The following is a 120,788-nucleotide window of genomic DNA, read 5'->3' on the forward strand; positions in this document are numbered from 1 at the left end:
AAGTATTTTTTAACAACGCCCTAGACATATTCATGTAAACCCAACTGTCATAAATTTACGCTATTGTTAGTTGAAATATATATCTATATGTACTTTTTTTTTTTAACCAACAGTACCAACGGATGTGGAATACAGACTAGCGAAACTGCCTGAACAAAACGGAGTTATATATATATATATATATATATATATATATATATGTATATGTATATGGAGATTGCAGAGATCCAAAAACTCAACCAAAAGGGCCTGGGCTCAATAAAACCAACTATAAAAGCGTGCAACATAATCTTCATTGGCTGACTGCCCGTAAAGTCTGGGTAACGCAACTCCGACTCATATCACATATATATATATATATATATATTCTATACTCTACTATAGCATATAATGTATACGGTATTCGTTGCGAGACAAAAGATATGTACATATACATTTTGAATATATATATTTGGTACCAAAAAACATATAAAACTGTACTATATACATCCACTCAATATCAACCTGAATTATTTTCAGCGCAATTATATAAGAAACAGTGAGGTATTTTTTAATTTCAAGTCCATAGTGAAATTTGTGTAATGCGAGGTATCAAATTTCGGAATTCGTCTAAAGTATGTATCTTAGAGATAGCAAAATATGTAGTAAAGAATGATAAAGGTTTATTTTCGTGTGGGAAAAAATAACAATTTGATAAGATAAGTCATAAAGTTAATTGATACTTTTAGGTAAGTATTTGTGATAATTAGAGATAATTAGATTTATAGCTATTTTTTTTTTTTTTGAAAAGTGTAAGCGATAAGGAATGCGGGTAAATCTGTATTTGATAAATTACTAGTTGATAATTCAGGAATTTACATCATTTTCAACTTTACCATAAAATTATTGTCTGATTGATAAGAAAGTAATTTTTATTACCATGCGAAGATAAATCTTTATTACCTTGTCATGGTACTTGAGCCTCATATACTCTGATGGTCAAAATGATGACAAATTGACGTAAATTTACTGCCACAATTGACTGCAAAAAATTTTCGTCCAAGTTAAATGACACCAACTTGCTGTCAATTTGAAAGCAAATAGATGACAATTTTCGGGGTCAACGCCTTCAGATTGAGACAGCAGATAGTTGACGTCAATTCATATTCATATTGTGGTAAAAAGTCAAAAAGTCGGAATTTGACATCCCGACGTCAAATTGAAGGGAACCTGCTGTAGACCCATGGCTATTGGGATATTTTTTGTTGATAATTTATAAAATGTTTAATTTGATTTCATTGTCAAAAAAGTTCACTTTAGGTTATTTTATTTTTTTTATTGAGTAATTAATAAATAGTCTATCTATTATAAAAAAACTTCAAAATCGTAATTACTAGCTATAAAAATTTTTTAGAACAAACATAATTGTTTTAATAATAACCTTTATCGATAACTGTTTATTTTTGAGTTTTTTGCTGACGATTCAAGTCATCAGAAAATATCTTTTAATAGCTAAGTACGACGCGTAAAAGAAACTTCTGAAAGCAACTATTGCATTCAATTTTTTAATTCAAAATAATATAAACTTTAAAATGTCTATTTTTGTTTTAGTGACAAAAATTTACCGGATTTTCGTATTCATCATAATATTCAGGAATTTTGTCACCGAAAGTAAAGATAATCCCACAAATGTACACCAAGTAAGTATTTTATTTTAAAAAAATGCGTCTCCGTATTAGAATACTAATAAACGTTCAATATCTTATTCGTAAATATTTGATATATATTTCAAAAAATACAATAAAAGCTAAAATTTTAACACTTTTGCATTTGAAAAGATAATAATTTGTTACGCTGACATATGGACACGATTCATATATTATAGAATTTTTTTTATGACAAAGTGGGAAAATGTTATTAGTGGATGCAATGCAGCTTAAAATAAATAAATCATCAATTATTAATACTGTATTTAATTTTTAGTGTGATCCTGATGATGGGTATTCGTGTCGTTATACAGAAGTATTAGTTAAAGTAACTAAATCAACTAGTTCTTTGGAGCGCATCAAAGATGGTATTTTAAGTATTTATTTTGTACTTGAAGATCGAGACGTTTTTTGCGCAATGAAAATGAAAAAATTCATGTAATTTGACTACTTAAGGGTAGTTCCGGAAATTAGGGGTGGTCTAGACTTTTTGACTGATATACTAGCACCTATTTGAAACATTTCAAAAATCTAGATCCAATAGATTATCTACTTTTCATTTTGGTTTTTTATTTTCCTTGCTCGAAAAACGTTCCGACTTTCGGGTACACTATTCATTTTATCTCAAAACTTATGATCATATTCTATGAATTTCTACTTTGAATTAATTTTTCTTATGATAGTAAAGCGATTGAGAATGACCTGTATCAATGATAATGACTGCGATGCAATACGTCATGCTAAATGTTCAAAGGATAAAAAATGCGTTTGTAGAGCGAATAATGTTCAGTTAAATGAGACGACATGTTTACCATTATTGGGCGGATTCTGTTGGAAAAATGAATCGTGTGCACCAGATAATTCTCACTGTATTGATAATGAGTGTAAATGTAGCGATGACTACCTACCGATAACCAAGAATTTGTGCATGCGAAGTGAGAATTTCTTTGCATAATAAAACAAATTTCGACTATTATCGTATTACTCATTTATTTGTTTCCCTTATTTTAGAAGAAGAGGGAATCCCCTGTAATCATCATAAAGATTGTGACAGCATCTATAATACAAATTGTTTCAATAAAACAGTTTGCACACCATTATTGGGCGGATTTTGTTTGACAGCTAATGATTGTATACCCATTAATTCTCTTTGCATTAACAATAAATGTCGATGCAAGCCTGAGTATTATCCGAAATTCAATACCCAATGCGTACGGAGTAAGTATTTACTATTCAAACATTTGCTACATAAAATAGAGGAGGTGAGTCAGCTGAAATAAAGAACACCAGTTTAATTTTTATGATTTTGATCGTAAACATTTACATGACAAAATAAATTTCGTCATTCGTATTAAATGTAATCATTATAAATGTGCAATTATAAAAAACTACACTGTGAAAATTTCCAACAAATTTTACTATGGGTCCATTGTAACACCGGACTATAAGAAAACTGGTACAAAATTTACAAGTGTCCCATAGTAAACGGTATGCGCAGGCGACATGATTGGGACTTATGCGCATAAATGAATTTTTCAGTGTAGATCGATAGTTTAATACATCTTTTCTTTCTTAATTATGTAGTTGAGTTGAGTGGGTTTTGTGATAACAATGGACGGTGTAATTCAATTGAACATGCAACATGTAATAAGAATCGGAAATGCATCTGTAATGATCACTTTTTTCCAATAAGCACAACATTGTGTGCACCATATCTTAACCAAGTTTGTCAAGACAATGAACCTTGTGCAATCGACAATTCGCTTTGTATTAATAATGTATGTCAATGTAAGCCTAATCATGTTTATTACGCATTCAAGTGCTTACCAGGTAAGTTCTTTTAAATTGTCCTTTTGAAATAGTTGGTCGGACGATTTCCATTAGTATTTTATTCTGCTCCTGATAAGCTATGTCCGATTGGGAATATAACACTATTTTTGCTTGTTATTAGCCCAGTTACAGGAGTCCTGTCAAACAGATTCTGATTGCGGTCAAATACCATTTGGTATCTGTTCCTCAAACAGTCGATGTATTTGTAAAAGTGGATATAAACAATTCAACAAAACAACATGTTTACCGGTTATAGGTGGATTCTGTACGAATGATGAAGATTGTTATTCCGAAAATTCCGTTTGCACGAAAAATGAATGCAAATGTAAACAACATTTTCTGAAAATATCGAACGATAAATGTATTCCTAGTAAGTTGTTTCCTAGTAACTTTTTGCTCTCCCCACTTGACACACACGGAAACTTTTCGAGACTTCCAACCGTTAAAGAGTTAATTCCATCAGTCTGCAGGCATGAAATATTTTTGAAGTTTTTTAGGTTAATGGTCCTATTTTTTTCTTTTTTTTTTTCAAGTGGAAATAGGATTGCCTTGCAGTTATCATACGGACTGTCTACTAATTCGTAATGCAGTATGTTCGATGGATTATAAATGTGTTTGTGCCTCAAACTACATACCGTTGAATTCAGATACCTGTGTAATGCTGCCAAGTAAGTAGTGTTTGAAAAATAACATTATTTAGGTTTTTCTGATTAAAATTGAGATTTCTTTCAGGACCACTAGAAAGAATCTGTAATATCGATGCAGATTGTGAACTAGTAGAACATGCGAAATGTTCAGGTTTTCGTAAATGTGTTTGTCAAGATGGTTATATCGAATTGAATGAAACAGTTTGTTTACCACAATATGGTGAATTTTATTTAGTATATTTTAAATAAACTGTGATTTCGGTCAGCTATTGACAATTAATTTTTATTCTTTGACATTCCTAATTTAATATAATTTATTCACTGTTTAGCACTCACAGCTTCTTCTTGTTCTTCCACTTTTGGCTGCAAGATCATAAGCCATTCACAATGTTCAAAAGTTAATAAATGTATTTGTGAATCAAATTTTATTGCATTAAATAATTCAAAATGCGCGCCACTTATAAATGGTTACTGTTTAATGGATGCAGATTGCGCTGCTGTTAATTCGGTTTGTACTGAGAATCGCTGTCAATGTCGACCTAACTATATATCTCAATCAAATAAAAAATGTGTGCCAAGTAATAATTATTCAAATTAAAAAATTCACTCTATTCAAAAAAATTTTTCATACATTATTTTTTTATTAATATCTTTATTAAAGCGTTATTGGGAAAACCGTGTCAGACACGTTCAGACTGTCAATTCATCAATAATGGAATATGTTCGAATGAAAAAGTATGTGTTTGTGATGAAGATCATTATGCATTAAGAAACTCAACATGTGCCCCGATGATTGGAAGTTATTGTCGATCTGATATTGACTGTCTTTCGGATGTTATGGAATGTATTAATAATAAATGTCAATGCAAAAAAAACTATGCACCTGTTTCTGACACTCAGTGTGTAAGAAGTAAGCCAAAATAATTTTTGAATTCGTTATTTTTAAAATAATTGAGCTGGTATTAATAATAATGAAATTATTTTTTTTAAAATTTAGTAAGTTCGGTATACCAATGCGAAAACAATGTTGATTGTGGTGAACCATGGCACAGTCAGTGTTCGGAAGACAAAATATGTACTTGTAGACCAAATAATTTTGCAGAAAACAGGTCAACTTGTTTGCCAATCATAGGGGGGAGTTGTTTGGGGGATCATCAATGTAAGATACAAAATACAGTTTGTGAAGATTTCAAGTGTCAATGCAAGCAGGGCTTTACAGCAGTAGCCAATAACTTATGCATGCCTAGCGAGTAATCACTTAAGGAATATCAATGTTAAGTATCCAGTAAAAACTTTATGTTAAATACAGTCAATACTTGTTACTTTTATGTAAATTTTTTAATACAACAATTCAAAATTTATTGTACAATTTTTTATTTAGAATATCTTAAAAACTATGGTCAGAAAAGAGTTTTTTGTGATACAATATATTTTTTAATAAAAATTTCTCACATCATCACGCGATAGATAAGAGAATATTTTCTTTACACAATAATCCGGTAGTTTAAAAACACTTCTAAAAATAAAATATACATGATCGCACTTATCAAGCCACTGTTTTTTCTTAAGCGCACGATTAAACCTACTAGATGCCATATTGTAAAAGTTAGGGAATTTATTTCGATAAGTATCATTGTCCACAAAGATATTTTTATTCCTTGCATACATTGCCAGCTTAGCAATATCCTTAACAACAATATCATAAAAGCTTACATAACTATCACAAAAAAATTCATTTCTCATTCTATCAACTTCTTCACTTAACACATTATCGAACTTATCATAATGATTTCGGTATTCCTTGTAAATTAAATCCAAATCCTGTTTACAAACTTCAACACCCAGCGCTCTCATCTTCATAACATGTTTTATCAAAACAACAAGAGTCGCTTCGCGTTCTTCATAACGGCAGCATTGTTCAGTGTGAAAACAATCGCCCAGAAAAATTTTTTCAGCCTTTAAAAAATCATGTGTCTTAAAAACTCCATGAGCAAGTTCAAGTGCCGTGTAATTCCTACCATTGAAATTTGTTTGTACACCAACATTCACACCATAATTAACCAATAATTCAACAGCTTCGCGATACGAGTAATAAGCAGCCAAATGAAGAGCCGTTAAGCGAATCCCATTAATTTCTGCGTCACAATTAGCGTCATTTCTTATTAACAGAGTAATCAGCGCAATTTTATTTCTTATATAATTTTTTTCTCTATCACATGTTCTTCTCAACTGTATTGATCGATTCATAAATAAGTAATGTATCGTCATTTTTCCATCGTAATCAATATTATGCAAATTTGCATTTTGATCCAGCAGTGATCTAACAATGTGGAAATTTGTTTTGCCGGCTGCAATCATCAGAGGTGTCGTACCAAATGCATCTTCAACATTAACGTCAAATTTCAAATTTAGTAGTGTTTTGATAACATCATTATTGTTATTTTCGATTGCACTGTGCAGTAGAGAAAACCCTTCGGAATATGAATAGTAGCCTTCATATATTTTGCCATTGCGTTTACTGTAAGAATAAGTTCCTCTTCTCGTCCGTGAATATTTTACGTCCATACTTGCACCGTGATTAACAAGTAATTTCAAAATTACTCCAGTGCCCATAATAGCAGCAATATGAATGGGTGTCAAGTCTTCTTTTGTTTTGGAATTGACGTCTGCGCCGGATTTTAGTAGTAGATTTATTATATCAAAATTACCTTTTTCAACGGCCAAATGCAGAGGCGTGTATCCATCTTGATGATAAAATGTGTACATGGGCTTCAAACAGTCATGGTGTCTTACAATATCTGCTCTGGCTTCAATTGATGCTTTTTTCGCCAAAAGCATTTCAATTATTTTCAAATTGTTGCCTATCACTGCGAGGTGCAGTGCTGATAGGCTGCCATTTTGAGTGACGGTATTTACTGGTACCTTATTTTCCAATAAAAATATCACGATTTCTGTTTGCTGGTATTCTAGAGCAGTGCAGAGCAATTTGTATCCAAAAGAGGATGATAAAAGTGCATTTGATGGAATGACATTTAAAAATTCATTTAAGTCATTATTACGAATCGATGTCAGTAAATTTTTATGAAGCTCTTCACAATCCGCCATTTTTTAATTGAATATAATAAATATTATGTTTTTTAAGGTTGGATAAACAAGTAATGATTATTTATGAAGTCACTGCCATTTAAATTTTGTTTAAGTATTTTCACTTTTAAAAAAAATTATTCACTTCGGAAAATTTTCATCATTCTAATTCCATAAATTTAAAAAACGTAATTAGAAATTTAAGATACGGAAGTTTTGTTAGTATTGTCGACCCTTGCAATTACTACTAACCTAAGATTGCCTTAATTCAGATTCGTCAGCTATAGTCTATAGCGAATGACTCCTGTAGAATCGATAATGCGCATGCGTATGAATGTTGCCCATCTGTTGAGTTTAAGCTTTAAGGCAGAATGGAGAGCACGAGGAATTATACAAATTTGCAGATTTAAACACAATGTTCGCACTAACAGAAGGATTTCTCAATATTTAAGCAACGATTTATAAAATACGAAGAAATTTTTTTGAATATTAAGAAATCCTTCTATCAGTGCGGCAATAAATAATGTAGGTAAATATTTTATAATTTCTTGCCTGTGCGTAAAAAAATTTAATATTTGCGCTTAATATTTATTTTGTATATTTATGACATAAAATTTTAATCACCCGGTTTAATAAATAAACCCAAATATGATTTTAAATGATTTTATTTTAAAATTTTTTATAATGCCAATTAATTCTAAAGCTAAATAATTGCATAATTTTTTTTTGTAGGTAAAGTGACGATATCTTTAGCATTGGTTGTTGCAGCATATAATCAAATATTCGTATGATTATTAATCGAATAATCCGAGAGCAGTCCACTCTTGGAGCCTCCGTATCATTATTTTTTTATAAGCTTCATTTTTATATGCATTAGGATTAAATTCAGCTTCGTCGCTGCTCATTATTTCATCGAGACCTTGTGCCTGGCTCTTATCAATTAGTATGAGCGGGAGGCAAACACTGGATACTACGAAACCAATGAAATTTCTCTCCTTCAAGACTTTCTGTATATAATCAAGACTAGGAGGACAAGTTTTACACCCAATATTTATCATTGTCGTAGAAAGAATTTTAACGTATTCTTCAATAAGATAATTTTTATGAAATATCAATACTTCTTCAGAAGGACTCGTATTGAAAAAATACTGAAGATCTAATGCAGGCGTTCCGTAAACACAAAGTTGAAAATCAACCTTAAATAATTTATTGCATTTATCAATTTAGAGCAGTTTATATTTAATGTCTTTATGTTTAATCCAAAATTAAACTTACAAAAATATGGTCGATTACATTGCCTTTGTCATCGTATTTGAACAGCATATTGTTTATCCAATAGTCGCCGTGATTTATTACATTGAATTCAGATTCCCTCAAATTTCCTATTTCACATGCTTTTAAATAACCCCTATCTCCCAATTTTCTAAGTTTTTCTTTGCAATCATTACTCAATTCTGGCCAGGACTCTGCTACTTTAGCAATAGCTTTCGTTCCATTCGTGAAAAATTTTTCTAATTCAGGCGGAAAACCAACAGAAAACATTCCTCTGGTATAGAAATCTTTATATTTAGGTTTCTATTTAACAAAAAAATTACATATTCATTAGTAAATAACTTCGTTATATTATTCAATTGTGTTTAGACTGAAAAATTTTCGGAGTGAATGCGGATTGAAATAAAAGCCGTAGCCACTCTTAATTCACAGCCCAATATTTTGCAGTGTACGTCTAAGAAAATAAAATTATACATAACTAACATTTTCACAAACCAGGACAGAGCTTGCATGAAACTTAGCTAATCTGCGTATCGCCAGAGTCGAGTGTTGGAGATCAAGACGTGCTTGCCGATCAACCATGATAAATCCCAAGGGCGCCAAATCTTCAAGAACTAAAATCGGGGGATTTTTTTCTTGAGTATAATAACATCGGCCGCACAATTTCGTGTCTTTTAGTGCTGATTCCATTTCTTTCAAAGTTAACGTCATCATATTTATTTCGTTGTCACATATATTGGCATCCTCGATCTAAAAATCATTATTCAATAAAATTTTAAATATAATTATTTTGAAATCAAAATTTCAAATTATTCGCAAGTTATCACATTATGTGATCCAAAACGAAATTTGGTTTGAATTGTGATCTTAAAATTTTCTCACTTGTAATTTACGAATAATTCTTATTTTTGGAATAATCAAAAAATTGATGAATTATTTGAAAATCCGGATTAATTAAAAAGTTCAAAATTTTAATTAGCACTTACTAATTCTTTGTGTATTTGTTCAGTAGTAAAAGCAACTTTTACAATAAGTGAACTTTTTCTGTGTATTTTTCTGCCAGCTTCAATTCGCGTTGATTCAAAATTAACACGGTACATGTCACTAGTATAATTATCACCTTTCTTAGTCGCAATATTTACCAAAATATTGTTAACTGAAATTGAATCATTTTTATCTGCATTTTTCAGTACGTTTTCTATAAATTGTGCAGTTATCCACGCTGGCGGAGTCATTTTTTATTTTTATTAAAATTATTATTAATTATTTATTCTATATAATTAGTAAATTCAATACTCAGTGGACAATAACGGCAACTAGTAATGACTGCATTCGAAGAAATGTATCGTTGAACTAGATTGATTCTTCTTCCGTGTCTGTTACTCAAGAGTTAAATAATTATTTAACTCAATTTTTTAAACATAAAGTCAATAAGACGATGACAATCAAAAGTCATATTCATCTTAAAAATAATTTTTAAATGCCTCTCATTTTATTCCTTAATGCTAAAGTCCTAAGTGTAAATAGAAAATTATTACATAGATCGCGATGACAACTTGTCAACGCGCAAGGCTTCACTTGACATGCAATAAATTAAAATAATACTTTGTAACTTATATCAAAGTCAAGTGCTTCGCGTCATAATGGGTTGCGCAATCAACATACGTTCATTCAAATAATCGCCATTATTCACTATTAATGTGTCATTAAGGATGTATAAATAGTCATCTATTATTGTGGTATTTAAGTGTCATGAAAGCGGGTAAAATAATTTTTGGAAAAATTAAATTTATAAAATAATTTTTCATCTGCTCAGAAAAACTAATAACTGACTGTGATGGAATGCTTGCTATAATATGCTTTTTACTTATTAATCTACTACCAATTATTTACTAAATTTAATATTTTTATAGCCGTGTAAACATTACTATGAGTGTTTTATTTATCTATTTGATTAGAAATATGTACAATCGTTTTATAAAATATTTTTTTTGCAACTAATAATTTTTTCAATTATTTGAAGGCCATTTATTTTTGTTATTATTTATTATTGCAATTAGTTTTATTTATTTAATTTTTTTTTTATTATTTTATTCTATTGACCTTCAGAACCATTCAAATCTTGAGCCTAGTTAGCTGGTTAACGAACGTTATCTTATACATTCTTTTCAAAAAAAGTATCAGTTTCTAAATATTTCGTAAAGAAGTTCAGTTCAAAGATCCAGTATTCCACGAGCATTCCATTCCAGAAGCCGTGGTACTATTTTTAATTGATAAGCTTTGTTTTTGTAAGCATCTGCATTGAAATCAGCAGCACTCGTATTCACCAATTCTTCATGATCTTTCGCTTGACTCTTATCAGTCATCATGATTGGAAGAGCTGTGCAGGCTACTACTAAACCAATAATTTCGAGTTCACTAAATATATTTTTTATGTAACTGAGACTAGGAGGGCAAGTTTTGCATCCGATATTTTTCATTGTCGTAGAAAGAACTTTTACATATTCATCAAATAGAGAATCTTTATGAAGTGCCAACACTTCTTCAGAAGCACTTGTATTAAAGAAATACTGAAGATCTATAGCAGGGGTCCCGTAATTGCACATTTGAAAATCAACCTAAGAAAATTAAATGCAAACTATTAGTTTTTGACTCTAGCGATTTTAAGTTTATTTGAGTTAATTATAGACTTTAGCTTACAAAAACATGATCCACAACATTCCCTCTGTCGTTGTATTTGAACAACATATTATTGACCCAGTAATCGCCATGGTTTAATACATTGAATTCCGATTCATTGAGTTTAGCTATTTCACATGCTTTAGGAAAAAGAGTATTCGACAACTTTCTTAATTTTTCTCTGCATTCTACACTCAATTCTGACCATGTTTCAGCTGCTTTTACCATAGAATTTATTGAATCCGTAAAAAATTTAGCAGCGTCGGGTGGAAAGTCACTAGAAAACATTCCTTTGCTATGATCTTTTTTGTACTTAGGCTTCTAAATAAAAATAAACATAAACATTAATATCGAGCGCTATTATACCTACATGAATGGGGTGGGAGACAGCGTAACTCATAGTGGGGGTTAATATTGAGGGGAAGTTCTGAGTTAATGGAATCCAACTAAATGTCTTTCTACAATATAGTCAAAATAAACGACACTAACATTTTCACAAACCAGCACGGAACTTGCATGAAATTTAGCCAATCGCTGTAACGCCAGAGTGCAGTGTTGAAGGTCAAGACCAAGTTGACGATCGGCCATACGAAAACCTAATGGCGCCAAATCTTCGATTACTAATAACGTAGGATCTTTAAGCTGAGCATAATAACATCGTCCCCCAAGTTTAGTATCCTTCAACACTGATTCCATATCTTTCAAGGTCGATGTCATCATTTTTATTTCATTTTCAAATATTTTGGCATCCTCGATCTAAAAATATTAGTTATATTAAATTAATAACGATTTTTCTATTATTTTATTATCTACGCGAGGCGAAAAATTAAAGTATCTCGGGGTCTCAAAGTTTTTACATTATATATATATATATATATATATATATGTATGTTGAGAGGAAGGGAAATTCACTGATGCTAGGCAGCAGCAGTGGGAGTAGTTCCATGCTCGCCACTAGATCGCGCCTAACCTCTTGTGATATACCTGTTTAGAAAAATATTTTAGAACTTTTATATTTCAAACTTGACCTCAATTTGTCGAGTATTACTCTGCTATTCGATAGAGTGATAGGTATCGTTTTGCTAATAATATAGTACATGCTGTGTTAAATGAAGGCATTAATATTTAATACTAATGTTCCCTTAAATAATTTTTCTCATAAAACAAAAACACCAAGTACGTTTCAAATAATAAAAAAAAATTTTTTTATTTGCTCCATAAATGTACATGATTAGTCCAAAAATCCAACAGTCTCATTCGAAGATTTCTATAACTTCAAAACGTCTTCTGAAGTGTCTTCCTCAGAAATTCTTATAGATTGAGTTTTTACGAGGTTTTATGGGTGCCATCGAAGAGACCTAAAAACTAGCTGAGACACATTTTTCATCTTGAAATACTTACTAGATCTTTGTGGATTCCTTCAGAACTAAGAGCAGCTTTTACAATAATCGAATTTTTCTTCGAAATTCTCATACCGGTTTCATTGCGAATTAATTCAAAAGTAACCCGGAACATATCACTTGTGTAATTGTCACCTTTATTAGTTGCATTTGTCACTGAAATTTCAGTTACCGAAATCGAATCATCTTTATCTGCATTTCGTAGTACGCGTTCCAAAAATCGCGCTGTCAGCCACTCAGGTTGGGCCATTTTTAATTTAAAATTTTCTCAAGTTATACGTATTGTTAAAAAATTTTATTTATTACAGCTAATAATGCAATGCACAGATCACTAACAAAAACTAACAACTGTATGCTATGGAACTTTTAATTGAAGTAGTTTTATGCTTCCGCGTCAATGACAAGTCAGATTATGTCTATAGTTCCTTGTTTCTAATAAAGTAAATATTATTATGACTCTCAGACATGATTATCTAAATACCACTTGTTAACTATAATTATTTATAATTTATAGATTTTTTTTTTCTATATTTTCAATGTCACAATCTGAAGAGCGGATAGAAAATGATTGAGTAGATAACACAGACAACTTATCAAGGTGCAAGGCTCTAACACGCGCAATAAATTGAAATGATACTGCATAATTCATAATAACGCCTCGTGTGTTACGTAATCAATGTAAATTCAAATGAATAAATGGTGCATATTAAATAAGTTATATTATGTTCATTTTTGCTTATATCTAATTGTTCATGAACTTGTTATCATGTTACAATAATTTCAATTTAGCTATTTTTTTCGGGACATAATAGGATACTTCGAAAAAGTTACGAAAAGAACTTCAGTCTAATATTTTTTCTTCACTGATTTTGATTTTATATAATGAAAATAATGGTTTGTAACTATTTTCAATTGGGAATTTTATTTTTCATGGAAAGATGATTCAAAAAATGATTTTCCATCATACCCGCACTGAAAGTTTAAATTCTTGACCTGTTTAGACGGAAGAAAGTCGCTTATTTAAAATGAAAGTATAAATGACAAAAATTCGGGCATACGCCATTCTTTCCGAAAAACGGAGGCAAAAGTTTAAACTTTCAGATGCAGATCGCCTTCGGCTCAGTTAAGCAATTACCCACGTGGATTTGAATTCCATGTTTTCCTCCCTTGGAGTGTAATGTACTCATTTTTCATAGAAGTGTAGAAAAAATTTTTTTCAAAAATAATGCAAGAAACAGATTTTTTAGAAATATAACAAAAACTTAAAATATGGCATACCCTTGATTTGTATTTCGGCATAAAACTAATCTCTAGTATCAGTTCTAGTTTTAGGCTATAAATTTTAATACCAATATAAGTTATTTTACTAATTCAGTATACATTTGTAATTAGATATTGAAGAGTAATTAGGTTTGCATATACATGTACTATTGATACAAATAGAATGATCGGGCACACAATTTTCATCATTCCAACAATATTCTTTCAAAAGTGGTGCACATGTTGCACCATTTCTTATGACATAATTTTCTCTACAAGAACATACTTTATCAGAAGAACAAATTATATGTTCCCTCGGTTGACAATCTTTAGTATTTTCACATGGCAGTCCCAATGGAGCTAAAATGATAAAATCCAGTGATTTATTAATATAGTTATTGATTGTTGCTTATTGCAAAAAATGTTAATTTTTTTTATTTTTCTAACTTACTTGGAATACATCGATAAATCGATTGAGACATAAATCTATGTAGACATGTGCATTTATTACTAATGCATGCAGAATAAGTGGGCACACAGTCAGTATCTTTTATGCAAAATCCACCCAAAAGAGGCGCACATATTTTACCCGCCACTTCAATATAATTATCCTGACACTCACATATTTTGTTAACAGAGCATTCGGCGAAATCAATTTCTAAGCAATCTGAATTGCGTTGACAAAATTCTTTCAGCTTTCCTGAAATTGCAGTAAAAAATTTAAAACAAATTTTATAATGAAATTATTAAGATGTTTATAATTTCTAAACTAGTTTACGTTAACGATACCTGAATAACGACAAAAATAAGTATCGCTATAGGCTCCCCATCCTTGTTTTTTGCAGACATTATTCGGTTGACAGCATGGTTGTAACGAATGAGGGTGACACTTTTTAAAAATATAAAACAATTTAGTTGGAAATAATGTTTTCTTAATATTGACTACTGAGGTAACATAATTTTAAGCCAAAAAAAAAAGAAATAAAATTTTTTCTCGGCCGAAAAGTGGTCGACAAAACGGCTCAGGTAGTGAACACAAGTTCGGAATTTAGCCGAAAAAGACTTGAAAATTCTCTTTATAATTTTACTTGAAAAAGAAACTATATATATATATATATATATATATATTAAGGCCAAAAATCCGCCGAATCAATTTATCGACCAATTTTTGGCCTGCTTCTGAAGAATAATAGAATTTTAGTGTGTTTTCGGTATCTTTCGATAAAATTCAACGATTTCGGCTTTTTGGCCAAATATTTTTTGCCTAAGTATTTTATCGATCACAACATTTTATTTATTAGGAAATGAAAAAAAAAAATAGGAATAAAAATTAAAATGTCGTTACTAATGCTCACTTTGGATCCATAAATTGCGCACTGAAGACGTTTTTCATGTTCACAAATATTTGTTAAATTATAAGCAGCTAGAAAGTTTACTTGAATTACTATGATAACTTTTAAAAAAATTTTACTCTTCATTTTTGATTTTTTTTTCATATATTTTTTTCAATCAACAACAAATACCACAATCGATCAAAGCGCTTGTCTTGCAGCCACACTAAATTTACTATGATTCAAATTCCGACGTTTCAAGTAAAATTATATCATTTTTTTTGTATAAAACCGTGATTTGTCAGACAGTAGATAAAACAATACTTTTATAAGACCACAGGGATTGATAATTTGATGTCTTATACTCTAGATAGTAATGTCGATAGCATGAGCGTTCTTGTAACCACTGACCTCGTTAAACTTAGAAGTATTTAATTGCCCACCTCATTAATCTATACAGGTAGAACTATATATATATATATATATATATATATTTATATAAAACAGTGTTTGTGAGAAAGAGTGCTGTACTGATAACGTTTTCAATCATCTAAAAATATTCGTTTTATAGTTTGATGACTAAAAAATTTATAAATTTTATATCTCTTGTTTTTCAATATAATTTTCAATGAGTCAGATTATAATTATATTCTCTACCTATTACAATAGTGATACACTTTTTAATGTCTGGTTTTTTTTGTTCATATCGAAGACTATAAATTTTACTAATTTATCACTCCAAAAAGTTTCAATGGAACTAATTAAGGAGAGTCGGAATATTGTTAAAATTGGAAAATCCAAATTTGTATAGCCCGTATAAAAAAATTCATTTTTAAAAAATTCCATGAAAGTGTGACATTTAAAAGGATTTTCTAAATTTGAGACAGTTCAAAATTTCAAGTTTAACTTTTTTAAAACTTTTACTTTATAAATTTGAAACAGTTAAAACTACTGAAGAATAGTGTACATACACTATTTCAGATTTAAAGAGTACGATTTCAGTTTTTTTATTTTTACTTTAAATTGTTTTAAATTTAAATTTTTTAAAATTATTATTGCAAAATAATTTGTACTATATATGTTTACTGTTTCTATTGTTTATTAGATATAAATTTTAATGTTAATATGACTATAAATGAAATAAAAATTACTACTAATCAAACACATTTATGTATTTGCATAGATAATAATCACTATTCACCAATCAATACGATGATTGGGTAAGCTTTCAAGGGTAAAAGGTTGAAAAGGATGAAAAGTGAACACTTGTCAAGGTAAATATGTAATAAAAAATATAAAATCTATATATTACGAACTCTTTACGTGGTTTGAGTGCTATTGATTGTAGAACAGTTGCTTCAATAATTAAAATTATCGTGATTGATAAAAATAACTATACTTATGATTAGAAACATTTTATCATCAACCAATTAAAATCCAATTTCGAAATGATTTGGGAGAATGAAAAATTTTAAAAGTAATTAGATAACGTAACTATTATTACGTCGATTATAATAATTATGATATAGACTGAAAATAATTTTTTTTAAGATTTATTAGTTTTTTTATTTCGTTAAAAAATCAAAACTGTCTTATTGAAGATAAATCCGTAATTTCATTTAAAATCTCGCATAGATCACATATCGCGTGCCAAAAGGTAATAGGGCGTGTTGCTACAGGTTAGTAGAGAATTATGCTGAAAGGGCGTATAAAAAAATTTTATTTTGCCATTAGCTTTGAAATTTTTCGAAACGCAAAGATCTGCAAAAAAAAAATTTGGACATCCTTGAGCTGAAAGGGCGTATCTCAAGACATACGCCCTTTTACCTTTTGAAAAGTAGTGCCTAAAGGTAAAAGGGCGCATAAAAAAAAATTCTAGTTTTAATACAAAATACTGACAAATAATTTCACAAGACAAGTTAGATGAAAAAACACTCCTCCTAAACTTTTTTTTTTTATTTATTAAAAATAAAATAACTGAAAAAAAAAATAAAATGAAAATATCAAATTTTCAATTGAATAAAAAATTTTCATAACGACTATAAAAAATAAAAATTTATTGACTTTTTCTTTGATCAGTGTTTTGGATTATGGATCCGTCATGAATCAGAATATATGAAAAAAAAAAAAAAAAAAAAAAATCCAAAGTACGTGCGACAGACACGGAGGAAGAGGGTATAGGAATCGTACCTAAATGAACCGGCTATTTCTGCTTTTTTTTTTTTTCAATTTAGTATAAGAATTTTAAAATACTATTATAAACTCTAATAATTAACTGTGAAATAAAATAACATTCATACAATTTGCAGCATTTTTTTTTTTTTTTCATTTTTAGACTTCGGCTAAGCTTTTTAATAAATTTTTTAGAAAAAAAATTTATACGCCCTTTTACCTTTTGGTCACAAAATTTTCAAATTCCTAAAGCTAAAAGGGCGCATAATTAAAGATATACGCCCTTTTACCTTTGGGGAAACAATATGTGATTTTCGAGCGTAGAAAATTTTTACTAATCAATTGGCGATGAAAAAAAAATTTATGCGCACTTTTACCTTTGCAAAGGTAAAAGGGCGCATACATTGGTAAACGCCCTTTTACTTTTTGGCACGCGATATATATATATATATATATATATATATATATTGCTCTGAAGAAGGGCCAAAAGTTGTACTCAAAATTTTATATATAGGAGAGACCAGGGTACGACGGCACCCTAAGCTGCAAATTTTTTTTTTCTGAGAGTCCATCGTGCCCCGGAGGGTCCATCGTTCCCTGGTCTTCCTTATATATTTATATATTTAATTTTCAATAAAAGTGTTACTGCAGCAGTGGATGACCTTTTTGTTCGCGCCGTCGGAGATCGTGTATAACTCAAAAATTATTTAATTTTTTTTTTTTTTTTTAAATTTCCCTGTATATTCTTAAAACATGTATAAATATATTCTTAAAATTTTGAAACATTTAACTAAGCAGTTTTTTTAATAAAAATTCCAAAAAATCACCTTTTTTAGGCCTTCACACCAGGTGTGCCTCTTAAACTGAAAACAGCTTTTATTATAAGCAATGTCTATTTTTAATTCTTCCTGCAAATTAAGAGCGATAATATTAATAATAAAAACTGTGTCATCATTAGAATAAGAAAAAATTAAAAATACACTGTACAATGTTTTTCTTTAACCAATATGACATACTTCTAATGTTGATAATCTTTCTTCACACAATTTGAAAATATGTAAATATAAATTAAGTGTCTTCGGCATAATAATTAAAAACTATTTTTAAAAAATACATTTTTTGGCTCCCCATTTTGCCCTAAATATTCATGCATATATTTACAAAATTTACATTACTATCATCTCTAATCAATTGACATGATAGCATTTCTGTCAATAGTAAAAAAATTATCTTAATTAGTATGTTTTTTGACTATTCATTTACATATTGTCAAATTGTATTAATGATAACCATTAATAATATAAGTATGTCATATTGGTTAAAGGAAAATAATGTATACGTCATTTAGAATATTTTTTTCATTAATGTTGACATAGTTTTATGATTGATTCTTCTGCTCTTAAGTTGCCGAAAAATGTCTTACGCCTCAGTGTAAATAAACGCTATTTTTAATTTAACACTTGTATTGAATGTGCGTCATACATATATATGACGTTTACATTTCCACATTTATATGTGACACGAGTTTTCAAACCTACATATGGATGGCAACAGAAAATCACCATTCACATTATTGTTCACTTTATATATATTTATAAAAAACATGCTATTAGTAACTTTAGATAAACAAAATCATTGTAAGACATTAGTTTGTTCTCATTAAATTTATCTAAAGAAACGCAGAAATATATTCGTTATTTTATAATATATACAAAACAATATCTCTGTTTCTTCTTTTATAAAAAAATTTGATTATCTTCCAGACATATGTACACAGATAAACATACAACCATAAGTAAGAGGTATAAATACTACAATAGACACTATCGGTAGCATATGAATCGCTATTGAATCAATTTGTATGTTTACTATATTAATATTTGTAACTGTTTGTTCTACACGAAAAGCAAAGTGAGACATCAATATTCGTGGTAGTATCCTATTATTGTAAAGACACCTGTCAGATAAATATCCAGAAGGAATCATAGTATATAAATTGAAAAACACTATTTCTCGTGCCAGTCTTCATTTACTTTACAAAAAAAATTTTATCACAATCAAAACTTTAGATTTTGCAATAATATGTTCGGTCACAAAATACTTTTGCTTATATTTTTTGAGTTTTGTTTATCACACGGTAATTCAGTGGGTGAAAAGTAAGAAAAATAAATAAAAAACGCATTTAAGGTTCGACCGAATTTAATGTAAAAAGGATTTTCCAACTTTAAGATTTGAAACTTAGTATACATGTAAAGAAGTACTTTATCTATGTGTTCTCAAAATTTGAATATGATCCACCTAGTTTTTTAGAAAAAAAGATTTAAAAATGACGTTTTTAAAGTTCTTATACACATTCTCTTCCCTGTTTAGAAAATCTCATAGAATCCAATAGATCCTCATAAATTCCTATAGAAATTTTATAAGAATGAATGAGTTCTATGTGAAGTGCTATAGTTAAGTATAGGGCCTTATACATACAGCTATAAGAATCTATCGGATTTTTTAAGTAGGGTTATGGCGAACAAGCTCCCGACATGACTTATTCGATTTTTTTCATTATTAACCTCCCAAGTTTAAGAAATAAAAAACCACATGCCATAAACTTGAATATTTTTGGAATATGATAAGATTTTAACAATATAGTGTTACCGTTGTAATTATTTAAATAATTCAAGTTAAACTTTATTATTTAATCTCGTTCATCGACAGAGGTACATATTATTGCGGGTTTGGCAACATCGCGAAAGCAGCTGAGAGAAAAAACAAAGATAGAAATACATTTATAAGAGAGACGAGATTAGAAATAAATTTTTCCCGCTTAAATTTGAATATCGATGTGCAAAAAGTTATAACGCGCTGTTGCCAAATCTTTTTAACAAATTATATGAGTCAAAAATAACCAAGTAATTTAATTACTTTCTTCAATTAAATAAGTAATAAATTTTTATTTATGAATTCGTTATGTTATTATAAATTAAAATAATGAATTTTCATAACTATTAGGAGAATTTAGCAAACAAAAAAATTCAAGCACTACTTTGACTCACTAGTTTCGGTTGAACCTCTTTAAATCTCTGTTTGCATATTAAAAAAAAATTTTTTTTATATTTTTAGACCACTGTGGCATTACCAATGTATCGAAAATGTTTGTAAAAAAATTGAAATAACGGGCAATAATACAACGTCACTACTATCGTTAAGCGCCTGTCGTATAATTTGTGGCAGGGGAATTATATGGCCAGAACCAAGCGACATAAATGGTTTTAATAGTATCCTGGTCAATATAGATGTCAAAAGAGTACGATATTATGACGCATATAGAAAAACTGTCGTAGGTGATTTTATCATGCGCAAAGTAAATGCTTTCAAAAACTACTTGAGAGGATTTAAACCAAACATGTCACGATTGGTAAGAAGAAGGAAAATACAGATTTTTGTACAGGATCTACAAAGTACCAATGATATGTCACTGACGTTGGAGACTAAAGAAGGTTATGAATTGTCAATATGGACGTCGGCATTTTCGGTGGACATTACATTGAAAGCTGATAATTATTTCGGTATCAGAAACGGGTTCGAAACACTAGAGCAGTTGATTACCTTCAATGACATCAGTAATGAGGTTCAAATAGTAGGGGGTGCCTGGATTAGAGATAGTCCAGCGTATCCATACCGCGGAATATTAGTGGATACCAGTCGCAACTACATAACAAAGTCTGCGATAATGAAAACAATCGAGGCAATGGGTATGTCTAAATTGAATACACTGCATTGGCATATTACTGATCAGCAAAGTTTCCCTTACGTCAGTCGCACTTGGCCGAATATGACTCGGTATGGCGCGTACTCGCCTAGCAAAGTCTACACTGCCGCAGACATAAAGGAAATTAAAGAATTCGGGATTTATCATGGGGTCCGGGTCGTTCCTGAACTAGATGCCCCAGCACACGTGGGTGAAGGCTGGCAGTGGATTGGCGATGACGCTCTGATCTGTTATCGTGCTGAGCCCTGGACGTCGTACTGCCCAGTGCCACCGTGTGGTCAGCTGAATCCTATCAGCAATAGAGTCTTTGAAATTCTGGAAGGGCTTTACAAGGATATGTTGACAGACTTTGAGCCAGATGTTTTCCACATGGGGGGCGATCAGGTTAATAAGAATTGCTGGCAAACCTCGGAAGTTATCAAGCGATGGGCCAACACTACTGAGTCAAAGTTGTCGGACGCGGACTTTATCCATCTGTGGGCCAGCTTCCAGAAACGGGCTTATGAGAAGCTGAAGTTGGCTAATGATGGCAAAGATATTCCGGCTATTTTGTGGTCAAGTAATTTGACTATGAAACAAAATCTTAATCAGTTGGATAATAAAAATTATATAATTCAGAATTGGATGGGTAAAGATGACCATCAGACGATTAAAGATCTGTTGGAAAATGACTTTAGAGTTATTTTTTCACATTATGATGTACATTATCTAGATTGCGGGTGAGTTTGATAAGAAATTATAAATCTAGTCGGTAACATACACTCCCGTTAGACAAAAAAATGAAATTTGATTATTTGTAATTTAGCTTTGGATCTCATGTTGGCTCTGGAAATAACTGGTGTTCGCCCTACAATGATTGGAGAAAAATTTACGACTATTCACCATTGAGAGTCATCAACAATCTAAATTTGCAATCAAAACGTCATTTGATTTTTGGTAATTCTTGATGAAATTTCATAATTTTCATTCGACATCATAATGAATTAAGAAAATTAACATTGCATTTTTTTCATTTTAGGTGGAGAAGCAGTCCTGTGGTCAGAATCGGTTGACAGTTCTTCCCTGGATTCACGTCTGTGGCCTCGAGCTGCAGCATTAGCGGGAAGATTATGGACCGAAGCAGAAAATCGCTTGTCGGATGTTGAATCACGAGTATACTGGCATCGCGAGCGCTTAGTAGATCGGGGTATTTTTGCTGGTCATTTAGCCCCAGAATGGTGTCTTCAGAATCAAGCGTTATGTCGCTGGCCATATGAGGTCATGGATGATTCAATATATTATTTGAATGATTCTAAGTGATTCGAGCATTTTCCAAGTAGAAATCTTAATAATATCATGAAAAAACAGAGTATAGGTATAGTAGGGGAAGGGGCTGGGGCAAAATGGGGCCCCTAAAATTTTGAGTATCGGATGATTCGGGAGCGAAACAGATCCTCAAATGCATAGGGGTCATCTTATCCTCATGAGGAGCCCATTTTGCCTCCCCCCTGCCCCTATTTTGTTTGACTTGCTCAGGATTCGATCTAGATTTGATCAAAATTGCTACGAGAATTAGCCGTAGGATTTTAATTCAACGGGTCGGTTTATTTTCCGAGAAATCAAAAGTTTCTAGAAACTGTATCTCTGAAAAACTGATACGCAGTCTAGAAAAGTGACAAAAAATAACAAATTTACTGTAAATGTATTTATTGTTAATTAAATTATTTATAAAAAAATTGAATGAATTTTATTTACTTAAGTCTATATTTTTGGTATTATTATACTATTTAAAAAATTTTTTTCAATTCGACTTAATCCACAATTTTCTTTTTTTTTTTTTTTTTTGAAAAAAAAAAAAAAAAAAATTACATGAACACTCTGAAGAATATCGTAACAAAATTTATAAGAATCCAAAAAATGATTAAACCTATTAAATATAATTTTTCAATACATTATTAAAAGTATAACCACACATTCCGCAGGCGCGGACCCTGTATAACCCACCATATTCCAATGGGCTACACACCGCCATCTTTTGCATTTCTTTGAAACCTCCATCAATGCTTACCCATGGTAAAACATGGACCCTATTCCCCTCTTAGCCCCCATGGGTACAAATTTCGTTCAATTTTTGTTTTGGTCTTCAATACAAAATACCCCCCCCCCCCCCACCCCTAACCGAAAAATATTCTTACTACTTTGTCTCCCACCCTAATATACATTTTTTGCTTGGGTTGACGGATCTCATTCTCATTCGCTTCCATTGTAGCTGCAATAGATAATTTGGTAATTCCTAGAAAAAAGTACCATATACAAAAACAAGCGAGAATCGTATATATATCTTACGATGATACAAAGTTGGAAACAATGGATACTGTGGTTGGATCCTGAGTTTTGATTGGAACATCAAATAAGTGGGGGTGAAAAGTGCACTCCCATCTTTACTTAATCGCTTGGAAAAAAACAATAACAGACAAGTCTTATAAACTTATTAGTTTGCAATGATCATAGACACAATGGAAATTTGAATAAATTTAAGACCTCAAATATCATTTTTATTTTTCATTCTCTTTATTTCGTTAAGACAAAGTGTTCGTACACGCGACAAAGAGGTTATGACTAACCTAAATTTTTTTTATTTTAAAATAAATATATAAGTTTATAATAGTATGAATGCTTGTGAATCTTTAGTCTAGTCCAGTCTAGTCTTAGTCATCTCATAATACACTTAGTCTATTTATTACCGAGACATAGATAATTTTATAAAACACATCCCCTCTTTTGTTGTAAATCTCAAAAGCCTACTTTCTTAAATAACTCGGCCCGTTTTAATATAACGATCATTTGTATTACTACATTTTTATTTCTTACAATGGTGAGTTTTTTAAATTTTTATATTTATAAATTCATATAATAAAAATTTTTATTAATTTCAGGCACTTTTGGGAGTTCAATTAGTAATAACATTAGTAATTGTTAGTTTAATACAAAAAATAAATCCTCATTTTTCATTTGCGAGATGGGTTTTATGTTCCACTGGGTAAGAATTTTTAAATAATTTTATATTGCCTTTCGTAATTAAAATTTTATATCATTAATTAAAATTAATTTTTTATCCCTGCATGTAAATTCAGTTGAATTTTGTCATCAGTTTTTTTTCATTTTTACAAACAAGGTCTTCATTGTCCTGTCAGAAAATTTGAATTATATTCTGTTCACATCTCGAAATTTGTTTTTTTTTTTTTTTTTCAGCTTTAATTAGGTCTTCTCGTATATTAACTTTTTAAAAGTAAACTAAAATACTATATATTTATTTAAAATACAATTTATCACTACTATATATATAAAATAATTACAGATTAATACGATACTTGTATCCAACAAACGCAGAATTAAAAAGTTTAGCGAATATACCAAAAGAAAAACCGAGAAAAGGAAAGCACATGGAAAATGGAAAATCACACGAAACTTTTCACGTGCCACGTAATCTAGATATAACATTAGAAAACGCTCAAGTTTCAAAACTAGACATTGTTCATTTAAAGTATTTTTCGGATTTTCAATGGCTATTAGATTTCGCAATCTATGCATCTATAACATATGCGTTAACAGAGGTACAAAAGCTGCTTATTAAAATTAACATCTAATTAATAATCAGCCCTTATCAATTAAAAACTAAATCCTTAATATTTTAATTACAGATTTACTACTATTTTTATTCAATCGAAGGGGAAATAAATCTAAGTATGCTCTGGTGTGTACTAGTCATTGGATTTTCATTGTATCCTTTTAAATTCAGTATTATCGTCACATATTTACAGCAAATTACTCGATTATTGTATAAATTTCCGTCTTTTTTAGTAATTTAACCTCAAAAACCTGAAAAACCGACCCTACACCAACCCCAAAATTTTCAGTTGTTTTCGAGCTCAAAAACTTCGCGGCAATTGAAAAGACTTTTTGAAAATTAGCTTTGATTAAATTTCAAGACAAATCGATCGAACGGCTTACCAATTTATATAACAAGAACCTAAAAAACAATAATAAAATTTTACTCGACAGACGGACTTCGAAATCTAATCAACTTTGGCCTTAATGAGCCTTTTTGAAGTTTTCAATAAATATTCAAATCAATTCCTCCCAAAAATATTATACGACAAAAATTATTTTCCGACCTCAAAACGTAGACATCTGATGAAAACTCGATTTTTGAAAATCAGACCGAACCAACAATTCCGTTTTTTTCAAAAATTTTCAGTTGAAAAAAGTTAATAATTAAATGGTAAATTATTCTTTAATTAAATAAAACATACAGCAAAACACTGATAGTCCTGTGGGTCCAGTATTTCAAAGGGGATGAAAATGTCGGTGAGAGATCGACTTGCATTGTGATGGGATTCGTTTATTTGCTAATCGCCATGGCTGTCCTAATTGTCGATGACAAAATTTTGGAAATTGGTTTAGATAAAGCTTACACAAGTTTCAATCAAAGTGCGACCAAGTTTCTCGGGGAACAAGGACTTTCTTCGACGTGAGAATAAAATAATATATTAATTCGAAAATGCATACAACTGCTATTTAATAAATAATATACTTTTCTAGTGGGCCAGCATCAAAAATTGTTTTGAAATTTTTCTTAGCAGTCTGGTGCGGGTTACTTGGTTCCTTATTAACATTTCCTGGGTTAAGAATGGCTCAGATGCATAAGGATGCCTTAAGGTATTTTTTTTTTTACCATTACCCAGATAAAAACCGAAAAGTGATCGACCTATGGCCCATAGTGAACACTAGATCGAAATTTGGCCTAAAAATTTCCGAAATTAGGCTGACTCAATTTATCGGCCAATTTCCGGGCTTTTTATTAAAAATAATATAATTTCGGGTTCGTCTTATAAAATTGCATGCCTTAAGCCTGAGCGTAGGCATGCTCTGCTCTCGCCTAAAAATAAAAAAACTGGGTTCCGTCAGAGTTTTTTACTATTTCAGGGTAGCTTCGGTAAAGTATTTTTACCCGGGTTAATTTACTACCTGTAATTAATACATAACTATAAGTAATCAATTAATAGTTTTAATGAAGAATTTCAAGAAGTCTCCTAAATAATAATTTTTTTTCATTTTAGATATTACAAAGATCGTTACATTTTACTGTTGTTGGCAAACATAAGTTTTGCATCGCCTTTATTATTAGTTTGTTTATGGATCAAACCCATAAGCCGTGATTACCTTACTGTGCGTGTTTTTACAGGAACAAGTGGTCCACTGTAAGTGTTGTGTTTGAAAATTTTATCATTATAGTACATGACCACTGGTCAAGAAATTTTTCGAATACTTTGTTTGTAAATATAGTCACTGCATAAACTAACTTGTAAAATATATTTTTTAGTATGACGTCAGATGCATTTGATAGTATGAGACTGATAGCTATTATTGTTGTAGTTTTATTGAAATTATCGTTCATGCCGATGTATTTCCAATCGTATTTAAATTTAGCTGAACAAAGACTAGAAAAACAAAAAAAAGAATCTGGTAGAATTACTAACGTTGATCTGCAAAAAAAGGTAATGTGTTAATGAACTCTTCAGTATAATGATATCGAGATTTTTTCATTGATTTAATTTTCTAGATTGCTGCTGTATTTTATTATCTTTGCGTTGTAACGATACAATTTGTAGCACCATTATTGATGTGTTTGTTTTTTTCATTTATGTATAAAACACTTGGTAGGTTTATTTATTAATTGAATAATAAATGAATAAATAATAAACATATATATATATATATATATTTTGTTTATGAATTTTTTTGCAGGTGGCTATTCGTGGAATGGCTTTAGTAATGTGTCGAACGAATGCTCGATTGACGAATCTCATTCTGCTGTGATTGATGATAAAATTACAGAAAGTAGTGAAAAAACTATAACACAGACTGCCGAAGAATTTCATTTAGCATTAGGATCTTTGAAACAGGTTCGCTACTTTTTTTTTCTACTGTAGGCTTTTCATGATTTCAATCGAATTTTTTTTAGGTTAATCGATATTTTTTTTACATAGAAGTATAAAAATAGATAAATATAAATTTTCAATATTTTTATACGCCCGTATGCTTAAAAATATACAGGGTGTGCTGTTAACTGATCCCAGCAACTGTAGCCTAAGACAAATGATCCCAATCAACTGATCTCTCATCATTGATTGATCCCAGAAGACTGGTCTTAGATCATTGATCCCATAACAAATTATCCCAAATAATTGATCCCAATTAACTGATCCCAGACCATTTATTGATCCCAAATAACTGACCCGAGGTAATGGAATTGAAATAATTGATCCCAAATGTGACTGACTCCAAATAATTGATCTCCGATCATTGATTGATCCCAAATATCTGAACCTAAGTAATTGATTGATCCCAAATAACTGATGCTAGATAATTGATCCCAGTTACCTGATCCCAGATCATTAATTGATCCCAAATAACTGACCCAAAATAATAGATTCCAAATAACTAGTCCCACAACAAGTGATCTTAGATAACTGATCCCATGAAAAGTGATCCCATAATATATACTAACATACACTAACAGAGTAGTTGGTAGAAATAAATCATGTTGTGATCGATGAGATCAGTTACCATGGGATCAATCGACATTAAACCAAAATATAGATACTAAAAGTCATAAGGGCGTATAAAAAAAGTTAAAAATCAGTAAAATTCATATTTTTTTTATTTTCATACTTCTAGATACTTAATAAAAATTTAAATCAAATTATAAATTTCAGATTTTTACAACAGAAGTATTCCGTGGTCTCTTTGGATTAGCAACATGGTGGACATGTTTCACGATATTTGCTACCAATGCACTAGGAATGTTCTGCCAATCATATTTAACAGCAGCGTAGTAATAAATTATAAAATCAAATTGTCAATAGGAATAAAATTTTATTAATAATTACAGAGACCTGTTTGTAAAAAAAAAATTAACGCACAATCAGTGATTGCTGTAAATATTTTAGTGCATTAAACCAACCGTCAGTGAACGAGTGACTGATATTTTTTTTTATCAATTACTCTTTCTTTTTGCTGTGCGAATATTTATTAAGTAATTACTACAATTATTTATGAAAGATTGATTATTTTTTACGATACATTTGTCGCATTAGTGTGAAGTTTGTTGATATTTTTTCCTTCTGGTACATAAAATTGTACAAGAATAATCAAATAAGTTGTAATGACTCCGATAAACTGAAAACAATAACTAATTAATTAATCAATTAATAGATTTATTGATTAAATAGAAGACTAAATATTGTAAATAAATAAATATATGAAATGTAAATAAAATAAAATATAAATATTTACGCTTCGTAACAGTTTATTGTCTATTAAAAAAAATCCACATGCATTAAAACTCATTGTCGAGTGATGAAGTTGGGATGAAAAATTATTTATTTCTCGTTGTAAATAAATTTCCGGATCACATGAGCGATTTAAGTCTACCGAATATAGCTCATAGGGTCTTGGACACTTTGACAGCCGTCTAAATTTATAAAAAATTACTAAAACTACTTTATTAATGATTAAGTAAATAACTAAATAGATAAGCCAAAAAATTTTAATTACCTGATAATTATTTTGTGAGTAATGATTTCAGTTTTTTTGGACTGCCCGCGGACAAATGTGCAAACAAAACAGTTTAATGTCACCTGTATTGTATAAATAATCCATATTAAATTGTTAATAAGAATGAATATATTTTTGTCTTCAACGACGCCCATGTATATTCTGAATAACGTCGCCACAACCATTGTGAATGAGTTTAAGGTACTTAGGAGTAAGTGAACACCATAAATGTTGTTAACGTATCTCACAAGATTGCAAATACCTACGGCATTAATTTTTTTTAGTACATTAATTTTTTTTTGTTTTCAATCTTAGAAAAAAGTTGCAAAAAATGGAGTTATAGGGTGGCAACTGCTCAGACGCGTTCAGAAGGACCTTCTGCACAATAAAAATTATGACAGAAATTAATAGAAGCCGCGGAGTCTCAGCAGGAGAGCTATTGGCCTCGAAAATGGCCAAAATCTCCGATTCTAGCCACATGATCTTAGAAAAAACTTGCAAAAAAAATGGAGTTATAGGGTGACAACTGTTCAGACGTCTTCGAGACGACTCCCCACACAAGAAAAATGATAACGCCAATTAAGGAAAGACATGGAGTCTTAGCATGTGAGCTGTAACCCTAGAAAATGGGGACAAGTGCAATATTTCGTTATCCGTATATTAAGGCAGAAGTTTGCTACCGTAAGTTATCTAATTTTGTGGTTACAAAATAAATTTTCTGTTCCTACAGTAGTGTTTCCGCCCCGGTCTTAAATAGATTACTTTCATACAAAACTTTCAAAACAATAAATAAATATTCACCACCATAAATTTCTCTAATTCGTCGTATTTCCAATACAACAGTCCCTGAACTGCAGCCATGAAATTTCTTAATTCCACTATTGAGCCCCTTCAATCTTGAATAAATAAACAAAACTATAATATCAAAATACAGATTCATCGATAATGATTGGGCGATTGTATGATAGAGTAATAGATCAGACGCAAAAAGATCTTCGGGCCGAATGTTGTAGTAATAAACCACATGACAAATAAGTGAAAATGGCCCCATTATTACGGTTATGATCACTGAAAATATCTGGAATTTATTTATCAAACGATTATTGCATTCCATGAAAGCATGCCTGCTCATTTTTTTGTCAATCGTCATCATTTTGTGAACCAACACCGGCCATTTTTTGTGCTGCACGATTCCTTGTATTACGCACCAGTATGATGACACATAACATGTTACTTTATTTGTGTAATACATTATTTTGAATGTATCACTTTTAAATACATTTTCAAAGAAAAAAAAATCTAGTGCGCCGTAAGCAACTATTGTGGTACAAATTATCAAATTTATAATGCGTATTATTATTGTTGTTATTTTGGAACAATCCGGGTGACATATTCCGGCAGAAAGAATCCATGAAATCAAAGTCATGGGTTTTAATAATTTCTTGATTGTTTCTGTATTTATTTTACTGTTTTTATCGATCACAACTTTTATCAAATCTTCCGTTGATTCCATTTTTTTTTTTTCAGATTTGGAGTCTGAATGAACGCAAAATGGAATGGTGGCAGGTGTGAAAAATTTTTCTAACTGGCATAGAGGACAAAAAATTAACGGTTATTTCTAATTAATTAATTAATTAATAATTAATTGGCCATTACTTTTATTGTTACGTGTTTCACTCGTTTAGTATTACGAATAAAATTGCCGCGTGATAATTAGCTTAAGTAGCGTTGAAAAATGTGTGCTAATAAGCTTAATTTATTTCCTTCTATGTCACGCTTGTAATTAATTATTTCGAAATGAAAAAATTTTATTTTCACTTTTTTATTGTTAATCGCAGTCTCGGTACTTTTTTAGTGAAGATTTTATTTTAGTTTACTTTCATGCATAGGTTCATTATTTGAATCATTTAGTAATGTAAGAGGTGAAAAGGGCAAAATGCGCTCCGTGAAATTTTCGGTTAAAGGAAATTTGCAAAAATCAGAATGGGTCCCGACATTTTTTTTTAAATTACGTCGAAGCATTACTAGAATCGTAAGGCAACTTGGATCTCTGAAAGCTGCTTAGACAAATTTTTGAATCTTAATTCAGTTTTAAAATATTGCCCGCGTTAACTGTCACCAAAACTAGTTCTATGGCTATTGCAGCAAAAAAATTTATCTGCAGTAGGATTAGTCCTGTTACTGCTAAATATCTGACCTAGAGTATACAAGTAGTTTCAGTTCCATGTCCTGGTGCAGCAGCATTTTTTTCATGTGCATGTTTTTTGCCCGACATTACAAATTTGTTACATGACTGGGTTACATTGGCATCAAAAATTTATTTATTAAGAATCTCATGAGATTTCAACTTTTTGTTCTGGAATGCCCATTTTTCAGGCGTTTCATAAAATTTTTGTTATGAATTAAAAGATTTTTTTTTTCTAACCAATGCTATTAGTTTATCACGATACCGAATCTCGAAACAAGCGAAAGCACACTTAACCAGATATACGGCCGATTGAATTATTATTTATTATTCTAATGTATTGTTTTTTAGATTGCGTGACTGACAAACTCGCGGATTGCACGAGCTAATTGTGTGTGTCATGATCATTAGTCATTACTGTGCAATCTTGATAAAAAAATATTTTTTTACAATTATAGCAATTTTGTTAGAACGTTTGAATATTTAATTTCTTTATTTACACGAGATAAAAATAATCCTAATAATTTTGACCAAAATACCCCATTTTTTTCATTTCTCCTTCCCCCAATATAATAATTTCTTTACCCCGAGTAAAAATAATTGACACAAAATTTTGAATGAGGGTTAATTTGATTTTTATAATTTTTGAAATTTTAGACATTATTTTCCAAAAAAAAAAAAAATGGTGTGTGAAAAAAAAAAATAATGAATTGTAAAAAAAAATTTTTATTCAACTTTTAAAATACAATTGAACATAATTATTATACAATAATTAAAAAAAAATTAACAAAAAAAATCTTAACGCCATAACACTAGTAATTGATAATTTAAAAAATACAATTAACAAACAATTTCATAAATATTTAAATTCCGTTTGCTTTTTTTTTTCTCAACAATAACACAAATAATGATTCAAAAATGAAATTTTTAAAATTCACTTATCATTCGAACGTGTAAACATTATAAATATTACGTCAACTATCTCCATTTCTATTTAATGTACGAATTTATTCAGCAAATTATTTTTCATTTTATTTTTAATATTTATATTTTTTAATTTTTTTAACAATTCAATATTGCATTCTCCATCACTATTTAATACGTCTCTTATATATTATCAATAAAAATTTTTTTAAAATAATACATCAATAATATTTAAATATATATATTTAACAATTGTAGACTCAATAATATATAATAATAATTAATAATAATTAATACCCGAGAAAAAAATCCGTTGTCAAAAAATTCCAATAAAATTCTATATATTGAGCTTCAAAATTTGAGACATTTTAACTTTTTGAATTTTACAGTGAAAAATTTGGTTGTAAAATCTTACATGCATAAATTTCGAGTCAAATATTTATAGAACACAATTTTCAAAACGTATCCACTCCATTTTTCTTCATGCTCCTATAATGAATCAGTCAAAATTTTTTCAATCAGTGAATTTTCAATGCAACAAAAATTTTATATAGACAAGAGGGAAAAAATGGGCCCCTTAAAAAAAAGGTTATATATCATATAAATATAAGCCCATTTTACCCCCTCCCCTATGTCACTGATTTGATCAGATCTTCAGTAAATATTCACTAATTTCCAATACTTTTTATTGATTCATTTTAATAGAATGGATCAAAAAAAAGTTCGAAAATCTTAGACTTGAAAATTTTCTATTTTGGAAAAGAAAATGGAGTAAGTATACGTTTTGAAAGATATTTTGAAAACGCTCTTATTTGACTTGAAATTTACCCACATGAGTTATAAATAATCTATAGGGGGGGGGGGAATGGGTCCCTCAATTACGGGGCCCATTTTGCCCCCAATGTTTTCCTATCACATCCTGAAATTAAAAAAAAGTTATAACCTGTCTCAAATTCAAAAGTTCTTTATATCGAACATTTTTGGAATTTTTTTGAAACGAGATTTTTTAACACTGGTAATATTAATAAATATCAATACTAATGTAAACATTTTTTAGTTTTTTTTTTTTGTCTAAAGAGGCACGATAGTGCGACATTGATATGTAACAAATGAATATATATAATGTATATTAAAGCTTCAATAATAATTAATCAATATAATTATTCCAAATCGACATCAAAACCGCACACAAGCAAAAACGTATACAAAGCTTCATATATATGTTTTTTTTATAAACATTCATTTATTAAATATTTATATAAATATATTTTATCGTGCCTCAATAATCATAATAATTGTTAATGCAATAATCATTTTATTTTAAATAAGTAAATAAGTATGAAAAAAATAAATTAATCGGATTATGTAAATGTCGGTAATTACAAAACATATTTTATTTTTTTAGATATTTAATTTTTTTGTTTAGCTGCTAAAACTCATCTCGAACGTATTATTTTATAATTCGTAGGATATTCAGGAAGAGTTTGAGCGGGAATATTATCAGACTTTTAGTCATAATATTTTAAATATAATATTCAAAATGAGGTGACTTGATATTTTTATTGTTTCTCAATATTAATCAAAACCAATTAATAAAAATTAATTTTTTGAGAACCCGGACAATTTTTTTTTTTACATATATTTAATACCTGAATTTTGGCACTATATAAATTCATTTCTATTTAAATATCCAATTAGAAATAAATATAACATTTTAATAACTTTAATTAAATTCCACTCGCTAATGACCAATAATAAAAAAAAGTCACGTCACTTTAAACATTTATTTTTGGAAACGTCATTGAATAATAAATTAAAAAATTTGGTCTATGATTCAAAAATATCAACTACGTTGGAACAGTTGCCGGTGTCTCGGTTATTATTAAAGGCTGTTGTACACACGGCAGATGAAGTTGTAAAGGCCGTTTCATTATTAACATTACGCTTTTTTTTTAGTGGCATTGTTGATGATACTGTCGTTGATGAGGTAACTGCGGTTGTTGTTAATGGTAATGATGACAACGATTTTTGGTGGGTAAGTTTTGATCTTGACGTACTTGGAAGTTGTGATGTACCAGAAGTTGTTGCTACCTGATTTTAAATAAGTTTTTTTTAATTATTCATAGAATACTATTCAATTTATTGGGCGCACTGTAAAAAATTTGACAAGTAAACGCGGATTCAAATCCGGATTTACTTCAGAGCATGGATTTTTTTTATTTAATTTTCCAAAGTGAAATTTCCCAATTTTCTACAGTGTGTTATTTAAGTATCACATCAAAAAATGCATGTGGAATTATATAGGAATCCATAAAAATCCATTTAGGAAACTACGAAATCAGTAGCAGCTACCTATGGGCAATCGGTAGCTACTACTGATTATTTTTCGGTAGCCGCTAACGATTATTTTTTGGTAGCCACTACTGATTATTTTTTGGTAGCCGCTACCGATTATTTTTTGGTAGCCGCTACCTAATTTTTAGTAGCAGCTACCGATTTTTTCAATAACTGGTATCGAAATCATCAGTAGCTGCTACTAAAAAATAATTGGTTGTGGTTACCGATTGCCAATAGGTAGCTGCTACCGATAATTTTTTTCAGTATATGGGGATCAACATAAGAAAGTACGGATTTTTATAGGAATCTATGTAGGAAAGTATGAGTATCTGAATTTCTATTTAGAAAATCCATACGGAAAACTATGGATACCTGGATGCTTTTTTTAAATTCTAAAATAATGAAAGTAGTGTTTCGCGTGAAAAGTGGGCAATTATAATGAACAATTAATTAACAAAAAAAAAAAACGTGCCTCATTATAAAAAGCTTCTTTGCCTTCCTCAACAGCAGGCAATAACTCGTCAGTTGAATGCGGAGTCCGTGGACTAGGACAAGGTGTGTTAGTTTGTTGCTGCAATTGCAATTGTTGATGTTGATGTTGATGCTGCTGCTGCTGTCCCAATTGCTGCTGGCTTGCATCTGAATCACGTTGACGCGACATCCTCAATTCCTGTAGCGCTTGTCTTTGTTCTTTTTCATTTCTCTCCCGTTCCAATCTCTTGGCGCTGTAGCTTCTCGCCGAAGATACCGAACTGTGCAGCGACGCCAAGCTCGGTCTTCGGGAACCTGTCATCAAAGATGTAACTAATTAGAGCCAGTCCTCGAAAAAAAACTCATTAGAAAATAATTAAATAAAACTGTAATAGAGTTTTAATTATTTTTCCGAACTTTTTACAACTACTCTACATTATTTACAGTTTCAATTTTCTTTTACTTCGTGCTAGGATTTTTTTTTAGAAACAATTATAAAAAATAAACGTACGGTGATCAACAACTGGGAAATAGGTTTTTTTTTTTTTAATGATAATTAAATAGTGTGTTCTTATTTGTAAGCATTAAATAAATATAAGACATGCAAATAAATATTTAAATAAATATTGAGTGCAGCGAGTTAGCTATTGTATGTGTGCACGATTGATCGGTATATTTCTTACCAATGTATATTTATATATATATTTCAAAAATATCACTTGTTATATTTCGACAGTGATATTTTTTAAATCGGCCGCTGCCATCTTGCTGACTCGTATTTTTTACGACTGATCAGTTTTTCTACGAGTGATTGTTTGGAGGTATATATTTTTAAGTATATAGAGAGAAAAGAGAGAAAGAGAGAGAGGAAAAGAAAAGGTGTGTTGAACATCTGGTGGAAAATTCACGAGAGGGCAAATAGCCAAGATATTTACACCCAAGTCTGGATGTTCGTGAATTCTCTAACTGTATATACGCTCTCTAGTTCTCATTGTTTTATGTCATTTTCCGGTGGGAACTGCCAGAAGATACTGCTTGTTCATTGTTTGAACCTTGTTGCAGAGTATGCTTTGATATGTGTGTCTTATCGTTTTAGTTACGGGCATGAAAATGCCGAAATGTGTAATTGTGTCAGATAAATACTTTTATTTATTGTGGAAGATATGAAAAATAATCATTTTTTACAGAAACATTTTTTACTATATTTATAACATAGAAAAACTCGGGGCAAAATCATTCCATTTTTTTGCAAAAAAAAAAAAAAAAAAATCAGACAGTGCGACCCATAGAAAATTGTGTTCATATTCACGACCCATTTTACCTCAGGAATAGCTTTTTTCAGTTTCCAAAAAAAATGTATCAGACAAAAAAAAAATAGAAAAAATTTCTTGACTCAACTTATCCCGTATTTTTTTTTTGCAAAAAAATGGAGTGATTTTGCCCCAAATTTTCCATGTAAATTACTGAGTTGAAATATTTTATTTTTTTTTTTTTAAGTTGTGTTGATATTAACATTAACATAAAAAAACACGAAGATAAAAAATAAAGACAATGAACATCGATAATGTCACGACACAAACATCGCAATTGACACAAAAATAACCAACGACGCCAGTGCTCACGGGGTTCGTTGGTATTTATTATTTTTTTTTTATTTTACTTTTTTTTATTTGCGAACGGCAAGCTCCGACGAAAAAAGCTTTGAAATTCCCTCCATCAGAACGAAAAAAAAAAAAAATGACAAAAAAAAAATATTTTCTACATCACAGATAATATATATAAAGATAAAGAGTGCAGCTGAACAATATATAGGAAGCACATAATCACATTGAAGACAACATCCCCATGTGTAAAGCACACGTACGTAAGTGACGACAATGACGATACATATCAGGAGAACATGTACTGAGGAATAGACAACATGGGAGGTAGATTGCAACAAAACTCATGACCATGAATAAATATATCAGTAATATATTTATAAAAGACGAGCATCTTTGTAGAGAGATTAATTATTATTATTATTATTTTTGGTAAAGAATAATTTTTTATTGGGTCTACCAAGGCCGTCAGTGGATCCCTCAGCAACGTCACTGAGGGTACGTCGGTGCTTGGTTCCGTCCTTAGTAGCCTGAAGATGACACGAAATAAGCAAGATGGCGGCGGCACGAGCCGCACCTGCTCTTGAAGTCGGCACAAGAGGTCCTCTACTTCCTCCACTGCTGGGACGACGAAATGTCGAGCAATTTAGCGGGTCGCCATCACTTCTTTGACTTGAACGCGATGATGGTCTGCCCGAAAGCGTCAATGGGATTCCTGAAATTGTAGGGGTTTTTTTTTTCCAAATAATTTCAATATTAATGTCATCATTAGATACTATTATTATCAATATCATTAATATTAATATTATTATTGAGAATATCACTCTTGGCAATACTATTGATATTTTTCTTCCGTTATCATTTTTGACATCATTAATATCATAATAGTTGATTTTAATATCACTATTAGTATCATCGAAAATTTTTCATAGTAGATCTGTATCACAATTGTCATCAATATGGTTATTACCTCCATGAACATCATTTTGTGACCAATCGGTCATAATATCAGTGGCTTAGCGGCCAAACTTTTGGCATTCGAGCCTTTCTTTTGACAGTCGTAACTTCTTTAAAACAGCTCATAAAATTCTTGTAAAATAAAATTTTGGTAACTTGTTGATGACACTTTTAACTACAAAGTTAACTTTTTTAAAAAATATAATTTCTTTTTCTCAGATAGTAAAAAACATTGCGAAAAGTTGTAGTAAAAAATTATTCAATTGGAGTGACATTTAAATTGAATTTTAGATAGTCATGCAATTGGAGATGATAGGGCAGGTTTTTTTTGACACATTAATGTTTAGGGGGAGGGGGTAAAGAGACTCAAATACATTGAATTTTTTTTTATGATATTGACTAACACTTGAAAAAAATTTACAAATGATTTTGAAATGTTAAAAAAACTTTTTTATGAAATGTTTGGAGTAACTTTTGCCCCCTACCCTGTTTTAACCCTCCCTTTTCTATATACATATATGTATATGTATAAATTTATGATTGTCAAGAGCTTGCTTCGTTCGTTTTATTACTCAGTAAGTAGATCAAGGTAATTTTTTTGCTATTTATATCTTATTATATTATATTGTACTGAAAATAGTTATTTTCAATTAAATCCTTACTTAATTATCCTATTGGTAATTTTAATCGGAGTTTAAAATTCTGTTACATAACGCGAAATTAATCCCTATTGAGGGTAGGTTTAATCACCTCTATATTCAGTGTTATCCGATTAATTATCGATTTATTTATTCAATCATTTAATAAAATTAGTAATTCCCTAAATTTTCAAAATTTATTTTCTATAAAATAAATATTAATAAAAATAGTTTTTAGTTCTTAATAAATTATGCCCGTCACTAATAATTAAGTTAAATTTTTTTTTTTTTTTTTTAAGGCATCATTGAATACTTTGATAAATTTCCTCTCGAATGAGTACCAACAACAATATATTCAAAACCATTTTTTTTTTTTTAATTTGAAACTGCAATTATTAAATTCTGATGAAATTTTCGATTAATTTTTTAAACTTAAATTTTTTTTTTACAGTAAAAATATTAGCAAAAAAATTACCTGACAACAAAATCTAATAATTGGCCATACAATAAAAAGGTCTTTTAAATTTAGTGCAGAAATGTCTTGTCCATTCAAGCATGTCCTTGATTTGACCTTTATTACACGTGCAAAATATTACAGATACAAGGACATCAATAAAAGTTCACGTGTTGTAATTCAACATAAATAAGTATAAGTATATATATGGTAAATGGATATATATTTATATTTATACATAGATACATATGTACGGCATTCATTTGATATACTTATATATATATTAATATAGAGTACTTACCTGTATCACTAGAAAAAAGCATGGGGGGAGCGTGATTGGCGTTGGCGTAATGTCGAGGTCTCGAGTACCTCGCACGGCTGAATAGCTTCAAGACGAAGCACATGAGTCCTGTCAATACAGCTATGCCTGATGCTATTCCCAGCAGAGTCGACATATCAGTTGATATCAGCACCAAATCTATTTTAAATCCATCGTATTCAGATTTTTTTATTTTTATTTATATGTCATTAATGTTGTAATGAAATATAAATATGATATGCATATATTTAATTAATAAAGGTATGAAAAAAAAAAAAAAAATTATATATATATATATATATATATATATATATATATATTGATTTACCTTCTGCACAAAAGGCTTTTTTATTAGACCTTCCAGCAGCAACTTTGTGATATCCTTCGCTGCAATCGCATATTGCATTATGAAGTACTTGGGTACAGGTTGAGTGTTGATCCGAAAAGGTGCAGGTTGCTCGATAGTAACACTGTTCTCCGAGTCTTTTTGCTAAATTTGAAAAATATTGATATTTTTTTTTAAATTTATTTATTAAAAATTAGAAGAAAAAATATTTATATCCATTTTATAGAAAATTTAATTTTACATGGTGTGAATTGGTTTCGAACCCAAGTCCGCAACGACCACGGACCTAACGGTGCATAAAATTTTCGAATATTTTCACGCTTTGATCACTTGGCCTCCAAGAACTGAATATTAATTTTTTTGTACCATTTAAATATTTTTTCACCCTGTAGACCAACTTCAAAACTTACCGCTCTTTTCAAACTCACGAAACTCAAAAACGTTTTTTTTTTAAAAATTTTGAACTTTTCAAAGTCAATTCGAAGTTATTTTGTTGTTCGATCAAAAACAATGCATTTAACTAAAAAAAAATTCATTTTCGTCTTACGATATCTTTAAAACGAATCAACGTATTTGAGCCTGCTTGGCGGCAATCGAAAGAGCACATCAAGATTAAGAACTGGATACAATGCGAGGTAAATCGGACCAGTAGTTTATGAGTTATATGCAAAAAACCTAAAAAAAAATTTCTTTTTAATTTTAATTTTCCGTATGACTCATAGACTACTTAATCGATCGACTTGAAATTCTATCCACATCTGAGTCTTGATAAGCCCTTTTGATTGCCACCAAGAACGTCTAAATCAGTCAATTCGTTTCAAAGTTATCGTATGACAAAAATTAGTTTCCACGCATACACGCGCGAACTTCTGTCTGAAAATAGTCAGAATAGTTACCTAGGGACACAAAACATCGAAATCTGATGAAAGCTCAATTTTGGAATTAAGACCGACAGCAGTAAATTTTCATTTATTGAAAATTTTCAATTTTAATAGCGGGAATTATAAAAAAAATTCATAAAACATACTCACGTTTTGCACATCCTTTTGTTGGCCCAAGCTTAACGGGATACGATTTATCACACTCGCATAATCCGGTGACTGCGTCGCAAACGACGTGCTGCAGGTCCGGATTGCAGGTGTTTTCACACGGCGCGCCAAGGAGTCGCCCCTTCTCTATAATTTTATTTTTAAATAAAATAAAATGAGTGTTTACTTTATTGAACAAACATTGAGTTCTTTTATCAACTTAACTTTACATAAAGCGAAACAACAGACAATTCTTCCTCACTCTTGGTTATGACAAAAACAATAATGATAATAGTTATAATAATAATCCATACAAGATATCAAGTAGTGTATACAGGAAATGAAAACACGGGATTTGTATTCGAGTTTACTGACTATGCAACCTAAATTTAACTTGACATTTAAAATCAATACAACGCAGCTAAGTTAAGCTTTAATGCTTTAATGCGTTAAATATATATTATGTTATTTATGTATACTTAAGTCTTATTTAAATACATTATTCGGTTTTATGCACCATTTACTTTTCATTATTCAATTAAATATTCACTTATTAAATTCAATCAATTTTTTTTTTATCAAACAATTATTTGAAATTCATTTCTTATTAAATTCTCAATAATCTTATCAGGAGAAATAAAATTAATTATTGAGTACTAAAGTACTTTATTATTAATGAAGTTAAAATAAGTATTTTTAGACATTTCTATTTAAATGAAAAAATAAAAAAAAAAAAAAATTCAATGGCTTAATTTAAATCGGGGTAAATTATTATTTCAGTGAGTATTTTAATCCAATTTAACGAGACTAAAAAAAAAAATTCATTAATAATGAATTTGAAAAAGAGGAAAAAAATGTCGAAAAAAAATAATCATAATTTTGATGATTTTTCTTTGTGACAAAATTTTCACATATGGAGAAAATTTTTTTATCAAAATTTCCTACGACTGAAAGAAATTCTGAGTTTGAAAAAATAAATTTTGCTCAGGTAAAAATATTTGGCGAAAAATTTTGAAAAAACTAAATTTGGCAAAAATCACACTAAAACTATAAAATGTTATTCAAAGAGGCCTAAATTTAGCCGAAATTTTATACTTTTTAATACAGGCCGAAAATCGCCTTAGAGTGAAATATACTTCGAAAGGGAATTTTGACATTAAAACTCCGTGAATGCAGATTTACAAAAAATTGACATTACTCCAAAATCATCATGATAAAAAGAAACTCTCTATTTACTCCATATCCACCGAAAAAATAATCGGTAGCAGCTACTGATTGACGATTGGTAGCCGCTACCAATAATTTTTTGATAGCTGCTACCAATTATTATTTGGTAGCTACTATCAATTATTTTTTGGTAGCTGCTACCGACTATTTTTCAGTAGCTGCTACCAATTATTCTTTGGTAGCTGCCACCAATTATTTTTTGGTAGCTGCTACCGACTATTTTTCAGTAGCTGCTACCGATAATTTTTTTCCATGTGTCAGTGATTTTTTTTAAACTCCAGCCTGTGTATCGAATCCAAGTTTACTCCCGATTTTTTATAGTTCAGCAATTTATAATTAATTTTTTTAATGTCTTCAAAAAAAGCAATTCTACAAACTTTAAATAAACTTAATAAATAATTAATGATCAAATAATCAATGGAAATAATTTCATGTACTAAATTAATATTAAGATGACAGTATTCCATTAGAGTAAAAGGATTTAATATTAAGTTCTATTTTATGATGAAAATTATAATTTAGTGGTTTTTAATTTATTACATAGCACATCTTGCAGAAAAATAATTAATTAGTTAATATATATACATATATACATAAGATGATTTATTTATATTGGCTGACATTTTAAAAAATTTATAAAAAATGATTTTGCCGTAAAAAATTTTAAATAAAAAAAAAAAATATTAATTATAAAAATCACAAATTAAAAAAAAGTGAAAGAAGGGAAAGTTAATAATTTTTAAACCAAAATAATTATCATTAATTTTACTGGACAGTTAATAAATGAACTATAGACATTTAATAATTATGTGACAGTTAATAAATTGAGTTATTTTAAAGCCTGTCATATTATTGATATTAATATCTTCCGGATAATCTCGTATTTAATTTATTGCAATTATCTAATCAATACTTTTTTATTTGTAATGTTTTTAAGCAAAAAAATTTATTTATACAATTATTGAAGAGGGTTAAAGCAATTTATCAGAAGACTTTTGAGTGGAATGTTGGAAAAAAAATTAAATTTTTTAATTACTTTAATTCTTTAATGGCAATTAATTAAAGAGAATGACTTATTTGTTTCATATAAAATTTATAAAAAAGATTAAATAATGCAGCGAGTAATTATTTACAGTCAGGTAACTGGAATTAATAATTAACGAGCTGCAGTCACTGAGTTACTGTTCCGGTCTAACAATTAAATTTATTAAATAAGTTTTAAATTTAATTTTATATCGAATCAGTTTGCTATCGTTTGTAAGAAACGCTGTCAGAGTGATCGATTACTCGCAATGAAAAGTTATAAATTTTATTATCTTTCTATCAATTAATTTAGTGCGATAGTGTATTGAATTTTATTATTATTTTAAAAATTCATGCAGTAAAAAAATTGAAAAATAAAATTTCCATTTGCTGAAAAAAATTATCAGAATAATGATAAATTATTTTTTGAAATAAAAAAATTTTAAAATATCCAGGGAAAAAATTTGGAGCCAAAAATAGTTAAATTTTTTTTCGGACGAAAAAAAGCTGAGAAAAGACCAAGGAGTGAATTCAATATTTCAGTAGGGTGTCCTCAGAAAAATTCAGTATATTTCCGCTTTGAAATTTCAAGAAAAATTCTTTATATTTTTTCTTCTCTATAAGTTTCGTTTAAAATTTTTTACAAATTTTTTTGTTTACGATGTAATTTCGAAAAAATTGTTTTTAGGTGTGTTTTTATTTTTTTTCTCATTAACCCCTGGGGTGGTGACTTTTTTATTTTAGGGGGCATTTGTGGGTGACATCATAGACCTTCACCAAAATTTGGACCAATTTTCGATAAATATTTCTCCTATTTCGGAGTTGCAACTGTACTACTAGACCGAAAACTCGCTAAGCTGAAATTTCGCTGACTTGGCCGAAAACTTTCTATTCTATACTGATGCTTGAAATTTTCCAAGGTTTATAATTTTCTTTAACGAAATTAATATGGCCGAAATTAGGCTGACTCAAATTACCTGCAAATTTTCGGTCTGTTTATTAAGACATAAAATTTCTGCCTTTTCAAAATGATTTAATGGCTAAATGATTCCGGGCAAATATTTGACTCGGGTATATTATATATTATAAATTGGGTTAAAATGGCTGCATTAAAAAAAATATTTTATTAAATTTTTTGTATCCAAAGTTATGAATAATTCATACATATAAATTTATCCTCAAAGTTTTGAATAAAAAATGAATATCATAACTTTCTTTCGATTTTCCGCTATCGTTCTTAAAGAAAATATTGCAGCTTTAATCTGTCAGTTGCATTGGAAAGGTAAAACTTTGGGCTTGAAGGAGGTCATTGATCTAAACTTTATTTTTACTGTCACAATAAATGCGAGTGAAAATTATTATTTGTTCGCTTTATTGTCTCATAAAATTCGAATAAGTCAAAATTTGAAAATAAAAATAAAAATTCTCTTCAAAAATTTTTTTTTAAATATTTAAAGTCGCCACAAAATTTCAGACCCAGTAGTAAAATAAAAAATAGAAAAAACCAATTTTTCCTTCTATCCAAAAAAATTATTTCCAACCCGGAAAAGCAATAGACTAAACGTATAATTTTCATCAATACCACGGTCATTCACATCCGTTATTACTAAGCCATGAAATACGGATGGTATCCACGTGAACCGGATTGTCCAATGACAAAATAGACATTGTCACGCGATGGTTAATTTTATCCCATTATCCACCAGCGGACATAAAAAATCCTCTTTCCAGTCAATACTGACATCCTTACACATTTTCAACTACCTCAGCCCCATTAACACCCAAAAAAAACTCTGCCCTACAAAAGCAACCTCTACTTCAACCCGTTAACCCCAACAAATCATAACCAGATCTGATTAGACCAATTAAGATCGTTTTTCAAATTTACCTTCTACTTCATCTGGATCCAAAATTTTCGTCAACTTTTTTTCCAGATAAAATTTATTTTCCAGGGTAATTTTTAAAAAAATAGTTATATTACCTGTGGTGTTGGTTTGACCATAATCATCCTCATCATCTTCATCATACGACATATCAGTATTTTCATCATAAAAATCTTCTCCAGCAGTAACAGCACGTTTGTCTCGTTTCTCATTAAAAAAACTATCATCATCATCATCATCATTATTATCAACATGAGCATGATTACTATCACGATCCACACCTTCACCACTCAGCACAAAATCATTAGTTATCACATTGTTCGTCCCATCCCGGGAGTCATTTACCCTCGAGTAATTCCTTTCACTCCTAACGCTACTGCTACTACTTACACTACGGTAACTTATATTGTTGTTATTGTTAACGTAACTGTTGTTAATATAAATACCACTAAAATCTTTATAAACAAATGAGGCTGACGTTAGGTAACAAGTAGGACGAATCAGTATGACAAGACAAGTAAACCAGTAACAACAAGAACAGATAAATTTAAGAGAAATAAACGGAAGTGCGCTCATCGCCCCCGCGGCGCGAGTCTACCCCTGAAACCAGCCATCAGTCCAAAGTCTACATCTTTTACCCCCTCTATATTTCAGTCCACCCTTCCTGAGCCTTCTCTAGCTTCTCTCTTCTTTCTCTTGGTTCCTCTGCTGGCAATCTCGCGTCCCTCTGCACACGCCCTATATAAGATACTGAACGTCGCGCGCATCTAAATACAACCAGAAAGCTTCCAACACAAGCTTCCTGCCTGCGTAAAAGCTCAAACTAACCCCTATATCATCGCGCGCTTGCTCTGTTCTTCCATTCTACATCATAGTTCCAGTACTCTGGGGAAGATAAACCAAAATTATTATTTTATTTTGTGGTAACGTGGGCGCCATCTGGTTGCAGTTATTCCCAACTTTATCGGCTATACATATGAAAACATATATATATATATTTGACAAAGCGAAAAGTAGGATATCAATCCTTTTTTATTTTTCTAGGCCGGACGGCGGTAAATTACTTCAGGATTCAAAGGCTTTGAGGATTTTCAGCGGATTCATTATTTAGGATAAACTTTGGCGGCATTAATTTTAGTTATGACTGTAAATAACCGATATTGTTTTATGTGAAGACTCATTGGACTTGGGTATTGTTCTAAGAAAGATTGGATTTGAAATCTGCAGATATCGATTTTACGTAAATTTCATTTAGTTACCGAGTTATTTTACAGCGGGAGAGAGTTCATTATTAATTGCGTTACTTATGTTATTTATTGTGTTATTTTTTAAAAGCTTCATTTTATCTGGAGTAATTAGATTTTAGTAATAAATTTTATGTAATAGCGAAGTACAGTAATAGTACGAATTTTTTTTCGAATGAAATTTCGTTCTTATCTGGAACTATAAATTTTTGGTAACGACTCGAACCAAGACTGTTTAATGTTTTTTAGTCAAAATGGAGAAATTTAAGACCAATTACAAATCCTCTGTCGAAATTCATTCAGCGGGTTGACGCCTGTGGGTAAGAAATAAAAATTGCACGAATGAGCATAAAGTCAAAAAATCTTTGATATGTCTATGAAATTTTTATTAATTCAACGCCTAGTAGTTTTTGTGGTACAGAAAAAAAATCAGTAATTATTTTGAGGTACACATCTTTGCGAGCCTTTGACACCGCGTTCTTTGACGTAACCCGGCTTACAAAGACAGTAATTTGGTCCGGAACAAACGCCATTGGGACAACCTCCCGGGCAGCCGGGAATACATTTCGTTCTGGTGGAATCTGTTGGATCTGGGACATAACCATCATTGCAGCTGCAAATGTTGAAACCCATACAGACACCATTGACACAAGGACGATCACAATCTTGGGAGTTTCCTGTTTGTTGATTTCCTGGTCGATAACCGCCCTGTTGGTAACCGCCCTGTTGGTAACCTCCCTGTTGGTAACCGCCCTGTTGATAACCACCTTGTTGGTAACCGCCTTGTTGATAACCACCCTGTTGGTAACCACCCTGTTGGTAACCACCCTGTTGATAACCACCCTGTTGAGAATTAGCAGCGACACATCGATTACTAGCATAATCTAATCGATAACCATCATAGCAATCACATCTATCTGGTGCGACACAATGTCCATTAATTGGACAGGGAGTTCGGCACTCGGGAATACATGTCTCTGATGCTGGATCTTTTCTATATCCTGGTCTGCAATTACAGACTCCTGGTGCTACGCACAATCCGTTTTGGCAACTTGAGCCACAATCTGGTACACACATTTCGCGGTCCCTTGGAGGGTTGACGTATCTAAAATAATAAAACTTCATTACTTTTTTTTACTCCGTCAGTTAAAAAAATTATTTTCACTTTTCTAATAAAAGAAAGGACAGTTTACCCTACGTTACAAGCACAGACGCCTGGAGCAGTACACACGCCATTCTGGCATCCGCCCTCACAAATGGCGTCACATCCTTGACGTGTCGCGTTCAAAGTATATCCGGGATGGCATTGACACACACGAGCAGCAATACAATCCCCGTTGACACATCCCCCCGGGCAAGTGGGTCTGCAAATACCTTGGGATGATTTCTCCCATCCAAGTTTGCACTCACAGACTTCCGGTGCGAAGCAATAAGCGTTTTCTCCGCATGGGCGTCGGCAAATTGGCTTACAAACACCTTCTACTGGGTACCAGCCAGGATCACATGTACACGTTCCCGCGACACATCTACCCCCGAAACAACCAGTGCGGCAATCATTCGATACGGATTCACACCGATTGCTTATGGAGTTTCGCTGATAACCCTCGCAGCAATCCAATATTGTTACCCAACCATTGTCGTAAGTGTTATTCCAGGGCTGGAAATTAATTTTTAAATTTATTATTAAAAAAATTATTTACTGAAGATATCTGAATAGTACTCTTCGAATTTTTTAAATCCTTTGCACATTTCCTAATTATTAGTCAGTTTTTGACTGGAGTCACGTAAAACGAAAAACAAGAGAAACTACAGTTTAAAATAAGAATTTCAAGATTTTATACAAAATTTTTTCAAAAATATACTTTATACTATGAAACTTACAGCTGAGAGTTATTCAATAGAATGAGTATTTAAAACTGTGAGTCACTGGAAAAATAATGGCGAGCAGCTACTGATTTTTTCTGGTAGCTGCTACGAATAAAATCGGTAGATACTCTCAGTATTTCGGTAGTAGTTACCAACCATATCGGTAGCTGCCGCTGATTATTTTTGGTAGCCGCTCCCAATAAAATTAGTAGCTACTCGCAGTTTTTCAATATTGGCTACCAACTATCAGTAGCAGCTACCGATTATTTTTTTCCTCATTCTTACAGAATTTTGTCAAATGTTTTCAGTTTTAAATTTAAAACGCCGTCTCATCATACGAAACTACACATTTTTTGTGTTCTTATCGCGTGTTGTTAATTTTTTAATTATTAGTAATATCAAAATTTTCATCTGAAATTCAAATGTTCAACTCTAATTCCAATTACTAAATTCTTATCACAAGCAATAAATTCAATAAAAAAATTTCTAATAATTAACCAATAATTGAAATTTAAAAAATGATTCGAAAACTGACATTTGCACATCCCTACTTATCATATATTTAATTCATATATTTACTGGTCTTAATCCTTGATTATTTCCTGCCCTGTTGTATGTAGCCAATGCTTCATGGTACCTGCAATTATATATTTTTCAAAAACAACATCCTTCTCTTCCTCGTGTCATTCTATTGATTAAATTTTTTTCACTCAACACATGAGTGATGTACTCATGAGTACTTTTTTGATGCTTAAATCAATACTTGTTTGTTACATTATTAACAGGCTTTCCATGCAATTTAAAAAGGTTGAGGTCATTTGGACTCAGCATATTATTATCTTGATTATTTAATAATGCTCTGCTCAAGTATCGAAAAAAGCTGACGTTCTTCTCAAAAATTATTATTTATTAAGTAGTTTCCAATAGTGCAAAATAAAATTTAAAAAAAGTGATTGTACTTTATAATTAAGGGCATGTGCGCTTTATATTAAATAATAAAAGGCATTATTTATGATAATAAATACCCATCAGAAAGAGCTGATTCGATTCTATTGAAAATTGTGCACTTGCTTGATATAAAGAACTAGGGAAAAACTGGATACAATGGCTTGCGCAAAAAATAGGCTTTGTAAAATTTAATATGCTGAGTCTTTTATATTTTACGTATTTAGAAAATATGAAAGACATTTTTCATTTCAATTTTAATTTTTTTTTTTTTTCGGGTAAAGTCACGTCAGCCAAAAATAATTTTTTTTTTTTTTATTGTAAAAAATTAATTTACGTAATTTCGAACAAAAAATTTAGTAAAGATTTTTGAAAAGAAATTTTTGAAAATGAAAAAAAAAATTTTGAACTCTTCTAATTAAAAAAATTTTTTTGTACCGCTGCCTGACTTTAAATTACCAAAAAAAAAAAAAATAAATAAAAAAAATTCTTGTTTAATTAAAACACTGAAGTAATAAAATAATAAAAACATATTTAAACTCTGTACTTACGGAACTCTTTTATAACAAGTACCAACTTCTGTGTTATTATAGGAACTCTGTGGATATTGTTGATAATAACCACCTTTAACAGCTTGCTGAGCTCGGGACAAATAAATTCCCGCGATTAAAAAAATCAAAACACTCTTTAATGAGTTGGCAAACATGTTGACTTGATTGAGTGCGTTAAATTACTGGTAAATAAAATATTATTTTGATTTTTATATTATTAGTCACATAAACCAGACGTCAGTGTGTCACGATAAGTCTAATAAGGTCATCAGATTATTAATTTTTTTTAGTTATTTATTTATTAAATTATACGCAATACTTAGAAATATATTATGAAATATATCTATTTTATAAATTCATTGATAATAAATTTTATACTTGATCTATTTATCAATAAATATTTTCAATTCTTAATAATATCTTTTCGTAGAAAAATTATTACATTAAATTGCAATTTTTTTTTTTTTACATAAATATAATTAATAGTTAATGATTAATGATCAATTAATATGATATTAATTTATAAATTTATTCAAATGAATTAGATTTTAATGAAAATGTCGTTGTCTGAAGTGGAATTTCGTCGTAGAGATGCTCGGCTTCGTTATTTGATTCTGCTGTTAATTGACGTAATGAATTAGCCGGTGGTCGATCGTAATGAGCTTCTAATAATTCTGTAAATTAAAAACAATAAAAAAATAAATGGAGTATCATAAAAAAAAAAAAAAAAAAAAAAAAAAAAAAAAAAAAAAAAAAAAAAAATGGATTGCATCATCATGTGCAACGAGATTATGTTACGCGAGAAATTGTTTCGTGTCAAGTAAACAATTTCCGTTCTCGTGACACGATAAGTGGAAAACGATAGACTTTTAAGAAATGGCTGAGTTCCAACACTGAGATTTATTTTATTCCATTTTTTTTTTGTCATTCAAGAACGCTTGGCACTTTCTTAGTTTTAAACTTTCCAATACGATAACATCATCATCATTATTTTATAGTTTATTCTACATTTTAAAAACTTTTTTTTTATATATTTTTCTAGTTCATCTGCTGATAGATTTCAGTATCAGTAATTATTTATATTTATTAATAATAATAATAATAATAATTTATAAAAAAAAAAAAATGCATTTTATTGAAATGATAAATAAAATATAATTACCTCGCAAATTACTAAATAAATGAATATTTGGATATTGATTTGAATACGTCGATTCACGTGTTATAGGAGTTGGTCTTGGTAATGTACCTGGTCGCTCCGGAATAATACATCTTGGAGTTTCTAAAATAAATTCAATTAAATTTATTATTAATTATTAATTATTTATAGAATAGTAACTAATTAATGCACAGAAAAAGTTATTTAATAAATTTTACTCGTTAATTGTAAGTAAAATTGGGCCTAAATGTATAATTACTCTTCCATTTTTGATAGTTTTTAATTATGAGCTAGAAAAACCTAATTTCGAGTAATTTTAAATTAAATAGAATAAAAAATAAAATAAAAGGAATCACTTTTTATTCTTTTTGTATTTATTTTGTTTTTGGGCCAAATTTACTTCGAATTTTAGAGTAAATTTTATCAAAAAATTATCGATGTGTGTTAATGATGTACACAAAAAATTTTTTGCACCAGTAAATTTTTTTTTGTCTTAAAAATTTTTTTTTTCATTATTAATTTAAAAAAATAAAATAAATTTTTTTTTGTGAAAAATTCAATTTCAATTCAATAAGCCCTTGGACTTAAGGATTCTTTTTAACACTCTAACCCATGTCAATATAATCCACCTGAAAATAAAATAAAAGAAGAAAACTTCGGTCTCATCAGATAAAAAAAATTTTCCCACTATGTAATTGAAAAAAAAAAAAAAAAAATTGTTTAAATAAAAAGTCACAAGCGCTTATTTTATCATACATATTAGCAACTGAAAGTAAAAAAAAAGAAATGAAATTGAAATAAAATAATAGGGACTGAATAAAAAACGGAAGTACGTAATTTTTCAATCATTAATATTTCAATCTTTCACTCTTTAATATAATTCGTTTTATTTTTTCACTCGATAAAATTACTCAGAAAAAAAAGGTAAATGGGTATATTTATATAAATTTAGTCATTTAATATTCAAATATAATCAATAATTAAATCGAGAATTATATATGGGCTTTATATTTACAAAGTTGTTGAAACAAAGTTGAACGAACGGTAGTAAATGATGTAAATTCGCTTACTCATTAACATTGCTATATATATATATATATATATATATATGTATATATATTATGTATAATGCATAATAATTTCGAAATAATACTCGTCACTCTGAGTGTGTCATAACAACATATTTCAATATTTTAATATTAACTCGTAATACCAGGTGCATAAGTCAACTCTCAACTATATGATGGTAATAAAAGTCTGACTCAAATTTATTTCTTCGAACTTTGCCAATAATAACATATATATATTTATATACACATACGTTTTTGTGTGTAATATAATCAAGCGTATCAAGTTGATTAATTATTGCAACAATTATACAAAGATTACTCCCGAACTGTGGGTGATAAAAAAATTTGAATTCCAGATCTGAAAACTAGAAACTTGAGGCTACAATTTGCTTTTTTTATTTTTACTCTACGAGCATTTTTCACCGAGTTACGGCATGTTGAAAACCACTCAAAAATTTGAATTTTTTTTATGTCCTTTAATTTTTATGAGGTCCATAATTTACTTATATTCCTCTAAAAAACCCATGGATCGCATGGAAACCCATAAGAATCCATGTAGGAAAGTATAGATTTATATAAGACTCCATAGAAAATAGAGGAGTATGGATTTATATGGAAAATTCATATGGGAAACTGTAGGTATTTAGATTCCTATTTTGACATCCGCGAATTCCCATAAGAAATTTTTTTAAAAATTCACATGGAATTTCATAAAAGATTCCCATGTAAATTTGGCATGGTTTGGATTCCTATAGAAACTTATGTGAGAATCTATGCTGGATTCCTATAGGAAACCATATGGGGATCTGACCGAAAACACCATGTCAAAACCCACATAAAAATCTAGGCTGGATTTCCATATAGATTTTTTGACAGGGTCATTAATTTTAAAAAAGTATCGAATTTATAATTGTCCCATAAAAAATAACCATGGTAAAAATTTAGCAGAATATTTAAACAGGTCGCCTATTAAAATATTTTATCCGATTACTTGAATATTAATTTTTTTTTTATACATAGGTGACAGTACCAAATATTGGCACAGTTTTAATTAATAGCCATGTCCTACCTTAAAAATTAAAAACTCATGAATTAAATTCATGAAAACTTTGCAGATATAAATTTTTAATTTTCCATGCATTGAATTAACAAATTTTTTAATTTTTCAGAATATTTAAATACCAGGTCATTAAATGAAGCTCGGTAAAAATTTTACACTGCTACCTTACATTTATTTTCTAAAATATTTTCATATTTTTTTTTTTTAGTTTCTTATGAATTTTGATGCATGATTTTGCAAAATTTATAAATGCTTTATAAGATCATTTCTTCAGAAAACGACAGGAAGTATCTTAAGAATTTATTTATACTGGATATTTCTGCCGAATTTCTAAAAAATTATTCAAGTATTAAATTTTTCATAATAAATAAAAGACATAAATTCTATGAATCATAAAAATATTTTGTTTACGAACTCACTAAAAATGAATAAGTGAATACGTTGTAAAATTACTCACCATAATCACGTACGGGTGTAAGTATATGACTATTGCGATTTATCGTATGCCTGTCGTATCCTTTTTCGCGTGTCAGTGTCGAGGACATTGCCGCTGCTGTTAGAGTTGCCGGTGGTCCTGGTATTGGTATTGATGTTATTGTTCTTGTTCTTGTCAATGTGTTGCTATTATTATGTTCTCCAGCCGACGGTTTCTCGGCGTCGTAAATTGACAGCCTTATAGTCTCGTAAAGTTTAGCGCGGACATGAAGAATTGCCAGTACTGCCATTATTGTCAATCCCAAAGATAATATCGACCCGATAACAATAAACGCTATGATATCTAGTGACATCGGAACGTGAACTGGAATTTTATCAGCACCCAGCGGATCTTGTAATCCTGTTGGATAAAAAAAAGTGATGTTTCTTATAATATAGTTTGTTACTCGACTGAATCAATGAAAGTCTATTGAAATTTATATTTTCATTTTCAATAGTTGCACTTCGAAATCTATCTGCTGAAAATGGTAACTCTCTATTTACTCGGTATTTGAAGTTATTTTTTTGAAAACTCTGGAACTTCGACCCGGGTAAAAATATTTTGCCGAAATCACACTGAAACCATAGAATTTTTTTGGAAGAGACCGAAAGAGAACTGAAAAGTATCGATTTGATCAAAATCACATTGAAACCATAGAATTTCATGGGAACAGACCGAAATCTGACTGAAAATGTTCATTTTGGCCAAAATCACACAGAAATCATAGAATTTCATGGGAACAGACCGAAATCTGACTGAAAATGATCATTTTGGCCAAAATCACACAGAAATCATAGAATTTTATTGAAAGAGACTGAAAGAGAACTGAAAAGTATCGATTTGATCAAAATCACATTGAAACCATAGAATTTCATGGGAACAGACCGAAATCTGACTGAAAATGTTCATTTTGGCCAAAATCACACAGAAATCATAGAATTTCATGGGAACAGACCGAAATCTGACTGAAAATGATCATTTTGGCCAAAATCACACAGAAATCATAGAATTTTATATAAAAAGATCGAAAACTGATCGAAAAATTTCCATTTGGCCAAAATCACACTGAAACCTTACAATTTTATTCAAAGGGGCCAAAATTTGACCAAAATCACGCTGAAGTATAAATTTATCAGATAAACCCGAAATTTCGCCGAAATTTTATTATTTTCAATAAACAGGCCGAAAATTTGCTGATAAATTGAGCCAGCCTGATTTCGATTTTTTTCAGACATAATGATTAGCCATTTTTCGGCCCAGCAAGTTTTCAGTCCTGTATTCACGACCTGGACCTTTTTTCGGCCGTAAAAAAACTCTATTACAATTTTGGCGGGAAATCTTTTTTACCCAGGGAGCGACGGAGTGAATTTGGATCCAAATGAAGTTCGTAATTACTCCGAATTCACTCCTAATGTTCAACAGTGTGGTTTTACTAAATGAATGAGAATAGCAAATTAATATTTCAAGACTTGGAAATAGAGTTGATAACAATGTGAATAGTAGTGATTGTTACCTGTGCCAATGGAGCTCGTAATCATTTGGGTCGGAATAGATTTTCCAGACATATGGAGAACTGCCAGGATTGGTCGGTTTGAAGAGGTCGATGTCGATGTCGATGTTGATGTATCGATGAACGTCGTTGATAGAATTGGGGTACCTGTTGTAGTTGTTAATACATTTGATGAAGTCGTAAATGTTCTCTCGCTCGCTGTAATTACTGAGTTAATTGCTGGCGCTTTCAATTTTGATGTTGCTTCAGTAGTAACAGTACTGCTCTCTGTATTATTATATTTTCATAAATTTCAATAAATATCATCTTACGTAGTATTTAATAATATTTAATGCATAGTAATTTATAAAAAAATCAATTAAATAATTAGTAAATTAAGGGTTGTTGCGTCAGTTAATTATAATAAATAAAGTAATAAAAAATAAATATATATATATATATTATTAATTACTGAGCTGATGAAAATAATTGTTAAATCAAATATTAGCATATAAATGTATATAATATAGAGGCATAAAAAATATATGATTTTATTATTATTTAAATGAAGTGAAAGCGATATAATTAATTAAAAATTACCATTTGTGTGTGTACTCACCTACTTGCAGCTCTGTACTTGTATAGTCATTATTATTATTATAAAAATTAATATCAAATGAATTGCCCCTGAGTTGGGTAATTTCAGTAGACTTAGCAGTCGTTTCTATTATTTTTTCATCATTCGTTTTTTTGATACCAAAAATATCTATCGAAGATTGAATGCTACATTTTCCCGTTTCATGATGACAAAATCCATCGATACAAAAGCATGACATTGAGCAATTGCGACCCCATTTACTCGGGTCACATTTATCTGTGCAGCTAAAAGTTGACATAAGGATTTTTGTTTATTTATAGAGATATTTTGAAAAATAATATGTAAATATTGGTGGATAAAATATATATGAAAGTTAAATTTATGAGTGTATTTATATAGATATATGATTGATAGACAATAAACATATGGATTTACTTTAAGCCTTTCCATCCTGGTAGACAGCTACAAGTTCCATTAATCGGATTACAAATACCCTTAAGCCCGCAATTGCATGTTTGTTGGCATGAGATACCCCATGTACCTTCTGGACACGCTGTTGATAACAGTTTTTAAATTATAACACATATTTTATATTTTTATTTGTCAGGTAAAAATTTTTGCCCGGAAATATGCCGAAAAAATTAAATTCGGCTGAAATTGTACTTTTATTCAAAGGAATCGAAATTAGGTTAAAATGACGAAATTTTGTTATTTAAAAAAAAAAACCGGAAATTGACTGACAAGTCGGCTTATTTTTGACCTCTTTTTACAACAAAGGGGAAGAAGGGGAGGGGGTAAATGAGCCCCAAAATTTTAAGGGGCCCATTCCCCCCTCCCGTATATATTTTTTTTTTTTTAATAAAATTCTAGAAGAAAAAAATTTCAAATTTTATTAATTAAATTTAGTTTTAATTAATTACTTAAAACAATTAAGAGAGGGGAGGGGGGTGGGCGCCTTAAATTTTGGGGCTCATTCTGCCTCCAAATCATTCGAGACATCCAAAATTTTTAGTGGCCCATTCCCTCTCCCTTTTCCTTTATTAAGGAGGAGTGGGGCAAAATGGGCTGATATTTATATTATATATAAGCCCCCATTTCTTAAGGGTCCCACCCCCCCCCCCCCCCCCTTTCTCTACCAGCTACTTGTAGTCATACGGCATCGGAAAATTTATTTAATAATCTTTAAATTAAATTTATTAGTAAATTAGTTCATTATTGCCTTCTAGAAAGACCTCGAAAGATAATCGATTACAGGCAACAAAAAATTATAAATAATTGTTTTAATTAATTTATAAAATACTATATTATATAATTAAAAATAAATAAATGATAATGATTTGTATGATGTCATTAAATAAATTTCGGAAATTCAAATTTCCAATAAACGCAAACGTTGAAAGTTTTACGAAATACCGGAAGTGACTCTGAAAATACTTTCGCAAGGATTGCTTCCTTATCCATGGCAGGGTTGTTCTCTTTTTTTATTCATACCCACACGTAAACGAATAAAAAAAATTTCCGTAATTAGTGAAAATTTCCACTACAAACTTGATGTTTTTATTTATTTTTAGCTGCGGCGATGAGTTTAAAAATAAATAAATAAAAATTTTATGAAATTAAAGAGCTATAAATTTAACAACCCAGACATGTAACACGTGTGATTATTATTATTATTAATATATATATATAGAAAAATCTATGCAATTAATTAACTATGCAGCAAATACGTGAAAGTACATTAAAATAAATGCATTATCGTAACTGGTTCCGGTGACATTTTGCACTTGTATGTTTGTTAATATATATGTATATATGTGTGTTTAATAATTTATACTGTAAGTATATATTTATATATATGTGCAGTGCTTGTGGATAATAATATATAGTAGGACAAATAAAACAACGTTTGGTGAGGAAACATTTGTGATGTTGTGTATTAACATTTGATGTGTAATATCAAGCCGCGTCATGGGCAATCGGTGGGTACAATGAGTCAAGTGAAATTGCCAATTGAATTTGACTCGCCCCCTATATAACATATCGTACGTTAAATCAAATTCTCATGAGTTAACAATTTATTACAGTACTGTATTGAGCGTAGGAATCATTTATTGTTTTTACTCTCACGCATTTTAATCTTTTTAGATCATACATTTATTTTATTAATTATTATATTTTTCTATGTAACATATTTTTTTATGATTAATTAAAATAATTTATTTCAGTGATTATTAGTATATATAAAAAAAAAATTCTTTTATGTGAAAAATTTGAGTAGGTGAGTAAAAATTAATTTCTGTGAAAAGGAATCATATGGAGCATATATGAAAATTGGTCATATATGTCATATATGCCCATATATGACATATATGAAGCATATATGGAGCATAAGTGGTCTCTATTTATAAACTTATATGACGGATGTATGGATCATATATGAATCATATATGTCTTGAGTATATATCATATATGCTCCGGATGTGGGTCATATATGATTCGTATATGAGTCATATATACTCCATAGACGGGTCACATATGAACCATATATATTCCATGTGCGGGTTATATATGCTCCATATATGATTCATATACAAATCATATATGCTCTATACATGAGCATATATGACAGATACATGGATCATATACGATTCATATATATCTTGTGTATATATCATATATTCTTTGTATGTGGGTCATATATGATTGGTATATGGGTCATATATATTCCATAGACGGATCATATATGAATTATATATGTTACATCCCTGTATCATATATGCTCCATATATGATTCATATACAGATCATATATACTCTATACATGAGCATATATGACAGATACATAGATCATATACGATTCATATATATCTTGTGTATATATCATATATTCTCCGTATGTGGGTCACATATGATTGGTATATGGTTCATATATATTCCATAGACGGATCATATATGAATCATATATGTTAAATCCCTGTATCATATATGCTCCATATATGATTCATATACAGATCATATATACTCTATACATGAGCATATATGACAGATACATAGATCATATACGATTCATATATATCTTGTGTATATATCATATATTCTCCGTATGTGGGTCACATATGATTGGTATATGGTTCATATATATTCCATAGACGGATCATATATGAATCATATATGTTAAATCCCTGTATCATATATGCTCCATATATGATTCATATACGGATCATATATGCTCTATACATGTGCATATATGGATCACATATGACTCATATATGTTTCATGTATATGTCATACATTTTCCATATGTGAGTCATATATAGAGCATATATGATTCATTTACGGTTCATATATGCTCTATATAAAAGCATATATGAATCACATATGACTCATATATGTTTCATGTATATGTCATACATTTTCCATATGTGGGTCATATATAGAGCATATATGATGCATATACAGGTCATATATGACGTATATATGAACCATATATGGTCAATTTTCATATATAATTTACTTTTTTCATTGATCATTAAAAAAAATATTTTTTTCTATGCAATAAAATTTAAAAATAAAAAAGAATTGAATAATAAATAAATTTATATTTACCAATATCACATTTATCTCCAATAAACCCTGGTGTGCAGTTTGATATCGGAATACATTTTTCCGAGTAATAATTATTTATTTGATATTTTTGTTTGACATATCCTTCGCAACAATCACTAACATTCCTTTCTTTTATTTCACTCTAAAAATAAATAATTTAATTAACGCTATATAATAATTAATTTAATTAAGATAACTTTTCGATGATAATATAAAAAGTACATTAATGCTAAATTTTTTGTTTTTCAAGAGCTGAGAGTACTTATTAAAAAAAATCTGGCCATTAGTGAAATTTCGTAGATTTGAAAGTTATTTTATAAAAAATATAAATATTTAAATTACATGTACTCAGTAAAGTTTTATAATACTGAATGAGGTAGAGAACTCCGGCGCTGGGAATTTAACAGAATTATCAGGATGAATGAAACTTGTAAAATTATTTAAATATATGAGTAAAGTTATCACCGAGTGAAAGGGATCAAATATTTATACCATTTTTTTTTTTTTCAAATATATTTGAAAAACAAAGTCTAGAAGTTATACTCCAAAAAAATATTACAGTCTATTGAGTACCAAAATGTCAAAATATTTTTCAAAATTAATTCATAATTTTATTTTTTCAGTCAGCTTAAAAAAAAATCATTTCCGAAAATTTTTCACCTTGTCATAAAAGGCAGATCCGCAAAAAAATTGAGTTTCGGGTAAAATGGGCCACTCAAAAATTTACAGAAAATTTTTTTTTTAATCCCATTGCACATTTTGAAAAAATAATTACATTCTAATAATAATTCATTTCAGATAAGGATACTCAAAAAAAAAAAAAAATCAAATTTATGCAGATTACAAAAAAAATTACACAATTATTCCAGCAACTCGTAATTGTAAAAATAATAATCAGAGTAAAAATTAATCATCTGAAAAATACCGCAGTAATTATCATAATAATTATGGTCATTGACAAATAAAGTCAGAGGAATAATAAATATAATTCCCAAGCATGACCGCTAATTTTGATTTTTTACAAATATATATGTATATTAAGATATAAATCATACACATATCCAGCACTACGTAATAACTCGAGTAATCCATCTTTTTGATTATGTATCATATATACATATACATATACATTGAGTAGCAGCTGCGTTGAAAGTTTGCCGCGCCTTCGGTCTTTCTCCCGTACTCTTTAAAATTTTTTTTTTTTCATATTTATATCCAAGTCCTTACATGCATTAATAAATTTTTTGTTGACCACGCGTCGTGCCTCGGGTACATAATAATGTAAATAAATTTATAATGAGCAAAAACAAGTGTCCGGAAACGTTTTAAAATTTTTTTTATTTCCCAATAATTTGAAATCATCAGAATCGGAGATCACAGATCATTAAAAATAATAACCGATAATTAATCTTGCACAATTAAATGCCGAATAAATAATGCAACAATATCATATCATAAACATATATATATATGAAAAGTATGAACATTAATCTATCCCATATCTTCCAGTTATTTAATTATCCACCGCGATATTTATCGCTCACTGTCGCTTTCTCTGACGTAATAAGTATTTACTGAGTCGAGTAAAACACTGAGAAACTCAAGCGTATAAAAAATAAATAAAAGGAGAGAAGGACGTACAAGTTCCTTGGTACGTATTAAGTCGTTTGCTTTGTACTTGCACGAGTAATCAACTCCCTCATATATTTTTATTTTACGGTCTTTGTTCTGATTCACTGTTTAATATTTATACGCGGACTATAAGTAGGTTTTATCGTAGGCATATTTAATTAGGAAAAAAAAGTTGTTAGAACAGAAAATTTATTTATTTTTATATATTATTGGATTTGATAAATTATTGGTTATTTATTATGGAATATTCTGAATTATTTATTTATTTAAATTTTTTTTTATGATAATCATTATTTGCATTTATAAATTATTTATTTTTTATGTGATTTCATTTTATTATTATATTATGGGATATTATTTAATTTATTTAGTTATTAAATTATTATATAATTTTTTTTTTGGTAATTAAATTTAAATTTTTATTATCTGCCGAAAGTTATTTATTTTATTTTTTTTTAGGAGAACGTGAATTTTGATAGTAAACAGGGAGAGTGGGGCAAAATGAAACGCCATTTTGAAAAAAAAAAATAATTGGCAGCGGCTACCGAAAAATAATAATTCTACACTAGTTTGCTTGAAATTTTTCTAAGCTATACAATTTTATGGAAAAAAAATCCTATGGCTTAAAAAAGGCCGAAAATGAGCCGACTCAATTTGTCGACCTTTTTTCAGCCTGTTTATTAAAAATAATAAAATTTCATGTGTATTCAGCCACCTCAAATAAAAATCTATGATTTCGATGGAACTTTTTTCAGATTTAGCCATTCTACTCTTTTTTCGGTGTACTTCCGGTCAAAAATGCTTACCCGGGAGTTTAGAGACTTTTTTAAAATTCTAGAAGAGCCGCACTACTACACTGAAAAATTTCCAACAAATTTTACTATGGGGGCATTGTAACCCCGGACCATAAGAAAACTGCTACAAAATTTACAAGTGTCCCATAGAAAACGGTATGCGCAGACAACACAATTGGGACTTATGCGCATTTGTTTACTATGGGACACTTGTAAATTTTGTACGTTTTCTTATGGTCTGGGGTTACAATGCACCCATAGTAAAATTTAATGGGAATTTTTCACAGTGTATGGTGTCTAATTTTACCCCAGTCTCCCCTTACCCAATAAATACCTTTATCCTAAACTGAGTTCTCATTTCAATATGATCTCTAGTGCATCTCGGTGGGACAGATAAACACCATGAAGTCGTTGTGACCAGCACCGGCTGTTGATACTGTTCTCTAACCGTCACTGTATAGCTAAAAAATATGTCCATTAATTAGATTACCAATTAAACATCAACATTAATTAAAATATCAAAATTAAAGTTCCCGCATCAGATTATGAATACAACAAATATTTATTGCGCTAAAATTAATATGACCTTCGTTTAAAATAATAAACCAAACATCTGATCATTTAGATTGCTCATAAGTATTGTTATTATTTTAAACTTCTTTCTATTTTAATGTCCGATGGATATGTCGTAAAATATAACTATATATCCTGTTAAGAAACTTTTACAATATTTACGCTTTGAGAAATAACAGGAATTTTTTTGCAACCACTATTATTACAAGATATATTTATATATATGTATATATATTTTTTTAAAAAATTATTATTACCATCATAAATTAACGGAAATATTAATTAACATATTTAATGACCACCATTAATCACTTAAATTTTATTAAAAATTATTACGGCAGCGCTCATTTTAAAGAACATTTTTTTTTTCTACAAAATTAATTTTTAAATTTCGCGCTCTATTATGCGATAGTCAAAATGCAAGTAAAATATTTTTTTTAAATAAGATAAATATAAATTAAATTACTTTTCCACCCTTTGGCACAAATTTTCTTCAGAAACTTCCGCAGAAGTCACCAGAACAAGGACGAGGACGAGGACGAGTACGAGGACGAGGCCATTTTGTTTCAAAATCCAGGATGACTCCATTTTGATGTACACACGCCGCCAGGAAACGGAAACTCGTGCCGACAATAATGAAAATTAGCTAAAGAATTTTTCAGTTCCTTCGAAAATTTCAGCGATGTAAAACTCAACTATAATTTTGTTTTCATTTTGTTCGACTTTTACTGTCACTTAAAAAAATTTATTTAAATTTTAAAATCACAATGCATTTAGCAGTAATTTTAATTACGCACTTGATTAATTAACAAAAAAAAATTATTTTCACATAACAGATCACGATGTCAAGGCTCTAAAAATAAAATGACGACTGAGTTATTTTTTCATGAGACTTAAAGTTATTTTTTTAAGTATCAAGTGCTCGAGATACGATTCGTCTCTTGATCCTGATACACAAAAGAGGATTGTGTTACTATCGATGTATTTTAATCTTCATTGAATTATTTTTTTTTTATTTTTTTTTTTTTTTATATTTTGTTTATATTATTGTATCCAAATCCAGCTCGTGTGACTAAATGATAAATATAATTAAAATAATTATAGCAATAATATTTTTTGTACTTTAATTAATGAATAATTTAAAATAAAATTAATTTGTATCAATTACTCATTTTATTTTATTACCCATATTAGCATTATTTAATAAAAATTATTGTAACAATTTAAACTATTTAATTTCAAAATAAAAATTCAAAAAAAAAAAAAAAAAAAAACTAGTTTCCTCAAGTTGTCCTAAAATAGCAATCAATCAACAAATCACCGATCACACGTCAAACAAGTCAACTTTTTATTCAGAAATAAAAAAAAGTGACACTGACAGTACATGTCAACGTCTACGTGCCAGTACATTACATTACATTAGATGACGTCGCTCTGTACTACTCGGCACGTATGAGAAGACGATCACCAGACAATTGGATAAAGACTATTGTCACATAGTAATTTAGTTTTTCTACTCACAAAATATAAATCACGACACATTTAACACTAAAATAGAAAAATTTTACAACAAAAAAAAAAAATGGCGTCTGGTTTCTAATTTTTTTTTTTAAACGATTCAATAACTTTCTTTATTAGTGTCGTTTTATATTAACTTTGAACATATTTTGAATTTATTTCACTTGGGACGAAGGGAAAAATTTTTATTTTTCAACGAGACGATTTTTGTTTCTGTAAGTTTTGAATTTTAATTAAAGGATTGGAATATAAAAATTGAGTAACATGAAGAAGTTATCTTGGATGAAAGTAATTGGGCGCGTCGTAGTAACTCGGAATGCACTTGAATAGCACAATGAACTCCGACCCTATCTGACAGAATTTCCCCCACTTTTTTTAGTAATTCATTCACTTGATTCGTTGACAAATTAAAGATTATATACTACAGTTCAAGACGAAACTACTATAGTAACTAAATTACATATATATGCCATCTCATATAATATAATAAATTATTTTTATTCCAAAATTAATAATCATTTTTATCAAAAAAATTTTTTACTTCGACCAAATTAATTTTTCATATGGTAAAATAAAAATTACTGTTTAAAAATAATGAAATAGGCGTAGCTATTACTCAGCATAGTCCAGTAGGGCTTCATGAATTTGACAAAAAATAAAATTTGGACATTTAATTAATTTTCAAAAATACTGAAATTAATTATTTATATTTGTGTAATATAAAAATGGCTATATCTCAAAGAATTTTGAATTTATCAATTTTTTGTAAGAGACCTTTTTTGTAGCCAATAAAATTTCCTATAAAATTTATTTCAAACTTTTTTCTGTAAAATCAAAATTTGCAGAGTTATAAGAGATATAAAATCAAATAAATTTTGAATTTCAATTTTTTTTTTTGTTGAGTCAAAAACTAGAATATAAATTTTTAAAATATTTATTGGAAGAAATTGAACCAAAAAGTAGCCAAAATTTTCATTTGTTCCATTACTGCAAAAAGTTCAAATTATTATCAATAAATAAATTTAATAAAAATAATAGCTGAGTAAAATCATGAGAAACAAGAGAGAAAGAAACAGATGTCAAGTTTCAGTAACGAAATTATGCAACAAAAGTTGTGTAGCAGCAAGCAAGTGATTGCAAATTTGTAAGATCACAAGATCTTTGTTCTCTAAAAAAAAAAAATAAATAAATAGTACTCGGTAGAAACTGCAGCCCCTCGATTAATCCCGTCTTGACTAAAGTTAACTCCAGCTCGACTCATTACAATATAACCCGTACTTGACATTTATTTAGCCGTACATGCACAGTACAAGACAATATAACAACACTAGTCTAAATTATAATGGCTCAGCAGACACAACTCTAACCAATTACCCACACAAATTAGCTTGTAATTTGCCCTATCATCATTAACTATAATATCCTTAATTTTTACCCGATCAATTTAAATTTCAATCTACGGATTTTTTATTCTATTACGTCATCAATACATTTGAAGCTGTATCTACTGTAAATTATCTATCAATTTTAGTTTAATGTTTCTAAGCATTATAAATTATTATCAACCTTCACCTACTAAACGAACCAGAAAAATATATTATAAAAAAAAAATACTTTCGCTGATTATAAAAACATATGTTCTGTCTATTATATATTTATCTGTCATAGACAGTATATTTTTTTTTTTTTTTTTTTTTTGAAAATTAATTACACATAAGGGCGTATAAAAAATTTTTTTATGCCAAATGATATTTTTTATCAAAATATATATAAATATAAAATTACCTAATTTTGACCCCCCCCCCCTAAAAATCCTGTAATAGATACTGGAAGCCATAAAGACGTAATTTATTTTTTTTTATAGTTGACATTGAAAAAAAAAAATTCGATTTTTAGTTTTTTCAAAATTCCAAAATTGTCAAATATATGTATATATATATATATTTTTTTTTTAATGGATTTCTATACAGTGTAAAAAAATAAATTTGTAGTTTTTTTTGTTTTAGATTTTTTAGAAAAAATTATTGAATTTGAATTTTGTACCTTCGATAAAAAAAAATGGATTTTTTGGTAAAAGAAAAAATTTTTAAAATTCCATGGCTTCGCAATGTGATATTTTTTCTGAGATAACATTTTATTTTTAAAAATATATATTTTTAAAAATATGTACTCTTGTATAACATATTTTTTTTTTTTTGGTAATTTTATCAACTTTCACTTGCTGATGTAACAAAAATATATATTTTTGTTACGGAAATTTAGGCAAAAAAAATTAATGTCATCCTATAAATAGATAATATATAACATATATATTTACAATTAAAAAAAGAAACTGACAGAAATTGAGAAACTAAATTAATTTCGAACCCGTAATTTCGGCTAAAGAGCTTGCCCGGAATTTATCGATGGTATTAATTTCAGTAAATTAGTAAATTATGTATGTATGATTTGTTTTGATTGCTAGCAGAGGAATGAATACGAGAAGTGTTTAGCTCGAAGATTAATTCAAATTGATTTGTTTTTTTTTTTCATATTTGCAATCGAGCGGACTTGATATTTGATGAATTTTATTTTTTTCAGAATTCGATGAGTTGCCAGTTCAGTAATTTGATTATTTTTCTTTTGCAGATGGCTATTATTCTTTTTTGCCAAGGGCTAAATGGAATTGCGAGGCGATTGAAATGCGAGCTGAAGCTTACTGACCGAATGAAACCCTTTCTTTATTTCCGCATCAGTGATCATCTATTATTTTAATTGTGTGTGAGTATCATAGATCGATTAAAAATGTCAACATACTGAAATTTATGAGCTAACTGCAGACTGAAGACAGCTTCATAAATTCGAACTGACGATCCTATAAGAAGTATCGAAATCTTTATTATTATTATCAGAATTAAATTCCATATATATGTCCCATGCTAAATGAACAGGAAAATTTTCCATGGGTTTTTTATAGTTGTTTCTACTGGAGAAGACCTCAGTAAACAAAAAACGTTGATATTGTGCTGAGTTATTTCAACAGGGAAAATTTTGTGAGCTACTTTTCAAAAAGAACAGAGACCTCGTCATTTGCCCGCATCTGCCTCCATCTGCCCGGCGTCAAATACTCAAAGATAGAATATTTTTTTAGGACTTTTTCAGGTTTCTCCTACTACAGGACATCATAATGAACAAAAAAAGTTGATATTGTGATGAGTTATTCCCAAAAAGAGCAAAGTTACGGGCTACTTCATAAAGAATCATCTCCATCCATGTCCACCAACCCATCATATGGGTCTAAATTCAAAAAATAAATTATTCCCAGAACTTTTTATGGCTTTTCCTATTAGAGGGCATCATATTGAAGAAAAAATGTTATTGTTATGCTGAGTTATTCCCAACAGGAAAAAAGTTACTGTCCACTTTTCACTAAAATCTATAACTAGTTCCATCCTACTCCATCTTCCTTACCCTCTCCCACCTGGCGCGCTGTCATAACCTAAAAAAAAAGTTTCCCAAGTCTTCGCCTAGAAAAAAAAAGAAATAAATAAATAAAAAAAAAAAAAATTAAATTCAAATAAACGGTTACATTTTTTATTTATCCATTAATATTAAATAATTATAATACAATTCATTATTACAATAACAACTAATGTGATCTAATTGTCGAGATAACTATGGACGGTGTGCCATGACAAGGTTACTTATATTTATATCATAAATTATATATATTTATATAATACGTGTTTATCGTAGTTATTATTACAGTAATTGCTTCATTGAGAAAGAACAGCGACAATGATAACAATGGTTTGAAAAAAGTAAATGTATGAAACTACAGACAGTCTTAGAAATAAAAATTAATTATAATGAGCCGCAATTTATCGCAACACTTGATTACGTTCAGTTTAAAATGCCGGTGCATGGAGTCATTGTTCAGTGCACAGTAGACCCAATATATGAAGGGATATGTCTGACAAATATATGCAAGAGTTAAAGCCGTGGTCTGTTCAATAACTCGGACTGTCTGACACGCGTGTCATTGTTATGTACAATTCGATGCAATCATTGTATAGACGACCGGTTGTACTCGATAGAGACTTTCTTCATATCATTGTAAATTATATATACATATATATCTATGTCCACATGTCTTTAGTCTACATGTCTGTCATCATGAGAAAATTATCATTCATTTCTTCGTGATCTCGTAATAGAAAAAAAAATTTGCAGTTCATAATTTCTGTTATTTTTGCCCTCTTATTAAATAACAATTTTTTTTTATTATATATTAAGAGTACACAGCTCGGGTGTATTAATTATTACTGAATATCATGACTCATTTTTTTTTTTTTTTATGAATGAAAGTAATTTTATTGGGAAAAATATTAATGATACTGTAGTTAATTGACGCCTGATGTTTTTGATTTGTTTTTAAGGGATAAATTATAAAAAAAAAAATATTTTAAGAAATTACACCTCTAGTTTTTTTAATTTTCTACATGTGCATTTTTTTAGTTTTTTTTTATTGCAATTTTTTTGGTAAAAAAAAAAATCCGAAAATTTTGAATTGTCTAACTTTAGGATCAAGTATAAAATTATTGGTTAAGATCAATTTAATAGATCATTTTTCTTAAGTGATAAATTATAAAAAAAAAAATTTGAATAAATTACACTTCCAGTTTTTTAAATTTTCTACATGTGCATTTTTTCATTTTTCTTTTTTTTTGTAATTTATTTGTCAAAAAAAATATCCAAAAATGTCTACTCACTTTAGAATCGTCTATAAAATTATTGGTCAAGATCAATTGAATAGATCTTTTTTTTTTAATGATCTATACACAGGAAAAAATGATCTTCGGCATGAAAATTATTTTCTCGCTCTAAAAAATTTTTTTTTGCTCCTCAGGAAATATTTTTTGGGTCAATTAAAAAATTTCCTGAGAAGAGAAAAATTAATGGCGCCAAGAAATTTTTTTTTTCTGTTGTGTAATAAAAGAATTTATAATGAATAAAAAAAAAAATTAATGTCGCAAAGTAGCAGTCAAATTATAGTATTATGAATAATTATGATGATTAATAAAATTTCACATGAGTAATACCTTAATCTCAATTTAATAATTAAATGCAATTTACTCTTGATCAATCAGCATTACAATGTCATAATTAAATACCTTTTATGATCACTTTCAGCCAATTAAAATTTATTGAATACCCAAATAAACCATTAACTGCGATAATTAATCACCGAAAAAAGTATCCGTTAAATTTAAACGACCGGCGCACTCATAAATACTAACAATAAAAAATGAAATTCATCTGGCGCCCAACGTGTCTTTTAATCTCCATTACATCACATTATGTGAAAGGCTCATAATTGCTATTTCCCAGAAGGTGTCACAGTCAGGAGACGTCTACAAACAATTTAACGTCAAGTATCTCAACCAATTTACAACTAAAACAGTTACCAGGAGAATTACAAATAAGATCTAGCGTATCATCGCCTCATTAGTGTCTATTATACTGCGTTTTTTTAAAATTCAATTTAATTTTTTTTATACTTACACCGAATTCCGTTTCTCTATAACTCCCTTATATATTTACTTATATTATACTTTATCTATTTGGTTTTTTTTTTTTTTACTTCCTTTTAACGTCGGCTAATCGGTGAAAGCCAGACTCTATAGGGCATTAGATTCATTGTTTGTCACGTTTTTGCGGAGACTTTTCTTTTTTTTTTCTTTTTTATTTTTTTTTTTTTTTTTTTTTTTTCAAAAAATTTTTTTTATTTTTGAACGAATACAAAATAAGCTAAAAAAAAAATATACCAGATAATTTGATATTTATATATTTAAATTTCAAAATTATTCAGATAAATTTATTTTGAATTGGAAAAAAAAATTGAACTTTTTCAAAAATTTTTTGAAAATGGAATCAAAGTTTTTGCTGAAAAACATAAAAATTTACTATTAGAGTTTTGTCTATGATCGCAGTAGCACAGAAATTTACTTCGGGTATCTTCGGGTTTTCCCCCTCCTTATGCGCATGCGCACAATAGATTTTTTCGCCATCTTGTTACAGTAAAAAAAAAACATAAAATTCTATTTAAAATTCTTTACACAAAATAAATAAAAATTTTTGAGAAATATTTGAATCACTTACATATATTTCTTATATATATTTATATATTTGTTTCGTTGCTAGTGTAATTGATGTGCGCATTGTAGAAGAGAGAATGTTATCGAGATATTCAATCTCGAAATTAAGTCTCTATAGACTTTTTATTATGACTAACGTGATGTGATGGACAACTGATTATATACATATATATATGTATATATGTATATATTTGTGTATTTATTTATATGTAGCGTATAGGATCATTTATTTCTCTTTCCGCGTTCTTATATGTGCGTTGATTTCAAAATATACTTATTATATCTCGCGGTCTGATTTATTTGCATTTTAAATCATTTAATTTTTTTTTTTGCCTATTATTTTCCACGGAGAAAATTTCTCAAAATTTCACCATACAAAATTAAAATTTAAAAAAATATTTTTCCATCGAAGTAAGCCTGTAGTAAAAATTCAAACAAATAATTATTTAGATTTTTTAAAATTTTATTTTAAATAAAATAACTTAAGTAATAAATAAATTTATAAATTGGGAATTTAAAAAACGGCTGTCACAATAATTAATAGCAGAGTTATAACGAAACTCGAATATTGATAAACAGAGAAAGCACTATTATAAAATCCAGCTCCATAGACTTGAAGACCGGCTGTTTCGATGCTCCGTTTGCAGTAGTCGCCGTCTGGAATAAATATATATATACATAAATATCTATATATATAACAATAAACAACAGGATATTAATTAATTGTCTTTCTCATATATTTCTCTCAGTAAAAGCTGTATTGTAAATAAAAATAAATTTATGTGTAATCTGTAATCCCATGAAAATTAGTTCACTCTATTATTATTATTATTATTATTATTATTATTATTATTATTATTATTATTATTATTATTAGTAGTAGTATTTATTGTTTTGTTTGAGAAAATTTAATTATAAAATAACAGGGTAGTGATGATTTTTCTATAAAAAATTGATTACACATAAAAATCGGGGTAAAATGGGTCATCTTGGGCGGTAACTCAAAAATTTGAATCAAAAAATTTTTTTTTTTGAATTATAAAAAAAAACGATATGAAAATGGGGGAAAATGAGCCACAGTAAATTTTATTATTTTAATTATTAATTTCCAATAAATTGAAAATTTTTTTTTCACAAAAAGAAAAATCTAAAAATTCTTAAGAATTTCTTCTTAATTAGAAAAGTCTTAAGAAAAATTTAAAATTCAATTTTTACGCAAAATATTTCTTACGCCAGGAAAATTTTTCTGTCTATATATGAAATATTTAAAAGAGAGCCGACCCAGTAAAAAAAAACCGCAATTTTCCCAGGTGAATTAAAGAATATTCATATATAGGCACAATATCGGACGAGTATATATCTCCGTGGGTGTTTCGTGTTAAATATGTAAGAATAAATGTATAAAAAAATGTATTAAAGACTTGAGTAAGTTAAAGTGTGTCGTGAGAGCTAAACAAAGGCAACGAGGCATGGAAATAAGAGCGACTTAAGACGTCGAACGTGTCTCACGATTCTATACATGCATAACAGCTTTATACAGCAACAGACGCCATACTACATCTTTCTTCATATTATTAACTCGACTTACATTACATTGTATAGAACAAAAACTTAAACTAAAAGCTCAATGTGCATGTGGGAGGACACGCGAACCCTCACGTATTTCTTGTCCGTATCGGAGCGATTAATGCTGACGAGAAATATTCATGTATTTATTATTATATTTAGTTCTTTTACTTATATATTAGTCGTGAGGGTTTATTAACATGTGCTGCACTGGTATCTAGTATAGTGCAATGCAGTGTTGTGTTGTGTAGTGTAATGTAAGAGGCTCCTTTCGCTCTCGTTACACCCATTTCGTAATAATACTCAATCCCACGGATTAGATAGCGCCAACATACGAGGATTGAGGATACAGCTTCGCCTATTATAATCACAAGTAAATAACGACAGATATATGAGAAGATTATTTATGGGTTTTTATATGAAGTAATATTTTTTTAATTTTTACTATTCCCTGAAAAAAAGGATACTTTGGGTTGAAAATTAATTTTTGCGCTCGATATTTTTTTTTTTTAACAAAATTTTGATTTTTTTCGAAATTGCGAAAAATATTTTTGAGCCTAAGTATAAATTTTTTTCTGTTGCTTATTAAAATTAACCTTTTTCGGACTGAAAATACGCGAAAAAGGCCGAAAAAGCTGAATTTCTTCGAAATTAGGACTAAGCCATAGAATTGTATTAGAAAAGACCGAAATTTGGCTGGAAATACGTCGAAATTTGGTTATTTCTCATAAACAGGCCGAAAATTTGCTGATAAATTGAGTCAGAGTTTTTTCGGTCGGATAATTTTTTTTTTTTATTAAATTTCAAGTATCTCAAAGTTTTTGGTCAAATTTCGGTCTTTTCACTTTTGAGTTTTTAGTCGACCGCTTTTTGGTCTAGTAAAAATTTTATTTTTGAGCTTGAAATTTTTCAATTCAAATTTCGCGGGAAAAATTTAAATTTATTATTCGCGGGTAGCAGAAAGTAACAAATTTTGATTATATAAATTATTTTAAAAGTGAAATATGATCATAAATATATCAATAATAAAGAGCAGTGGTTAGTGGTCTTATATATTTTATTATCAATATATATATACATATATATATTACACGGAAATCCGTTAGAGATCAATGATCAATAAAATACTGAGACATAATAAACCGGAAGATCAGAAAGTCGGTTATTTTTTTAGCTCACTTTACTTTATGTGATGGAAAGTGATTTTATATATATTTTATTTATATGTATATATATATATATATATATATATATGGTTATATAGAAATAGAGACAGGCCGAGATACATATTGAATGATGTGATAATAAATATATATAATAGAACTTACCGTAAGACCAACCGACAATTTCACCGTTCCTTAGATTTTCCGTTCTCAGCCAATCCTCCAATGGCCTGAAAAATTCTCTGAGTGCGTCACCGTCCAATCTGAATTCACCGATCGCCTCTTGGAGTGTGTCCTGCCACGGTCTTGAGGATCCTTTCTCCATCAATCTCCTGCAAGTGAAAATCGGTCTATTATATGTCAAGAACAGAAACAGAAGCAGCAGAAGAAAAAAAAAAATTTCAAATTTTAAAAATAAATTTACTTTCTCCAAAATTTTTATTTCGGATGAATAAAAAATATATAAATTAATGAATTAAACTTTGGCTGTTAGTAAGTATGCAGAGATTGTTTTTTTTTTTTAAATTATTGCCGGGAATTCGGAGACGTGTGTTTACTTGAAATTTACAAATGTCTTATTCAAGAGAAATTTTTTTTATTTTAAATTTAAATACATTAAAATTTTTTATAAATAAAATCATATGTTGGCTATTAATTTAACGCTTATATATATTAAAAAAAAAAAAAAAAAAAAAAAAAACATTGCTGCAGCAGACGTAAAAAATTCAATGCAATTTCAAAGTTGCATTTAAATTTTCATAAGCAAAAAATTACAGAACCAACATTTGAAAAAAAAAAAAAAATTCATAATTTATATATATATATATATCTGAGCCAGAATATGTTTGGACGAAACTCGACAAAACTTTTAACAATTGTTAAATCAACAGTCAAACTAAAAGCTTTTCAGTAACGTTACATTCATATGTTCAACCCAAAACTTTTTTTGAATTAATTATTAACTTTATATACTTATTAATTCAATATATACACTAAATAAAGTTAATTGTGGTAATTTAAATTTTTTTTATCAAAAAAAAAAATTGTTAATTACTTAATTGACTATAAATGTACGCTTTAATTACTAGGTATTGGTATAAAGTACAAAATTAATTAAATGAAAAGCTTTAACCTTTGCATTATATATATATATATATATATATATATATATATATATATATATATATATATTTTCTTGATACAAATCATTACATCCGGCTTAAACAAATACTATCTAATAATCACATGACGTAATAAGATATATATATAAATATATACATATACATATATAGGGGAGGATGGGGGGGGGCAAAATGGGCCCCTTAAAAATTGAGGGCTTATATGTAATATAAATATCAGCCCATTTTGCCCCTAGGGGCTCATTTTGCCCCACTCTCCCCTATATATATATATATATATACATATATATATATATATATATATACATATATATATATATATATATATATATATATATATATATATATATATATATATATATATATATATATATAATGATTTCTTGGCAAAAAAATTTTTATTGACCTCAAGAAATTTTTTGATTTTGAATTGAGATCAAAAATTGCCTTGATGTGAATAAATATTTTTTTTTTCTAATAAAATTTCTGGTTTTATTTCATAATGCAAAATTTTTCATGAACCAATAAATCATTTTTTTCTGTGTATACCTATATTTCTATATATATATGACATATTTGTTATATTATTAAAGTATACACATGTAAATGTATAAAACTCTCGGCAAACAGATCTATCATTTAAAAATATTTGCTAAATAAATAATAATATTATTCATGATAAAAAAAATCAAGTTGTATAATTTGTTATTTATTATTCTTGACATTGTGTAAGGAGATTAAATAATAAGATGTAAGGTTATGTAATAATTGAATATTGAGTGTCAAGTGTTAAAAATAAATAACCTATGGAATTTGTATTGGAATTCATATACATACATATATGGAGTAAGTTGTGTATATAAAACATTTCTGAAAGGTCAAGTGTACGTTGGGTCACGTTATAACGCGAATAATGCCTTTGGCTATAGATTAATGCTCAACATACCTCGTAGAAAGTGATTTTATATTAAGCGAGTAAGATGTAAGAAACTTGTCAGTGAGATAATATTTTTGTGTGATGACTCTTAATTATACTATTTAAGTATGCGTTAGTTGTTATCTTTTATCAATTAACGTCAAATTAAGTCGACGAGTAAGATTTTATTAGAGATTAAGCTGTCTTAATAATAATAAACGCCATTTTGAATTTGATGTATTCTTTTGAGATAATTTAAAAAACAGAAGATTAGAATTTTATTTAAAAGTAATAGGTTATGGCTGTCATATTTAGGAATTGCATGGATGTCTAAATTAGAGGTTGTGTTAATTGGCAGCTAAAAGTTCTGAGAACCAATAAAATACAAGGAAACAATTTTGCACTTTTAAAAAAAATTCAAACTATTTTCCGAGCGCCAAAATGTCGCAATAGAAATTTTCATCTAAAGACATAGGTTAGCACATTAACACCAAGAGTTTCTTAATCCTATAGACTATTAATATCACCGGTACCTAGACAAATTTAAAAAATGTCTAAGCAATGTATAATTACACAGATAATGCCCAAGCGAATTAATCGAAGCCGTGAGAACAGTGAATGGGTTACAAGAACGTTTTAGGAATGTTTTTAGCGAATAGTTGCCGTAATTCATCGATCTTATAATTTCCGGTATGGAGAGTAAGAGCGAAATCGGGACTTTCCTGTCTGCTTATAATTTCGCAACTTTTTAACTACGGGACTCTGAACCATTGATTGCGTTACTAACATCACATATCAACTTTTATGTTTATTTGTAATTTAAAAAATAAATAAATAAACCATTATTCATTTATTTTTTTTAATGGCCAAGGATATTAGAAAGCTTATTAATTAAAAAAATGTATAAAATAATAATATTTTTTTTTATTGTTTAATGGATGACTGCACTGTAAAAAGAGTGGTGTTAAAATAAAATAATACTCGTGTTAAAGGTGTTAAATCGGTGTAAAAAAATTCCATTGTATAAAAGTTAGAAAAAAATATATTTTAACACCTGCACATGTGTTTGAGTGCATACTTAGCGTGAGATACTACCGTGATTTCTAATTTACACCGAAAATTTTAACACCTACACCACTTAGGCTTACCCGAGTTTTTTTACACCACAGGAAATTAAAATCGATACATTAAAAAATATTGATACGTTGTAAAAAAATGGGATAAGTTCAGACAGTGTAGGTGTCAAAATTTTTGGTGTAAAATTTAAATGACAAAAGCGGTGTTAACACCATTGGTGTAAATATTCTTTACAGGTGTTAAAAAAATTCTTTTTTCTAATTTCTATACGTGAAATTTTTTTACTGACTTAACACCGTCTATACCGGTGTTATTTTATTTTAACACCGTTTTTTTTACAGTGTAGAAAATTAAAATTGATTTATTAAAAGACAATGTTACACTGTAAAAAATGGGGTAAGTCTAGACAGTCTAGGTGTCAAAATTTTTGGTGTAAAATTTAAATAACAAAAGCGGTGTTAACACCATTGGTGTAAATATTCTTTACAGGTGTTAAAAAAATTCTTTTTTCTAATTTCTATACGTGGAATTTTTTACCGACTTAACACCGTCTATACCGGTATTATTTTATTTTAACACCGTTTTTTTTACAGTGTAGAAAATTAAAATTGATTTATTAAAAGACAATGTTACACTGTAAAAAATGGGGTAAGTCTAGACAGTCTAGGTGTCAAAATTTTTGGTGTAAAATTCAAATACCAAAAGCGGTGTTAACACCATTGGTGTAAATATTCTTTACAGGTGTTAAAAAAATTATTTTGTCTAATTTCTATACGTGAAATTTTTTTACCGACTTAACACCATCTACACCGGTGTTATTTTATTTTAACACCGTTTTTTTTACAGTGTAGAAAATTGAAACCATTTTATCAAAAGACATTGATATGCATTGTTTTTAAAAATATATTTTGTATAGATGTTTTAATGTGATAGACTTTCGCAATAGTATATAATAGTGTGTTTGTAACATTACATATAACCGTAATTTAACTGGGGAGAGTTTACGAGGATTGAATCATTTGTGTGCCGGGTCTTATGTGCTTGATATTGTATTAACTTTTGTTAACTCGAGTTTGTTGACTACAGGAAGACAAACATATAGACATATAAATTTATGTATATATGTATGGGTGGATGTGAGTAGATAGCGTATGTACAGTAGGTATTTATGAGCCGGGTAGATTCGCGACTAAAGCATAGAATTTTAGTGATAGCATGAATTTTCTTTCGCTTTAATGCACTGACGAGTAATCGCTCTGTTATGTATGGGAGTGTTATGTTTGCTGGATGGAAACTTTATATGTACTTTTTTTTTTTGACGTTTTCTTTTCCTACAGATCAGCGAGAGTTATGTTACGTTGTCTTTTTGAAATATTAGTATCTGATATATTACTATTAACTTTAATAACTGTTATTTTTTTATTATTTTTATTATGTGAGACCATTCGCTTTTTTTTTTTTTTTTTTTATTTATTATGATATTCATTCAATTTTTTTTTTTTTTTTTTACTTAACTTGACTTTACACGCGCAATAATTTATCTTTAGATCGATTGAGTTTTATTACTAATAAAATTATAAACGATATCAATTATTCATACAATTGCAATTATAATTATTTATAAAAAAAAATCAAAAATTACGAGTAAAAAAAAAAAAATTCAAAAATCACAAAATAAAATTTTTTTTTCGATCCGCCATTTTCAGTTTTAAATAAATAATTTAATTTTTATACAAATTATTGATTTATCTATTAAAAAAAAAAAAAAAAAACTTTTAATAAAAAAAAATTACCCACTAATTTTTTGACTTAATTACATTTCTAAAAAAATTTTTTTAAATGACTAAATAAATATTTAATTAAAAAAAAAAAAAAGAGAGAACTAAACGAAGGAAATGAACTCGAACAAAAGTAAAGTAATAAAATATATTAAAGACTTTAGTTAAAATAAGCGATTAAACTCTGGAGTAGGATTATCCGGTGATGGTTCTAATTTCGCCCGGTCAATATAAAATCCCACAGAAACTAACTACCAACTAACTACACTAGTTACCGTACAGTACATTTCGTCCATGCACTTACTACACACTACAAAGTTGCATTACATATAATTCACTCTCTTCTCAGTGTACATACACTCGTCTTTTATATCTATACATCTAGAACGAGTCGTTTAAACCCAGATATCGCCGCGCAGCGCAACATACATTGCGTCACACTCATGATCGTCTTGAGACGAATGCGGTTAACACACTACTTTTTATGTTTATTTATGTTTATTTTTATTTCACCGCTAATACCCTACACATATATGTTATTACACATTACGCTCTTTTTTTCATGCCAATAAACACTTCATTTTTTTTGCCTTACAGTTTTTATATTTTAAAAATCGTCAATATAAACAACGCATTCGTATAAATTAGTAGCCATTAAAAAAAAAAAAAATAAATTAAAGTAATAACAAGTGATTTAAATTGTGAAGAAATGGGGTGGGAAAATTGGATGCAACAACAATAATAAAAAAAAAAAAAAAAAAATAGTCAAGTCGCTCACCTCGTCTTTCTATGGGAAATAAATTTACATAAGAGTCAAGAGATTGCATCTTACTTCTTCAACAGCTTGCTTACATATATATTGAATTTTAAAATATAATTAAAGCTATTGAAAAATAATGAGAGACTGACTATTGTAATAAACATATTGTTTATTATTTATGGTAATAATTTTGATGATATATATATGTTTAAAAAAAAATTTTGTTAATTAGTCTATTGATGAGAAAGTGACAATTTCGATTTACGTAAACGTAAATGTCGAAAATATAAAAAAAGTATTATGTTACATATATATTTTATTTATTAATATGGTTAATTGATAAAATGAATTGATTATTTAATATTTAATGTAAGGTTACGAAGACGGTGCGGTAATGGACGAGCGTTAATTTAATGTATGTTAATTATGAGTATGGAATTTATCGCGAAATGATTATTTTATTTGCATACATGGATGGATTAATAATATATATGTATATGTATATTTATATTTAGTTACCAAAGTTAATACGATTCGATGTCGAGGACTAGTCGTTCTAGTTTCCTCTCACTTGCATTCTGTTAAACTGCGTTACGTGGTACATTTCACATTTATGCTATAATACGTCATTTGTGTCCTTACAACAGCCTTCTTTATATTCTTTGTATATTTATATATGATTTATTTTTAATTTAAATTGTAACTTGTTATACTTTTTTTCTAATGATCATAATATTTATTTTTTAAATAATTTTTTTTTTTGGTAATTTATATAAGACCCCACAGTAATTTTAAAATATTTTTTATATATTTTAGGGACAAAAAATTATGATAAAAAAATTTTTGAAAATTAACGAATAGGAAATTTATAATTTTTAATACGAAATTAGTTCATTTTTTTTTTTTCTAAATATTGTCAATATGATAAAACATATTTAAAAATCCCGCCTATTTTTAAAAATTTTATCAAAAAAATCTATTTCCCTATTGAATTAAATAAAAATTTAAAAAAAACTTACGCTAAAACGCGTCCAGCATCTGGGCTTCTATAAAAATCGCATTTATGCAGCGGCCGACGTGGATCATTGGTGTATCGTTGGCCTGCGGCTTGGCATAGACCTCGATATAGTTGAAACTGTAGTACCCCAGCCACAAAGTTTCTGCAAAAAAAAAAAAACACCACCATCAATAGCAGCAAAAGCAAAAAACTCCAACCAGACTTTCAATTAAAGATTTTTCCCGCCATTTTCCCAAACAAAAAAAATGTATTCAAATTCTCCTAAACCAGGGACAATAGCAAAAAATAATCCTCTGCAATAGTGAAAGTTAAAAATAATCCTCAAAAAATTTGATAACATTACACAGTAATGACGTTATTTAATTGGGCCTCAAGTGAAAGCAATTATTTAAAATTTCGCTAAAAAAAACGTCGCAGATCAACGCGCTTTTAAAGTTAATTACATACAATTATCCATATCATCTGGGAATAATCCTGAGCGAGTCAAAATAAAAGACGTGTAAACAGGCGAATTAAAAAATTTCTCCATAAATTTTTTATGTAACGTTGACGTGATTACAAGTAAAGCTCTTAAGTACAGCGAGATAATTTCTTGAGACATAACTTTGATAAATAAAAAGTAAATATAAATATAAATAAATACCTAGTACGTAGGAGTGTGAGACTCGAGTGTTTCGGTTGACAATCCAGCATTCGGATAAAATAATATCCGCAATGACCAGTTTGTGAGTTGAGTTGGTAACCAACAATTCCTACCACAGACCACACATCCAATACATCAAACAAAGTAAGCAAAAAAAATGTTAAAAGAAAAAAAAAGTCAGATAACAACGTGGGGGTACGTCGTATTAGCGTCCGGGTGAATAAGTTGGGGGCAGCTGGGCCTCCTCGTACGAAGGCGAAAGTGTGCCGCGTATATAAGGCCCAGAACTACTGGCAATCAGCATCCAGTTCACTTCTGGACTCACCCGGAACATTAACTAAATCCAATATGAAGTATTTGGTACGTTGATACTTTTAGAGACATATACACGCACACTTATACACGCACTTACACACACATTCACACCACAATTTTATTCGTGAAGTGATTCAGTGCACTCTATTCAAAACTAAATAAATTTAAAAAAAAAAAATTAAATAGTTTATTAATCATATCTTCGTTTGCAGTTAGTGTTCGCCTTGTTGGCGACAGCGGCACTTGCCGAGGAAAAGAAAGTCGAGGAAAAATCCGCCGACGACAGCTCATCAACCTCCACGAAAAAGAACGAAAAACGCGGAATCTTGGGTCTTGGTTATGGCTACGGTTACGACGTAGGCGGCTACGAAATCGGTGCTGGACACGGACACGGTGGTCACGGTGAACACGGATTCCACAACCTTCACGACTTTGAATTAGACAATTTGGACAGTTACGGTGGTGGTTATCACGGTGATCATCATTATAAAACCGTCACAGTGGTTAAAAACGTACCGGTGCCTTATCCCGTTGAGAAACACGTCCCCTATCCAGTGGAGAAACACGTGCCCTACCCAGTAAAGGTACCAGTACCCCAGCCGTACCCCGTTGAAAAACACGTCCCATATCCAGTTAAAGTTTACGTAAAGGTGCCCGTACATGTGCCCCAGCCGTACCCAGTTGAGAAGAAGGTCCACGTGCCAGTTCATGTGCCAGTTGACAGGCCCTACCCCGTAAAGGTACTCGTACCTCAGCCATACCCTGTGGAGAAACACATTCCCTACCCAGTAAAGGTCCCAGTTCCTCAGCCCTACCCAGTCGAAAAGAAGGTCCATGTGCCAGTCCATGTTCCAGTTCACGTTCCCCAGCCCTACCCAGTTGAGAAAATCGTTCACGTTCCCTACAAAGTCCATGTCGACAGACCTTACCCAGTACCAGTTCCCAAGCCATACCCAGTCCATGTCGAAAAGAAAGTGCCTTACCCAGTTGACAGACCAGTTCCTTACCCAGTTAAGGTTCCAGTTGACAGACCCGTTCCTTACCCAGTTGAAAAACCTGTACCTTACCCAGTAAAGGTCCACGTACCCGCTCCTTACCCAGTCGAAAAACACATTCCTTACCCAGTAGAGAAACCCGTTCCCTACGCAGTTAAGGTTCCAGTCGACAGACCTTACCCAGTCCATGTTGAAAAACACGTGCCCTATCCTGTAGAAAAACCAGTACCTTATCCCGTAAAGGTTCCATACCCTGTTCCTGTGCACCATGACCATCATGAGCACCATAATCACCATGAACACCACGGGTACGAGTACCCAGACCACGGGGGATTCGAGCACGACTACCATCACTAAAGAGCACGAAACCATTTTTTAAATAAATAATTAAATAAATAAATAAATAAAATAGGTTTATTTTTAAATTGGTTCGCGCGTTTTACAACGGTTACCTGAAAAATTATATTTTTTAATTTAAATATCGATTTTTTACCTTTAGATTAATCTGTCAGTTACCATCGACTTTATATAAATAATTAATATTAATATTAATTATAAATTATACATGTAATTATAATTATTGTGTAATAATAGCAAATAATATGAGATTGTTAAATAAGAGCCATTGACTTTTTTATTTTTTTTTTTTCCTTATTAAATTTAAAAATTTTATTTTTTTCCGATCGTGACATTAATATTCTAGATGCCGATTCATCATCTTTTGTTTGCTGACCCAGTGCATGACAAGCTGGCAAGTGAAATTGTCAGTCTGTTGGCACGCTTTGGAAACATGTTTCGCTTACTTATGTTTTTTTTTTCCTACTCAAATTTTTTTTTAATTTGAAGAAAAAAATGATTTTGAAGTTAGCAGACAATTTAAAATTTTTGAACTTTTGTTTTCAACAGTTTAATTTAAAAAAAAAAAAAAAAAAAAAAAATGCACATGAAGAAAATTTAAAAAACTATATGTGCATTTTTTTAAAATATTTTTTTTTTTTATAATTTATCGTTTTTAAAAAAATCCAAAATTTATTAGACGCCAGCTGACTAGAGTAGCGTAAAAAAAATTGTATTCTTTTTAATTATACAAAAAAAATATATATATGGATATATAAATATTAATATATTTATTTATCTAGACAATTGGTTTTGAACAATCGGTTGGGTAATAAATAATTTTTTTTTTTGTAATAAAAGCAGAATTAAATAACTTTCTTTTATTAGAATTAATTGAAACGAGGGAACCGGTTGCGATAAAATTTATAGATATTGATATTAAAATAATATATTATTTTATTTAAATTTATGGAAAAATAGTTACTGCCAGTGCTATAACGGGAGAAATTTTGCTCGAGTTGGAGAGTGATTTAAAGTGTTATATAATGTGGTCATTCGCGCAAATGGATGTAATAACATATATTAACTCGTGTGTACATCGATAAACCTCAGAGATCCATGCGAAAGTAAGAGTTGTCTATATGCCAACATTACGAGGATTTATCGCATCAGATGTCAAAACATTGACACTATATATTTATTTTTTTTTTAACACGCAATGGAATAAATTTGTATAGAAATTTTTGTTATGATTTGTAATTAATTTTTTTAATTATTTCTAAATTTTAAATTTTTATTTACCGTAAATATTCCCGGAGTGAATAAAGAGCCAATTGATGTCTATTTTTTCAACCCCCCTGAAGCAAATGATTTTAATAAAATCTACATCTGTTAAAAAAACAAGCTTCTTAATTACGATGATCCTGAAGGTAACAGACAATTAGCAACTTTTGGATTTTTTTTAACAAATAAAAAGCAAACAAAAAAAAAAGTAAAAAAATGCACATGTAGAGAATTTAAAAAACTGTAGGTGCAATTTTTTGAAATATTTTTTTTTTCATTATTTATTTTTCAAAAACGAACCCACAAATTATTGGACATCGGCTAACAGTATCATTATTTACTCCATGCAGAGTTATTTTTTTTAAACTCCGTGACGGAGTAAATTCAGATTTTAAAGAATCCCTAATTACTCCGAATTAACTCCCTTTCTTAGTGTATGAATTTTTTTTTTTATAATTAAAAATATGGGATGGGGGCGGGGGCAAAAGGGGACCCTTAAGAAATGAGGGCTTATATGTAATTTAAATGTCAACTCATTTTGCCCCCAGGGCTCCATTTTGCCCCCCTTTTCCCTGATGATAAATTATTTGACATCCTTATAAACCCACATATTTTGTAAAATTTCTTATATATATTTTCTAATAGAAATAATTTACATCTGAAATTTCAAAATACAGGACTAATTTTTTTTTGTTTTAATTAAATTTTCATAATTGTGTCAATTAAAATCTGACATAAAATTTCCCCAAATTTCTTTAGATTCCAAAAATCTGTAATTTAAAATAAAAAAAAAAAATAAATTTTATTTCCGTAAAGTTTCTAATTTTTTTCAGAAAAAAACTTGAATTCCGGCTGCCGATGACTTTTTTTAAAAATAAATAATTATAAAATGCGATAACAGAAAATAAATATTTAAAAAATTTCAAAATACTAAAAGTATGACAATTGTGTGAAACTATTGTATGTTTGTTGTTGAGGCTGTTCCATGGCTGGCTGTGCATCGTGTGAGGCGATGCAATTGTCATTCCAAGGAATTTCCACCCACAACGATATAGCATTATTGCAAATTATTACAACCCACTAATGTGTCACTATTGAAAGGAAAATAAATAAAAATAGGTCGACATACTTTCACATGACATGGATATGGCTAAATATAAGAATAGGTTTCACAATTTATTTCCTTCGAGATTTGTGGTACTTAAATTTATACAAGTAATTATAAATAAGTAAATAAATAAATAATTTTTAATAAAATCAAATTTACTTGCTATTGTTGTTATTCAATGTCGGATTACGTGGTTTAATTTAAACCGGTTGTAATGCCAAGTGGATTTGAAAGTAAGAGGGATTTTATTTCGGATTAGTTACAGAGCCACGTACTCGAGATGGAAAGTGAGTGAACTACTTGCTCTTATCGCTGCCGACAAGTTTGAATTCTACTTTACAAACAATGAAAGTGAAATTATTGTTGAGATTAGACTACTAGACAATAAACAACTTGTACTTTTTGTTTTCTAATGAGATAATTTGTATTACTAAACTATGCACTGTTTTCTTTTTAACGACAGTAGCAATTCTATAAATACAAAATTGATCCTTAAGTTTTTGATTGAAATTCTGAAAGTTTTCGATTATAGAAATCGAGAAAAAAATTTTAAAATTAATTTTGTATGACAGATTATTAATTTTTGCTGTTGGTCTGAAAAAGTCAAATTTGGAAAATAGATCAAATATTTATTTTTATGTAGAAATTGGGCGATTGTTTTTTTTCCATTAGCATTATAATTTAATTTTGATTACCGATTTTTGATTATAGTGACTAGTGTCTGGGTTTTCGAATAGTCTCCGAAAAAAATGATTGATTGGTTTGGCAAAAATAATGAAAAATTAAAATTTTTTTCAATTGACTCTATAGAATAAAATATAAATAGACGGATTAATTTGAATATTTGGGTGGTTAAAAAAAAATTTTAATTTATGAGATTTTGAAACTACTGAGAAGAATGATTTTTAAGTGAGAAAACACGAAATCCTTTCGAAATGTCCTTTTAAATTTTTTTAATCAATGTAACTAATTTTGACTTTTAAATCTTATTAAATTTGAGCCGTAGAATAAATCTCAAATTGAAATATTATTAATTAATCAAATTTTGAAATAACTGAGATGGGAAATTTTAAATTAAGGAAACACGAAATCCTTTCGAAATGTCCTTTTAAATTTTTTAATCAATGTAACTAATTTTGACTTTTAAATCTTATTAAATTTGAGCCGTAGTATAAATCTCAAATTGAAATATTATTAATTAATCAAATTTTGAAATAACTGAGATGGGAAATTTTCAATTAAGGAAACACGAAATCCTTTCGAAATGTCCTTTTAAATTTTTAATCAATGTAACTAATTTTGACTTTTAAATCTTATTAAATTTGAGCGGTAGAATAAATCTCAAATTGAAATATTATTAATTAATCAAATTTTGAAATAACTGAGATGGGAAATTTTCAATTAAGGAAACACGAAATCCTTTCGAAATGTCCTTTTAAATTTTTTAATCAATGTAACTAATTTTGATATTGAAATCTTATCAAATTTGAGCCGTAGAATAAATCTCAAATTGAAATATTATTAATTAATCAAATTTTGAAATAACTGAGATGGGAAATTTTAAATTAAGGAAACACGAAATCCTTTCGAAATGTCCTTTTAAATTTTTTAATCAATGTAACTAATTTTGATATTGAAATCTCATTAAATTTGAGCAGCATAATGAAACCCGAATTGAAAACTCAACTATATTTCAAATTAATAATTATTTTCCGCGGGAAATTTAAGATTTCTATAGATGAAACGGAAGTAGATAAAAAATTTACTCTCATACATGGTGTTACTAATTAGATAAAATAAAAGTAAAGGTGTATAAATAATAAACATTAAAAAAATAAATGATGAGGTTGGTTATGTTGAATAACTAAGATCGATTTTGCTGAAATGCGATCATCTACTTCAGGCAATATATTGTGGGCACGGGACCGTGCCGAAACCAACAGTAACCAGTATAGTATATATTTATATACTCAGATATATATATATAGCGAACGAGGTAAGCATGCACCAAATGTGATTGTTACTGGTTGCTATCATTTTGCATCGCCTCGAGCTAATTAATTGGGCGTAACAGTCTCGAGTTAATGTACAAATACCTCTCCATATATATCCAACATATTTATTTGCATGTACTTGGATATATTGAGGCATTAAAATAGATGTGTAGTGCGCTGGATTAAATGAGTATGTAAAACATGGAGCTTAGTCGTCGGGCGTTAAATAGTTCGCGTGACAGAAACGATTTTCATCCTCGATGAAGATACTTTCGATTTCCAATCTTTATATATAAACACTTGAGTTTATAGTAAGGAATATCGCGTGATTAATGGGAAAATTATTTAACATATTCACAAATAAAGTAATTAATATATTTATTTTATAATATTAATATAAGAGATTATAATTAATAGGCGGGGTCGGCTACTTTTCACTTGTTTGGGAAAAAAAAATCTGGAGTACCCGAAAAAAATAGAAATTTTTTTTTAATTCAAAATAAAAATTAATTCTTGTAGAAAAAAAATAGAAATCGAAATTGTAACAAAATTTTTTTTATTACGAAATTTTATTTATAAAAAAAATCACATCAAAAATGACCGGCAAAGTTTCTAGGAAATTTCTCCCGGAAATTTTGGCGGGCATTTTTAAATTTTTTAAATTTCGTACCAATTAATAGATCGCAAATTTAAAAAAAAAATTAAATGCTCAGAAAAAATCTAATAAATTTTCTAACAACTGATCGCTTCGTAAATAATTGAGACATCATAAAACTGTACTGCGTATCGATAAAAAAATTTTCAAACCGTCTAAACGCTCGGCATTAAACAAGTGTGAAAATGTTAATAAAAAAAAGTATAGTTATGATGACTTATGTTCACGTGCTGATGTACAAGAAAATGAGTATTCACTTTCAACTAACAAGTACATACATATTTATAAATAAATATATAAGATATCACGAATAAAAAGAGTTCATGGACCTGAAGCCGTCAATGTTTGTGTTGATAGCAAAGCGAAATTAAGAAAGCGATCTTCCCCGCCCATTGTCCGTAAAAGCATCGTTCAATTAACAATATTATATAGAAAAAGAAAAACTTAGTATAAGTACAATGCATGCACATGCACAAATATATGTGTATATATTTAACCTGTGGGAGATGACACACTTGTACAAGCGAGCGTATTAAATAGAGGAAAAATATGAGGATCGGTTACAGTTCTTCTTTACAATCCCGACAAGTTAAGCCCGTCCGTCAATAACTTATTTTTTTATTTATTAATTTGTTGCGATAAATCTGCTGGGGCATCGAGCTTTTTTTTCGACGTCATGGGACACGTGGTGAGATAGTGGACATTAATTAAATAATTATAATAATTATTGCACTAATTATCGAGCTTATTTCTAAACACCCTGAAAGTTTACCCGGTGCATTTTTTCGACAGATACACGTGACCTTGACACTGATTATTTATTGTGTCGCTGTTGTCGTGTCAGCGACGATACGATACAACTACAAGAAACCGATCCTCGATTGTGGATATCTACGAATTACTCCAGAGGAAAAATATTCATGGGAGAGACCAAATTTTTACGTTAACTATCGCACTATTGATCCTGATGATATCAGGGATCCTTCTATTGGTAATATTTATTATTATTATTTAAATTATTTCCCGCGCAATTTCACTTTAGTTTTTTTTTTGCAAAAAATTCAGTGATGGTTTTTTTGTATTTTTGAAAAATTAGGCAGGTTTCAAAATTTTTTCCAATCGATTTTTTACTGACGCTTGAAGTTAAATTTATCAAAATTGAAAAATTTTGAATTTTTTTCGCGGGAAAATTTTTTAAAAATTTGAAAATTTTTTTTTTACAGACTACAATATTTGTAATTATTTTTACTTCACAGTAAATTTTTTTTTGAAAATAATTGTAGAGTTTGAAAAAATATTTTTTTTCAATAAAAAAAAAAAAAAAAAAAATAAATAATTAATTTTCTCAATCTAGTTTTCTTTTATTTAATTATCAAGAAAGTGTTATTGCTGCGTTTTTATTACTATAATTATTACTATATTTAAAAATAGACATCGAAGTACTGAACTCGAAGTAAAAAAAAAAATAATAATTTTAATATAAAAAATAACAGTAATAAACTTAATTATTAAAAATTATACTAATTTTTAAATATGAATAAAATAAAAAAATGAATCTATGTCCAGGAGTATTGAAAAAAGAGGACTCAAAAAATTACATTTCAAAAAAACAGTCAATGGACTTGAGCGTTTTGACTGACCGGATCTCCGAGGATACGGATTCTATAGGAACATTATCAGATGAACCATTAATCCGACCTACAGACAATATTGCCCAGTCATCTGACTCTGAGCCGCGTTTTTACGACGAGGATCAAAAATTTACTGAAGAATATAGCGAACACGAAAAAGTAATAACTGTCATTAAGAATGTCGCCGTTCCTTATCCAGTAGAAAAGCAAATTCCGTATCCTGTGATCAAGAAAGTTCCATATCCCATTCATACCCCAGTGGCACAGCCTTATCCCGTAGAAAAAGAAGTTCCATACCCTGTGAAAGTCGTCATAAAAGTTCCAACGAAAGTTCCTTACCCGGTTCCCGTTTACAAAGAAGTACCTTATGCTGTCCATGTTCCTGTGGAACGTCCCGTTCCATATCGAACATACATTCCAGACCCTTATCCCGTTGAAAAAAAAGTATACTACGAATCTAAAATACCCGTTCCGGAACCTTATCCTATTGACAAAACTATTGCCGTTCCTGTTAAAATTTCTGTTCCAGTTCCACAACCTTTTCCAGTTGAAAAGCCGGTTCATTATCCCGTGGAGGTCAAAGTTGACCGACCCGTCGCTGTTCCTGTTGAGAAACCTTACCCAGTAACCGTTTTCAAACATGTTCCTTACCCAGTTTTCAAACCCAAGCCGGTTCCAGTCGAAGTTAAAGTCGAACGACCTGTTCCTTACCCCGTTGTCAAACATGTTCCCTACCCAGTAAAAGTCGAAGTCCCTAAATATTACCCAGTCGAAAAAGAAGTTCCTTATCCTGTAGTCAACCATCGGCCGTATCCGGTTCCTGTTTCTGTTGACAATCCAGTTCCAGTTCCGATTGAGAAACCCGTTCCTGTACCAGTGGAACACGAACAGGTGGAACATCAACCAGAACATGGCTATGAAGATGCCAAAAGTGAAATTTATACTGGGTATAAACATGAAAGCTGCTGTGGTGATGAGTTTAGACCCAGTGCTATCGATACTCATGAAACAGAGTACAAATATGGCGACAGAAATGATTGGGAACATGATAAATTGATTCATTCTGACGAAGTTGTGGTTAATGCTGACTATATTAAGGCAAATTCCCAAGACACTGGTGTTAAACCCGTGGTCGAAGATAGCAAAGAAGACAACACCAATTCCGAAGAGGTTAGGAACACTATGGCGACTAACCCTAGTGATGGCGCCAAAGAAGCCACAAATTTGAAAGAGGTTAATTCTGAGGGAGTTGTTGGTAAAAATTATAACGAAAACATCAATGAGATTGATAATAACAATAACACTAACAATAATAATAATAATAATAATAATGATGATAAGAGGAATGGTAAAAAAGTGAAACGACTTAGAAAAATAATTAAGAGAATTAAAACGTATGATGGTACGAGTAAAAATATTAAAGAGAAAGGAAATTAGTCTTTGTTGGAAATAGAGCATAAATATGTCGATTACTGGAGCAATAAAAATTATTAATATCTTTTTTTCTATTATTACTATTGTTCACAAATGTGGAACTGGAAATTTATACTGCAACCGAATATGTAATTTTTTTTTAGAATCTAGTCAGGTTAAAATTTTGTTGAATTTTTTTTTTTTTTTGTTAAATCACAATTGTTATTTTAGGATAGTGATTAAGATTTTTATTGATGAGAAAGTTGGATTACTGAGAAAGTCAATTGTTAATTATAATTTTACTGTTTTTTTATTTTTATATCAATCAATATTGTAAATTGTAATAAATAAAATATTATCTTGTTGTTGTTGTTTTTTTTGAGGGGTGGGGGGGGATTAGAAAAAATTTATTGTTCAGTTTTATTGCAGGTAATTTCACTAACAAGGACAATTATTTATTTAATGTCTTTTTGGAACTAGCGAAAGTATCAGAGGTATAAATATTTGTCGGTTTATTTTAGTTGGTATTTAGTTAACTTTGAGACAGCGGTAAATCGAGTGGATTTTGCTGATTTTTCGTAATGAAGCATAATTTAGTAAGTACATTTTATTCGTTGACATCAATTAATAACTTAGTAGTTTGTGGTTTAGACAATGAAATTAATTTTTTTGATTAATCGAAAATTAAAATTGACAAATAATTCAAAAATCTGGTAATTTTAAACTGTCAACCAAAAAATTGGTCGTAATTTTTAAAATTGGGATTTTAGTTGAGTATAGATCGCATTTTTGAAATTCAAAGTTAGACATCGTTGCCTTTTGGTAAAAGATACAAATTTTGAAATTTTTTGAGAACTAATTTATTTGATTAAAATTAGAGTTTTTAAAAAATGAACACAATTTAATAATTTTTGAAAATATTGACGTAAATGTTGCAATTTTAATATTCGAAAATAAAAAGAATAAAAAATTCTCATATACTTTAGTGAATCCTTATTGTGACAGAAATCGTACTGTGGCGCCACAGTTTCGGTTTCTTTAGATGGCGCCACTCCTAAATTCTAGTATTCAAATTTTATATTAATTTTAAAAAATTTTTGCCTGGCAAAAAATATATTGATGTAGAAAAAAATACTAATTCCAAAAAACATTTAAAATTTAATTAATTAATAATTTAAACAATAATTTTTAGACTAAAAAAAATTAAGTTTTATTTCTCTCGTTATTTGACTCAATTTTTTTTTTTAAGTAAACTAAAAAAAAAAAATTACAGATTGAGTAATCGATGTAATTGATCAATTAATCAATCAATCAATCAATCCTATTAGTATTTTTTTTGTTTACTTAATCGAATCTAAAAAGGTCTAATTTTTTTATGAAATATTGGATGTGGTTAATTAGGTAGTACAACTGGTCGGAGTGGTAATTTTGTGTCTGAGCATCGCATTGACTGGTTCCGCGAGCCGTAAGGAGGAACTCGAGCGAGCTGCTGAGCTCGCAGTAGAACGTGCGGCTGAGAGAGTAGCCGAGAGGGCAGTGGAAAAGGCGCTTGAAAGTGGTAACTCGTCGACCGAGACCGAGACCATTCGCGAGTCTCACTCTAGTGTAAGAAAACAGGATAAAACATGGAAACTTCCGGGTTTCATTTATACACCACAACAACGTCACGAGTACGAGCGTATTGCTAAAGAACGCGAAGCCGGCGAATTGGCTGTTGCACAAATAAAACGTGGTAATAAATTTTTTAAACGTGCTATCGATGATAATGAACGGATAAATAATCCGGATAAATTTTATCCTCAATTCAAACAGTCCCCTGAATTCCCCCAGCAACAACAACAACAAAAACAGCCATTCCAACGCCAACATCAACATAAACAACAACAAATCGACATAAACACGTTTCCATTCCGATCTACGCCACTATTTCCGTTTGGCGGTCAATATCGATACGCACCGAAGCTCGAAAATCACGATCATGATCACGGACATAAAGAAAATTTTTTTTTTCCTCTCAATAGACAACTGATTCCAGTGTCTGAAGAAAATGGAGAAGAAATAAATTTAAATAATTACGATCGTCCACTGGAACATAATTTCAAAGTTACACAAAAAAATTACCCTATTATGTATTATTTTTACCCGCTTACGACTTATCCTATTAGTATTAAATATTCAGTGCCTCTGCATGCTATTATTAGTCATATTGCTGATAACAATAATAGCCATGAATATTTTAAATAAATTTTTTTTTGTCATTGCCAAGTTTTATGTAATAAAATTATTTTTTAATAAAAATTTTTGCTGTAAAAAATGAATAGTGATTTTTTTTTTACTTTTGGTAATTAAGATTTTTTTTTTAGTGATTACTCAAGCTGTGTAATTTCAACGCGGCAGAGCGACATCTACTGCGTGAGAAAAAAATTTTTAGGCACTACTTTAATCATTTTTTTTTATGCACGTAATTAACGGAGACTTTTACAGTTGATCAGTGAATTTTCACTGATGGTCAATTATTTGACTCTAATAATCAGATATTTTTTTTTATGGCCAGTGATATTTTTTACTGATGATCAGTGACATTTTTTACAGGTGATCAGAGATATTTTTTACTGATGATCAGTGACATTTTTTACAGGTGATCAGAGATATTTTTAACGGATGGTCAGTGATATTTATTACTGATGATGAATGATATTTTTTACCGGTAATTAGAAATTTTTTTACGAGTTACAGAGATCATTTTTACTGATCATCAGTGATGATTTTACTGATTGTCAGTGATATTTTTCACTGATAGTCAAATTGAAGGTGACTTAAATTCAAAGATATTTAAATTTATCGTAAATAAAAGTAAAAAATGTCAAATTACCGTAAAAAAAAGTCAAAATCACTGAGGGATTGTGTGATCGTAATATCTTGTTTAATTAATAGTAATTAGTAATCAGTAAATGTAGTTTATTAAAATTCAAAAATCCTAGTTGTTTAAATTGAAAAAAAAATTAAAACCGTTTTTATAAATTAAAATTCGAAATTTGTAATTAATAATTAATTAAAATTTAATTATTTTTTATTCAATTTCAAAATCGACTGACCAGTCACGCCGAGTCTATAATTAAAAATTCTTCTAATTATCATTAATTTGTATTGAAAAAAAAGTCATTAATTTTTATTGTATAATTAAAAATTTAAAATTCATAAAAGTAATAAATAAATAAATTTATTATGAAAAAAAAATTTAACAACCCTGTGTTAATACCGGTAGCCAAACACCTAGCGGATTTAATTGTTCAATAAAATTGATAGAAAAAAAAAACTCATCTATTTCATAAGAGCATATGTTCGCTTCCTATACTCGTACCGAAGCAATAAAAACATGAATAGATAAAATATATATTAATATATTTATAACGCACATATGATTCGACAAATGAAAAATGATAGTCCGGAAATTCTCGTTTATTATCCCGTTCAACAGGTCTTCCCTCCAGTTTAGTTCCGACAATCCCTTTCACTCGTTAATTAAATCACGCACTTAAAAACTCAACTACTTGATAATAATCATAATCATAATCATACTCCGCAATAAATATCCCTCGTCAAAATAATCCAACCAAAAATAAACAAATTCTCAGAATCTTATGATATGACATAAAAAAAATCGCCGACGTTAATTTACCTCGGTCATGTAATGACTCTTTTGTTACTCAATAGCCAGACGGAAGTGGACAAAGAGTGCTTTATCATCGCGATCTAATCGAAAGTAACAACTGCCAAGTGCCCAAGTAGTATCACGTCATTCTTTCATTTTAAATTGCACTTTCTCTAAAACTATAGAGTCCATCTCTCCATAATGCCCATAGACATACGTGCCAATAACACTAACAATATAAAATTTAGTATACAATCACAATATCTAGGTCTGAAATTTGCAAATGCAAAATACCCCCATGAAAAAAAAATTAGTGTTGAAGAATAAAAAATATATTTTTAAAAAATAATTTTCGGTTGATTTTTTTATATATTTTATGTATTTAAAATGTAATTTAAATATATACAAAATATATCAGAACACATAAAAATAGATGGTTCTGAAATTAACCGGTTTAATAATTTTTGGATTTTGGAAAAAAGATAGATAATAAGAAAAAAAATATTTGAAAAAATTGCACTTGTAGCTTTTTTAATTTTTGACATGTGCATATTTTTAGTTTTTTTTTTTTGTTTTTGAATTGAGGTGCTAAAAAAAATTCAAAGATTGCGAACTGTCTGCTAACCATGATGATAAAAATACATGCATGAAAATATCAAAAAAATATATTAAATATATATGTATGAATTTATGAAAAAATATGAGTATGATGATATATAATAAAAATATATATATTGTTAATATATATTTTTTATATAAATTTTATATATTTCATGCGTAAGAATGTAAAAGACAGACAAATTTAAAATTATTAATAAATAGAGTAAATAATTAATAAAATAAAATTTTGAAAAAATGGGCATTTAAAAAATTTTCAAATTAATAAGTGCATTTTTTATAAATATTTTTTTTTTAATTATTTATAATTTTAAATTTGTCTGATATCTGTTACATTCAAACTCATTATATTTTATTGGTAAATGTTTTCACGGGGGTAAAAGTCCAATAAATGAATCCCAGGATTAATAAAAAAATTTTTACATAAATTATTTTTGTTTTTGCATCGCTGCCCTTCTATACAAAAAATATATATCTACTATTCCTCTTCCGCTTAGTAAATAATTTATACGAAACAGTTATACACACGAATAATTCCATTCAAGTGTAGATAAAAAGTATTTCCGGAAATATTTAATCAGCTATAGTTCATAAGCTAATAAATCTTAGCTTCATATATGTATATATATATTTTTTGTGGTAACGTAAATTAATATGCTTGTTAATCAAATTATAGAGGGATTAGATCAGACTGGACATTAATAGTTTAAGGAAGTCTTCGATATTTAATGTCTGGGCAATGCTATGGTTATCGAATTGATGATTCGATTAAGAAGGAGCACATGTTTGATGTGTGATTGTGCGCTTGTGTGCGAGTGTTTTATTACTGGCATTGTACTGAGGGTAGAATGTGTTGCTTGAAATGTGCTGTTATCATATGTTGTTAACACGCATAAAACCAAGTGTTTCACTTTCAACAAAACCGGCCTACCGCGGGTACTAGGATATTTAGAGGCGGGGAAAGCTGTACTTGGGTATATATAAAGTGGATTGTATCCGGGGGGAATTATTACAGTAAACTCTGGAGTACTGTAACATTACAATAAATATTTAGTCATGAGAGTTTCGGTAAGTTTTTATTTTTTGTGTGTGTTAGTTTTCAAAATATTTTTTTTTTTAAATGTGGAAAAATTTTTTTTCTTGGGCAGAATATTTTTTTTTTCTTTCATTTTGATTTTTGAAAGTGAGAGTTGATTTTATTCAAAATTTTGGAAAAATTTATTAAAGTGAAATTTATTTTTTTTTTTTTTCTTTCAAAAATTTTTCAAAATTTTTCAAGATAACTTTAGATGTCGCATGGAATAGTAAATATTCAATTATTTTGATATTTTTCAGTAAAAATTTAAAAAGTGCAGTTTTTTAAATTTAAGACACTTTTTGATGTTCTTTGGTGATAATTTAAAATTTAGTCTCTAAAATAAAATTTTTATTACAAAATTATCTTCCATTTGTAATAAAATATCATCAAAAATAAATTCAAGTGACAACCATTCGATTAAAAAAAATTTTTTGGATTTTCAAAATGATGTTTATTTTAAAAAAAAATATAAAATAATCTAATCTATTAAAAATTACAGCTCGCATTACTAGCATTGCTGCTAACAAGCAGCGTGAGCTGCAAGGAAGATCTCAAAGAAAAAGACTCAGAAACCGCAGAATCTAAATCTGTTGAATCAACAGACTCTGCGGTTGAAAAAAAGCAAGAGAAACGCGGCCTTTACAGTTCAGAGGGTAATTACGGAGGCGGATATGAAGGACTCTTCATGAGTACTGGTCATGACAGCTACGAAGGTGGGTCACACGGGCACTCATTTGAAAGCCACTCATACCCTCATCACGAAGAAGCCAAAGTCAAAGAAATAACGATTGTCAAGCACGTAAAGGTGCCTTATCCAGTCGAGAAGAAAGTCCACTATCCAGTTGAAAAAGAAGTGCCTTACCCTGTAAAGGTTCCAGTAGCCGAGCCATACCCAGTTGAGAAGAAAATTCCAGTTCCTTACAAAGTATACGTCAAAGTGCCTGTACACATTCCCGCGCCTTACCCCGTTGAGAAAAAAGTCCACTATCCAGTCCACGTTCCCGTGGAACGCCCAGTTCCCTACAAAACTTACGTGCCAGCTCCTTACCCAGTTGAGAAAAAGGTCCACTACCCCGTGAAGGTTCCAGTTCCACAACCGTACCCCGTTGAGAAAAATATTCCCTACCCAGTCAAGGTTCCAGTTCATGTTCCCCAACCATACCCCGTTGAGAAACCAGTTCCTTACCCAGTCAAAGTGCCCGTAGACCGGCCCTACCCAGTCCACATCATCAAGCCCTACCCAGTACATGTCGAAAAGAAAGTTCCTTATCCAGTTGACCACCCAGTGCCTTACCCAGTCAAGGTCCACGTTGAGCGACCAGTTCCCTACCCAGTTGAAAAACCAGTGCCCTACCCAGTAAAGGTCCACGTACCAGCTCCTTACCCAGTTGAAAAGAAGATTCCGGTACCAGTTGAAAAACCAGTGCCTTACCCAGTTAAGGTCCCAGTTGAACGTCCAGTTCCGGTTCACATTACCAAGCACGTCCCCTATCCCGTAGAAAAACACGTTCCCTACCCAGTAAAGGTACCAGTTCCCTACAAGGTCGAACACCACGAGCACGTCGAACATCACGAACATCACCAACACCACGAGCCCGAGCATGACTTTGGCGGAAACTCAGATCTTGGTGATCATGGAGACTACGGCGGACACAATTTTGAGTCTCATCATAGTTATTAATATTACGCATTCAATAGGTAGTTATTAATCATTATTAACGCAGTTTTTTTGTAAATCTCTTTTGTATGAAAATAAAAACCAAAGAACTAATCAAAGGCCTTGTTGATCGATCCCAAAATTCAAAATCCTTAAGCTAATTTATTAAGTAATAGAATTAAGCACTCACCGAACGTAGGGAACATTGGCAGGAATATGATACTTCGAGCCAGGGTCGAAATCATCTTCCGATCGTAAAACGGGAGGTTTTATTCCCGCATAGAGCTCCATCATTCTGTGCCAATGACAATTGTACTCCTCGCGATTGACGATTCCACGGAAGACGTCATACCGCCAACGATCAACGGCGATGCTGAATGGTAGCAAAGGCAATTTTTCCATCGCCAACGAAAACAGATAATTTACATCTGCCGCCGGCTCATCGATGTATTTGTTCGCCAGTCCAAGGGTTTGGAGATGACGCGGCGATCCAACGCTCAGAGCGACAGCCTCTCCGACGGCCTCGTGAAAGCCTGCGAATTCAGTTTATCATTTTTTTGTTTGTTTTATATTTGATCTAGAATATTCGTAGAAATAGTCTTAATTAAAATTTATTATGTTCAATTATGCCGGAAGACTTCCTACAGTAATAACGTGTGAGTTGATTGATGTTATTGTGGTTGTATTGAAGCTGTTCCGGTGTATGGAGAACATCCGCGATAGTGAAAGTGAGATAATTACATCGCGTAATATAGGATCTAACGCACGCGTGTATACTTAGTATTATTTTTTTTTTTTTGGTACGCCTGTGATTAAATGCCACGGCCGGATGATTAATTAGCAGATCATAATTCCGGATGTAGATTAAATGATATTTGTTTATTAATTTTATAAATCTCTATTTGCTACTTTGTGTTAAGCTTTGCTTAACCAGATGTTATACTGAGTGATTGTATAATACGTAAAGAGATTTAAGCCGGAGCAATAAAATTATAAATGCAGTAATTCACTTGGAGCGTATCGCTTATTACTCACTTTCAAATTACAGTGTGGCTAAAAGGTTTATCTTCCGGTTTCCTATTTATTGTTGGTCAGTAAATATATATGATTAATTACATATTTATTGGGCGGATAAATAATTAGGACAGTATTAAGTAACAGACGAAGATGATAAAATTCGAAATTTGAAAGAAATTCTTACCTGGATTAGCGCCATCTCTGAACTCACGCGGCAAGTGGCTGTAGTGTAGGAAGTACTGAATGTGCGCCATTTCATGGTGGACAGTTATCAGATCCTTCATCGTTACTTTTGTGCACATTTTTATTCTGTTGGAAAATTTGTGGTTTATTTGAATAGTTCACTCGAGGGGTTGATAAAAAAGTATGAATAGAGAAGATCTGATGACTTGCCGATAATCTACGCGGTTACAAAAGTCCCAAGCGGAAGGTTGACAAATTAATGGCCGGTCACCTGGGTCGACGAGTATACTTCCCGACCAGAATTCCTGGGGCATTGCACTCAAATTTAGTGATAGATAGAATTCTTCTCCGATACGGAACATATCTATGGGTGTGTATCCCTGTAAATAAATTTTCAATAAAAATAAATAAAAAATTTGTAAAATCCCTAAGTGCGCACCTCAATCACTCATAATTATTATTTACCTAAATTATCAATTTTATTTCTTACTTTCCAGTCTTTAAATTTTGAATTTCAAATTTTTAAAATCTCCCGCCTTTTTTTATTTAACTCTACTGTCGCACTAGTGCTGCTGCCAGTAGTTAGCGGAGAAAAAAATAAAAGAGAATACTAGTAAAAACAAAATGGCTGCCAAATTTTTTACTTGAGGTGTGCAAAAAAAAATTTATTTTAAACTCAGAGGTTGGGATTTTTTACCTGCGCTTGCATTTCTTCCGTAACATCCATGTAATATTTTCCAGGATAAGGAGTAGTTATATCAAGAAGATTTGTCCAAGATTGTCCCCATACATTTCCTTAATTAATTTTAATTATTAATCACTAATTAATAATTTAAATTCATAGATGAAAAAAAATAGTTACCAAGTATATGAGCAGGAAGTGGAGTATGTCCGCCGATTCTTTCAGGCCCATAGAGATCGCGAAGCTTCTTTCTAACGTATGCATGAAGTTCTTCGTAAAGAGGTCGGACACTTTCCCACACTTCATCTAATTCTTGCTGGAAATCCGGCGACTCGTATGGGAACATCCAGTAGTCTGCTGCGTCAGTAAAATCTGCAACAGTTAATTTTTTTTAATTAAAATAATTCAAAATTTATTAACATAGAGTTTATATTTAAATATGAGAAGTTTTTATGGCTTACTATTTAATCTGGCAACTTCATTATTCAAAAAGACTAATTGACTATAGAGGTCACGGATTTGCGAGCCGCTTCGTCGTCGCCATTCCACCCACACCCACTGTAATTCATCCCAGTCTCTACTTTTGGCCATTAGTTTTGATATTTCTATAAATAAACGGTTTAAATTATACTATAAATTCACTCTCATATATATATGTATATATATTTTGTAAATAGTTCATTTTTATTTATTCAACTTGAATTATTTTTTTAAATTATACAAGATTTTCACACGGTACTTAGTTACGCATTAATTGTTCAAAACTAAATTTGAATAATTATATATATTAAGTAATAAAATTAATAAGAAGGTGATATTAAATATTCAAATGAAGTTTATTAAAATAATGGTTAGTTGAGCATAATAACAAATTACCATTTGAATTGTAATTTTCTTTAAATGCATAATTGTTTGTTACTCATTGTTGCTAACTAATTGCATGCTATTAAAAATTTTATGCAATCAATTTATGCAAATTCTATAATTAACTATCCGTCCTCGGGTAAAAAAAATTCGTTCGAAAAATTTTTCAAAAAACTCATAATAGTAATCTTCGAAATTCGGGAAAATTCTGAAGTTTAATTTAATCATTTTTTGGATTTTGAAAAATTTGGAAAAAAAAAAAAGCAAAAGTTAGACCTTCTATGAGATTATTTTTACTAAAAAAATTTGGAAAAAGTACTGAGATAACTTTTATTTCGCAGGTCAATATATTTTTACTAAGAACCGATTAACTGCACAAAGTTCGTGAAGAGTCAGACCCCAAAATTTCGAATTTTGCGTTGTAAGCTACTGTGAGACCCAGTAACTTATCTCTGGCCGCGAAAATTTTTTTTATTCATGAATTGACTTGATTTTACTTATTTTTGAACCTCGGAATGAATTAAAATTCATTTCGGAACAATGGGTCTCCAAAAAGGAAAAATTTTCTCAGGATTAATGGCTCAGAGGACGATTTTTGTCTTGTACACTGAAAAAAATAATCGGTAGCCACTACCGATTATTTTTCGGTAGCCGCTACTGATTAATTTTCAGTATCAGCTACCGATTATTCGGTAACAGCTACCGATTATTTCGGTAGCCATTACTGATTGGAAAAAAAATCGGTAGCTGTTACTGAAAATTAGGTAAGTGGTACCGAAATAATCGGTAGCGGCCACCGGTTGCCAATAGGTAGCTTCTACCGATTTTTTTTCAGTGTAAGCTACTGTAAGATGCGGCAATTAAATTTAATTGACTTATTTACATCCCCTAAATGCTGTCAAATACATTTGGGAGCAACTGATCCCCGAAAAAAAAATTAGTGAATGCAGGATCACCCCAACAAGACCGATAAAACCCTATTAACCAATAAAACACAAAATTTACCTGGATACAGTCTTAATCCACATCTAAATGGATCATTGTGCGCGCAAATAGTCGCCGAATTATAAATAGCCAGCATATCATTAATCAGTCGGTTATACTGAAACAAGAAAAATGTAATTTATTTGAGTGAAAGTTTTTACGAGACTGATAACAACAACATTAAAATAATTAAGCCTCCTCGGCCTACGCATAATCTTAACATCTTGTCACGCATCACTGCGTCATACATATTACATTATTATAAAACATATTCTATAACAAAACTACACCTTACACAGTATTCTCATTCTTTGTAAAATAATAATTTTTTTTTTTTTTTCATATTTTTTAACGCGTATTCTATACACTCTCGTATTTTCTCATCGATTGTATAAGTAATTACTTGTCGGTTTATTTTAAATCCTATTCTCCATCATACTATATATATATATATATATATATATATATATATATATATATATATAAATAATTTAAATTTTGAAGACACATTCTAAAAACAAATAATATATTTAAATATTATTCAAATACTTTATCTTGTTCTATAAACGTCATTATATTTATTTTATTATATTTATTTACATATATGACTATAACTATTAAATATTCTTTAGTCTGTTCAGCATTTTAAAATGCATTTAAACGATCTTCACAATAAATTACGTAATCATTGGGTACTTAATAATAAAGGTCGGGTGGTAAATCACTCAGAAACGTGCTCTAGTGAGGTAACTATTTTCTATACATATATATATATATATAGTCAAAAAAAATTTATGACAAAAAAAAATAGCATAAATTATGTCCATTAATTTTTTTGAATTTTTAATGGTTGACATTTTTTTATTTTTTTAGAAAAAAAAACGATTTTATGAGTCTGCACTTAAATTAATTAGTCCGATAGTTGACGTATTTAAAGTACAGAGAAATGACCTACTCAAGGTAAAAGAGTCATCAGTGTCAGTAGTGTTCGTTGTGGTTGAGCGATATTTCTTACATTTCTTCACTGGTATTGTGACCTAGTTCTACTAGTTACGTTTGACCTTGGTTACACCTTACATTTGTATTAAATATGTGGGAAATATTTTAATTTATTGTTGTTGTTATTGTCGGTATTTAAAGGAAGATAGAATAAAATTGTTACGTAAAAAAAAAAAGATTTCTTGGCGCAAGAATTTTTTTTCTAAGAAAAATGATTTTGATTTCAATTTAAAATCCAAAAATTTTCGCGCCAATTCCTTTTTTTTGTAGTAATTACCCGGTCTAATTGGTCGGGTGGCAAAGCTGCTGGGCCGACGATTGATAAATATCTCAATCGTCTTTGGAGGACTGGATCACGTTGATTGGAGACATCTAGTTTGTTGATCAATTGCCATGCGCCATTTTGAAATTCTGCGTAATCTCGTTGTGCCTCTAACTGTAAATATAAATCATTTGATATTGTTAATAGAATAATTGTTTTTATTTTTAACAGGGGGTGGGGGGGGGGGGGGGGGGGGTAGTAGCCTGGTTATTGTCCTAGAAAAAAAAAAATATATATAAATATAATAGGCCACTTGAATGAATAAAATATTTAAAATCTTAATCTTGAATTTTCATAACCGATTTTTAAAAATTTAAAATGAGCGCGTAAAATTTTTTTATTTAAAAAAAAAAAAATGAAATGAATTTTGATTATGCAAAATAGTGATTATAAAAATGAATGACACGCGACGAGCATGTGATGGTAACGATTACCGAAATCGCGTAATGTAACAAAGTAATGAAAAAAAAAAAAATAATTTAAAAAAAGCCACATCTTTTACCGGCGAATATGTAAGCAGTAAGTGGTTGTCTACTGAAACTCTTACTCAATATTTTAATCGCAATGGGTTTTGCCGACACAACAATAGCACCTGGGAACATTTCCCGTATCAAGACGCACATTAACGTATTGTCATTCTACACACGCCCTTTCTCGTGCATCATTCGACGTAAAGCTATAAGACTATTCACGTGGTCATACTACATATATACATTATACATATATAAATATATATGTATGTAGAAGTATTTGTAATTCTCAAGTTATGCATTTGCCGAGAAATTTCACGTGGTAAAACGCAAGCGGCCAATCAATCTCGTGAATCTGACGTCGGAGATGAGGTCGAGGATTTTTTTCATTATTATTGTCTATACAATATTATAAAAAAAAATAATAAAGTAAATTTTGCAAATTCATTTTTATTATAAATTTTTTCATTTATTTTCGATATTAATTTTTGCTCAATTAATTTTATTTTGGAAATTAATAGATTTTTATGTATTTCCTGTTGGTTTTTTTAAAAATTATGAAATTTATTTTTAATTGCAAACTAAAATTACCAATTCAAATAACCAGCATAAAAAAAATTTTTGAAAAATAAAAAGTAGAGCAATTACGAAAAAAAAAGAAAGTTTCTCATGTCTGAAAATACAGATAGCGATAATCTATAATTTGATATGATTAGTTTCTAAATAAAAACCTGGTGGTCGTATCAGTTAAGAAAATAACGAACTGAAAGGTATCGCGTGAGATACTAGCATTAAAAAATAATAATAAATATAATAATAATAATAATAATAAAAATCGTGAATTGAACGTATTCAAGTCATAAATGAATCAGGAAAATTTTTATCATCTTTAATTATTAATCTAGTTCAAGGAATACAATGATATTAATAATAATCAACATCCTTATTGACTAGCAATATAATTTTTTATTTAATTAATTTTTATTCAAAAAGTTCGTTTGAATTTTCTCTTAGTCGGTAAGGAAATTTTGAAAATATTTATTTTAATGATCGCGTGTTAGCGTATAGAAAATAAGGGCTGTAATTTTTCATACAAAAAAAATTTTTCCAAAAATTTTCAGGTGTTTCCAAATTTGAGAAAAAACTCAACTTTGAGTCGATCATTTTTAGAATTTTTATAAAATTCAAGTAGGAAAATTTTAGTCTAATTATTTTTGTTTTAAAATTTTCAGAAAAATTTGAAAATTACAGAAATAAAATTTATTGGGGCGAAGAAAAAATTTTTGCCTCAAAAAATCCTTTTTTTCTGTGTACTAAGTTAAAATTTTTCTTACCCTCAAATTTTTTCAAATTTTTAAAAATTATCAACCCTAAGTTGACTATTACAATTTTTTTTGAAAATTTTGAAATTGAATTTTTTCTCATGGATTATTGTCTCATATATATTTACTTAAATATAAATAATAAATATGTGAACTTACAGCTTGAAGTTGCGAGTATTCATTAACATTAGTCTCATAATTCCATTGAGCGGCGACATTATTGCTGCACCTTTCTGCACCTTGAAAATCCAATCGCGCAAGGACATTTTTATAATCCAAGTCATTTATTCTAGATCCTCGATCACGTTGATTATAGGGATCTATAGATCCACGATCACGTTGATTATAAGGATCTGAAGATCCTCGATCACGTTGATTGTAAGGATCTGAAGATCCTCGATCACGTTGATTGTAAGGATCTATCGATCCACGGTCACGTTGGTTATAGGGATCTATAGATCCCCGATTACGCTGATTATAAGCGTCTGCAGACACGCGCTCATCTCTTAGGGGAGGCAAATCCAATTGACAAGATACGAGTGATAATGAAAATAACACGAATATCATACACGTGGATATCTGGAATAGTCAATAAAGTTTATATATATCATAAGTGTCATCAACCTCTTCCATTTATATAACTTTCATTCGACCTTTAGTATTTTAGTTATTCATTACTACCCTTGTCATGTTCAAACGCTGAAACTTGCTTTCATTTTCATACTTTTATTTATTTCATAACGATTTTTATTTTTAATCAGTTGTTGTTAATTTAAATTAATCAAAAAGTTCAAAATTTTTGATTAAAAAATTCTCATTAATTTTTTTGTCAAAAATTTTTCAAATATTTTTCCCGCCTATTTTTCCAAAAATTTTTTGTTCCTAAATCAAAAATTTCATAAAATTCATTCGTTTCCAAATTTTCACCCAATAACCCTACGAAAATTTTCAAATTTATTTCAAATGCCGCGAAAATTTTTTCAAATATTTTTTACCGCCAATTTTTCTGAAAAATTTTTTTTCTTTAATAAAAAATTTCATAAAATTCGATCGTTTTCAAAATTTTACCCGACTTTAAAAAAATTTTCAAATTTATTTCAAATGCCGCGAAAATTTTTTCAAATATTTTTTACCGCCCATTTTTCTGAAAAATTTTTTTTCTTTAATAAAAAATTTCATAAAATTTGATCGTTTCCAAATATTACCCGACTTTAAAAAAATTTTCAAATTTATATCAAATGCCGCGAAAATTTTTTCAAATATCATATACAAAAAAAAAAAATATTATGTAAATAAAAAAATTATCCAATTAAAATATTAAGGTCATTTTAATAATTAACAAAAAAAAATTAATTATTCAATCACTTAAAATATATATAGAACATGATAAATAAACTGCACTAATTACTCTCCCACATAAATAAACTTACACATCTCCATCCACCAGCGAGGATAACAACAAATACAGGACGATGGAGGACCTCCATCCTGACAAATACTTCCTTATAAAAATATATAAATATATATGAACAAAACCAGTGCCAAATAATTTCACTAAAAAATTCTCATAAATATATGAACTAAGTATTAAATTAATAAATATAAAAATAAATATTCGTTATTAGTGACCCGACACTTCTTAGCTCGTTAACGTTACTAAAAGTGACATAGGCCCGTCCATATACATTTATCTCTGCGTGCGAGTAGTTCGAGTAATACAGAAGAGGTCATCCGTATTTTAAGTAGTGGGGGAGTCAGTAGTACAAGTAAGCTATAAACCCATAATATAATAGTATTATATTCGTATTTGTGTTCATATAATGCAAGTAAGTGAGTGAGTAAGTAAGAAAGAGCATTACATTAGCTTATTATTCAGGTAAAAAAGAATGGAGATAAAATAAGAGGGACAGATAGTAATAAATAGGGAGGATAGGATGGGCTGGTAGTAGGAAAAAAAAAAAATACCATGCTAATGTAACAACAAATAGGTTTACTATGACTAGACTATGAGTATAAGTATGAGATAATACGCAAGTATGGTAGTGGTATTATATGTTGATGTAAAAGTTGAAAGTGGTGGAATACAAGTTGTCAAGACATTAGCGGGCTTAAACTTTTAAGTTATGAGGAGAAGCGATGGACTGAAAAAAAAAATTTTGCGTGTTTGTGTGCATGTGCACAATAGGTAGATGGTAAAAAATATAAAAGGTTGGAAGGAGGGCGGCACTCAGTGTTAAAATAAGTAGGGAGGAGGTCACTTGCATCATAATAATAATAAATAACTTTTTTCTCACGTTTGGTTACGTTCATTTATTGTATTGTCCTTTAAATTGAATTTTTTTTTTGTTAATTTGTACTGAAAATTTAATAAAAATTTTTTGAGCACTCGTGTAATTTTGAAAACTTTTTTTTACTTTACTTTGGACTACTATTGGGCTGAAAATATTCGATGTACAGAAAAGTTGTAATGAACTTTTTTGTAGATTATTTAATTTCCTATAAAAATGTATAGAGATATATTTTACGTATCTTCAATAGTTTAGCCGGAATTTCCGTTTGAAGTCACGAAATCATTGACGGAAAAAAATTTTCAATTTTCCTCATGTACTTGGTCTTTTAAATTGAAATTATGAGGTTGCTATCAAAGATACGATAAAAATATAAGAATACAAATTTATTCAGAATTAAATTTGCTACAAAAAAGTATTCTTTAAGTTTTTTCATAAACTCAATTGTTTACAAGTTATTTTAATTTAAATTTTTTTAAAGATAGTCGATGTCACGGTTAGAAAAATATGTGCAGTAAAATTATATAAATAAATATCATATTTATTTATTTATATAATAGAAGTATACATTTGCAAAATATATTAAACTATTATATATATGACGTAACATAAATGACTATTAATGAACAATTCAGAGCCACAGAAGACACCTGGCGGCTTGCGGCAGTACTAAAAAACACGCACTATAATGAATAATTATAATAAACAATAACAAATGATCTAACAACCAAATGAATATACAATCTTTTAACACGTCTATAACCATGATATTGCAATGGCGGTCAATCAATAGACTGTCGACAATATCCTCATTCATATTCTTATTTATTTATTCGCCAATTAAATCCAATTTAATATCTTCAGAGCGTGAGAAAGAGATTTGTCCTCGTGTATGCATTCATAATTAATTAGATTGTATAATATTATTTAAAAACAATCAACATATTTTAATTATCCTTTGTTATTGAAAAATGTCTTCTTAAATAATTTTTTTTTTTTTTTTTTCAAAATTGAATTTTTTTTAATTATCAGCAAAATAAATTTAATTACTTCCGGTTAAATTTGGCTTAATATTTTATTACGATTACATAAAAAAAAAAATATCATATTTACTAGAAAAATATATAGTTAAATATATGATAAAATCAAAAAAAAAAAAAAAAATGACAATTTTCTGAAGGACGATAAAATTTAAGAAAATTGTCCTCGTGAAGAAAAAAATTGTCCAGAATTATTTATTTATTTATTTTTTTTTTTTTTAAATTAATTTATAGAGACTCTATTACACCACAAGTATGTAATAAGTATATTATGCTAATTAGTTTGTCATTTTCCTGACTCTTCATTATACATATATATAATATAAATTCTATGAAACAGTATACTATTTATATGATTCATATTCCTGTCAAATGGTCAAGGGTATTTAATTAAATAATTATAAAAAATGATTTTATTTTATTTTTATGTTGTAATTCATGATATGCTGATAGCAATTAATTGAGATATTAATTTGAATTATCAACGGAAAACTCACCGAGTGTTAACTCGAAGGATATTTATTAAGAAATTTTAACTACATAATTATCAATTATAATTACAAATAGAAATGAATTAATTTTTATAAACTGTTGATATTTAAATAACAGGTGACTCATACCAATTTGTTACTATTTTTTTTTTTCAATGTCTTCGAGTCATCGAGTTGGGAGGAGCGATGTATCACTTCCTGTGACTGATTATTAAACATGTAATTTTAATTAATTTTTTTTAATTCAATTTTTTTTTTTACTAAAAATTGATTTCAGTCCACAGAAAAAAATTTCATAAATTTCTGTGGACTGAAAAAAAATCGCGCATGAAAATACCATATATGATAAATATATGGAAAAATATATGATCAATATGGGACCATATAAGGGGCCGAAAACGATATATATTTTCTTATATATAATATAGTGTTTTAATATAATTAATTATATACGTGAGTTTATAAATTAATACATGTATTATATATATTTATAATCATATATGTGAACTTATAAGTTAGCACATATATGTATTACATATATTGATAATTATATATGTAAATTTGTAAGCTAGCACACATATATATTCTGAACACATGTTTGAATCTTATAACAGAGAGAGAAAGATAGAAAAGAATAGATTTTATTTATTCTTATATATATGGGGAGACTTATATGGTTCTATATATCGAAAAATATATAAAAATTTATAAAGAATACATGGTACATATATCGTGTCATATAATGATGAATTATATATGTATTCTTATTTGTTTCCATACATAAATAACATTTATGTTCGAATATATTGAAATTATAAGTTTTTAAATATATATATAATATATTGAAGTTATACGAAAATATATGAAATCATATGAGAGAAAACATATATAGAAATATAATAAAATCGGCCGAAATCTATGTATAGTTCTATATAAGATTCCATGTATTGTCACATATATATTTATATCTGTAACATATATTTTTTAATATATGTTTACCATATATGATATTTTTATGCGGGATAAGAAAAAATTACAGCATGTTAATTAAAAAAAAAATGTTTTTCATTATTGCGGCTATTTTATTTCATCAGTGCGCATCGCGAATTTCCCTCTCGACGTACTTGAACTCAAGGAATATACACAATATATATATTTGAAGCCAAGCTACCCGTGGGACCGGCATTATTTTTTTTTATCTAGCTAAATATATTTAGTATTGTTTACTTTCAACTGAAACTTCGTATCATCTTTATATTCCCGGCTTATTACATTCATTAAAAATTTATTTCTTATCCATTGACCTCAAAAATCGGTAAATAGTAACAGTGGTGATAGTAAATTTTTTTTAAAAAATTATTATTTATTTTTTAAATGTTCAGTTAATGGATAAAAAAATAAAAGGTAATTTTTGTGATACCGACAGAAGAGGGAGAAAATAAATAAAAATAAAACTAAAATCCAATGCTAAATTTAAAAGGACACCCGTGTGAAGTTAAGTACATTCGTGTGTACATGATACGATTACGTAAATAGTATCCATTTTATATTACATAGTGTATATAAATATATATATTATTGTACTAGTAGAAACTCAAGGTCAATTTATATAGTAGCAGTCTAATATTGTAAGAAAAGTGGCCTTAACTTAGCCAATATACGGTAATATATATATATATATATATATATATTTCTAGATCATCGTGAGACTTTTAACCATATAAATATATAAATATATGAGATGTTAGACTGAAAAAAAAAAAAAAATTGAAATGCAAATTTGAAATTTTGCAGTTATTGGCTCAAGTTTAAGGATACAGGAAAAATTTGGACAAAATGGAGAAGCTAGAAATTATTTTGACAATTTTTTTTAAATGATTTGAGACCAGGGAAATGTCAAATTTTGAAAATTTTATTTTTGACGTTTTGCGTTCAAATTGTCATACAAATCATATTTGCCAGTCAAATTTTTCAAAAGTTAAAAAAAAAAAAATTTGGAGGATGGCCCATTTTACCCGAGTTTCATATATGATTGATAGGCCTAAAAACTCTTTATCAGAAAACGTGAAATGATAATTTATTGTCGTATTTAAAATTTGGAATTCAAAAAGTTGACAGCAAATTTTCAAAATTTTATTTTTGAGAAATTTCATTGGCAGCAATTTTTTTTTTTTTGCATCTAAAGCTTGTGGAAAGTCTATCTCAAAATACAGAATTAAAATTTGATGATATGAAAATTTTTATTTCACACAAAAACTTGAAATCATTTTTCAAAATTAGGTTTTTCCAATTTTTGATCCTTAAAGGCCAGAAATTATTTTTATAAAACGGAAAAAATTAGGGAAGGTCGTACCAATATGACGAAGCAATAATATATTTTTTTTTTGTTTACTAAGAAATTTCGGACGCGCATGAAAAAATGACAAAAAATGAATAGTTATTATTGAATAATAATAATAAATTTTTTAATTTAATTATCAATGAAATCACAGAGCAAGGACTTGGACAAACATAAAGTTTTTCAACAATGACAAAGGACATAAACTTCATGTAAATATCGTCAACTCACGTCCTCAATCCTAATACATTTACAACTCAAGCTGAATCACCGATGTAAGAAACTGTGCGCATAGAAACTAGATCTAGAAACTTACTCGGCATCTAATCGAACCCAATCGTACAAGAAATCCGATTCTCAAGCTTGTTTATTTAAATCGACAGAATATTAGCAAAAAATGTAAACAATAAATCTTCGGTCTATTGAACACTAAATGGTGCCGAGGAGCATTTCTTCTGATGACAATCACTTGATGAAATAAAAAGTGTTTCTATGCATGGATAACTTTGTCTACCGGCCTGTGAAAAACGTCTTGCTGCTCTTGACTTAGTACTTTTTTTTTTTTTTTTTTAAATTAATGCGGCGAGTTTTTGGTTCTTCGGAAACCTTCGGGTCAAGGTAAAATCGTAAAAAAAAAAAATACAAACAAAGTATTTAAATTCATCAATAGGTGTATGAATAATTATGTTAGTTAATTGTTTTTATATATTTTAGTCATACTCTTAGTCATACGTTAATTGAAACAGAAAATTTAATATCGTGATTCAAATATTTTTTTTTTTTTATAAAATTTTAATTTTATTTGTAATTATGATATTTTTATTTTAATAATAATTTCATATTATGTAATTGAAGAACTCAATTTATTTAATGAAACTGAATTACCCAAGCAAATAACAGTAATTTTATATATTTATAAAATAAATAAAAAAAATTATTATATTGACGTTAACCGACGAATAATTTTTTGATTTTCTTTCAAAATGATAAAATATAAAAAAAAAATATTTTAAAAAATTGCACCTTTAGTTTTTTCAATTTGCCACAAGTGCATATTTTTCTTTTTTTTTTTTTTTGTAATTGCTTTGTTAGAAAATATAAGGAATATATTTTTAAAGTATGACACTGGTTAGCTGACGTCAAATAATTTTTGGATTTTTTTTTTAACAATAAATTATAAAAAAAAAAATATTTGAAAAAATTGCACTTATAGTTTTTTGAATTTTCTACATGTGCATATTTTTTTTTTTTTTTTTTTTTTTTCGTAATTGATTTGTTGAAAAAATAAATCAAAATTTTTAATTGCCTGCTAATTTCCGAATGACATAAAATTTAAAAGAAAATTTCAAATGTTTGTTATATAAAAAAAATTATTTCGTAAAAGAAATTCAATTTGACATAAAAAAAAAAAAAAATAAAAAAAATAAAAATGCGCTTTAAAAATTTCTAAGTGAATTTTTTTCTCAAAAGATGAAATGAACCCGCTGCGTATTTTATTTACAATGTACATGAAAATGCCAGAGATGTTTAATTAAATGATCAGTAACATCTTGGCAGTCGTTAAAATCGGTGAAAGCGTCTCATATCACGTAAGTCCACATACTTATTAACGTCAGTCATGACTTTAATATTTTCTCCGTCAAAGTACTGACAAAAATAAAAAAAAAGTTAAATTTAATTACAATCTTCTATTACTGTATGTGAGGTAAATAACAAACATTTCAAATTTAATTTCGTAAACAATCAAGACGTGCGTCGAGTGTAATGGAAAATTTTTCACTTAAATTCGAATTTTAAACACCGGATGACTATCTCCCAAGTGTCATTATTATTTTATTTATTTGTCTATTTTAGTTTTTAGTATAATTCCTTCCTCGGGTTTAACCCATTTACAAATAAAAATTTCTACGGTAAAATATTCATGATGACGTCAATTTACTGTTACCTCCTCATCTGTCGACAATACAACGCTAACTTTGTTATCTTTCGTCTTAAGGAGAGCTGCGACAACTCTTGTCTCATTTAATAGATGAACAAGTAATTTCACAATAATCAATGTCGACTTTAGTGAAAATTACTGGGTGTGGTTTACGGAAGTTGAGTAAAAAAAAAATATTATACTATTTTTTTATTTTAAGATAATAGCGATTTTAATTTTTTTTTCTATTCAATATCCAATTTTTTTTATTTAAATTTAATTTAAAAAAAAAATAAAAATATGCACATGTAGAAAATTAAAAAAGCTATAAGTGCAATTTTTCGAAAAATTTGTTTTTTAATTTTAACATCAAAAATTTGGTTGAGATTTGAGTAAAAAAAAAGACTATTTTTTTATGATCCTGAAGTTAGCAGACAATTAGTAATTTTCGGATTTTTTTTTCAACAAATAATTTGCAAAAAAACAAAAAATAAAAAAAATGCACATGTAGAAAATTTAAAAAACTACAGGTGCAATTTTTTGAAATATTTTTTTTTTTATTATTTACCGGGTTAAAATGGGCCACCAAAAAAAAACTACAATTTTTTCAAATTTTCGAAAAAATTGGAATTTCGTTAAAAAAAAAAATTGTGAAATTTTTTAATGGCTCATTTTGCCTCACTTTTTTATTAAAGGATAAAAAAAAATAAACGATTACTTTTTTTTGAAAAATTTGAAATTAAACATTAAATTTCATGATTTCGTACATGATCATATATTTGATCCCTATCTATATAGATATCTACAACATATAATGTGATATATATTACATACATAATATAATATTGTAAAGCGTAGTATTTTAGTAGCATCTGCGGTATCAAGTCCTGGCAGCGTGCCATCAAGATGTTCACTAGATCTAGGACAATGCAGATGCCAAAGTGTTCCTTTTTATTTTCAGCTCTTTAAATTTTCCAGCCTCCTATTTATCTTTATGAGCCAGCAGTTAAGTAAAATTAATACAATAATACAGCCGGTAAATAATTATTATTTGAATTAAAACTTTTAATTAGTAGGGTATTTAATATGAAGAATAGTACGCTAGCTTCCTCTGTTTTAAAATCTAACAAGTAACTGCGCTATGAATGCATGAGATAACTTGTTTTTATATTAAACCTCGTATTTATTTATTACTTTTACCTGACAGAAATCTAACTTGTCTTTAGTACATCCGAGTAGAAATCTACATGAGTACTTTTACTTGCCAACAGTTGGATACCGTCCAAGTCTGAGGAAAATTATTGTAATAATTTTTAAAAACTATTTAATAAATCCCATTTTTTTCCAAAATTTCATTTTGGAAAATTTTTACATGAACATCCCAACTTACAAATATTTTTAAAAACAAAATTTTACTACATTTTACCCTGGTTCCAAAAAAGTTCAAAAAATCTCCAATTTGAAATTTTTCATGAACGTTTTTTGATTCTCATCAGACTTTTGGTTCATAATGACAATTTTTTTTGGAACGAGGAAAAAAATAGTGAAAATACCTTTTGAAAAATGTTTTTTCAAAATATTCTTTTGACTCAAATTTTTCTCATATAAAATTCTACACAACTTTTTACAAAAATTCAAAAAAAGTTCCACGTGGTTCTACTCTACCTCAGGTTCAAAAGTTCTACATGTCGAATATGAAATTTGAACACAAAACCAGTCAAAAATTATACCCATTTTCTGGATTCAGAATTCAAAATTTTGAACTTCGCCTCTTTGGTATCAAACTTCAATTTTCCTTGCGTTTATATTTTTTTCCCTATGTACAAATAATTTTGTTACGATCTATGAAAACATTGCATTTACTTTCCATTTCGCGACACATCAAGAACATCATTTACTTTAAATTTCTCCTACAAAATATCTCTCATCAACATAAAACACATAAACTCATCTATCAAAACAATCTTCAAAAAAAAAAAAACGGTCTAATAAAAAATCTAAAGTGTAAAGAGTTCGAAAAAAAAAAAAAAAATTGTCGCGAAGTGCATAAACAGAAAATTTTGTAAGCATCTGACGTCTCATCACCTAGCACGTAAACTAGTTTACATTTCATAATACAAAGTAGACAAACCTAGCGCACAAGTATCATTATCTCCATGCATCTATTCATCCGTACATATTTATGTACTAACACACGTGTATCAGAAATAACAAGTACTTATGCAGATGTATACTTTCACACGTATCGTCAATGAATATCGATGACTCCACTCTATTTTTCTATCAATAATCAACTAACAATCGTTAAAACTGAAAACACGCATTACATATATTATATTTACATACATATATTTACATCTTATTTAACATACCGATTATATAAATTATATATACTTGTACTTGGTAATATTTATATATATACATATATTTACAAAAAAAAAAAATTTCTTGGTGCAAAATATTTTTACTTACCATAGAAAAAATTTGTTTCAAATTTATCATGCGAAAAATTTTTTGGCGCGAAAAATTTGAAATCGTTTAAAAAAAATTTTAAGTCGCCCTGAGATTTTTTGCATTATAAATTGAAAATAAAAATTTTCTTGGGACAAAAAAAAATTTTCGCACTAAAAAATTATTTTTACTCATTATATTTAAATATAAAAGCATAATGTCAAATAAATGATATATTATTTTTTTATCAATAAATACGAAGTATGATTGCGTTTCAAAAAAAAAAAAAATTAATAAATTTTCGATAACGTCATAGATTTACTTAATCACCCTTTCTGACAATATTATCTTAGCAGGGTGCAAAACTACACGATACGTGGGCGATTAATGTGTTTTAATATATACATAGAGACATATGCACATATATATGTATACAAATAGTACACGTGTGCGCGAATGTTTTTTTGTGATAGTTGAATGTTTAAATTTTTTTTATGACTGAACTTAATATGTTCGATGAAACGTGTCGGAACTAGACATATTTACCATGGTCACATATGTCGGGTCTAGAGTAATGCATGTGTATGTGTAGTAACGTGTGTATGTAAAATAACATAGATACTGTTACTATGGTGTGGAGTCTAGTGCGGCGTGTGCAGACATTCGCATGGATTATTTCGTAATTATTACGGCCATCGATGTCCTGTTACAACATATCATTACAACCAAATCTTTTGGTTGAGATCTTTTTACCTGGTATATATTTATATATATTCGTTAATATTCAGTGGGCTGATTATACTTATGATTAACTTGAGTTGCATTGATAGAATTAATTAATTAATGATTATATAATTGTATATAATAAATATATACCTGCATATATATACGGGTTTATCTGAATTTCTAATCGAAAATTTGTTTTAAAAGTGGGTAAAAGGGTGGGCGTGGGTTACATAAAATTTAATTTGTTATTATGGATTGGCAGCTATGCGGGAACTGGGTAAAAGTATGCTGTGGAAATGTTCAGCTTAATGAACGTCAAAAAATTATAGATAATTTGAAAATTTGAGAAAAAATTTGAGACTAGAAACTGAAGTCAATTTAGATATTTTTGAAAATTTATTTGATGCATCGACAGAGGTCAGATAAATACCCTTATGAAAAAAATATATATGCGGGCAAATTTCATATATGAGACATATATGTCTCATATATGAAATTTGCTCGCATATATATTTTTTTTTGTATGAGTAATTAAGAAAAAAATTAAAGCGGCTTTAATTTCTGAGATGAAAATTGAAAATTATTTTTGCGCGTATCTCGAAATTTATTCAGATAAAAAAAAAAATGAATTACAAGCAAGAAGGAAATTGACCGCAAAAAAATGTGGGAACTAATTAACTTAAGTTGTAAACAACCGCCGAACTCAGCTGTCGGCAACCCGAAGAGCAAAAGTAATTTCGCTGTTCTCTCCGTAATTGCCTTAAAATCTCCGTAAGATATCAAGTGTCAATCGAGTGACCGATCCAACCGGACTTTTGCAATCAAAAAATTTCGCTTCCGGTTTAAAGAAAAGCAGACAAATAATTAAAAATTTTAAATCATGATCACTAATTCATGGTTTTCATTCCTACGTCGTGCATTTTTGTTACTATATCATATGTAATTTTAATTAATTAAGATAAATTAAAGAATAATCTAAACTTTATATCAAATGAGAAGCATTCACCTGTAATCGAAGGTAATCATCATCAAACCTTGTCTAGAAAAGTATATATTTGTACATTTAATTGCTTCATCATCATAATCATCATTATTATTATTATTATTATCATCATCAAATCATTTAACATTCACTTTCTCAACATAACAAATAATTTATGTGCGTCATAATATTTTTAAAATGGGCGTAACCGTGAACTAAATTTTATTTGATAGGAAATTGACTTTAATTGATAATTTTTATTTATTTTTTACTATTAACCATATATATATATATATATATATATTAGCATGTGTGTGTGTAAAAAAATGGCTAATTAGTGTTTACTTCCGATCATATAAAATTTATATGATAATATATATGTATGTATATAATGAAGGAAGAAAAAAAAATTAGCCGTAATTTTCATGGGCATAGATAAAATGAATAAAATTCATTAAAGCATCTACCTTCAGGCAATTAAAAGAAATTACTTCCGATTTTTATAATCCAAGGGCGGTAAATATCAACGTAATAATGCTTAGCGTAGAATAAAATCTAGGTTATGCCCATTGACTTTGTGTTAATACCAATTAGCAGATTACCTTGGCTTCTATATAGTATCTCAAGACATACTATTCTATGAAAAATTATAATCATATGGGCTAATTAATATTTTTTATTATCGTTTTAGTGTATAATTATTAAATTAATTTAATTGGCTGGCAATTTTATCCGTTAGTCATTAATGGCACTATACCATGAACTATGCTAAAAGGTTATACAGGGTACTGAGAGGACGAGAGCCGACGATAACTTGAATTTCCGAGTTAAAAATTCATATTAATTTTTTTTTTTATAATTAGTTGTAAATTTTTCATTTAAAAAATTAATGACATAAATATTAAGTAACTGTTTGATTAAAAAAGTCATCCGGATAACCTAAAAATATAATTTCCGTGTTAGAATAAAATGATATATAACTTTGGTTAGAATTATGTCTCTTGACAATTTATTTTATTAATCGTACAATTAACTAAAAAAATATAATTAATCAAGCCAGTACAGTGCCAATAATAACCTGTTTGCAATAATAAACCATCAATGTCTCAATAGAGCATTAAGAATTATTTATTAGACACTTTAATAACAATAACATGTCCAGGGCTCTAAACTAACAGTATAGGTTACAATAGCTATCGAAACCTCAGAATATAAACCGATAAATAACGTCATAAACCCGCGACAGCACAATAACCCGTGCTATGGAGTTTTAAAATGTCTGGATAAAGTCTGATCGTTACGTTCCCGTTTTACTGGCCCTCGTCATGAAAGACGGCGGCGTCATGTACTATATCTATAACCAATATCGATATCTAACCAATATCCACATTCCGCGCTCTTACGCTACTATTTCTTCAGTTATTTTTTACATTTCATTATCATTATTATTATAAAATTGATAACCGCAAAAAAAAGTTCTTTTAAATATTTAAAATAGATGAATAATAAAAAATAAAATTTAATTAATAAAAGTTACTTAGTAGCAATAAAAAATTATGTAACTAATTATCATTTATTATTTTTTTCTATTTCTTAATATAATAAATCATTTGACACAAATCTCAACAAAGTCATTAATGTATAATTTTTTTCAATTAAAAACTTCATTGAAATGTACGATATATTATTAAAATACTAACGAAGTAACAGAAACCTAATTAAAAAATAAACAGTGGATTGAAATAATAATAAATGTCATGAATATCAATTATTAATAATGACAAGGTGTTTTGGAAATTTCTCCAAACGGCCTCGCGATACTGGTCACGCCGAATTTAGAAAATATATAGACTATAAAATGCATTAAATGTATCTATAAATATCCGAGTCCTTGGTTTCTTGGCTTCGTGTAGACCTAGGCCACTAAATAACAAACCGCTCTCTTAATTAGTCAATAAATTAATAAGTTTTTACGCAAACGAGGTGACATATTTCATATATCGAGAATGTCAACTTTTGTATAAATATCAATTAGGTCAGTGTCATTAAGTGTCCCAATGTATAAATTATATGTCATACTACCGGAAAGTTGGGAATTCAAGATAAATCTAAAATATATGAGATTTTGTAATTTTTTTTTAAATTATTCAGTCAAATGTTTTATTTTCATAAATTCAAAATTTATATATATATATATATATATATACATATTCTGTTAAATAAACAACAGAATAGTGATATTCTACTTTTTTGTATGAAAAGAGTTTTTTAAAGTTGTATCACATGATTTTTCTCAAAAAAAATTTGAAATTTTGGAAGTCCAAAATTATTATCATTCCAGTTTTTACTATTTTTCAAAATTGTCCCCTCAGAATAAAACAGATAAAATTTATAAAAACTTGAAACTTGGCTACAAATTAAACCCCAATAGTTAAAAAGTCGAATTTCGAATTTTGAAAATCCCAAAAATAGTCGCATGAATATGGCTCCAAATTTAAAAGTTCAAAAACAACGAAATTTCTTTTTGCATTTCCGTACCTCGAACATAACTACTTTTGGACTCAAATCATCTTACTGCTCCTCAAATTCCTCAAAAATAATTCCAAAATTACAAATCTCAAAAAAAAAAATTGGTAAATTTCTCACGTCTTCTCTATAAAAAAATACTTCCGCCACAACTAAAAATCATAAATAACAAATTCGATTCGCGTTTATCAAACATCTCAATAATAGAATTTTATAATTACCTTTCAAAATATATATATTAATATGTTAATTAATGGAATTTTTTTCTCAAAAAAAAAAATGACTAAAGAAATCCTATTGCCTTGATGCAAATTGCAAAAAATTCAAGTATTATTGTAATTATTTGTTTTTGTACTTAATAATTAAATAAAAAAAAATATTTAACGCTAATTCAGTGGCATGGCAAATCGATTATATGTCGAGGATCACGGAAGCGATCTGATAATTACTTTCACTATATATACTATAAACACTATAAATGCGACACACAACCTAGTAATCGTGCTTTTGCATTCCCTATATATATATATACATATATATATATATATATATATATATATATATATATATATATATAATATTATAACGTGAGGTCCTCAATAGTAGTCTTGATTGCTATCACGTTCTCTACAACAGTTGTTTATAATTATGCAATTAACTATCGAGTGCTAAACTAAAAAATTGAATAAAAAAGTTAAGCAAACTAATGAATAAAAGAAAAATTAGCAGAGAACTTGTTCTTGTATTTTTTTTAATCCAACAATTAATGTTTGTTCAATAAAATGAGTCACCCATTTAAAATAATTATTTAATGCATTAATATTGTAAGTAATTGCTATTGTAATTGTCAATTTGAAATTATAATATTAATAAATTCATAAAATCACAAGAGATGACGTTCGTAAGATTTTAAATAAATAATTTATATATTTTTATATGGTAATTTTTGAATTACGTGATCATTTCATCTTTCATTTATTCTTATGACGACTAATTTATTTATTTATTGGACTGTTTTAATTTGCTTTATTCATATTTATGTCAAATTTATGTTGTTTCTATATATATTGTGTGCATAGAGTGTATGCGGGTTTTGATATCCGGATTCCAGGTGCACTAGTGACTGTCACAGGATCCAAATGACATTGAGATTTGTTTGAACACGTGGAGAATATATAATATTATATTATATTATAACCTACGCAATACTATTTGATCGAGATATGGTATGATGAGATAAGATCACCATTCAAAAATATAGACAATGCATAAAAACTAATTATTATATTTTTATATATTTTTTTTTGCATTAGGCATTTTTTGAATAAAGTATTTATTATATATATTTAAAATTGTTTTTTCCACTAAATATTACTTCACAATATCTAATAAAAAAATTGGAAAAACGTTTGACCCTGTGTCAAAATTTTTTACTTTCGTATCATTTATTATTTTAGATTTTGAAAGCCTCAAAAATAATGTTGAATGACAATCAGTGGTCAAAATAACAAAAAAAATACAAGATGGAAAAATACAAAAAAATGGAAGATGTAGGGCTCAAAATTACTCATAACTTTCTCATTTTCTTGGGTTCAAAATTTGAAAATAGTAAATTATAAAAAAATGCATGAATTAAAATTTTTAAAATTGGATCTGAAAAAATGGCGCTGACTCTACTCGTCCAAAAATTTGAAAACTGACAGCAAATGTTTTTGATAACAATTATTTTTTTTTTTAACTTAATTGATTTTGAATAAAAATTATAAAACATTTAAAAAATTTTAAAAACTACTCACTTTGCCGCCATTTACTGCTTTCTTGTCAGCAACGAACACTTGAACAAATTGATAAAATTTAACTTGAAATTCACTGAGTATACAAAATTGATCACAAAACTCAAATTTTCACTTAAAAACGATAATTTTAATTATTATTAGACATTTAATTACTTTTATTCCGGCATTTAAATTTCAACAACAAATTCGACGTACACTAATAGGATAAAAAGCCAACACTGAATTTAATTTATTTAAAAACTCACATTTACGGATATTTTTTAAGTTTTGGTCACTAAACAATTTATATAAATTAATAAAAGATATAAGAATTGAAAATTATTATAAATAAACAAATTATTTCACTAAAATTTAGTCGCGAACAACGACAGCGATCAGCGCGGACATTGAACTGAGCTTTGGGCTTGTGCGCATGTGCGTTCCAACTGTCGCAGCGCCTTAAGGCTGAGCCGCACCAAAAAATCGCAAATTTTAAATTTCTAATTATTTATTAAATAATTATCATTATGACAAACTTCCCCATAATATTTTTATCACTCAAATCCCATAAATATTAAAAACACAATTAGAAATTTTAAATTCGAGATTTAATTAGGTACTAAACCTTAAATTTAACGACGCGCTAATAATTTAAAATTTAAAATTTTGAATGTCAGCATCGTAGTTCTAGAAGCCACCGTCAGCGTTTAGCGCCAGTGCGAATTAAAAACTCAAACAGGAGTCACGAATTATTCTAAAACTGTCATGGCTGCTCAGCAAACATCTTTTATGTAAACTTCATTAATTTATTCATTTAATTTAATTTATTTGTGGTTTCTAGAACTCAATTATATTTTAATAACTTCCTACAAACGTAAAAAAAAAATCTTCTATTAAATATTGTAGACAATGTAAGTATTGTATTAATGTAGATTGTCGTGTAATATTCTGACTACTTAAACGTGACCTTTCCATGTAATAAAAATATTAGGAAAATTTATTTAAATTGATAAATACAAAATAATGATAAATTAATAAATTATAAATAAAATTTTATGATTATTATTTCTTTATTTATTGGTTGTGATTTGAGAATGTGGTAAAATTTATGTGGAAATTATTTAAATATTAAGTGAATCAATTTATCAGAATCAATGGATAATAAATCAAATTCAATTGAATTAATTAATTATTTATTTTAATTTATTATAATAATTAATTTAAGATCCGCAGTGCTGAGGAATTTTTGAAATTTTTTTTGAACGATACTTGTAAATAATTTATCACTGATAATGGACAAATCTTACGATCCATCAGAATGTCCGGATGGAATTATTCAATTTAAAATGCATTTATAAATTTATTTATATCAGCAAGTCGGTGATTGTCTAGACTGAAGTTCGTAAGTATGTAAAAATAGTCTTCTTTTGGAGAAAAATTTTTACTAGACATCTGAATGTCAAGCATAGACTGCCTCCATAATTCGCAAATGCAAAATTTCAAATACGGCCGTCAAATATCAAAAAGATCGATGCCTAATTTTTGATCCTGATAATGGAAATTTTGGCGGGAATGGAAAATTTTCATTTCAATTTTTTTACGCACATCAGCATAAAATCTATGCTCAAAAATGTATAAAATTTGTTTCCATATAACGAATTTCAAAATTTGGAACAATTTCCAATTTTCAGTTGGAAATTTAACAAAATTCAAAATAAAAAATTTCAAAATTTTTTCAATAAAAAATTTCAAAATCGTAAAGAAAAATTACATCGAACACTTA

General features: G+C 29.0%; 12 protein-coding genes across 15 annotated transcripts; 5 read left to right on the top strand and 7 right to left on the bottom strand.

Annotated features, from left to right (window-relative positions):
• The first annotated feature begins 1,523 nt into the window (after positions 1-1,523).
• LOC103572608 (neurogenic locus notch homolog protein 2) lies at positions 1,524-5,438 on the top strand. Its single transcript, XM_008551261.1, has 11 exons — positions 1,524-1,679; positions 1,963-2,053; positions 2,369-2,620; positions 2,697-2,903; positions 3,270-3,515; positions 3,637-3,885; positions 4,049-4,183; positions 4,248-4,382; positions 4,492-4,740; positions 4,824-5,072; positions 5,160-5,438. The coding sequence occupies exons 1-11, from the start codon at positions 1,572-1,574 to the stop codon at positions 5,414-5,416; spliced, it is 2,178 nt and encodes a 725-aa protein (XP_008549483.1). The 5' UTR covers positions 1,524-1,571; the 3' UTR covers positions 5,417-5,438.
• A 135-nt stretch (positions 5,439-5,573) lies between these two features.
• LOC103572625 (putative ankyrin repeat protein RF_0381) lies at positions 5,574-7,598 on the bottom strand. The gene has a single exon (XM_008551295.3). It carries the CDS (start codon positions 7,265-7,267, stop codon positions 5,597-5,599), a length of 1,671 nt encoding a protein of 556 aa, XP_008549517.1. The 5' UTR covers positions 7,268-7,598; the 3' UTR covers positions 5,574-5,596.
• Positions 7,599-7,893: 295 nt separating this feature from the next.
• Positions 7,894-15,586, bottom strand: LOC103572624 (uncharacterized). The gene is made up of 11 exons (XM_053739581.1): positions 15,213-15,586; positions 14,647-14,746; positions 14,309-14,557; positions 12,599-14,217; positions 11,687-11,953; positions 11,219-11,518; positions 10,737-11,136; positions 9,505-9,755; positions 9,002-9,268; positions 8,522-8,821; positions 7,894-8,442 (listed from the first exon to the last, which is right to left on the bottom strand). The coding sequence occupies exons 4-11, from the start codon at positions 12,845-12,847 to the stop codon at positions 8,041-8,043; spliced, it is 2,436 nt and encodes an 811-aa protein (XP_053595556.1). The 5' UTR covers positions 12,848-14,217; positions 14,309-14,557; positions 14,647-14,746; positions 15,213-15,586; the 3' UTR covers positions 7,894-8,040.
• A 543-nt stretch (positions 15,587-16,129) lies between these two features.
• LOC103572605 (chitooligosaccharidolytic beta-N-acetylglucosaminidase) lies at positions 16,130-22,769 on the top strand. 2 transcript variants are annotated; one of them, XM_008551259.1, is made up of 5 exons: positions 16,130-16,178; positions 16,372-16,462; positions 20,475-21,842; positions 21,929-22,059; positions 22,142-22,769. In XM_008551259.1, the coding sequence occupies exons 2-5, from the start codon at positions 16,440-16,442 to the stop codon at positions 22,420-22,422; spliced, it is 1,803 nt and encodes a 600-aa protein (XP_008549481.1). In that variant the 5' UTR covers positions 16,130-16,178; positions 16,372-16,439; the 3' UTR covers positions 22,423-22,769. The 2 variants fall into 2 exon arrangements, with proteins under 2 accessions (XP_008549481.1, XP_014300051.1); XM_014444565.1 differs by lacking the exon at positions 16,130-16,178 and having other exon boundaries at positions 16,351-16,462.
• A 732-nt stretch (positions 22,770-23,501) lies between these two features.
• On the top strand, positions 23,502-28,417 carry LOC103572604 (transmembrane protein 161B). The gene is made up of 11 exons (XM_014444577.2): positions 23,502-23,977; positions 24,039-24,142; positions 24,461-24,716; positions 24,804-24,883; positions 25,418-25,633; positions 25,705-25,821; positions 26,223-26,363; positions 26,486-26,660; positions 26,726-26,822; positions 26,911-27,068; positions 27,882-28,417. The coding sequence occupies exons 1-11, from the start codon at positions 23,975-23,977 to the stop codon at positions 27,999-28,001; spliced, it is 1,467 nt and encodes a 488-aa protein (XP_014300063.1). The 5' UTR covers positions 23,502-23,974; the 3' UTR covers positions 28,002-28,417.
• LOC103572623 (putative gustatory receptor 22c) lies at positions 28,240-30,414 on the bottom strand. The gene is made up of 4 exons (XM_053739582.1): positions 29,524-30,414; positions 28,776-28,984; positions 28,462-28,710; positions 28,240-28,344 (listed from the first exon to the last, which is right to left on the bottom strand). Exons 1-4 carry the CDS (start codon positions 30,233-30,235, stop codon positions 28,240-28,242), a joined length of 1,275 nt encoding a protein of 424 aa, XP_053595557.1. The 5' UTR covers positions 30,236-30,414.
• A 1,480-nt stretch (positions 30,415-31,894) lies between these two features.
• On the bottom strand, positions 31,895-44,691 carry LOC103572603 (uncharacterized). Its single transcript, XM_053739016.1, has 7 exons — positions 44,214-44,691; positions 39,986-40,129; positions 38,937-39,098; positions 38,591-38,767; positions 36,701-36,955; positions 34,641-34,954; positions 31,895-33,922 (listed from the first exon to the last, which is right to left on the bottom strand). The coding sequence occupies exons 1-7, from the start codon at positions 44,689-44,691 to the stop codon at positions 33,659-33,661; spliced, it is 1,794 nt and encodes a 597-aa protein (XP_053594991.1). The 3' UTR covers positions 31,895-33,658.
• Positions 44,692-45,723: 1,032 nt separating this feature from the next.
• Positions 45,724-48,919, bottom strand: LOC103572602 (epidermal growth factor-like protein). Its single transcript, XM_008551256.3, has 4 exons — positions 48,722-48,919; positions 47,805-47,862; positions 46,553-47,016; positions 45,724-46,464 (listed from the first exon to the last, which is right to left on the bottom strand). Exons 1-4 carry the CDS (start codon positions 48,874-48,876, stop codon positions 45,789-45,791), a joined length of 1,353 nt encoding a protein of 450 aa, XP_008549478.1. The 5' UTR covers positions 48,877-48,919; the 3' UTR covers positions 45,724-45,788.
• A 276-nt stretch (positions 48,920-49,195) lies between these two features.
• On the bottom strand, positions 49,196-63,021 carry LOC103572601 (uncharacterized). Of its 2 annotated transcripts, none has more exons than XM_053739406.1 (10): positions 62,698-63,021; positions 61,643-62,029; positions 60,938-61,064; positions 58,178-58,319; positions 55,008-55,125; positions 54,594-54,856; positions 53,999-54,262; positions 52,468-52,845; positions 49,884-50,003; positions 49,196-49,395 (listed from the first exon to the last, which is right to left on the bottom strand). In XM_053739406.1, the coding sequence occupies exons 2-10, from the start codon at positions 61,762-61,764 to the stop codon at positions 49,250-49,252; spliced, it is 1,680 nt and encodes a 559-aa protein (XP_053595381.1). In that variant the 5' UTR covers positions 61,765-62,029; positions 62,698-63,021; the 3' UTR covers positions 49,196-49,249. The 2 variants fall into 2 exon arrangements, with proteins under 2 accessions (XP_053595381.1, XP_008549477.1); XM_008551255.2 differs by having other exon boundaries at positions 62,362-63,021.
• Positions 63,022-67,715: 4,694 nt separating this feature from the next.
• On the bottom strand, positions 67,716-119,398 carry LOC103572600 (angiotensin-converting enzyme). 2 transcript variants are annotated; one of them, XM_014444574.2, is made up of 13 exons: positions 119,027-119,398; positions 102,630-103,049; positions 100,634-100,792; positions 99,379-99,475; positions 97,971-98,114; positions 97,690-97,881; positions 97,525-97,622; positions 97,038-97,207; positions 96,829-96,953; positions 95,818-96,160; positions 78,250-78,390; positions 71,726-71,892; positions 67,716-69,488 (listed from the first exon to the last, which is right to left on the bottom strand). In XM_014444574.2, the coding sequence occupies exons 2-13, from the start codon at positions 103,035-103,037 to the stop codon at positions 69,346-69,348; spliced, it is 2,187 nt and encodes a 728-aa protein (XP_014300060.1). In that variant the 5' UTR covers positions 103,038-103,049; positions 119,027-119,398; the 3' UTR covers positions 67,716-69,345. The 2 variants fall into 2 exon arrangements, with proteins under 2 accessions (XP_014300060.1, XP_014300059.1); XM_014444573.2 differs by lacking the exon at positions 119,027-119,398 and adding an exon at positions 103,901-104,308.
• On the top strand, positions 79,134-80,778 carry LOC103572598 (uncharacterized). Its single transcript, XM_008551251.3, has 2 exons — positions 79,134-79,251; positions 79,419-80,778. The coding sequence occupies exons 1-2, from the start codon at positions 79,240-79,242 to the stop codon at positions 80,556-80,558; spliced, it is 1,152 nt and encodes a 383-aa protein (XP_008549473.1). The 5' UTR covers positions 79,134-79,239; the 3' UTR covers positions 80,559-80,778.
• Positions 93,934-95,655, top strand: LOC103572599 (uncharacterized). The gene is made up of 2 exons (XM_008551252.1): positions 93,934-93,960; positions 94,470-95,655. The coding sequence occupies exons 1-2, from the start codon at positions 93,949-93,951 to the stop codon at positions 95,649-95,651; spliced, it is 1,194 nt and encodes a 397-aa protein (XP_008549474.1). The 5' UTR covers positions 93,934-93,948; the 3' UTR covers positions 95,652-95,655.
• Positions 119,399-120,788: the final 1,390 nt, after the last annotated feature.

The sequence above is a fragment of the Microplitis demolitor genome, chromosome 5, assembly GCF_026212275.2.
Source record: "Microplitis demolitor isolate Queensland-Clemson2020A chromosome 5, iyMicDemo2.1a, whole genome shotgun sequence".
Taxonomy (NCBI): Eukaryota; Metazoa; Arthropoda; class Insecta; order Hymenoptera; family Braconidae; genus Microplitis; species Microplitis demolitor.

What these genes read in the sequence shown, in the direction of transcription:
- LOC103572604 (XM_014444577.2), top strand. An exon ending in CTAGTCATTGGATTTTCATT is followed by an intron (nt 24,884 to 25,417) that starts GTATCCTTTTAA and finishes TAAAACATACAG; the next exon opens with CAAAACACTGATAGTCCTGT. An exon ending in ATTTATGTATAAAACACTTG is followed by an intron (nt 26,823 to 26,910) that starts GTAGGTTTATTT and finishes ATTTTTTTGCAG; the next exon opens with GTGGCTATTCGTGGAATGGC.
- LOC103572600 (XM_014444573.2), bottom strand. Translation starts at nt 103,957, where the DNA reads ATGGAGGTCCTCCATCGTCCTGTATTTGTTGTTATCCTCGCTGGTGGA. An exon ending in AATACTCGCAACTTCAAGCT is followed by an intron (nt 100,793 to 102,629) that starts GTAAGTTCACAT and finishes TTATATTTACAG; the next exon opens with TTAGAGGCACAACGAGATTA. An exon ending in CGGAAGAAATGCAAGCGCAG is followed by an intron (nt 97,208 to 97,524) that starts GTAAAAAATCCC and finishes ATTTATTTACAG; the next exon opens with GGATACACACCCATAGATAT.
- LOC103572624 (XM_053739581.1), bottom strand. Translation starts at nt 12,847, where the DNA reads ATGGCCCAACCTGAGTGGCTGACAGCGCGATTTTTGGAACGCGTACTA. An exon ending in CCGTGCTGGTTTGTGAAAAT is followed by an intron (nt 11,519 to 11,686) that starts GTTAGTGTCGTT and finishes ATTTTTATTTAG; the next exon opens with AAGCCTAAGTACAAAAAAGA. An exon ending in CTGTCCTGGTTTGTGAAAAT is followed by an intron (nt 8,822 to 9,001) that starts GTTAGTTATGTA and finishes TTTGTTAAATAG; the next exon opens with AAACCTAAATATAAAGATTT.
- LOC103572601 (XM_053739406.1), bottom strand. Translation starts at nt 61,764, where the DNA reads ATGGAGTCATCCTGGATTTTGAAACAAAATGGCCTCGTCCTCGTACTC. An exon ending in GAACTCAGTTTAGGATAAAG is followed by an intron (nt 58,320 to 60,937) that starts GTATTTATTGGG and finishes ATTTATTTTTAG; the next exon opens with AGTGAAATAAAAGAAAGGAA. An exon ending in TACACCCGTACGTGATTATG is followed by an intron (nt 50,004 to 52,467) that starts GTGAGTAATTTT and finishes AATTTATTTTAG; the next exon opens with AAACTCCAAGATGTATTATT.
- LOC103572603 (XM_053739016.1), bottom strand. Translation starts at nt 44,691, where the DNA reads ATGAGCGCACTTCCGTTTATTTCTCTTAAATTTATCTGTTCTTGTTGT. An exon ending in AAAAGCCTTTTGTGCAGAAG is followed by an intron (nt 38,768 to 38,936) that starts GTAAATCAATAT and finishes GATTTAAAATAG; the next exon opens with ATTTGGTGCTGATATCAACT. An exon ending in AAGAAGCTTTTTATAATGAG is followed by an intron (nt 33,923 to 34,640) that starts GCACGTTTTTTT and finishes ATTTAAAATCAG; the next exon opens with GTAGCAACAACTTCTGGTAC.
- LOC103572608 (XM_008551261.1), top strand. Translation starts at nt 1,572, where the DNA reads ATGTCTATTTTTGTTTTAGTGACAAAAATTTACCGGATTTTCGTATTC. An exon ending in ATCCCACAAATGTACACCAA is followed by an intron (nt 1,680 to 1,962) that starts GTAAGTATTTTA and finishes TTTAATTTTTAG; the next exon opens with TGTGATCCTGATGATGGGTA. An exon ending in CAATACCCAATGCGTACGGA is followed by an intron (nt 2,904 to 3,269) that starts GTAAGTATTTAC and finishes TTAATTATGTAG; the next exon opens with TTGAGTTGAGTGGGTTTTGT.
- LOC103572623 (XM_053739582.1), bottom strand. Translation starts at nt 30,235, where the DNA reads ATGGAATCAACGGAAGATTTGATAAAAGTTGTGATCGATAAAAACAGT. An exon ending in ACTGTTTTGTTTGCACATTT is followed by an intron (nt 28,711 to 28,775) that starts GTCCGCGGGCAG and finishes GTAATTAAAATT; the next exon opens with TTTTGGCTTATCTATTTAGT. An exon ending in ACAATAAACTGTTACGAAGC is followed by an intron (nt 28,345 to 28,461) that starts GTAAATATTTAT and finishes TATTGTTTTCAG; the next exon opens with TTTATCGGAGTCATTACAAC.
- LOC103572602 (XM_008551256.3), bottom strand. Translation starts at nt 48,876, where the DNA reads ATGTTTGCCAACTCATTAAAGAGTGTTTTGATTTTTTTAATCGCGGGA. An exon ending in ACTTGTTATAAAAGAGTTCC is followed by an intron (nt 47,863 to 48,721) that starts GTAAGTACAGAG and finishes ATATAATTGCAG; the next exon opens with GTACCATGAAGCATTGGCTA. An exon ending in ATAATCAAGGATTAAGACCA is followed by an intron (nt 47,017 to 47,804) that starts GTAAATATATGA and finishes ATTAATTTCCAG; the next exon opens with CCCTGGAATAACACTTACGA.
- LOC103572605 (XM_008551259.1), top strand. Translation starts at nt 16,440, where the DNA reads ATGAAAAGTGAACACTTGTCAAG. An exon ending in AAAAGTGAACACTTGTCAAG is followed by an intron (nt 16,463 to 20,474) that starts GTAAATATGTAA and finishes TTATATTTTTAG; the next exon opens with ACCACTGTGGCATTACCAAT. An exon ending in GTACATTATCTAGATTGCGG is followed by an intron (nt 21,843 to 21,928) that starts GTGAGTTTGATA and finishes TTTGTAATTTAG; the next exon opens with CTTTGGATCTCATGTTGGCT.
- LOC103572625 (XM_008551295.3), bottom strand. Translation starts at nt 7,267, where the DNA reads ATGGCGGATTGTGAAGAGCTTCATAAAAATTTACTGACATCGATTCGT.